Genomic DNA, 144,179 nt, shown 5'->3' on the forward strand with positions numbered 1-144,179 from the left:
ACAATTTTTATTTGTCTTCCGTGTGTGTGTCTTACAGAGACTATATAGAAAGCAAAAACAATGTGAGAACTCCCACTGAAAAGAAAATTACAATCCTCTGTCTTAGCCATCAGAACTAGATCTGCTCACGTCTAATGTAACCCTGGAACACACTTGGTGATCAGAGTGAATAATTTAAAAAGAAGAAAATTTGCACTCTTTGGAGAAAATTAGTTTTCAAAATGTTCTCTCTCAGCTAATTTTTAAAAATAACAACAATATAAATAAAGGTCCCATTCTACCAAGCCAGGAATATAGCCTACTGATGAGATCATAGGATAAACTTGATCCCAGGCACATCCTCTCAGTCATGACAACCTTGTCCTCTTTTCCTTCAATATCACTGGAAAAGGGATAAAAGAGACTACCTTAACACACACACACACACACACACACACACACACACACACACACACACACCACAAAAAGGAGGTAATAGGTTCTATCAAGTGACCTATTCAGAGACTAAAAGTTATCTCTTTGAGTGGTATTAGATAATGTCAAATATCCTTTTCACCTCTAGAAGGATGGAGTGAAACCTCCTGATTTGATTGCAACTTTGATTTCTTCACATTATGCTGTCTTTTGTGTATGAATGGAGAGTACACTGGAGAGTACAATCCTTACTTTCTTCTGCATTACTAATGGCCGCAACTCCAGACTTCAGCTTATTAACTCTTCAAAGGCTTCAGGCATACTACCTTGTGCTAAAAGTTGATTGCACAAGCACCCCTGTGTTGAACATCCTAGAGATTGATCCACAGACTGAAACTCTGATTATGGAGAGATGGAATGATACAGGTTAAGAACCAAAATTACCTTGAGCTATCTTTAGTCCTTTTAATAGCTATTTAGTACCAAACTCTGTATCTGGCCTAAAATCCATGTGAACATTAGGTAAAACTTTGAAATGTAAAACTTAGAAGATTACCAACTTATCTGTTACCAACCTGAAAGCTAAGATGCCATTGTATGGAAGAAATCTGAAACCTATAGAAAGTATCTTTCTGAGTAATCTACTGGTCTGATGTTCCCATGAAGGTACTAAATAAATGCATTGATTTGAAATGTATTTTGTTCTGTGACCATCAGTGTTTATGTAACTTCTTTGGGTAACAAGAACCTATGCTGCTTAAATATAGTCACTCATATTTAGCTCAAAATAAACAATGATTTATGCCCTTGGAGCTAGAGCTGTGTTTTGCAGTTACTCATGAATTCCATCCACTCAGGTACTTTCTAGTATCCACCATCTTCCTTTTCTTCCATCTATCCTCTCTGCCATGTTAGATAATGGGGAATCTGCCTGGAAAGGGATCCTTAGTACTTCTAAGGACACTACTTCAGGATGTTTTCAGAACTGGTATCTTCCAGATACTCTGCACGTCTCAGGCATCCTCAAAAGGCCAACATTGTGCTGTGTTCTCTGCAGAATGAAAGGGAACTCCTTGGCATCCATTTCATGCCATGTTTGATCTCCTTGATCCTAAGGATTCCCTCTTTGTACTTTTGTGTCACACAGGGACTCTTTTTATACAAATAGGCCCTGCCAAGTTCAGTCCCTGGGCCTGCCAAACATATAATAGGTACCCTTTCATCCTCCTCTCCAGCCTTCTCCATCTCATCCCCTCCAATGAGCAAAACTCCACATATAAATAAAGATGTAGCTAGCCAGGTCTCCAAACATGAGTTCTAGTGTTAGCTAGAGTTGGGTTCCTACTGCTGCATAGTAAATCCAACAGAAGTATGTGTGAAGGCCTCACAGATATCCAAATGAACCTAGCTTGCAAGATACCTTTTTAAGTGGAAAACCGGAGGGCTTCACCATGCAGAAATAGCCAAATAAAGACAGATTTGCTTTTCCACTATAACCTTGACCTTTACAAAAAGTTCCAGAAGTTTTATCTGTGCCACCCATCTTCACAGCCAATCAGTTAACAATTCATGCTAACTTTTATTTAAAAATATATATCTCCATCTCAAATTAATAGTACATTGTAACTGTGTGTCTCCCCAGTCAGAATTGTAATCATCAAGACGACAAACAAAACCAGGCTGTCAAGGAAGTGAGAAAAAGGGAATCTGTATTCATTGTTCATGGGAATGTAAATTAGTGTAGCCACTACGGAAATCCTTAGTAAACTAAAATCAAACCATATGCCTCAGCTACACCATTCCTGAGGGGTATTAATCAATATCCGCATACCATAGGACAGATGCATATTTATATTTATTGCAGCATTCTTCACAATAAATTATAAACAAGTTATAAAAGCAACCTAGGTGTTCAAAAAATGGAGGGGAGATGAAGAAAATGTGAGGTAGGTAGGTAGGTAGGTAGATAGATAGATAGATAGATAGATAGATAGATATGGTGCATTGATTTGTGTGTATAAGTATATATATACATATTTATCTAAATAGATATAAAATAAAATATTATTCAGCCATACAGAACAAAATTATATCATATGCAGGAAAATGACATAATAGAATACAAATCATTGTACTAAGTAAAGTAATCTACACTCAAAAAGAAAGAGAATGGCTGATTCCCAGTGGCTCATGTCTGTAATCCTAGTATTCGGGAGGCTGAGATCTGAGGATCCTGGTTTGAAGATAGCCAGGACAGAAAAGTCCCTATGAGACTCTTATCTAAACTAAACTCTGAGAAATCAGACATGATCTGTGGCTCGAAGTGGTAGAGTGTTAACCCTGAGCAAAAGAGCTCAGGGGCAGTGGCCTGGGTTCAAGTCCCATGACCACCACCAACAATAACAAAATGCAAAGAATGCATGGTGTCTCTTGTGTGTGCAATCTATATTTTTAAAAGTTATCAGAAAGAAGGGGACTACTTGTGAGGAAAAGGACCAACAGGTAGAAGAAAAAATGTTGAAGAAGTGGATATAATCAAAGTATGTACAAATATGAAAATGTCATCATGGATCTCAATATTTGTATGGTTACTAAACATTTTAAATAATTAAAAGTGACACGTAAGCTGCAAGTCCTTGGCTCATGTCTGTAATACTAGATACTCAGAAGACTGAGATCTGAGCAATGAGATTCAAAGCCAGCCTTGGAAGGAAAGTCTATGAAATTCTTATCTCTGATTAACCACCACAAAGATAGAAGTGAAACTGAGGCTCAAGTGGTACCATATTAGATTTGAGCAAAAAAGCTCAGGGACAGCACACAGGCCTTGAGTTAAAGCCTGCCTGAGAACCGACATAGTTAATAAATCAATTAAAGGGATGGCCTTATATTGCAATGTACTTTCCTAAGACCCTACACTACTCACAATTTCCACTCCCACTATTTTGTTGCTGTGGAGCCACCAACCTGTGTCCCCTGCCCATGGCTTATACTTTAATGTCAGCATCCTCTTCTGTAACTACTCCTAGTCTATCTCCTATTCCCTCTCCTCTCATAGCTGAAATACTTTGACAATTGGCTTCCACATTGGTTCCTTTAGTTTCATTTCATTTAACAGAATGGGAAATATTTTCATAAGTTGCATCATGCCAATCTTCTACTTCTACCATAATCATAATGAAGACCCTGTGGTGGACCTGGGAGCATTCAGCTTTGTATCTGATCTTTGTGCTAATTATGCCCATGACCTCCTCAGCCCTCAAGTCCCAGAAACATCCCTCTTCAGCCAAGCTGAACTTCTGCCTGAATATGATGAACATCTTCCCATTTCCCATTTTAGGACTTGGGCAGTGGCTTTTCCCTTCCAGAAAATTCCTTATCCAGATCTCCAAACAAGTCTCCACTCACTTCATTCTAGAATAATTCTCCACTGATTACTCATTCTCGCTTATCTATAAATACTTCACTTAGCTTTTTTTAATCTTGGAAAATATTTTCACATGATATTATACATTATATATAACTATCTGTCTACACTAGAACTAAAGAAGCTCCACAAATCTTTCATTACTGTGTCCCACATACTTGTATACAGAAGATATTCATTAAATAAACATAGATTGAATGTGTGGATGGAAGAATGGGTATATTTTTCTATTAAGGCATATGCAAACATTAAAGTTTTAGATGTCTATTGCCATATTGGGCTTCATATACCCCCACCTCTGGAAAAAGTATATTTAACCTCCATGCTACTTCTGATAGTACTAGGGTAGAAATCCAAAATTTTACACTTGGTATGCTGGTGCTCTAGCACTTGATCCATGCCTCCAGCCTTGTCTGTTAATAGTTATTTTGGAGATGAAGTATCCCAGAATTTTCTGACTGGCTAGCCTCAAACAACTGTTCTTTAGATCTCTGTGTCCTGGGTTGCTAGGATTACAGGCACCAGCCATCAGTGCCTGGCTTACCTTCCACTCTTATCAGCAGAAAATTAAATGCATAGTATTAAATTGACCTTCACAAGTTATGTTTATGTTTATTTACTTAATAGCATCACAAAAGAATGTTATTAGAAGAGCCATTGATTAGATGATTCATCTAGCTATTATCTTTCCTTGAAAACAAAGATAATGTAAAATTTTCTTAAGAGTCAGCATATTTTTTTCCACAATTGAACTTCCTTCTCTTCATACATAGCTAAGTGTCTGATCAAGGTAATTTAAGAGTTTAGCTCAATAAAAATCCAAAAAGGTGAAACTTAAGAGACAATTTAGTATGCCAGAAAAAGCCTGGAATTTGTAATCAGACTTTGGTTGAAATTCTCGAGCCATTATATAGTCACAGCAACCAGGAACTTTGTTTAGTACTGGGGCTTGAACTCAGGGCCTGAGTACTATCCCCAAGGCTCTTTGTATTCAAGGCTAGCACACTACCCTTGAGTGAGCCACAAAGTCACTCCCGGCTTTTTCTGAGGAGTATACTATGTATGAGAGTTTCACAGACGCAAATATTAGCTTTCTCTCTGTGTATTAGGATGAAATAAAATGGCAGGCATAAAGCCCATCTAAACTGGGAGAGATTGAGGGAAGGGGTGACATTTTCCAAAAAAGAAAAGTACTCATAACCCCTCTGTACATCGCTTTCATAATAAAAATAAAAAAATCTAAAACAGGGTTTGAGAAATAAAAAATCTCACTAAATAAAGTCTGATGTCATTGCTATTCATGTCCTACTGGAGACGGTAGATCTTCACTCAGAAAACTTAGGAGAAAGGCCACAGAAGAATATAGAAATGTCCTCCAATATGCGTGGACTTACTTTTGTAGAAGAAAGTGCACTTAGTAGACATCCAAAGCCACTGTGTCACAGACAGTGATTAATCCAAAACTACTGTGTCACAGGCCCTGAGTAATAAAAGACAACGCGTAGAAACATTTATCAAACAACTATAATCCTCATGAAGAAATAATCAACCTCAAATCCTCCACAAAGGCAGGAAGGACATTTATATGTAGAATTCAACTCTGGATACTATCATCCCCTAAACTATTACTGATCTTGACTTTCCCATAGCGCATGTTGATATTGCATGACAATGGCTGATATAGTTTGAAGAAGTGGTTTTCCTGTAATCTTTCAGATTATACATCCCACTTTGCATTTATAAACACCAACATTTATTCTTCCTCTATGGGTCTAGGAATGTGAACAATGCCAGTATTCTACAAACATTTTTGTTTCCTAATATAATGTACAGCAAGATCCTTCAGGCTTCCACAAATTATAATATGCAGAAAGTAACTTTTTGTGTTCTGAAGCTCATGAAAAAAAACTAACCCATTTGCACGAAGAAATTCATTGGCCAGAGACATAACAGAAATAGAACATTTGTTGTTATTTGCCCAGTAAATTGTGCAGTATGGTATTTTTCTCCAAATGGTATCTTTAATCAGAATTCTATAGCAAGGTATCACCAGGATCTTTCTCACTTTTCCAGTCAAAACATAAAAGAAACAAATAGCTTCAACTCTTAAGAAGCTCTTGCTTACTAGGTGACCTTGAGTAAGCTGCTCTGTCTAGTTCTGGGAGTATCCTAAGAATGTAGACTTTCAATCATTCTGATCTGGGTCCCAATCTGACTCTGCCATTCATTTCTTTTTTTATTAATTTTAATTTTTTATTGTAAAAATGTTGTTCAGAGGGGTTACAGTTACATGAGTAGGGTAATGAGTATATTTCATAGCGTGCATTGTTCCCTCTCCTCTATTTTCCCCTACCATCCCTTCCCTCCCCACCTCCCCAACTCCTCCCGCCACCTACCAACGTTGTAAAGTTCGTTTTCAATATAGTGTCCTGTACATCACGTCGTCACAATGGGTCAACCTGCATCCTCATTTAAGCGTTCTACAATATCCCTTCCCCTCCCCAAATTACAAATATATACATATACAAGGTGCAGAACACCAGCATCAAATCCAGTGGAAACAGGAGTTATACCATGGGGGAAGAACATACAATAGACACAAAAGAATCACATAGTGTATTGTAAGTACATTAAAAACACTAGCAAGCAAGAAAAAAAAAAAAAAACACCTCTTGTGTCCCTGTCTTGGGCTACATTTTGCTATTCATTTCTCTTTTGGAGGGGGTGGGGGTCAGTCGTGGGGCTTGAACTCTGGGCCTGGGCGCTATCCCTGCTCTCTTCAGCTCAAGGCGAGCGCTCTACCACTTGAGCCACAGCGCCACTTCCGCTATTCATTGCTTAACATTGATTTTCTTCATCTTTCTTTATCCCTAAAATGGAAATCATAGCAATTGTTCATTCCCTAAGTGGAGCTTCTCTGTAACTCTTGAGGCCCTAACTCTTGACCATTAACTGCTATACCATACACGGAATATTGAACCAAATGCCTAGTGCTTCGCAAATACCTCAGCAAATATTCCTTTATTTGAATAATTAGACAAGCATTCCTGAATCCTAGAGAAACCAGTGTCCTCAAATCTGTCACTCCTGTCGAATCTCTGGCAACAGCATCACTATTCTCTTGGTCACCAAAGTCAGAAATGTTCACTGACGTATTAGTGGGCCATTGTGTCTCCTAGGATGAGGCAGCATGGTGCAAACTATTGGGACACCAGGCTGTTAGTGTTTCTTCCTCCTATAGTTCTCAGCACTAGCAGAAGTAACTTATTTTCCTGTCTCTCTGACACCTCGAACCAGCCACAAGCCACCAAACGGAGCAGTTCCTATTGCCTAGATAGCTCTCAGTCTCACCTTCTCCCTTCACTCCTCATTCCATCTCACCCACACCAACTCCCCAGCACTTAACCTCACCTTCTCTTGCCTGTGCTATTGTCACTATTTTTTAAATGCTAGCCTTGTGTGCCTCTAACCATTCTTCATAATTAATCATGAGAAGAGTCTTGCTAAAACACAAACACCATGCTACGCAGAAGACACAGGAACCCCTTGGCTTTGTAAGAGAGGCCTTTCATTACCTGACTCTTTTGACCTCTAGTGTCAATTTGGCCCCTTTCCTACATGGGCAGGCTCTGTCCACATATAATAACCTAAAATTACCTAGTATGCATTTGCTATTTTCTGTTTCATGCTCCTGCGCTATTGCATATTCTGTTTCCTCTTCTCAGAAGCCCTCCCGTCCTTGACTTCTGGGAAAACTCACCTATCAATATTTATTTTAAAGGTCACCCCAATGACTGGGACTCAATATCAGAAGCAAGGTCTCTTCACCTTCTGAGCTCTCTCTACACCTTGACCTTGCTTCTATATTGGAACTTATTATTCTTGTTTTCTTGCAATTATTCAATAGTTGTCGGTTCAGATGTTACCTTTTCCTTGTGACTATTCTCTACTTCTCCAAATCCTCACAGACATGAATTTCTATATCATATTAGTTACCTTGCAACGTCCTGCTATTTGCAGATATAACTCATTGGATATTATACATAAGCTTTGTGCAGTAATCGTACACTTAGGCAATTGTGTTATGATTAATAATTTTCCCCTTCAAAGATTTAAGGGGTAAAAGCATCTCCTTATTACACAAAACTAAAACAAGACCTTTACTATGCCAAGTGAGTACTGGGTTAAGAACATGTTAACTATACATACTTACAACTCTCCACATTTTATCCTGATATGAAGCCAGATCAGGAGACAGTTACATCCTTGAAGCACATCCTTGGGCTCCCAAAAGAATTCTGTTCATGGAATAATGATTTAGCATTATCCTTCTAGTGTTCGTTCATCCAGACAGTCTGCTACTATAAAAAACAGATGTTTGCAGATCATCTTTTAGACTCTTGATCAAAGTGCTACTGGGAACATCTTCCAGTGTTTTTCTGTGTCCTTTGAGACCAGGCTGTCTCAGAAGTAGGCCCCAGGATAAAGTTCACATGTATCTATACTTTCTTCTCAAAGATTCTAAGAGACAAATACCTAGCATCTTGCCCACATTGCCTAAGCTCCCAGGAAGCTCCATGCTGTTTGGAACTCAATTGTTGTAACTTTACTCAACAAGATGTTTCAAAGTTTTGCTTTAATTATATCTTTCCAGTCCTAATTCTGCTTCTTTTCCAACTCTTAATACATAGCTCTTTCAACATATTAGTTAAAGCATTTGTGACCAAGGCAGGGTCAAAATATGTAGAAGTAGGCATAGCATGAAGTTGGAAATAGCACAATGCTATCATTCAAAGTCAATGTTATCAATAACTAGCTATGTAACCTTCACTGCCTCTACTCTTAGTTATCACCTCTAAAACGAACTATAATAAATAAGGTCCTCTAGGTGTAGTTATGAATATTGTATGTAAAATACTATACATAATCATGCTTAAATTATTGTTTAGAATTTAATAAAGAACTCTTCTCAATTATATTTGTGTTATCATACATCCTATTAGAACATAGGAACTAAATGTATAGCCACATACATGAAAATGAGCAAATGGTTAATAAAGGTAATAATCAAAATGTACGATAGGCAGAATTTGACCTTGGAATGACTTCATAAAAATGATAAGACATTAGGTTTTAAGTAATGCACAGAATCTTGACATATGAAAAACAGAAGGAAAAGTTCTTTTAATGGTGAGACTTTGGCAGAAATCAGTATAGTGGGCAAAACAAGGCAGGCAGCCTTCATTGCAAGTTCACCAACGAAAACAAAATTCTAAAAAGAACTGTGTGTTAAGTGGAGGGTGAGTGAGCATAAGATAAAAATTCAGTTGCTTGAGATATTAAAGGAAAAAAGGTGATGTTTGAAACATTCTCTAATCTCCCCCTGCCCTACTCCAAAAAAGTAAAATAATTTGAGATATGAAAATGGGAGAGTACTCTAGGAAAGACCAGGTTTATCCATTGATCCTTTGGAAATGGAAAAGAAGGTGTGTGGAATTGTACAACAGAGAAGGGCTTACTCTTGGTGTTCAGAACCAGCTGAGGTTGCTCATCTGAAGAAGGAAAGAGAATGAGCAAAAGTCTCATCATAGCATTAAGGGAGAAAGTGAATCCACTTGCACCATCTTCACTGACTTTATGTCTAGAGCTTCTTTCTGTCTTGCTATATATCAGATCCTATGTATCCCATCTACACCACATCTAATTCTACCTCACCAGCAGAGGTGAAAGAGAACACTGGTTTTCTTTTTATTGGCCTCCTTCTAATTCTCCATTCCCCTTAGTACTCAAATTTATGGTGATCATTGAGGCTTTGAAACGCTGCATCATTCATGTTCAAAGCATGGCCTTTGTTTTTGTGGATGGCTAGATCAGAACTAGCTTAAAAGAGGGTGTTTTAAGAGACTCTTGTAAGGTTGCCAACTGAATGTTTTGATTCAAAATGGATCATAGGCAACACTTCAAATTGTTTTCAGTTCTGTTTCCAAACATTTGGGTTTTTATCTATACTAATTCTGAATTTTATGTAGTTGCTGAAAGTTTATTGTGGATGAATTCATACATATTTGAAAAGGATACAAGTGAACTACATTCCCACTTGTTGAGTATAGCTGGAATACATCTTCCAAAGGGAAAAGTGGAGGTAGAATGATGATAAATCCTTCTTCTCTGGGAAAAAACATTTTTAAAAATCTGAAAAGGTTGTAAACAACGATCTAGTCTAGGGATAAACAAGAGTTTTTAGTAGACAGCTGCTTTCCAGTGAGACATGTAGAGAGAGAAGTATCACAAAGCATCTAGGTTCAGTGGCTCAAGCCTGTGAGGCAAGCTTTTTGGGAGACGGACAACAAGAGATCATGGTTTGAGGCCTCATCAGGTAAAAAGACGCCACCTCAACGAATGGCTGGGCTCAGCAGCATGCACCTGCCATTCCCAGTGATTCAGGGAAACACAGGTAGAAAGACTGCTGTCCAAGGTGACCCAGGCATCAAGAAAGGTCCTATCTTGAAAATAACCAATGCAAAGGATGACCAGAAGAGTGCTGCTCAGGTGGTAGAGCATCTGGCTTAGAAGCAGGAGATCATTCTTCTGTACACACACACACACACACACACAAATGTATCACAAAGCTACATTCTTGTAAAGCATGCAGAAGAACCATAATAGATTGATGGTATCTGCTGGGATTATGGAAGGTGTGGGTGGAAGTTCAGGCAAGGAACATGTCACCTCAGTTCTGAACTAATGCATTCCATTCTACTAACAGAAATTAATAGTGGTTAGACCAATCCGCATGCAGGTGCATATTCTGAATTTCACTTTCGTGACTATTCTTTCTTTCTTTCTCTAGCTCAACATCAAGTCTATCTTTCCCAGAGCAACACTATCAGTATCCCCAAGGGTTTTGTCCTTTGAAACAAAACAAAGTCAATCCAGGGAATAAGGGTTCTTTTTTTTTTCTCCATTGCACAAGAAACGATCCACAGTGGGTTCCTATATGTCGATATGGTCCCTTCATGGCATGCCAATACTTAGCCGCTCTCCACAAAAGGATTCTGTGGGTGCCTTCTAGATGTTCTCAAGTTAGAAGGCAAAGCCTGCTCTTTCATGCTTCCCTATAATTGATGCTTATTTGTAAATAAAGTAAATAAATCCCAGATTTTTATCAGCCAGTGGGAACACGAGTAGCAGAATTTTCCTTGAGCCTTCCAGATTCCATTTTAAATGAAGGAGACTTTTAGCAAAAGGGGTCTCTTTTAGTTCAAAGAGAAACTAGCCAAGATAAATGTAATTGATGAATATAGGCTACAGAGGAAGTACAAGTGGCTGTGTACTAGGGAACAGAGGAGAGAAGGGTGAGCAACAGGGTGGAACACTGCCATTTCCTCTTCCCTCTGGCTGGTCCCACCAAAACAAATCCTTCTTGGCACTTCAGAGCCACAATCGGACAGAAAACTACCCATTGTTTCTACCTCTCACTGTCTCACCTCCACCCATTTTTTTTCTTATTTAGGAGGGTAAGAGCCAAGTGACTCTGAACTTATCCTGGACTCATTTAGAGCACAGTTTAAGTATGTTACAACACCAACCTCCCTACACGCATGTATGCACAAAAATAAACACCTAGTAAGGAAGAAAGGGAAAAAAAGTTGATGCTTGCTTCTAATTTCTAGGATCCAGTGTCTTTTCTAGGGAGAAGACAAGCTTCCATAATGAGACTATATGGAAACAAGTCCCAAAAGGTTCAATTATAAAGTTTAAATGGTATGGGATGAGCAAGTTGTACAATGCCCCACAATCTGAACTTGACACACCAGCCCTGGTTTTGACACATATAGAAGGGATGCATGATCTTGGAAAAGTGGTTGCCTTCCTTGGCCCCGAGTTCTTCCACTATTCATTCCCTTTGCCATTCAGCCTCCTGATTTTCTTTGTTTTTCCTGTGGTGCTCCACTCTTGGTTTCAATGTCACTGAAGCAATGGGCTGCACGCCGGGTCTAGTTCTAGTATGTTAGGTGGAGTAAATTTAGGTAGGATTGCTGACGTGCTCTTCTTCCCTGAGGTATAAGACAGGAAACAAGACATGTAGCTATGCTCAATTTGTATCAAGGTAGAAAATACAGTGGGTACAATGTCTACTTAACAACAGGTTTCTTTTTGGAAAGTGAAGGGTCAACGTGCATGAGAAAAGGCATAACCTTCTACGATCTTAAAATTTCCTCAAATGTCATCAGTACTTAGCAAAATCATGATATACGGTGAAATTTCATGACTTACTTTTAGAAAAAAAAGAGAAGAGAAGACAAGATAATGGAAGGGAAGGAGATTAGGGGACAGGAGAGAAAGGAAGGAAAAAGAAAAAAGAAAAAGTGGGGGAGAAAAGGAGGAAAAACAGAGAATAAAAGAGTGGCAATTACTCCCCTCCTCGTTACCTTTGCAGGTTATGAGGTGCAGTACTCTCCCTCACTTACCTGTGTATCATTAGTTCCTGTCAATGAAAGCCTATTCTATCTGTACAGATTAATCTTTAAAAGGAGGATAAAAACATACATTGTCTATCACACTGTAGGAATTCCATTGGGATCCAATATGTTAAGTACGAAAATGCTTTGTAACTATAACAAGAGAATTGATGACTGAAAAAAGGCCTGAAATGTGATGTTTGGACACTCTATTTGTCCTATTTGTCTCAAGTCCATATTTTCATAATCTATAAACTGCATACTGAGAAGCTTTTAGCAAAAAGTAGCACTCACAATATAGATATGAGCACCTATAGAAAAATTTCACAGAACTCTGTGTGAAAGAGATGACCCGAACACTAGATTAATAGGAGTTGATCATGGGTTGAAGTTTATTTTTCAAGATATGTAGAATAAAAGAAGAAGCTTTTAACAAGCAGAAGATTTGGGGAGAAAAGGAATGGATTAGTGAAAAGAGCTGTCAATCTAACCTTTGTATCACTTAGGAACAAAGAAAGTGCTATAGAACTTTTCCAACTGAGGATGGATGCATTTTTTTTCCCTTGCAGGGAAGTGTTGTTGAGCTGCCATGTTGGATTGTGGACATGAGCATTTAAATGAGTTAGTGGAGCTCTTGCTTAGACCAAATAAAATGTCCCCCAAAGATGCCTATGTGGACAGTTTGATGACAAATCTATGTCTAAAGGCAAGAGGCAATTTTTTAAGGTCTTGGGTAGACATTGGTGGTCATGATAAATAGCTTTCATTGACTAAGAAACAAGTAGAATCAGGGGAGGGAGAATAAGGAAGGATTGGGCGGGGGGGACGTTTAAAGGAGTGATATGGATCATTTTGTCCGTCATGGGGCTTGAACCCTGGGCCTGAGCACTGTCCCTTAGCTCTTCAGCTCAAGGCTAGTGCCCTATCACTTGAGCCACAGCACCATTTCTGGTTTTCTAGTTTATTGGAGATAAGAGTTTCACAGCTTTTCCTGCCTGGGCTGGCTTTGAACCATGATCTTCAGATCTCAGCCTCCTGAGTAGCTAGGATTACAGGCGTGAGCCACCAGTGCCCAGCTGTAAATAATTTTTGAAATTTCAGAATAGGAAAAAGAAGAGGAAGAAGTAGATAGCATATGAGGAAAACAAACTAAAAATAATCAGGATGGGGAAAATGTAAAGAATAGAAGGGACTGGGTTTGTTGCTGTTGCTTTTTGTTAGTCATGGGGTTTTGTACTCAGGATCTGGGCACAGTTCCTGAGCTTTTTGCTCAAGGCCAGCACTCTACCATTTTGATCCTCAGTGCCACTTTGGGTTTTCCGGTGGTTAACTGAAGACAAGCGTCTCATTTACTTTCCTGCCTAGGCTGCCTTTGAACCTCTATCCTTAGATCTCAACCTCCTGAGAAGCTTGGATTACAGGCTTGAGGCACCAGCTGAGATTGGCTTTATAAATGTTTTTATCGTTGTATTTGGAAATCATTTTAATTTAACTGTATCTTATTTTCTACTCTAATGCTTTTTTTTTGGGGGGGGGGTCTGGTCATGGGGCCTGAACTCTGGGCCTAGGCGCTGTCCCTCAGCTCTTCAGCTCAAGGCTAACGCTCTATCACTTGAGCCACAGAGCCATTTCTGGCTTTTTTTTCTGCTTATATGGTGCTGAGGAATCAAACCCAGGGCCTCAAGCATGCAAGGCAAGCGCTCTACCACTGAGCAACCTTCCTAGCCTCCTACTCTGATGCTTTTGAAAAAGATGAGTACATTCACATTTTGTCAGGCAATCTGTTTTGATTATTATACACTCAATAATGCGAAGTGTGTATATATCCCTGTGTCTAGGAGCTATATGACTTCATTTTTTCCAAGGCCTGAGTGAAGGAATGTAGAGATCCAAATATTAAAATAAATAAAACTTACAGTCGAGCTGAGAGAAGATTCTCTTCTAGAAGGATAATACATTCTTTAAAAGTCATGATCACCATAACATTTTAAATGCATAGGTGACATTTGTTCAGAACAAGAAATATTGGGACCGTGAATTTCGTTGTATTAATTTCCCCTCCATGGCTTTGCAAAATGCAGCTTTCCAGCAGGAAAGTAGGAGCAAATTTTCTCTTTTCCCTCAACCTTCCCAGAGTCAGTATACGCAAGGACCAGAGCTCACTTGCTATTGTTTCTAACATATTTATAAGGTACCATGTGTTTTCTTTTTGTTGCTTTGTATGTCCCTCCCCTCTCCCTCCATGGTTATAACCCCTGTTTTCACTGTGCTTGATATTGGTATAATTTGAGGATGGGAAGGGAGAAAATAAATTCTTTAAATAGGGATATAGACTGAGCCATTGTAACAATGAGATGTACAAGACTCTATGTCAAAAAACAACTTTTACAATTTAGGTGGGGTGGGTGGGCAGGGGGTGGGTGGTGGGGAGCTGAGGAGGTGGGAGGGAAAGGAGGGTTGGGGGAAAAAAAAGGAGGAGGCAACAATGCTGGATAAGAAATATACTCATTACCTTGCTCATGTAACTGTAAACCCTCTGTACAGTATTTTCACAATAAAAAAGAACTTAATTTAAAAAAAAAAAAAGTAAGAGCTGGGTGCCGGTGGCTCATGCCTGTAATCCTAGCTACTCAGGAGGCTGAGATCTGAGGGTCGCAGTTCAAAGCTAGCCTGGGAAGGAAAGTCCATGCGACTCTTATCTCCAATAAAGCACTAAAAAACCAAAAATGGTGCTGTAGCTCAAACGGTAGAACACTCGCTTTGAGTTGAAGAGCGCAGGGACAGTGCCCAAGCCCAGAGTTCATGCCCCACGACCAACAAAAAAAAAAAAAAAGAAAAAGTTTTTTCTAGGTGTAGCTTATAGTCTTTGAAATCCAATCAAGTGTAAGAGATGTCTTTTACTGGCCAACAACATGGATGTTGACACCATACCTGGCTCCTTGGGCTAACCAGCATTGTGATCTCAGGCAAGCTATAAATTATTTTAGTCTATAGACAATAATATATTACACAAAGGTAACCATAACTACCTCAACAAAGTGGCATTAAGACTGTGTAGAATAAAATTATAAATAATTAGGCCAAAAATAGCAAAAGATTATAATAATTATTAATAATAATACTATGATTATTGCCCAAAGAAGGCAGAATTCAGGGAGCACTGAATAGTGAAAGATAATTCTTGCCCAGGAAACAATCGCATCTTACTAGAGGATCTCTTTATTCAATTCACTGAATATTGAAAATTCAATTCACTTAATATTGATAAGACCTTGTCTCTTCTAAAGATTATCAAAGCATTTTTTTTGTTACTTTTAATCATAGAAGTTTAAAATGTATTAGTTGAAAACATGTATTAACAAAATGATCTGGTATGAGCCCGAGGAATTTCAATTAATAGTATTTAGAACTCTTTTGATTATTCAATGGAGAAAATAATTTCCCCTGATAAAAAGTCAGGAAAGAGTTCATGGAGCAGGTATTTTTCAATAACTAGAAGAAAGAATGGAATTTAGATAAATATAGATAGAAATGAGAGCGGAGGTTGTTTTAATTTGAGGAAATAAAAAGTATAATGATCCAGAGATTGGTTTGAGGCAAAAGCTGAAAAATGAGGCTCAAACATAACCTAAGTTAGTAGCACAGGTCAGAGAGGCTTACGATAATCAAGTCTACAGGCAAAGGAGATACATTACACATTTCACTCACTATTCTTGAGTAGATAGAAATTCTGTGAAGAGAGAATAATGAAATATGTTAAGATTAAAATAGCTTAAAATAGGGCTGGGAAGGTGGCTCAGTGGTAGAGTGCTTGCCTTGCATGCATGAGGCCCTGGGTTCGATTCTTCAGCACCACATAAGCAGAAAAAGCTAGAAGAGGCGCTGTGGCTCAAATGGTAGAGGGCTAACCTCGAGCTGAAGAGCTGAGGGACAGCACCTAGGCCCAGAGTTCAGGCCCACAACCGACAAAATAAAATAAAATAACTTAAAATCATACAATACCTAGGAAATACTAAGCATCTAACACTTGCTTGAGTAAGTGATGAGAAGTAAAGGGGTAGATGAATAATGGATAATGGTAGATGGATGGATGGATAATGAACGAGTGGATGGATGGGTGGATGTGTGGATGATTGGATGGTGGGGTGGATAGATGAACAAACAAATAATTATTATGTCTCCCAGATGTCTTGTACTCAACTGCTCTTTCATTCGTTTATTATGTAAATATTTAAATAAATTGTGCAGCAACTGTGCTCCATACTCTATGTGCCTTTGAATTTCGTAACAGTTCTCTTGCTTAAGAGTGACCGTGTGAAGAGACTAATTTTCAGCGTGTTATACTTTATTTATTGGCTGCCAGGGAATTTTTTTTCCTTAGTCATTTTTTTGCTGAATAATTGATTTTATTTTCATAAGAAGGAAGACAGTTCTTTAAAATTTAGACCCCTAAAGCCAATTTTTATGTTTCCCTAAGCACTGTCATTGGGGCCATTCTGCCTGGCTATTAATACTCTAATGGAACAGCATGCCCTCTTTCAGAGGGGAAATCAGACATTGTGCTGAGCTGATTAGAAGAGATGGCATGGAGCTTCTTCCTGACAACGGAAGTCTTGTAACCTCAAATACCAAGGACTATAAATCTCAGCAATATATAATGGTAATTGGTTTGAAAGGCTTAATCGACATAGGGAACGGAAGCCAAGTGCAGAATTATCAGGACTGTAAGCTCCAGGCCTCCGCCTCCTTCCAGGAGAAGATGTGTCGTTTTTCTCCCTCAGTGCTGGGAAGAGCGATAAAAGATTTTAGAAGTTGCTCCTCACTAAAATTTCCAGACTGGAATCTCAGGTGTTCTCTGCCTTCCATGTAATCCTCACAGTTTCTAAAATGAAGGAAACATGTCTGTCTACTAGGTTAGATTCTGAGAAGGATTCGATGGCATCTAAAACTGTTGATACATGACAGATTCCCCAACAGTAGTAGCCACAGACTGGAAGAATGTATAATGTCAGAGAATGAGAGGTGGGGTTCTTGTTGTTCGGCAGTTTTCAGAGGGGCCCTTGCTTCTTGGCTCCTGACTAATTTGCTGCAGAGGCTGAGGTGACTCATTTAGCCTTCCTGAAACTCTTCTTAAATTTACCATTTGCAGAATGGGAATGGGCATAGATCACCTGCTTCTCATGGTCACCACAAGAAATAAAGATGATTATGTCATAGAATTGTTCCATGTGGATGTTAGTATGGGGAACCAATGGTGGTGCCACAAGGTGGCTTCAGGTGGGACAATTGAAGTTGCACTTCCCATTACTGGAGTTTGCCGAAGTTTTCTCCACTAAGTAAGTTGAGGTTAAGATTCCTGAGCTACCATTTTCTAAACAGATAGTTACATAAATCCTCTAATACCCACCCCAGTAAGGAAAGTGGGCTCACTACTGATGGTAACTACCTTTAAGCTCATCACTTTGAAGAGGTGTTTAACTTTTCTAAGTCTCAATTTCCTCCTCTGTGCAATGGCCATAATAAAGCCTATGTTAGTACTGGTAATGCTAAATCTCAGAATCTTAGTAGCACAACAATGACATATATATATGTGTATATACATATCTTATGGATATTGTACTCAAATACTAGTTGTCTAAATTTGAATGTTTTCTATTCACTTATTTTTTTCAGATACCCAGGCTTTCTTTATCATCGTGGATCAAATTTCAACACATTATCCTAGCAGTTATTTTACAATTGAAAGGAGTTTAAGGGGATTGAATACTCAATATGTCTACCTAGGAGTTTCTCTCTACTTCACCGAACGAAACTACTTGCACTGCTCCACCTAAGTGCATGGTGTGAAAAAGAAACCCTGACCTTGGAACTGACCTTGGGCCTCCAACAACTTTTCATTATAGCATGAAAGCCCAAGATCTCTGACTCAGATAGGGTTATTCTGTTCCCAAATGCTGTGAGGACTAGATGGAAAATACACATGAAATGATTAGCACAGGACCTAGAACATCATACATAATCTGTTGTGATCAACTGAAGTTATAATTCTTCAAATTGCAAGGTTTAATTGATTTTTGAAAAATATCGGTAGAATCCCTTAGACATTAATGATTATCTTAAACCTTGACAACCATAAAGCTGAGCAGGATGGTGCCTGCCCAAAATCCTTGCTACTAGAGCAGAGACTTTGAAGATCACAATTTAAGTCCAGTCCAGGAAAAAAATTAGCAAGATAAGATCTTGTTAACTGTACTCCCAAGCTGACAAGATGAACACTAAGATCTTACCTGAAAAATACCAAAATAAAAATTCTATGATACATGTAGCTCAAGTGGTAGATTGCCTGCTTTGCAAGTGTAACCTGAATTTAAACCTCCAGGACCACAAAAATCATATTGGCAGGCATGATGAGCTATTGTCATTTTAGAACTGATTTTCATTAAATCCCAATACATTTATTGACTGTATTGACTGTCTACGTTCACCAAGTGGAGCTGACTCTCTTCCTGTCTGGTATGTCATGGAATGTTGGAGAAAATGAGCTTGAATATTCAAATGACTGTATATGTGGTTAAAGTATAACCATAATAAGTTATATGAAAGAGAGATGTAGAGTACTAACATTCATGTTTAAAGGCTGGATATGGGGGGGGGGGTAGGATTGGGGGGGGTGGGGGGAGGCTGGGAAGGGATGTGAAGGGTAAACAAAGGAGGAGGCTGCAATGCTTAATAAGAAATGTACTCATTATCTTGCCCATGTAATTGTAACCCTTCTGTACAGTATGTTCACAAAAAATTTAAAAAGGCTGGATATAGACTGTGAATTGAAGAAAGTCTTCTCTGTGACCTGGGGAATGAATAGAAATTGTCCAAATCATGAATTGGGGAACAGATTTTTAGGAAAGATCACACTGGCCTCACACTAAATGAGTCCTAGAGATCATTCAATGTGGACAGCAGAGCCACTGGAATGTTCCAGAGAATCATCCGCTTAGAAAATATAAATAAATAAAAGCCTCCTGGTAAATACGTCTACAAGGAACATTTGCAATTTACAAGGAACACAAACATCTAAACACTCTAGCAGCCTCAAGGAACTTAACAAATGTTTTGCTTTATTCAATTACAAACATTCTCTGCTTTGGAATTTTCAACTAGTTTTATTTTTCTGTACATAGCATTTCTCAGCCTGATTCAAACCAATGAACCCATTCAAAATAGAAACATTTCTGTGATCTGTGTTGCCCTTGGATGCATATTCACTCTTAGTTAGTTAAACCCACAACAACAACATGCAGAGATAGTGTATGTCTCTCTCTCTCTGTCGCTTCCTGAACATACGCATGACCACATTCATACATATACTCAGGGTAGGCAATGAATGAGAGAATTAAGTAGTCTTGAAGAACTTAGGCTCTGTCGTGCATTTACTAGTTGTGATTCCAACTTCTTAACATAGCATTCAAAGCCCCTCAGGATCAGGACTCTACCCAAATCTGACAGCTGAATTCCACCATTCCCCATGCATGTGCCCTCTCTTACTGCCAGAGCAAACATCTGTAAGACCCTGGCATTTCCCTCATGCATTCATTTTATTTATGCATGATGTGGACATCCACTACTTATGATGATTTCCAAAAGCAGAAATCTCTGCCCTCACACCTCATCCCAAGCTACACACACACACACACACACACACACACACACACACACACACACTTTTCCTCCACACCTATTCTGTCTTGTCTTAAAATGAATTTCACCTTCTTTCAAGGTTATTTTCTGACCTTATTTTTTCTCTCCACCCTGCTGTACCAAATAGCATTTGATACCCATGAGTATCAAATTAGTGCTTATCCTAATTCCAATTGTGCTATTTTCTAATTAATTATGTGCCTTTCTGTCTCTGTAATTTATATAAATACCATGACATGAGAATATAAAAAATCCTAACACTTTGTATAACATCTTTTGCAGAAAAATACTTGTCATGTGACTGTTAATCAAATTCCTTATCTAGTCAGTCTAGTCCAGTCTCAGTCCCTGACTCTGTTTGTCTAGCTAAGTTTACCATAATCCTGGTAAGTAAGAAAATACATGCATAGTATTTGAAAACTTTTTACACAGTAAGTCTGAGTGAAAGTATGAGTCAGTAAGCATTTGAGTGCCGGCTATATCTTAGATCATAAACACAAAAGTACTTTGCCTATGATAAATACTCTATAAATAGAAACCTAGATTTAATACTCATCATGTAATGCACTACTAAGACAAATGTAGATAGATACGCATTTGTCTGTTTAATTATAATAAGGATAATAATATGAGCAATCCTGTTTATGTTCTTGACAAATAAGAAGAAGACTAAGGAATGTAGAGCTTGCAAACGCAGGTGTTCTGAACAAGATGACAGTTCTCTATGCATAACTGGTTATGAATTCCAGGATCAGTAAATTTAATACATTTTATATCATTGTAAATGTTTGTTCTACTCCTAAGGAAGATTAAAAATAGGAAAAAAATTCCTGTGTTTGGCTCAGGAGCTTCCTTCTCTCCTGGCAGTATGTATCAGACTAAATGTCACAAGAATATTTCAGCATGTGTGAGTAAATATTTACACTCATTTTAAGCAGATATTCCAAATTCCTTGTTGCTTTTCAGCAGAAGACTAAACCTGGTGGCAAAAGTTATGAATAGAACCTTCTCTCACCTAGAGAGAAGGGGATTCTCAAAGATTCTTACCTCCACGATTCTCTAATTTTTTTTTTTCTCCTTCCATCCTCTTTGGGTTGAACTGTTGGAAGGAAGAAATAGCTCTTCGTCACAGAAATATCTATCAAGCTACTTCAAACTACAATTCTATAGTCTCAAGAGCCAGTAGAAGATTTAGCTGTGAGCTCAAATAAGTTAAAAATTGTATATGTAGATATAGATATATAGAAATATAAGTAGATATAGATATGAAATTATAATATGTACATATAAAAGTATATAACAGAACTCTAGGATCTATAATGTGAATAAAATGAATAAACAACTGATCTTTGGTTGCAAAGTAGACAAATTTCTGATTTTAAGAAAAGTCAGAAACTGTGGCTAGAACAAATTGGAAACTGTATGTTTTCTTTGAGAATGAGGAGAGCAAAAGAGCAATCAGAGTGAGAATACTACTAGGTGGATGAGTTGATGTTACACAAAATTTGAGTGATAAACATATAGTTCACTCTATTGAATGCTGTCTTATGTATATGCACATATACCCTTGTTTCTCTGTGTGTGTGTGTGTGTGTGTGTGTGTGTGTAAAAATGGTCATTTCTTCTGCTTCCTAAAGTTCCCCTGGAGTAGAGGTCATCCTTGAGAAAAAGCACAAAAACCTCTGGTAATAGAGCAAAGGAAGAATCACAATGCTTCTCATTGGTCCAGGAGGACAGGTGAGGGAATATCATTGGTGCTATAGAACTGCCCACATCATAAGGTAAGGGGACCACACATCATGCTTTACCAGAATCAGCTCTTAGCTGCAGTGTTCCCAAGGGATTTGAAAGTGGGGGCTGCCTCTCAGCTCATCTGAGAAAGGTGATTTACCATTGACCAACATGGATCGTCTGCTTGTGAGTGCTTTGAGCTATTACTAGCCTTGACTCACTAGTCCTGGAAACTACAAAAGAATCTATGTGAGTACTATGTTGAAGCTGAAATATATAAAAGGATCAATTAGAAACAAAGAGCGTTACCAATGTTAAGATAAAGAAACATTTACTGAGCACCTTCTAGCCAATAGTTCAGCTATACACTGACTTGGACTTACAAAGATCAGCGGGGGGGCGGGGGCTGTCTATATTTTGCATCCTAACACTACTAGATCAACAATTTTGCCTAAAGAGACAATGAAAGAAACATGGAAAGGAGGCAGAAAGTCGTACTTACAAGACAATACATGTATATTATGTGCCCGCTTAGTGAGTATTCCTAAAGCAAGTGTTATGGAGACAGCAAAGATATGGAAAGAAGATAGACTTGGGTAAAGGTAAGGAAAAAATATTATTTTGCATACATTTATCTTTGTTGTTATTGAGTAGTTAATTTTTCCAGAAATATTGCATTGCATATAAAAGCTGGATGAAAAGAGTTTAGAATAGTCAACCACAAGTAGAAGACCTTGCAACCTAAGTAAATTAAGGACTTGAGACTTGATCCTCAAAAACAATGGGGAGCCATTAGTGGATTCTGAAGAGTGAAAATTTATAATCAGAACAATTCCATAGAAGAGCAAATTGACAATGTACTTCCTGTAGGAGAAGCTAGAAACAGATGACCTGTTATGGAGTAGGTAAAGCAGAGCATTTTAACTTTGTAAAACCTTGTGTGAATGGCACGCTTTTGTAGCAATAATTTACTAGCATTTGTTCCTCAGTTATAAGGTATCAGTAACCAACTACACTTGTAGGGGAGAACAGGGCATATGGGAGATTTCCGTAAATGTGGAACTCTTGTTTCTAAATGTATTAATTAAAACTAATACTCTCAGCCATACACTTTAAGGCCAATTGCCAGTAATTCTCCAGAATCTTCATTTATGCATAGATTATCTCTCTATATTCCTCTAATCTTCTAGAGCTCTAGTGTTCTTTCAGCCACCTGAGTTCATTATTCTATTGGCAAGGTAGATGCCTAGTGATTGAATGGTGATATTAGTGATAATAAATATTATTATACCAACTACTGATATTATGGTATTTCTTGGTGCAATGAATATGAATCATCCTAACTACCAGAAATGTACCAAAAAACAAGTATTGTACAAATCAGTATAACTTTTGTCTATTGACCCTTAATTTCTCCTGCTTAAACATACCTGAACCTGTGGAGATTTGAAATAAATATTGACTGATTACATGTTGTCATTGCAAATTAGTTAATCACAGGCATGAAATAGTGCTCAAGATGGTGTTTTATTCAGCCTTGAAAATAAAACAAATTAAGGGGTTTGAAGGAAAATGGAAGATTGTGTTAAATGAATGAAGCCAGTGTCTCAGAGACACATATAACATGTTTTCTCTCATACGTGGAATTTGGAGATGCAAATGACATGAAAGTTAATTAGGAAATGAAGAGGAAAGGGGGGACAGAGGAATAGGACAGGGTAGTAGACAAGTTGAATATCATTAAAGTACCTTCATCACATCTATACAGATGTCAAAATGACATATAAAACTCATACGAAATATAAAACTCTAACAATTAACATACAATAAAAATAGTGGGTGGAGGACAAATGGAAAAAAAGAATATTTCTTGAAAAGAGAATGGCCCTAGTTTGCAATATTTACTTTCCCTCTCACATTGTTTTGTAATATTGGCTCATTCCTTTCATTTCTTAAAGTCTATCTTCTCTAGATATTAGAAATGTGAGTAGTTTCTTGAGGAGTAAACATGTTATTATATGTTCTTAGCCCAGATTCTCTAGAAAACACTTGGATTAAGTGTTATTGCCTAATCTGTTGCATGCAAACTCAGGCTAGGAAGAATGTGCAGAAAGGAAATGAGGCCTGGTAGGTTGGACATAGATGCAATGTTGTACATTTCCATTCTGTGCACAGTTCCATGGGGAACTAAACAGTTGAACCATAGGAAGTGGTTGTACGGACCATCTCCAGGCCAGGTATATAAAGAAAGAACACTTTAGGCTTGTTCATATCACAGAAGAAGGGAAGGTAATTCATTCCTCTGTTCTCTGTTTTCCACCCTCCGGACAGCTTGCTATTCCCCTTTCTACAGTTGCTCACAAATCTCCCATTCCTCACACCACCCCTGCCCTGTGCATTTTCCCTTGCATGGAAGTAGCAAAGACAACCTAAAATTTATAGCAAGTAGCTAGTGCATTTGGCACACGTATACACATATGTAAACATTTCTGGTGGGAATAGCCTCAAGCAACCATGAAGGCCAAGAAGCCCTGCAATCTGCTATCAGCAACCTAGAAAACCAGGAAACCTACTATTATAATTGTCTGAGTCCCAACATTTGAGAGTCAGGAGAACCAATGCTATTACTCCCAGCATAAAGGCTAGAGTACTGGGAACAGAAAGAGACCCACAGGGGATGAGTGAGGGAATCACTACTAGTATAAACTGTGGAGTTCAAAAACCAAGGACCAGGAACTCCGATGTTTAGGGGCAGAAAAAGGTAGATGTTCTGTTGAAGAAGAAAGGAGTTCTTCTACATTCATTCTATCAGCCTTCAATGGATTGGTGAGGTCCATCTACAATGGTAAGGGCAATCTTCTTTGTTCAGTTCTTCTCACAGACATATCTAAAAATAATACTTTCAGCTATCTGGCATCCTTGAGCCCAGGCAACTCTATTGATAAAATTAATCATTATGGCGATAGAGGTGAGCATGTGGGTCCATCCTTTGAGAAGGAACTATGATGGACTGGCTGACACAAAAGATGGAAGTCCACAGAGAGTGAGTGTCAATGGGAGAATCTAATGTGGCTCAGAAGAACACAGAAAACCAAACGCACAGAAAATTGAGAACTGAGTGCCATGTATCTGGCAGAGAGGATATTGGGTAGGTATTGGATATTATTTTCTCTCACATGATGTAACTAAGAATTTTTTTTCTTAAAATTATTATCTCTGCTAGAGAAAGTTGATTGAGTTAGGAGAATGGTACTCACAACAAACCTTCGAGAGGAGAAGAAACTAATTTGAGGTTGCAAATTTAATTGTTTTGAGCACTGCATGAGTCCATCTGTTTCCACTGCCGAGTACAGTGTCTAATGCGCAGGAAAAAAAAGTGGGTTTCATTAGAAATACTTGTTAAAGAAATGAATATTTCAACAAGAAAAAAATCAAACTTTGGTTAATCTGGAATTTCAGAATATTAGACTTGGAAAAGATCTTAGAGATTGTTTAGCCCATTTATTTTCTTTCCATACATAGAACTAACTTTGAGCTTCTCAGAGGCAAAATAACTTTTCCAAAGTCCCATAGTGAGTTAATGTCCAAGTAGTCAAAAAATATAAATTCCTAAATGTCTTACCACAGCTCCATATTGATAATACTCTGATAATACAAATAAATCAGGTAATAAATAAGAGCTGTGTTTTCTCTGATATGGAGAATACCTTAGTCACTTAATATCTGTGTGAAATATTTAGTCTTCTCATTTCACATATAGTGAGACTATAGTTTCAAAAGATCAAGCACCTTGCTCCCTTATTAAAAGGCAGAGTCCTAAATTAAAGGCAAATCTTGCCACATCTGACACTCTTAACTTACATAGCCTGTGTCCTACATGATTCATGTAAAAGGAGGTAGAATTCACACAATGTTTAGCAAGAAGCAAGGGGCATAGAAGGAAAGTAGGAGGAGTGAGCAGACTTTGAACCAACAGCAACAAAAAAAAGTAACAAAGTTCCCTTCTACCTCCATCTGCTGGTGTGTGTGTGTGTGTGTGTGTGTGTGTGTGTGTGTGTGTGTGTGTGTGTGTGTGTGTGTGTCTGTGTGTGTGTGTGTGTGTGTGTGTGAAAAAGTCCCTTCTGGGAAAAACTCACTCAGCTCCAAATACTTTTCCAAGACATTCTTGGAGCTGAGACTAACATATCCAATTTGGCAGTGAGAAGTGTGATTTTAATTAGACCATTTCCCTCTGGGGCCTGGGGGTCTGCTGGCTGAACTTCATAAAAGAGTCTGTGGGTGGGCAATGCACCAGGAGCTCAGAGGTGAGCAGCATTCAGGACAAGCCTCCCAGAGGGGCCTGGCTGTCATTTTGTGAAATTTCCCCTATTCCTTCCTCCTCTTAAAGTAATTGGAAATTGCTACACTGAGGGAGAGAGGTGGACTCTTTTGGATAGGAAAGGGCTTTGGAGCTCTTGGATCCAATCCAGCTAATATGCAGGGCATTTGTCTTCTAGCCACAAGGCAGCAGTGTAGATCAGTCACTTAATTCAGACAGGTGCCCCCTTGTCTGCTCCACAGAATCCCTTCTGGGCTGAGAGAGACTGTTTGTGCCACTAGCCAAGTGGGAAGTTTCTGTTCCTCCTGTCCATGAAATCACCTGGTCTCAACCTTCTCTCCTCCAGAATATTTTATGATTTAAAGCTTTTTACTTCTACAATGGGGGACCATACCGAGATATATTATTGGTTGCTGACAACATCTCCTCCATGCTGGAGAAAACTAAGGTTATACAGCTGGGTTTGTGGGTGGGCTTGTTGGCGGGGTGGGAGGGGTGGATGGGAAGGACAAATGTATAGCAGAGAATAAAAACCAAGTTGACTCTCAGAGAATCTGAGAGTTGAGAGAGATTTAGGTGGCACATCCTGTTTTCAAGTCTTCTTGGGCCATCAACTCCCTTTGAAAACTGGATATGTACTTCTTATCCTGAGAAAAGATGAAATGTCTAAAATAAAAATCCAATTGCATCCAGTATTTGCTTTGAATCTCTGAGATGGATTTCTACTATACCCAGATTTAATAGATTACTTTTAAACCAAGCTCTCTTCAATCTCTGACCCCATATACTTCTCCAGTTTTCTAATTCACACTCTTCACAGTTTTCTGTATAGCATTCTTCCTTCTTACAAGGCCCTGAGGATTCTCCCTCTCTTTCACTGGGCTACCCTAACTTCATTCCCAATCTATATTCTGTATTTACTTGGCTAAATAAAACCCATTGCTCACAGTTCCAATCAGGAGTTATATCTCTTCTGAAACTTTTTCACTTAGTTCTCCTCCCCTGCTTATTGGTAAAATTGGAAGACTGACCAGGTCCTCCCATAGCAACCTGTTTCAACTGTTTCAACTAGCACTGACGCTAGATTGTATTTGCTTAATTTTCTCTTTTCAGTTAAAATGTAAGCTCAATAAAACTAAAGACAGATCTGCTTTTTTTGTATCCCTATACCCCACTTTAGTGTTAAGCATATTGTAGGTATGCAGTAAATATTTGATACACTAACAAATGAAACCCCAGAGGGCTTCTTGTTAAACTTTTAATGATATTTGTCATTTCCTGAGGATTATATACTTCTCTTAAAAGCCATACAGAATTTAGAGGATTGGTGTCACTTTTCACTAATAATTTACAAATAGACAATAAAGACTGTTGGTGTTAAGCATGAAGTTTTTGGTAAACAATGGCTTTTGGAAATATTTTAAAATATGGACCTGAATTAAGGCTAGAGTGTTAGTTGCATTGTATTGAATCTGGAATTCTGTTTATGTAGTTTCTCAAATACACATGAGGATACTAACTTGATTGAATTCACTGTGCTCAATATGTACAAGTAAAGGCCCAGACAACAGAAATATTGGCAGAGATGAACCTAGACATACTCAGGAAATCAGGAGACAGCCAGAGGGCAGCTGTCCTTCTGTGCTTTTCCAAAAGGAAAGATTTTGAACTGCATTTGGATAATTATTTGTCAAGATTTAGAATCAAGAACAGTCAAAAGAACAATCTGGCCAGAAAGAAAAGTTTATTAGTTATTGAAACAAGGCAATAAGAATAATTGGAATGCAGAACTGATTAAGAAATAAATTTCACAATGCTGGGTAAGAAATGTACTCATTTGTAACTGTAACCCCTCTGTACAGTATTTTCACAATAAAAAAAAAAACAAAAGAAAAAAGAAATAAATTTCATAAGTTTTATCTTTTCACTCTGTATATCATCCTATGTTTTAAAAGATAGATTCTAAAGGGTCTAAGAACGCTCAAAAGTATTTCATGGTAAGGGCTTCATCAGTGTTACACAGAAAGATGATAGAACGTGCCATGTTCACATGAAGATGATTCTAGAACTAAGAGCTCATTTGTAAGTCTCCTCCTATCATACAAAGTGCCAGGGACATTTAGCTTTTGTTTAAGTCAGAATCAACATAAAAGAGATAGATAGATGGGACTGGGAAGGTGGCTCAGTGGTAGAGCGCTTGCCTTGCATGCATGAGGCCCTGGGTTCGATTCCTCAGCACCACATAAGCAAAAAGAAAAAAGCTGCAAGTGGTGCTGTAGCTCAAGCGGTAGAGCGCTAGCCTTGAGCTGAAGAGCTGAGGGACAGCACCCAGGACCAGAGTTCAGGCCCCACAACTGGACCCCTCCCCCCGAAAAAAATGACATAGATAGATAGATAGATAATAGATACATATGCTTATACCTCTATACATATATACCTGATGGATGGAGAAAGACACGCAGAGAGAGAGAAGAGCATAGCTAGGTCAACTGACTTACTGCATTATGAATATTTGGATATCCCACAATTAGCCATCTACAAGCTGGAGAAGCAAGGAGGATGCTAACATAGCTCAGTCCAATTCTAAATGCCTCAGTCCAATTCCAAAGGAAGCCAATTTTATAGGTGACATTGGTGACAGTTCTGAATCCCAGGACCCAGAGAACTTGGATCTCTAACTTCTCAGAGTAGGAGATAAAGAGCTACGGCTGAGGCGAAGAGATTAAGACATGGCATTCTTACATCTTCTCTTTTCCATCTTTGAATGCCAAACTGCCTGGCATACCTGAAAGTCTCCTCTTAGTCCAATAACACTCTCCCCTCCAGAAATATTCTCATAGATATCACTTGGGGACCTATATATTGTAGCCAAACTCCAAACTCTTGAGGCTTCTTTTCAGCAGAAAAATAGATGGGCAAACTGCCTACTGACACATTGGAAATAATTAATGCTTCCTATTATAATCCATGGATATCCCTTCATTCATTCAATTGATGCTCAAAGTGAGCAATGCCAACATCTGAGTTGCAGTGAGAACTATGGTTCAAGTTATATCTCACTTATTTCTTCTCTGATATGTAAATTTTTTATTAGGGAAAGAAGAAAAATTGGCAGAGATTTTATTTTCTTCGTTGGGCATTCCCTATGTTTCCCAATCAGGCAGAAGTTAATAGTTTCTCATAAAAATATTAGGCATTTACTTTCATCTAGCACATGTTTCTTCCTTCCTATGCATGGGGGATAAAGTTCCAAGATATCATGTTAATACCAAAATCCATGGATGGTCGTATCCCTTATATACAGAGAAATAGTACTGCATATAACCAGTGATTTATGCATGTCCTCTCCTGAATTTTAAAATACCACTTGACCACCTATAATGCCTAATACAAATGTCAGAGGAACAATTGCTATATTGTACAGTCTCTAGCAAACAATGAGCAGAAAAATGTCTGTACTTGTTCAATAGAGAACCAATATTTTGTTGAATGTTTTCAATCTGTGGTCGAGTGAACCTTCCAAATACAGAACTCAGATATATTCAGTTCTTGAGGCCTTAAACTTTTGAATCTTTAAACAATGATGATGATGATGATGATGATGATGATGATGATGATGATGATGATGATGATGATGATGAATATTTTGAGTTTGCCAATTCATGGAAATGTTTGATAACAAATATCATTTAACCTGCTAAGATTGGAGGACGTTTTCCTCAAGTGCTTTTGCAAGATTCCTATAACCAGGTTTTCTTGTAGGTATCAGTCTAGATTCTATATTGACTCATGCATTATAATCCTCATTGAATAAAGATTAACTTTTTCTTTTATCAGTTTTTGTGGAAAACTAGTATCTGGGAAGAAAAGGGGACTCAACAGCCAAAGGGGGATGAAGGAACTCATAGTCTACATGCTTTTTTTCTTTACTTGAAGTCAATAAATCTTTACTTAATTATTTTTACCTGTTGTGATTCCTTCACTGCCCATCAAGATGAAGTTCAAAATTTATCTTTAAATCTTGGACAGCCTTTTATGAAAGAAAGGATCCAAGCCATGCTCAGGAGGCTGAGATCTGAAGACTGGTTATTGTGTCCAATTGACCAAGTGGCAAAACACCAGGTCTAGAGTTCAACCTCTAGTACTAGGTCACACAAAAAACTAACTGATCAGCTCTGCCACAAATATTTTATTAGGGCTTCTTTTTTTACCATTATAGAAATACTGATGAAAATTTCTAATTCCCACATCTGCATTTTTTTTGGTGGTCGTGGGGGCTGAACTCTGGGCCTAGGCACTGTCCCTCAGCTCTTCAGCTCAAGGCTAGCACCCTACCACTTGAGTCACAGCGCCACTTCTGGCTTTTGTCTGCTTATGTGGTCCTGAGAAATTGAATCCAGTGCCTAATGCATGCGAGGCAAGCACTCTACCACTGAGCCACCTTCCCAGATCCACAACATTCCATCAAACAACTTATTTTGGGATCCTAGAAAGATGTTACAGAAACCTCTTGTTATGAATAGCAATGAATAAAAGTTTAGTTAAAACCTAAACTTTTATTCATTACTATTAATACTGATTGAACACTTTTCTCTCATTGTATCTTTTTACCCGTGAGCTAAAAATGTTTCAGGTCTCCTTGTCACCACTGGAATGCATTTATGGTGATAGAAGCAAAACCTGTGTCTCAATTTAGCTTCATTGACCAGTTTTGGACCCTGATCAACAATACCCATTCTTATCTGGAATGCTTTTAATACTAAAGTGTGTTTATGTGTGCCTAGGTATATCCTCTACTTTCTTGTTCTCATTGAATTCTGTTGCTATTACAGAGAGGAATTGGGCAAGAGATACGTTTACTTTTCCTTATTAAAATAAGCACATGTGACCATGGGTTTTCAAAAGATCATCTGTCTAAATTAAACAGGTTGAAGAGGAGAAGTTAGGAAGCCATAAGGAGGCAATTAGAAAAGTATATTTAAAATGACATTTTCAAAGTCTACATCGATGCTCATCCATCCATAAATTCCCAAGCACTTAGACCAGTACTCAAATAAGTAACAATGTTGATTGAAACCAGACAAGAAGGCATATGCTAATTCCAATTAAATGAAATACTGTTTAGAATTAAATATTTTCCATTTTTTAGAAGCAGCTCAGGTCACAGCAGGGGAGGGATTTGTGTCAGACCTTTGTATTGGCTATGCGATGTTTTATAGCTGTTTTCCTAGAAGCCCTTTAGCGATTAGGGAGTAACCAATGTGGATCAGTCATTTCACTGTAAACATTTGTTTCCACATTCTTAAAAGTGGGAATAACAGTAATAATACCTACTTGATGAGTTTTGCTTAAGGAACACTGAAAAAATGTTCAACACGCATCCCATATAAGTGATTCATTCTACATGACCCTGAATGTTGCTCTCACTTGCTCTTTCTACCCCTTTATAAGCAAAGATTCTCCTCTCTCAACTTTGTCTTCTAATGATAAATTGATGTATCATATCTCACAGAGGCACAGAATCTATTCATGTGCCTGTACTGTCCTTAGCTCAGAGGATGTGCCATTTTACCCTTACCTACTAATACTTGACTATGATGGATCTTTAAGTAAAATCTATGAACAACATGATTTCCAATTGTTGGTCCTATCCATCACAAATGAGGATGCAAATGAATCTATTGGCCTCTTTCTTAGAAATCTTGGGTTTAAAACAAAGCCAAGCACAGCTTTTGATCCCAGGGTGGATCAGAGATGTTCATCAGTAACAGAAGCAGCCCCATTATAACCATATTTGGAAAAGAATGTTTCTCAGACCTATGAGTATCTATGAGCAAGTTCACAAGCTTTCACATTTTGATGAGTCATAAACGTCTTTAGGATCAGCTAGTTTCAGAAGAAAAAGAGAAAATAGCTTAAATTCATGAAAGCATACATGCCATCAGAAACGTATACATGCCATCTTATAAAGCAGAATATAGCTTAGGAATCATACTGACTCTATAAATGTATAAAAAGCAAAACTGTACTATCATCCAACAGCTAGAAACTTGTTTGCTCAATTCAAAGTGTAATTTGTTACTGAGTAAGCCCTTTAGTTTTATTTGGGAAACTGAATAGCTGTAAGTAACCCAGTGGAATTGTGCTTTGCAAATGTTGGCCTCCTAAAAATCAATTTCACTTTTTCTCTCTAGTGATGCCATAGTTCATCTTAGCAAGACATTCAGTTGGCAATGGTTTTCTGAAATCCTGCAGGGTTCTCAGCAGTGTATTAAGTGATGGATGGTTAGAAAGTTGATGACTGGGGATGGGGAGGGGAGTGTGTCTGCTATTAGTGCAGTTACCATTTTATTGAAGCTGGCAGAACTACAGCCGTTCCAGAAGTCTAAAAATTCTTCTACCAGAGTCAGATGCCTTTTGTAAACTAAATCCTTTGAATAGCCGAACTAACCCATATTAATGAAACTAAAAATGCAACTTGGAATTTTACTCTTTATTATACTGAGAAATTTAGCTATGTTTTGAGAAAGCTTAGCCTGGCCGGGGCACTTTATTATATCATTTAATTCTTATTTAAAAAGGAAAGCTAAACTGGGCCTGGGAGGCTCATACCTGTAATCCTAGTTACTTAGGAGGCTGAGATCTGAGGATTATGGTTCAAAGCCAGACTGGGAAGAAAAGTTCCTGTGATCTTTACTCTTACTTACAGCTAGCCATTCAAAAACTGAAAGTGGCACTGTGGTTCATTGTGGTAGAGAGCTAACCTTGAACAAAAAGACCTCAGGAACAGTTCCCAAGCTCTCTGAGTTCAAGCCCCATGACCAACAACAAAAGAAAAAAAGGAAAGGTTGAGGATAGGGAGCAAATACAGGATATCTGTCTTGTGTCAGTGTATCTATCTATCTATCTATCTATCTATCTATCTATCTATCTATCTATCTATCTATCTATCTATCTATCTATCTGCCTGTCTGTCTGTCTGTCTATCTATTTATCTGTATCTATATGTAGCTATATATAATTTGATGTATGGATTTATGTTATTTCATTTAATTATTCTGATTAAAATATTAGTCTAATCTGAAGGCACCCCCCCCCCAGAAAACTGAATCTCTAAATATCTAAATATCTGGGCATCCTGTGATCTAGTTAAGGAGGCACATAAAATTAACCAATATATCTGTATACCATTATACCTATTTCAGTTTTGATTTTTCCTATCAGATATTTGTTTTATACTATCTTAATCCCTTAACTGAATAGAAGACACTAGACTTTACAGGGGAAAAAATATTCATTAGAGGGAAAGCAAAAGGCCTATGGAGTACTATTCCAATAATCCAATAATCTAGAAGAGATAAATTCACATCTTAAACTCAGTTGTTATGGAGAAAGTGGAGTGTTGGTGTAAGTATGGTATAAAGTGTGATGCCATCTGTTGGTATTAAGGGTTAGAAGAAACATAAGGATAAAAATCAACAGGATTTTTTTTGGCATATTATTTGAAGAGATGTTAAGTAGCGATTTAAATAACTGAACTTTGAATTTTAGAGAAGATTTCTATGATATTTAAGCTTTGTAACCAGTAAGATTATCTTGAATGGAAGTCTGTAGATGACGGCTCTTGGACCAAATTTGGTGAATGACTTTATATAAATAAAGTTTTAATAAAACACAGCCATTCTTGTTTGCTTATGTCATATCTAGAGTCTCTTACATGCAATGGCAGAATTATGTATTATGTAGCAATTATCTGTTGCAATTATATAGCTTCAAAGCCTAAAATATTTTCTTTCTAACTTTTTATACAAAAATCTCTGCTGAATTCTGAACTCAGAAGTAATTACAACCAAAGAAGAAATGAAGAACTAGATTGAGTTCTACATTTCTATAAGATCAATGAGGTAAAAGTGGTCTATCAAAAGAACCTGGGAGCTGGGTGCCAGTGGCTCATACCAGTAATCCTTGCTACTCAAGAGGTGGCACTGTGGTTTCAGTGGTAGAGCATAAGCCTTGAGCAGAAGAGCTCAGGGACGGCACCCAGGCCCAGAGTTCAAGCCCCATGACTGAAAAAAACAAATGAACAAACAAACAAACAAAAAAAAACTTGAGAAGTAAGTCATGAGGAAAGAAAGGCCAGTGATAGCTGAGGAACCAAATGGAAACTTAAAAAGAACAATAGAAGCCGGGCGCTGGTGGCTCACGCCTGTAATCCTAGCTACTCAGGAGGCTGAGATCTGAGGATCACGGTTCAAAGCCAGCCCGGGCAGGAGAGACCGTGAGACTCCTATCTCCAATAAACCACCAGAAAACCGGAAGTGGCACTGTAGCTCAAGTGGTAGAGCGCTCACCTTGAGCTGAAGAGCTGAGGGACAGCGCCCAGGCCCAGAGTTCAAGCCCCATGACCGACAAAAAAAAAAAAAAAAAAAAAGAACAATAGAAAGATCACATTGATCAAGGTGCATTGTAAACTGACGCATTGAAGTAAAACCCTTTGGACAACTATTTTTAAAGATAATAATAATAACTTTGTGAAAGACAGGTATTCAAATGCAATGTATATTTCTAAGAGGTGATCTAAAGAAGACATCATGGGATTTCCCAACATGAATTTGTGATGCTTTTGATTAAAAAAAAAAAAAAAAACCTCTATAAAATAGTCATGGCAAAGCCTAATCCGATGAATTTAAGAAAGACTAGAAGATCAGGAAGTCAAAATAATGAATATGAATGATCTTGTGAGTACTGCTGTAAGAAAAAGCAGGAAAATTACATGAGTCAAATGCACAAAAAGGTGGCTAGATGAGCTTGCCAGGAGACAGACTTTTTGCTGAAGAACATCATGGAGAAAACCTACAAGACTGGGTTTTCATGATCAACATTGATAAAATGAAAGACAAGACTGAAGTAAGGAATGTAAAATAGAGACAAAGCAAATCATACGAGAATTTTTTAAATATCAAGACAGAGCTAAGCATTGATGATTCATCTTGTAATCTTAGCAACACAGAGATTAAGCTCTAGAGGATTATGAAACTCCAGAATGACCAGCAAAAAGCTAGGCTGGATGTATGGCTCAAGTGGTAGAACACCAGACAACTAAGCAAGACAAGCAAGTACAAGGCCCAGAGCTCAAACCCTGGTACCAGCAAAAGCAAAAATATTAAGGCAAATGACAATGGAAACATAATGCACCAAAAGCTATGGGATTCAATAGAAGTGATTTTAGGATTGAGTAAATGCTTCCAATGAAAAGTAAGAAAAATGTTATATAAATAGTTTACTATTTCAAGAATTAGAAAAAGAGCAAATTTAATTAAAAGAAAGAAATAATAAGGATCACAACAGAAATGAATCAGAGAATAGAAAAACCATTAAAATACAAAAGAGTGTGTTTTCTAAAAAATAAATGAAATCAGAAGACTCCAAGTCAACAGTGAAAGTGAAAAAATTACAACAGATGCTTCACAAATAAAGGTTCACAAAGAACCATTATAAGCGATTTTATGCCAAAAAATTGAATCACCTAGAGGAAATGGATAAATTCCTACAAAAATACAACCTGCCAAAATTGAATCAGGAAGAAGTATAAAGTCTAAGTAAAATAATAACAAATAAGGAAACTAAAGAAGCAATCAGAAACCTCCAACAAAGAAAAGCTTAGAGCCAGATATCTTCATAGCTAAATTCTAACAAACATTGAAAGAAAAAATAATTCCAATACTCCTGAAACTCTTCCAAAAGAACAAAAAAGACAAGTAAAGGAAAAGCTACAAGGAATATTTTCAAATGTGTCTTCTGGGGCCAGCATCACATGTATCTCAAATACATATGAGAATGGTAAATTACAGATAAATTTCTCTGATAAACATTCAAACAAAACCCTCAATAAACTATTAGTAAACTGAATTTTCCATCAAAAATTGTATATATCATGACTAACTTAGAATTCTCCTTATCATGCAAATCTGTTCTAACATATGTAGATTAATCAGTATGATTCATCTCATTAGTAGAATGAAAGATTAAAAGCCCTATAATTATTTGGCCTCTGGTGACTCACAGCTGTAATCCTAAGTACTTAGGAGGCTGAGATCGGATGACTTCAGTTCAAAGCCAAATCTAGGCAGAAAAGAGTATGAGACCCTTATCTCCAATTAATGGCCAAAAAGCTAGAAGTTGAGCTGTGGTTCAAGGGGTAGAGCACTGGCCTTAAGAAAAACAAAAACAAAAAATTCAGGGAAAGCCCAGAAACTGAGTTCAAGCCCTCAGAACAGAACCAAAAACCAAAAGCAAAACAAAAAAGCATAATCATTTCAATTTACATAAAAGAAGCAAGCATTCAAGGATGTTTAGTACTCTTAAGCAAGCATTCAAAGATGTTTAATACTCTTCTTCAATAAAAGTAAACCTCAATACCTTGAATATAGAAATGAATTTTCTGGGGGCTGGGAATGTGGCTCAGTGGCAGAGCGCTTGCTTTGCATACATGAGGCCCTGGGTTTGATTCCCCAGCACAACATAAGCAAAAAGAGAAAAAGCTGGAAGTAGTGCTGTGGCTCAAGTGGTAGAGCGCTAGCCTTGAGCTGAAGAACTGAGTGACAGCACCCAGGCCCAGAGTTCAGGCTCCATGACCAGAACCCCCCTCAAAAAAAATGAATTTTCTGGTCAAAATAAATGCCATGTATGAAAATCATAGCAATCTCTAGAATCAATAAGGAAATTTTCAAAGTGTAGTCACTAAAATCCAAAACAAGAATTTCTGGATGTGCTAGCAGAAGTGATTAGGCAAGAAAAAGAAATAAAAAGACATCTATCTTCAGATAATACAGTTCTATACACTAAAAACCTCAAAAGATTTCACAACAGAAACAATTAGAACTAATAAATTCAGTAAAATTCTAGGGAATACAATTAATGCACAAAAATCAGAAGCATTTTCCCAGTGCTCCTAGCAGTGCTACCCAGAACCTCACACACACAGAACAAATTCTAGCAGAAACCTATATTCTAAGCCCCCATCAATGGTATTTCTATATAAAAATAATGACTTAATAAAGAAAAAGAAGTCAAGAAAATAATTACACTTATAATTGCTTCCAAAACAATAATAAAATTTTGATCCATAATCTTAACAATGGAAACAAAAAATCTGAATCTCAAAAACCATAATACTCAGATTAAAGTAACTGAGTAAGGCCCAAGTAAATGGAAATATATCCTTTGCTCACGAGACAATGAAAAGGATGTGAAAATATCCACCCTAGTCAAAGCTATATAAAATTTCAATACAATCTCAATCAAAATCTCAATGGCATTTTTCACTGAAGTAGGAAACACAATCCTAAAATTTGTTTGCAACCGCAAATGAACCTTGAATGTTCAGAGCAATTCTGAGAAACGATAATAAGTTTGAAAGTATTATACTTCTTGATTTAAAATAATATTACAAAACCATAGTAACAAAATCAGTACTGACATGAAAATGCAGATCTTGAACAGAAGAACAGTATGTAGGCCCCCAAAATGAATCCCCACTTATATACTATACTAATTTTCCCACAAGAGCACAAATAGAGAGCAAAGGAAGGGGTGACATTGTCCAAAATAAATGTACTCATTACCCGATTTGTGACACTGTAATATCACCTATATAATAATAATATTTAAAACCGGAGAGGAAAAAGAATACAAATATATACAATGGGGAAAGATAGTCTCCTCTATAAATAATGATTCAAAAACTGTACTTCCACATGCAAAATAAGATAAACGTATACAATAAAATTATACCCCTTACTTATCCCATTCATTAAAACCTCAACTCAAATTTAAAAGAAATCAAATTGCAAGACCTAAAACCATAAAATTCCTTGAAGAGAGTCTAGGAAAACAAGCTCTTGACACTGGCCTTCACAAAGACCTTTTGGATACTATATCACTATCTTTGACTATAAATGAAACATGAACAAATGGGACTATTACAAAAAATAAAATGTCTGACAAGCAACACACACAAAAACAATGCAACCACCAACAAAAGGTTGGGGGTAATATTTACAAACCACCTACAAGGGATTAACGTTCAAATTTACAAATCATATAATTCAGTTGTAAAAAGATAAATAATCCAATTAAAACCAGGGTAAAGGATCAAGGTTGACATCGCTCCAAAGGACACATAGAGCTAGCTAAAAGATATATGAGAAGGTGGTGAACATTACCAGTCATTAGGGAAATGACACTCATAGCCACAATGAGAGACCATCTCAATTTATTCCAATGCTGTTACCAATAAGCTGAAAGATAAATGCTGACATCGGGGTGCAAAAAAGGGAACCTTTGTACATTATTGAAGAGGATATAGACTGGTATGACCATTTCAAAATAGTATCAAGGTTCCCAAGGAAACCTGTTAAGTGAAGTAAGTCAGGCCCAGAAAGACAAAGGATCCATATTTTTCTTGCTACATGAAAGCTAGCATTAACTTACAAATACGTAAGTAAATCCATTGGGTGGTATGCAAGTGTATACAAATGTATTAACGGAAATATAGTAGATTCAAGGGAGATTTCAGATAGTGTAATTACTTAGAATGGCAAAATCAGAGATCAGCAAAATAAAATACCAGGAAGTGGGTACTCAAAAGGGATGGAGTAGGGTCAAGGGGAAAGGGTTAGATGAATGAAGAGGGGGAAATGCAGATTAAAAATCTCATGTGTATCCCACAAAATTAAGAAGCAGAAGGGGAGGGTGAGTGGAGAAAGGGTGGGTGAGATTGTTGAAAGAAAGGGGTGACATTAAGATATTTTCATAGACTACTTTTTAAAATAATGTACTATGTGATTTTTTTTTGTTTATTTTGTATGTTCTTCCTCCTGTGTCACTGTATTTGATTTTGGTACCCTGCATCTTGTATATACTTGTATCTAATTTGGGGAGGGGTAGGAAAAAAAACAAAATGCTGAAAACAAGGACACAGGATGACTCATTGCAACAATGATACTCACAAGACACTATGTTGGAAATGAACAAGTTACAACTTTGAGGGGGGGGGAGGGGTGGAAGTGGTGGAGGAAGTGATAGTAGGAGAAAAACAAAGGAGGAGGTACCAGTGCTCCACAAGAAATGTACTCATTACTGATGTAACGGTAACCTCTCTGTGCAGCATCTTTACAAGAAAATAAAATTTAAAAAAATAACCAATAAACACTTGAAAGATACTTAGAATCTGAATTTTAAAATGAAAGTTTAAAAAAGGAGATCAAAATTAGGAATTCCATAGGACCCAGCAATCCCTTTTCTGTGTATGTACCCGGAAAAAAAGAAATGAACAGGTTGTAAATATTGCTGCACTTCCATGTTCTTTCTAGCGTTACTCAGGATAGCCAAGATTCAGAAACAACATGACTGCCTGCTAATGGATGGGTGAGTTGAGGACATTATAACACCTAGGTACAATGGAGTATGATTTGACTTTTTAAACTGAAACATATTCTGACACAGATGCCACATCATAGATGGAAAACATTACACTCCGTGAAGTAAGAGAGATACAGGGGGAAAATGCCATATGATATCACTTATTTGTTACTTCATATATTTACCAGAAGCTGCGATGGTGATATAAATGCTAAACTTTGCAAAGTACCATATATGTAGGATGAATATGTCTAGAGAGTTAATATACAAAATGAGAACAGTAGTTAATAAAATATATTGTACTGGAGGAAAATTTTTAAAAAGAAGTATGCAATTTTAGGGAATTAATATAGATCATTGACAAAAGTTAAAAGTGAACAACCCGAAGTAATAATAATAGCAGATCTGGGGAGAATAGCAAAGAAGAAGAGTTTAGATGGTAAAATTGATAAGTGTTCATTGTAGTTATAAGAGTGAGTATCAGAGCATGGTATGATGACTATATGTAATGGGCACATTCTGTATATTTTCCAAAGTTAAAAGGAAGACTTTTAAGTATTTTAATTTAAAGTTCACCCATCCTACTCATCTATCAACATATCACATAAATATGGACAACTTTAATGTCTTTGGTACCCAGTAAAAAAGCTATATAAAATTAAAAATAAAATATAATCCTTTACTAAATAAATAAATAGAATGACTGCTGAATATACCTCTAAGTTGTGTGTATGTGTGTTTGTGTGTGTGTGTGTGTGTGCATGTGAGACTGCTTTAGACAGGTTTTAATTGACACATGTATAAATTTTTTTCACATTATCCTTTATAGTAGTGCTTTTTCTTACTTTTCCATTTCTATGTACATCCTTTAAAATTACAGCAGAATAAATGTTTTGAGGTGACTGATATCTCTATTATATTTGATCCTGGTGATGGCCACATGGGTACATACACATCCAAACTCAGCAAATTGTATACATTCAATAGGTATTTACTACATGGCAGTTATACTTCAATAAAGCTGTTTAAAAATAATAATAAAAGCCGGGCACCAGTGGCTTACACCTGTAATCCTAGCTACTCAGGAGGCTGAGATCTGAGGATCACGACTCAGAAAAAGCCAGAAGTGGCACTGTGGCTCAAGGGATAAAGTGCTAACCTTGAATACAAAGAGCCTTAGGGACAGCACCCAGCTGTTCAAGCCTCAGGACTGGCAAAAATAAAACTAAAAAACAAAATAATAATAAAATAACATTTCAGAAGAAAATGTCTTCATTGTTAGTAAGTACATGCTGTTTTTTAAATTGGACAGAAGCGGGCTGGCATGCAATCTCACAAAAGCTTTCACCATCTCCATGGAGAGTTTGGAAACTAAAATGGCCCTTCATAGATATCCCTGGCAGAAGGAACAGTGCCAGGCCTGTTGTTCCTACAGATCAGACACTCAACGAAGGCCACTGGAGGAAGGAGACACTCTTGGTGAGGGTGAGTGTGTTCCTCACAACTCTGAGCTGTCTGCCAGCTTCTCAGAAGAGGAAGTCGTTCTTGCCCAAAGATGATTCCTAGGTGACATATCTTAGAAACCACTACATAGCGGCATTAAGATATGGAGCTTTGTTTGTTCATTGGCTTCCATGACTCTCCAAGATTTTCCTTCATTGTCCAGGAAATCATGAGCTTTACCCTGAGACTAGACACAAACTGCCCATTGTTCTTCATTTTACCCAAAGTGCATACTAGCTTGGCTTGGCTCTCCCTCTATGACAGGACATGAACATGAGCATTAGTTTTTACTTACAGAATGAAGGAATCCTTATTTTGATTCAGAGGTGCTTCTCAGAGACTACAGGTCCTCTTTCATAAAAGCCTACAATAAAGGACATTAAGTATTATATGAAATAAATGACTGGTACTTTTGGCCTTTGGATACAGAGCTGCATTTAGAACTAAATTGGAGAGATAGGAACTTTGATTCTGCCTAATGTCTTTCTAGAATAGTTTCTATTATACTCCTCTCATTCAATAAATGTCTTTTATTTATGGCCTCTTGAATATCAATTTGGAATCACAAGTACAAAAAAATTCATCAGGCCTAAAATTCAACCATCTCCCTAATACGAACACCAAGGGGATTTGAGTGGTGGTGGCTATCTTTTTGTGCATTCATTAAGAAGAGGATAGCATGAAAACATCTTGTAGCATTGAGTGAAATCATTTATCTTCATAATCTATATCTCCTGATTATGGGTTTATAATCATGGGTCGGACATCTCTTCTGCAAAAGAGAATTCAGAGATCTGCAGGTAACTTTCAGTTCTCTTTCCATAACTATGTACTCTTAATACTTCTCTTACAAGCCAAATGCATGGAGCAAATTTACTGTTTGCTTCCTAATGTCCTTTTTCTGAAGCTGAGGAATCTAAGGCTTTGGAACTTAGGAAACTTCCCCCAAGTTCTCAGACAAAGGGTAATGGAACCAATGTCACCTCTACCTGACTCCAGAACCTCTAATCTTAACCACAAAGCTGTATTTCTCTTGGACACGCTTTAGTGTGCAAATGCATGAATTTCACAAATGTGTATTACTCAAATTGTGAATTCAGTTCCTCCACCAAAAGATATGCTAAAGTTTTATCCCACCTAGTACATCAGAATATGAGTTCATTTGGATGAGGGTTATGGCAGATTTAATGAGTTTCTATGCAGGTGCAGTACAGGAAGGCAAAGGGAAGACTATGGGAAGGCAGATGTAGAGAGAGACTGGTGGTATGCCATCATCAACTAAAGGAATGCTTTGGGCTGCAAGTGGCAAGGACAGGTGCTTCCTTGAACCCTGGCAAGGGAGAAATCCTGTTGATTTTTGACTTTTGGCCTCTGATACAGTGAAAAACACAAATGTCTACTGTTGTAAGATTTCCAGTTTGTGGTATTTTATTACAGCAGATATAGGAAACTAGTACAACCCCTCAGGCTCCATTCAGAACTGCAGATACAGGTCTGACTGTTTCTCAATAGCAGCTTTGACAGCATACTAAGCAGATCCCACTGAAACTGTCCAATGCTGCCTTCTCCCCTTTATCTGTCACACCATAGTCTTCTTCCACTGTCTCCCCTTTCAGATCCAGAGTGCCACACTCACACATTGGTTTTCATTTGTTTTCCAGGTGCTTAATTGAGAATAAATATTAATTAATAGGCACGGGGACAGAGAAAGGTATAATTAAAGCATTTAACACCATAATAGTATTTACTACCTATATGCTGTTCCTCAAAGAGAACATACTTGGCATATGCACTGTCTAATGTAGGCCTCACCATCAGCCCATGAGGTAGGACTAGTAGGAGTATACCAGTTTAAGAGGGGAAAAAATGAAGGCATAGAAAAAGTTAAGTAACTTTCAGTAGCAGCACCAAGAGCTGAGCAGACAAGAAGTCTGGCACCAGGGCCAATATACTTACAGACCAAGATGCTTTGTCCCTTGAGAGGAAACAGTTTCTACTTGAGAGGAATACAAGGTTTTGGAGAAGCTAAAACATTAAATAAAGTATTTGTAAGTGAATGAATATAGTGAGATGAACTGTGATAAGTGATATAAAGGAAATTAAACAGCAGTAGGGGAAAGGCTAGAGGATGACGTTTCCCTAGGGATGAAACACTTAAGCAGAGACCTGGTGAAGGATCCTATGCTTCTCCAGGTAAAGAAAACAGAGAGAGGGGATTTTTTAAGTGCAGGAAAACAGCTCACACAAGGCCTTGTGTGGACTAAGACCTCTTCCACTCCCCATTGTCTAATTGATCATTGAGTACTGTTGAGCTGAGTTAGTAAGCATCTCTCAGCCTCACTACTTGTCAACCTTCACTTCCAGATAAGTGCAATGCCTCCTATTTGCTCTCTCCACCTAGCCACACATTACTGGCAGTTGCCATTTACATGCAGGTTTGCTTGAGTCTTTCCCTCTTGCTGCAAACTTCTCCGAAGGTTTCCCCTCACATTCAGCGTAGATTGCCAAGTAGATGTTAATGATTTGGGACAAGTATGTCTGGCATCCTTTCTTCAGCTCTGATCATAGAAATCTATATTATTTGTGTTCACCTTTGGAGAACAGCTCTTTACCAAATCCTTCAGGAGATTCCAGTGGCTCTATCAATTGTAAGACTTAGCAGGCGACAAGGGTGAGCCTGAGGCCAATACCTACTCATTCATTTTTAAACAAATTGATCGATTTAAAAGTGTGCATAGAATGTACATCAGAATCCCCTGGAAGGCTTGTTGAGCCCAGATTACAAGGGGTACTGGGCCTATGCTCAGTTAGGCCTAAGGTCAGGCCTGAGAATATATAGTCACAGGAAGTTACCAGTATGATGCTACACTGTTGATGTTGATGCTAAAGATGCAGAGCAGCTAATAAAGGAGATAAGCAAGTCTCTCCTTTTTTCAGAACCTGTATCAGGGAAAATATTTGGTGCCAACTGTAGAGCCAAAGTCTCTCAACCCTTAGCAACTAGAAAATGTCCATTCATAGGATGAGACAAAATAGCTAAAATAGCAGAAAATAGACTTTGGTGGTAAGAAGAAATTGGGTAGCATGGTTTAAAGTCCTGGGATCTGATTATCTTTAAGGCTAGTGTTACTTACTTAAAGCAAAACATATGAACAAATACATTCCTGGGAACATATTCCTAATACCTCACACTTTTCCACACGTATTCAAGCTCTCACTCACTTATAACAGCTTGGCTCTAAGTATAAATGCATAGCTTTCAAGACCCTGCCTGATCTAGTCAGAGCCTTTTCCATTCTACTTTATTTGAACAACAAAAAAAAACAGTAAAAGGCAACCACAGAATGAAAGAAAGCAATGGCAAATAGTATAATATATATACATATATATATATATATATATGGATCAATATCCATTATATATAAGAAGTCCTACAAACCAACAACAATTACAAGACAAAAACAGACAAATGATTTGAGTAGATTTGTTAAAATGTATGCAAATGGCCAAAAAGCATATAGAAAAATGGCCAATAATCCTAATTATTTGACACATACAAATCAAAACACCAATAAGATACCATTTTATACCCTCTGCAATACTATTGCATCTTAAAAAATGAAAAATAACATAACAACTTGTACATCTCATTGTTGCAATGGGTCCACCTGTATCCCTATTTAAACAATTTGTTTTTCCCCTTCCCCTCCACAAATTATACCGACATCAAATACAGTGAAAGCAGGGGTTATACTGTGGGGAGGGACATACAAAGCAACAAAGAAGTAATCTTATAAAGGTGTTAGAAACAATCGCATGAAAGAAAAAAACATTTAAATACATATCTTAGAGTTCATATCCCTAACATCACCTTATCTGACCTTTTCTGCTTGACTCAGACATATACTAGATATTGCAAATAAGGGAAACCATGGGACCTATGTTTCTTTGGGCCTGGATTACTTCACTTAATATAATTTTTTTCCAAGCCTTTCCATTTCCTAACAAATGGGGTAATGTCATTCTTTCTGATGGAGGCATAGAATTCCATTGTGTATCTATACCACATTTTCTTCTTCCATTCATCTACTGAGGGGCATCTGGGTTGGTTCCAGATCTTAGCTATAGTAAATAATGCTGCAATAAACATAGTTGTGGTGGTAGCTTTAGTGTGGTCTTGTTTGTAAACATTTGGGTAAATGCCCAAAAGTGGGATTGCTGGGTCATAAGGGAGCTCTATGTGGAGTCTTTTGAGGAACCTCCATACTATTTTCTAAAGTGGTTGAACAAGTTTACACTCCCACCAACAATGCAGTAAGGTTCCCTTCTGTCCACATCCCCTCAGCATGGGGGGGGGGGGAGGATTGGGTGGGGAGGGGCAGGGGGAGGATGGGAAGGGATGGGAAAGGGAAACAAAAGAGGAGGCTATAATGCTTGATAAGAAATGTACTCATTATCTTGCCCATGTAATTGTAACCCCTCTGTACAGTATTTTCACAATAAAAAAAATAAGAGCAAACAAAACAAAATAAAAGAAAAATAACAAAAACTAGTAAGAAGGTGAATGTGCTAGAACCCTTCTACATTGTTGGTAAGAATGTAGAATGAAACCTCTGCTAAAAGAAAACAATATTTGTGTAAGAATTAAATGCAGAATTACCTTATAACTCAGTAGTGTGGTTTCTGGGTATTGCCCAAAAGAACTGAAATTAGAGATTGGGAAAGATGTGAATACAAAGTAAGGCAGTGAGTGCATTTCTTGTGGAACTTGTTACCCCTCCCTCATTTTTCTCCCTTTCCCTTCCCCCACCCCCAACATAGTGTCTTGTGAGTATTGTGTTGCATTGGTTCCCTCTCTGTCCTTTGTTTCACCTTTTCGTTCTCCTTCCTGTCCCTAATTCAGATAAACATATATAATACCCAGAGTACCAAAATCAAACACAGTAACAACAGAGGATAAACCATGGAGGGGGAACACAAAAGAAAAAAGAAATTACATAGTACATTAAAAACAACAACAACAATGAAAAACCGCTTGTGTCCATGTCTTGGAGTTCATTTTGTTAAGCACAATCTTATATAGTCATATGTATGTAGCTATTGAGCTATTTTGCTCATCTGCTAAGATTATCCTAGCTGTATACTATTTATTGCAAATAAAGGAAACCATGGGGCTAATGATTCTTTGGGCCTGGCTGACTCATTTAATATGATTTTTTCTCCAAGTCCTTCCATTTCCTTACAAATGTGGGTGGTGGAATTCATAGAATTCCATTGTGTGTGTGTGTGTGTGTGTGTGTGTGTGTGTGTGTGTGTTTGTGTGTGTGTATCTCACATTTTCCTGATCCACTCATCTACTGAAGGGCGTCTGAGTTGTTCCATATCTTAGCTATGGTAAGTAAACAAAGTTTCTATTACATTTCCATTTTACTTGAATTTTTTATTTGTGTTCTACAAAGCTATATTTTTGCAAGAAGAAAATTCTTACCTTTTTAACTCTGAAATATTGCCCTTAAGTAGTTGTAAAAAGAGGTGCAATAGGGTTTGTGGGTGCAATGCATTTTAATCAATGTGAACCCTTTCATAGTTTTTCCTCATCTCTCTCAACCCCCTTGATTAATATACAATAAAAATATTATGCTTACATGAGAAAAAAAAGATGTGAATACACATGTTGGTAGTAAAATTATTCATGGTTTAAAGAAAGTAAAAGCAATCCAAATGCCCAGCATGAGATAACTAGATAAGCAAAATGGGACATATAAATGCAGCAAAATATTATTCACCCTTTAAAAGGGGAGAAATTTAGGCTGGAGGTATAGTTCCATTGGTAGAGAGCCTATATGACACACAGGAAGCTCTGAGCTCAAGCCCCAGTACTGAAGGTGGTAGAGTGCTTGCCTCACAGGCATGAGCAGAAAAAGCTGAAGTGGAGCTGTGGCTCAAGTGGTAGAGCGCTAACCTTGAGCTGAAGAGCTGAGGGACAGCGCCCAGGCCCAGAGTTCAGGCCCCATGACTAGCAAAAAGAAAAACAAATGACATACTAAAACACAGGTAATTCTTGAAGTCATTGTGCCAAATACACTAACAGGCTCAAAAGGAGACATACTGTACGATTTCACTTAGGTGTAATACCTACAGTAGTCAATTTCATGGGGCAGCAAATAGAACAGTCGTTATCAAATGATGGGAAGAATGAATGTAAAACATTACTTAATAGCTCAAGGAGTTTTGGGTGGGGAGGTTAAATTTTTTCTGGAGATGGATAGTGACATAAGGTTGAAATACAAGGAAAGTGTATTTAATGTAATAGAATCCTACATTTAAGATTACCATAATAATAAATTTCATGCCCTACTTATAGTAAAAACCATTAAATCGGCAGCTCTTCTCTACTGCTTGGCTCATAATCATGATCAATAAATGCTATTCAAAATGCATAAACAAATGAAAAAGTGATTAAATCACTGAATCTATTTTAAAAAAGAGAACAAAGTTATAAATCTGGACACAGAAAAAATTCACAACTTATTTTAAAGCCACAAATAGGTTGTCAGATAGTCCATATAGAATGATAGCCTCTTTTCCTAAGGAGAAAGATACAAACACCCTACCAGAGTGAAGCCCAGAAGCTTCATCTATTAATTGTGGTTAGGTCTGGGGTGGAATTATACATGATGAATTTTTAGTTTCTCCTTTATATAAGTTGGTACTAGCAGAATGCTTTTTAAATGGGCATAAATTGCTTTTTATATTAAGAAGAAATCAATACACATATTTTTATTTGGAAAGGTAAGTGAGGAACTTGAAAGGAGACACAAAACTTTAGATGTGGTCTGACCAAAGAAAATTGGAGATGGCTATCACTTGATGAGTTTCAGTGTCTAATTTAAGATATGCCAGCCTCCCTTCCCCCTTCCAACAAGGTATTTTCTGGCTTCAGGTTAATTCTGGAGAGGTAATTACTCCCACAACCTGACAGCTCACTCTGGAGGATTTTTCTGGACAGAGTATTTTTTTCTTCAATAAAAAGCAAGAATGTGGAGGTTGGAACTTCAGGAGAGTAAGCTTAGAAGTAACCTTTTGTGGTTTGGCTATTTTAGCCCTCCTGTATCCATCCCACACATTGCTCACACGTTTGTCTAACCAGGAAACCAGGCCCAGGAAAATCAGGCCCCAGGTGGAAAAATAGAAGGTGGCGTTCAGCTGGGAAGTAGGACGTTATTGGGGATGAATCACATCCGGTGGAAGCCTAAGGCTAAGCTGGTGAGATCTCCGCAGTCTTGACTGCTTCACTGATGGGAAGTTCTCCTGAATTCAAGGGTGAGGATCCAGGGGCTGTCATAGGGATGGGGTGAGGTAGACAGAGAAAAGGGTGCGTTCTTCTTGGGTCATGGGTTTTTGTGAATGGGAAGAGGAAAACTGTGGAGAAAATAAGTTTGGCTGTGGTTGTGTTTGGGAGAGAATATGGGGTAGGAGAATGAATTCCTGTGTATAGTCTGGAAGCTGGATGCCTCTGGATGTATTGTGGGTCTGCATCTACTAGTTCTGGAGTGTGATCAACTTGTTGAATCTCTTAGGGGGACTTGTATCCAGTGATTTCCAAAGTGTTAACATAGAAGCAACAGCTTACCAGGGCTTCATTTCCCAATTTAGAGTTCATTTACCACTGGTATGCCCGAAAATTGGTTCTTCCACAAACCTAGACAGACCAAACATGGAACATGGCTCATTGCAGATGTAGATGCTCACAAAAGTTTCTTTCTTGCTACCCTGTTTGTGTGTGTGTGTGTGTGCACGCACACACATGTGCACACACACACTTGTCTTCTCTGTGTCAATAATGATTAAGTGTGAGTGTATATTCGTATGGGTAGACCATCCAAATACAACTATTCTTGATTATCTATATTTGGATGGTCCACATAAACAAGCTTCCAGTTGTGTGGTATATGAATCTGCCCTGTCTCTACATACTCCATCATTCTTAGTCATCAGCTAATTAAAGCATAGAAAGGTTAATTAACTTGCTGGAATTGATGTGCCTAGTGAGCATAGAAGCTGAGACTGAGCTCTGGTTACCTATTTTCAGATCCCACCATGGTACATTGTCCTTCCCAAGGAAAATGTCTCAGAAGTACCTCCAACTTTTCTCCTGTATATATCTTTCAACTGTTGGGATCTTGGTGTGACTCCAGACTACACTATAACGTGAGACTCTGGAACTCCGTGATCATTCAGTGATGCTTTTGAATTTTCTTAGCTTAGAAATTTCATTTAAGAAACATGTGCTTGAGCCACAGCACACATTTCTGAAAAATGTGAGAGTTTTCGAACTATTCAAAGTCACTTCTCTACTCAACAAAAGAAAAAGAAGTTATGCTGGTTAATATTTGAATATACACAATTATTACTAAGACCTGCAGAGAAGATAGGCTGGGAGAATTCTATCTCCCAAACCAACATGTTTCTAAGTCGTGGAGATTTGCCTTCCTTCATATTTCCTGTAAGCCTTTCCATTATTTCTCTGTTGATTCAGCTAAAGACCAAAACAGACTTCTTAACAATAGCCCCATGACTGGCTTATTCCTTCCTTACTAGAACAACGTTTGTTAAAAATGGGTTCCTTGATATTGTTACTCATTTGCTCCAGAACCATCCTTTCTCTTTCCCTAATGATCTCAGCACCCAATCTTGTGATCTAATCCCAAGCCACAGCCTACTATACTTTCCTTCAGTAAGGTTGGCCATTCCATGTTCATTGAACATATTCTCTCTCCTTGAAGCTTTTCTAGGTACTGCTTCTCATTCTGGATGACCCTCTAAATGTCCCAACTCTTATGTGGCCCTTTGCACTGACTTGGCAATTGAGACCATTGCTCAATCCTCTGAGACTGAATCCATTTGGTGAATTCCTTTTAGTATGGAATTTTTAGGTCTGTGGTTGCTTTAATACTCTATATAACAATTGCCCAACACAGTAGTTTTGATATTTTTATTCACACACTGGGAATATCTCTATTCAGCATTCATTCAACACATATTCAGTGAATATCTAGAATTGTGATTTGACCTGGGGAATCTCACTCAGAGTAAAAGTCTATGGCTTTCTGAGAACTAATGGAATAGAACTGAAAAGCCAGAAATGATCCCACAGACCTATGGCCACCTAATCTTTGATGCGGGAGCCAAAATCATCAGATGGAAAAAAGACAGCATCTTCAATGAATGGTGCTGGCAGAACTGGCTATACACACACAAAAAACTGAAGCTATATCCTTAAATATCACCCTGCACCAGAATAAACTCCAAAGCGTCAAAGACCTCAAGGTAAGTTCAGATACCCTGACAATTTACAAGAATGGATAGGGGATACACTAGGGCTCCTTGGCACAGGTTGAAACTTCCTAAACAGAGATCCAGAAACACAACAAATCCAAGAATATGTGGTATGAACAAGTTTACACTCCCACCAAGAATGCAGTAAGGTTCCTTTCTGTCCACATCCCCTCCAGCATCTGTTGTTATTAGAGTTCTTGATTATAGCCATTCTAACTGGGGTGAGGTGGTATCTCAGTGTTGTTTTGATTTGCATTTCTTTTATGGCTAGGGAGGTTGAGCATTTCTTCATGTGTCTATTGGCCATTCTTCTTTCCTCTTCAAGAAGTTTCTGTTTAAGTCTTTAGCCCACTTATTTATTGGGCAGTTGTTTCTTTGAGAATTTGTTGTTGCAGGATTTAAATTTTTGCGTTCCATGCATATTTTAGATATGAGATCTTGTCTGTTGTATGGCTAGTGAAGATCTTCTCCCAATCCATGGGCTTTCTATGGTGGGAATGCAAACTTGTTCAACCACTTTGGAAAGTAGTATGGAGGTTCCTCAAAAGACTGCACATAGAGCTCCCTTATGATCTAGCAATCCCACTTTTGGGCATTTACCCAAATGATCACAAACAAGACCAAACTAAAGCTACCAGTACAACTATGTTTATTGTAGCATTATTTACCATAGCTAAGATATGGAACCAACCCAGATGGCACTCAGTAGATGAATGAATCAAGAAAATATATACACAATGGAATTCTATGCCTCCATCAGAAAGAATAACATTGTCCCATTTGTTAGGAAATGGAAATTATATTAAGTGAAGTAAGCCAGGCCCAAAGAAACATAGGTCCCATGGTTTCCCTTATTTGCAATAACTAGTATATGTCTGAGACAAGCAGAAACAGTCAGATAAGTTGACGTTAGGCAAATTGAACCCCAAGATAAGGACTCAAATGTTTTTTTCTTTCTTGCTATTGTTTCTAACATATTTATAAGATGATTTCTTTGTTGCTTTGTATGTCCTTCTCCCACAGTATAACCCCTGTTTTCGATGTTGGTATACTTTGTGGAGGGGAAAGAAAAAAATAAATTGTTTAAATAGGGATACAGGTGGACCCATTGCAACAATGAGATGTACAAGATGTTAAGTCCAAAAATGAACTCTATAACTTTGGCAGGGGGTGGGGGATGGGGGGGAGGGCAGGATGGTAAGGGGAAACAAAGGAGGAGGCAACAATGCTTGATAAGTAATACACTCATTACCTTGATCATGTAATTGTAACCCCTCTGTACAGTATTTTCACAATTAAAAAACTTATTTAAAAAAGAATATATGGTATATATATACAATGGAATTCCATGCTTCCATCTGAAAGAATTATATAACCCCGTTCATAATGAAATGGAAAACTTGGGGGAAAATCAGACCCAAAGAAACATAGGCGCCCTCATTTGTAATAATTAGTATATATCTAGGGTAGTCTTAGTAGAGGACCACAATAGCTCAATAGTTATATGCATATGACAATATAATATGATACTAATTGAAAAGAACTCCAACATTTGGAAACAAGAGGGGTTTATTGTCATTTCTTTGTTGTTGTTGTTGTTTTGTTTTATAATTTATTGTGTGAACTTATTTCTTTTTCTTTCATTTTTTTCCCTTTGATTTATCTCCTGTTGACACTGTTTTTGATTTTGATACCCTGTGTCTTGTATATACATGTATCTGATTTGAGGAAGGGAAAGGGAATAACAAAATGGTAACAAAAATACAAAGTGTGAACTAATGCAACAGTGATACTCACAAGACACTGTCTTGGAAATGAACTTTACAATTTGGGATAGAGGGGTATTGGGAAAGTGTGAGAAAACAAAGGAAGGGGTAACAATGGTCCTTACTCTAAACAAGTCTTAGTGTAGTAGAGGAACAAATGGATAAATTAACAAATAAATAGCAAACAATGTGGAAATAACTTTGTAAAGGGACCAAACAGATACTTTCTGTGCATATTTTGTGGCTGTCATCTATGCACAAGAACATTGAGGACTTGATCCTCAGTTAATGTGCCCATCCCCCATTGTCTGAGAAAAAAATGCTTGATGGAGAATGAATGGATCCTAAAGCAATAGGCAACCATGTGGTCCCTCTTTCCTTTAAGCATTCTAAATGCCAGTGATGATTTGGCCCATGAGATGATTGTATTTTCCTGTTTATCCATTTGGCTGGCATAGTAAGGAAAATTTCACAGTCATTCACTTACTCACTAATATATGGAGTGATAAAAGCAGGCATCTGCTTGTGAGGAGCAGTTCTCCATAAAGCTATTCTGAGAAAAACAGGTCCAGTAAGCTGAGCTCACACCCATTACTGGAGATGACTCCAAATTTATTACTGGAAGTGGTATTAGGAGGAGAGTTGACACAGCCTTATCCTGGTCAACTGTATCAATGGTGATTTGGACAGCATGACATCATCTAAGCTATGGAAAAACTGTTGTTCTCATCCACCTACTGGAAGGCTCAACGAAGGCTGTATCTTAAGAAATATGTAAGCCTGTGGCTGGTAGCGCATGCCTGTAATCTTAGCTACTGAGGAGGCTGAGATCTGAGGATTGTGGTTTAAAGCCAGCCCAAGCAGGAAAGTTTGTGAGACTCTTATCTCCACCAGAAAACTGGAAGTGGTGCTGTGGCTCAAGTGGTATAGTGCTTGCTGTGGGCTGAAGAGCTCAGGGACAGTACCCAGGCCCAGAGTTCAAGCTCCACAATTGACAAAAAAAGAAAAGAAAAGAAAAAGCAATATGTGGTCCCCTCAGTTGAGGCAACTGGGGCTTAGAGAGAGGGTGTGATTTACATAAAGTCATATTGTTTTATAGAAGCTGTAGAACTTGGATTGAAGTAAATATCTGCATATTTTATTTATTTAGTTATTTATTTTTATTTTAAAGGTGGTGTACAGAGGAGTTACAGTTACATATGTCAGATAATGAGTACATTTATTTTTGTACAATGTCACCTCTTCCCTAATTTTCTCCCAGTTTTCTTCCCTCAAGACTGCCCCCCCACAAATTGTATTGTCCATTTACAACATCACTGTGCTAAAACATCTAAAATTTGAATCCAATATTTGCTTTGAGTTTGTATCTAATGGCTAGCAAAGAAAATTTAAGATGCACATTTCATAACCTAAAGGTCCCACTTAGTGCAAATACAGCTTCTTTAAAAACTAATTTCCAGTCACACAATACCTGGGATACATTTGTTTCTAAAGATAAAAATAGCTGGGGGCTGGTGGCTCATGCCTATAATCTTAGCTACTCAGGAGGCTGAGATCTAAGGATCGTGGTTTAAAGCCAGTCTGGGCCAGAAAGTCCCATGAGACTCTTATCTCCAATGAACCACCAGAAAACCAGAAGTGGTGCTGTGGCTTAAGTGGTAGAGTGCTTGCCTTGAGCTGAAGAGCTCAGGGACAGCTTAGAATTCAAGCTCTATGACCAAACCCCGTCCCCCCACCTCAAAAAAAAAGATAAAAATAGTGAAGATCTCAGTCAAGTGGCTAGAAAGTCTACTATTTTCTCCCTATGTGCGCGCACACACACACACGCACACATACACCTACCCCCACACACATGCACACACACAAAAGCCCATAGTATTTATCAATATTGCATAAATATGTAGAAGACAGAAATTGGACTACAGAATGCACTCACAGTCACAGAATCCCATCCTCACCAATGACAGAGGTCAAAGTTACTCAGTTCAGCACACCATCTAATACATATTAGTCATTGTTTGCATACTTCCAACGTCACAGCTGTAGACATTTGAAGATTCCACTTTTTTACTGATATGACTAATGGAACTTATTTAATATTTTGTAGAAAGTAGTCTTCGACAAGACAACAAGAGCAAAAGCAATCAGGGTCCAAATAGAAGATTTTGTATCAGTGTGATGCCCTCATTGTCTTTTCATCTATTCAACATAAATTCCATATCCATCCCATGACCTGTCTCAAGTGCTAGAGATGCAGAGCTGAATAAACATGACCCTCACCTCTATCTGTGAGATGATTTGTAAATGTGGCTCTGAAGTTCCTAGTAGCCAAAGTAAATAAGGAAGTTTGACTCATTTGTTTATAATGTCCACAAAGACAGAAAAATTACAAAGAGGGAGAGTTCTGTGATTCAGGGCAGGAAAGATGTTTGAAGGTCATGACTAGGTCAGCAAATGACTAGCCTGGACATATAATTTTAAATTGCTAAAAGAAAATATGTTTAATATTGTTCATTTAGTCAAGATCAGGAGCTAAACTGTCAGTTCCCCTAAATCAAGATTAGATTTGATTCATTTCTGTCTTTTTCGAGTTGGACTTGCCACCCGAATGATGCATGGCATATGTATTTTGAATTGTTGAATGTGATCACTGAAGAATTACATGAAGCAACAAAAAATTAAGATCCCAAACTATATAGTTTGGTTTCTAAGTGCCAATAATATACAGATTGTAGAAACTGGGGGGTGGGATTCCTAGGTAGACATCTTGAGAAGGCTAATTGTTTTATTTCTAGATTTTGGTTAATAATAATCCTTCTCATCTGCTTTGTGATTGATATGGAATTTGTATATCCACAATATGGGTTTAATTCATAACAAGCTGTAAAACTGGAAGAGTTTATTTATTACCTGCATCCAACTGAGAAAGTTTGAGAGAAATATAATTTGTGCCTTATAGTAATATTTTGCAAAAATTAAACAGTATGGTAAACTGCTTGCAAGAAAAGTTACAATAATTCCACTATCTTGTATAAACACACCTTCTAATGTGTTTTGCTACATGTCTGATTAACAAGTAGAGTTTTTCTTCCCCATGCCTTGGCTTTGGGACTTGGTCAAATGGTTAAGTTACTTTGACCAGTGAACATTATCAAATGTTGGACATAGCACAGGCTGGGAAAGTATTTAAGCCCCTTGATTTTTTTTTTAGGGCCTGGACACTGTCCCTCAGCTCAAGGCTAGCACTCTACCACTTGAGCCACAGCGCCACTTCTGGTTTTCCAGTGATTTATTGGAGATAAGAGTCTCAAGGACTTTCCTGCCTGGGCTGGCTCTGAACCCTGATCCTCAGATCTCAGCCTCCTGAATAGCTAAGATTACAGACAAGAGCCCCTGGCACCTAGCAAGCCCCATGACTTATATTCCTGTCTCTTCTGGAATTCTGACACCATTGTAAGTTGGAGCCAAGTGGGAACAGTTGGTTCTTGCAGTTAGTTAGCTAGCAGCCTATTCACAAGAACCATGAGTGAGGACGTAAGACTCTACAGTTCTGCTCAGAAGAAACAGCCAACAAAAAATGCTGATTCATAGAACTGTAAACAAGTGAAGTGGGTTTTAGAGTGTGTGTTGTAGTTGTGGTTAACTGATGCAGGGTATTAGTTAAACATTAAGCCATTGAGAACCTCATTGGATTGCAGGTCCTCTTAATGTGAATGGAAGGAAAGATCCCTAGGCTTTTTTAAAATTGGGATACAGTTTTCTGATGAAGCTACAACTTTCATTCCTCTCTCTTCCTGGCCAAAGTATTTGGAGGGGGAAATCTGGAAAAAAAAATATCTCTTATCACTGAGGTTACATAGTTCCACAGCAAGTTATGATATAGGACCATGGGACCCTCATTCCAGAAACCCTATCCTGACGGGATACTTTCAGTATAAGCAACTGTTGGGTCAAGAAAAGTGCCAGCCCCTAGAATCTGTCATCCCATTGACGTTTGTTACAAGCAGAGGGATTTTAAGTAACTCTGGCCTTCAAATACAATTTAAAAATGGCCAAAGAGATAGAAGTGAAGTAAAAACATCTTTAAAGGAAACTTCAAGCACCTAGTTTCCAGTGCTTGCTGAGATATTTCTGAGAGAAATAAGGATTGTTAAAGCAATGTAAACAGTTATATCATGTTTAAGGGATTTATTGCCTGGCAAATTTGTTTTATTTATACTGGTGAACGTTCCAAAGCTTTCTAAGTAATATGATGTTTTCAAAAATACATTACATTAAGAAATAGCTCACCTATACAGAAATGTACTTAAATGTATGCACATTGGTTATCTGAAAGGACCTTGATTTCTATCAGTAAATTGAATTATTGTAATGACTTGCTCTGCCATGTCTCCATCTACTTTAGTTGTTGTTGATGTTGTTTTTGGTCAGTCCTGGGGCTTGAAGCTGTGGGCCTAGGTGCTGTCCCTCAGCTCTTCAACTCAAGGCTGAAGCCACAGCTGAGCCACAGCGCCACTTCCTGTTTTCTAGTGGTTTATTGGAGATAAGTGTCTCACAGACTTTCCTGCCCAGGCTGGCTTTGAACAGCAATCCCCAGATCTCAACCTCCTGAGTAGCTAGGATTACAGGTATGAGCCATTGGTGCCCAACTCCATTTACTTTAATATCAATGGCATTTTTTGCAGAGTAGCTTTTTGTTGGTTGTTGTTTGGAGTTTAGTTTGGTTTGTTTGTTTATTTCTCGTGGGCTCTGTATATAATCCAGGTAGCTTTGAATTCACAATCCTCCTCCTTCATTTTCCCTAGTTCTGGATTTCAAGAAAGAGCCATCACATCTACGTTGAAGAATATGAATGTTTGCTTGCTTTCAGTACAGTGTTCCAATTTTTAGTTAGGGCTTAGGCACTGTCCCTGAGCTTCAGTGACCAGGAACAGCTTTTTGCTGTACTACTCCACAGCTCTACTTCTGGCTTTTTGGTGGTTAATGGGAGATACACATCTCATAGACTTTCTTGCCTACGCTGGCTTTGAACCACAATCCTGAGATCTCAGCCTCCTTAGTAGCTAGGATTACAGGCCACAGGCCTTGTCAGTGCTTTTAGTTGTAATGTTTCATTGCATTGTTGCCAATCTTTCTCAAAGTTCTGGATATGGTCCAGAAACTGAATTGTTGACATTCTCAACTAACTCTACGCGGTAGACCATACCTCTGAGAACATATTTCTCCAGGTGTCACAACCTGGGAAACTCAGAGAAAATTCATGCTAACAAAACAAAGAGGAAACTGTCAACTTAATTCCTTTCAAACTACAATAAGTAAATATTTGCGTCCAAAGATTTTTTTAGGGGTACTCTTTTCCTTCCATTTAACCAGATGGCTTTCCCAACTAATATTTTTAAACAACAAAAGCTCATCAAATCAGTGTCTGTATGATGCTAAATTTAGATGCTACAAAAATTGTACTTCTCAGTTTTATTCCAACCCAGTAGGGAATATAAATTTATCCAGTTCACAATAGGAACTCATTTAAAAGATTGTTGCTTCGTGTCTAGGTTAAATGACGTTTATCCACTTCTGCTCCTGTGTAAACATCACCTACCTGCTTGTTCAAAATTGCCTTTAAACACTACATAAAGGGGATTCAGAAATCCCACCAAAGTATTTATCTTCTAACAGAAACATCTATCTATCTATTTATCTATCTATCTATCTATCTATCTATCTATCTATCTATCCATCCATCCATCCACCTCCTACCTACCTACCTATCTATTTATTATTTGGTGCTTACAAAGGATGACACTCTTGGCCTCTCGATTTCTAGGCAAGTGTTCTACCACTTACACCGATCACTTGAAGCTTTTGCTGTATAGTTTGTTTTTCAGATAGGTTCTCACAATCTACTATCCCAGGCTGTACTCTATCTGTCATCTTCCTACCTCCTCAATAGTTGGAGTTAAAGACTTGAACCACCACACCTGGATCAATTTTTTAAATATTCTTGATTCTGGAAGACTTAGCACAAACCTAAACTCCACTGCAAACAATCAAAAGCAGTACTAGTTACAGATTTATACCAAATACCTGCAAACAAAGGTATTTCAGATGGCTCTTGCAGTAAGAAGCGCTCTGTCTTTATTTCCCATACATATTTCAGGCTCCCCTCACCTCTTTTCCTCACTGACCCATCAGCTATTTCTTTCACTTCCTAAGAAGTAGCAGGGACCAGGGCAGTAGCACATGGTCTACCTTGTGTCCAGCAAAGATATCACCACTGGAGCAAGTTTTATAAGTCCTCCAAACAAGAGAAGGTTTAGGCGTTGTTTAGCCAGTCCTGTCTATAGACCCACTGTGAAGGAAAAAGCCTTTATTATTTTAACTGAAGAAAGGATGGGGGGAAATGAGCTTTGTTGGATGACAAGCATTCAGAGTCATACTCTCCTGATGGAGCCATTATAAAATCTTTAATATTATATTTAGGTCTTCTACACCAGTACAAGTATTGAAAATCCTTGGACATATTCATGAAGCATCAGGGACAATTTGTCCTAGATAAAATGGATTATATAGTCATATAACTTTAAGGTTTTTCCTTCCTGGCAATCATATTCAAACACATAAATAATATTGGACTTTAAAATTCCTGTTGAAAATATCATTATTTGGCCAATCTTGAACTGATAAGATTTAAATTAACATAAATATCAGGTTCTATAAGAATGTTTGAATCAAAACCAAAATCAGATCATCTTTTATGCATATTTTACGTATGTGAGAGATGTGTTGGAAAGAAAAGAGCAACTTTCCTCTTTTCATTCTTAAGTGCATGGCAGAGGCTTCCAGTGTTTGTTTGCCATTTTATTTCATTTTGTTGTTGTTATTTTTTTCTGTTTTAAGTGGCATTAAAACCCATGATCCATACTCTGAAGGTCAATGTTAAAAATCTTCACCATTACTCAAGGTCCCCATTATTAAGCCAGCCAGACCCAAAGAAATATAGGTCCCATGGTTTCCCTCATTTGCAATAATTAGTATACATCTAGGATAATTTTATCAGATGAGCCAAAAAGCTCAAAAGCTATGTACATATGACCATCTTAAAAATGATGTTAAGCAAAATGAACCCCAAGATAGGGACACAGAGGCCTTTCTTTGTTGTTGTTGTTTTTAATGTACTATGTTGCTTTTAATGTGATCTTTTTGTTTCTTTTTTTAATAAGTTTTTTTATTGTAACAATACTGTACAGAGGGGTTACAGTTACATGAGCAAGGTAATGAGTCCATTGTTTATCCAGCATTGTTGCCTCCTCCTTTGTTTTTCCCCCCTCTGTATGTTCTTCTCCATGTTGTCATTGTACTTGATTTTGGTATCCTCTGGCTATTCTTAAAGATTATCTTGTAATGTGCTCCACACCTATGTGACTTTAGGTGCATTGTTTTCCCTGATTAAAAGGTACTTTAGTCTATACCTTTCATTCATTTAACAACACAAACTGTTGATTATACTTTGGACTCCAATCAAGCCATCCTAATTCTCCTCTCTGTCTCTAACATCCATATCAAATCCTCAAGCATGGAGTATTTTCATGATTTAATGAATATGAATGAATGAAGAGGTCCTTGGATCAATCTGAAGAATGAGCAGGAATTACAGTGATATGAATCATATCTAATTCCAGGGAAAAGAGAATGCATGAGCAGATAACACACACCAAACTCGGATATTCCCTCTTCTTCTCCCGCTCCGTGTCCTACCTGTTTCATTTATTACAGAAGAGAAACAAGAACAGGAAAGAAGTCCAGATCTCACACTATTTAAATTACTCTTACACTGCAGCTGATTGGTCCCAATAAGACAATGAGATGATCCAGGGGCCGGTGGCTCACTCTTGTAATCCTATCTACTCAGGAGGATGAGACCTGAGGATCACAGTTCAAAGCCAGCTTGGGCAAGAAAGTCTGTGACACTCCATAAACGATCAGAGAACTGGAAGTTTCACTGTGGCTCAAGCAGTAGAGTGCTAGATTTGAGCTGAAGAGCTGAGGGACAGCACCCAGGCCCAGAGTTCAAGCCCTACAACTGACCAAAAAAAAAAAAAAGACAATGAGATATTCCTGTAGAAAAACAATAAAACCATAAATGACATGATGACAAAGGATAATTTGGTGAATTGGTCCTTATTCAAAAACAAGTTATCAGAAACCATGTGCCCATGGCTCATGCCTGTAATCCTAGCTACTCAGGAAGCTGAGATCTGAGGATCATGGTTCAAAGCTAGCCCAGGCAGGAAAGTCTGTGAGACTCTTATCTCCAATAAACAACCAGAAAGCTGGAAGTGGTGCTAGCCTTGAGATGAAGAGCTGAAGGAAAGTGCCCAGGCCCAGAGTTCAAGCCCCAAAACTGACAAAAACAAACAAGCAAACAACAAGTTGTCAGGGCATCTCCTCCAGGAAGCCTTCCTTTCCTAGACAAACCCCCTCTGAGAAGTTGCAGTCTCTCCCTCCTTTCTGTTCACAATGCCATTTCACATCCACTTTTCTTTCAGCATGTGTTAATGTTTATCTTGTTTTACAGACATCCATGGCTCCTTCTGCCCAGGAGCTTTCTAAAGACAGAGCACCAGAATTCATTCGTATGTTCTTGTAACAGACAACAATGCCTCCTAATGTTCATTCATTTGGGGCTCTCCATCTATTACCTGCATACATTTTGGTTGAATGAGCTTTACTCAATTACTTGTAAAATGTAGAGCTCTCATTTCTTCTATGTGGATGATGCTGTCCAGTCCTTCCCCCATCAGCTTTCAGTCACATCAGATGTTGGTTCCTTCCACACTTGAAACTTTTTGATTTAGTACTCTTCACACAAATTGCCTGAAACACCAGCCTCTTGTTGTATGTCTGTACAGACACACAAGGAACATGTATACAACACACACACACACATCACAGTCTTCATGGCTGCTTTCAAAACTGCTCAAAGAGACTTTCCTGGGTTCCCTCTAATACAGACACCCAAGGCCCACTTCCTATTCCATGTCTCGATACCCCAAGGAACATTTCAGTTTGTAACATTACTTGTTTGCCTTTTAGTGAGTCTCTGTCTCTCCAATTATGAGCTCCATAATGGCCTGTGTGCCCATGCTACTGCCCTCTATTTATTTGGTGCTTAATACAGTGTTTAACATAGCATTAACAGACTTGATAGACAACGTAGATTTGCGGAAGTAATAAGCCTCATTTTTCCAAAGGTTGTTACAATTGTGGAAGCCGCAGGTGAGGGACAGTCCTGTCCCAGTGCCACCAGGCAAGACTCTGAGCTGTAACAGACCTGTGGACACCTTGCAAAGAACCTCCTGACCTTTAAGCTCATTATCTCTAACTCAAGGCTAGACCCCCAGCTCTATCTCTAGTTTGGAAACAAAGTTAACAAGTGTCCTTAGCCTGACTTTGACCAAGGCCTTCTCAGGAGACACTCAGAGGGATCTCAAATGCCCACTCAGGCAAGCCACCTTCCATCAAAGGCTGGCGTGACCTGGCGGCTGTGAAAGGGAAACCTGCTGTGTAGCTCAGCTGAAAGCACCACTGTGGATATTTAAAGCAAGCCCTCTTCTAAAAAATTAATGACCTGAAAGGGGAGAGAAGACACTGCTGCCTAGGTAATGAGGAAAACGGAGCTGGATGACCACAACCCTGGTCCCTGTCCAAGTGATGTCATCACCACTGCACAGAATACATTGTAGCAATGTGGCTGAAAGAAGATGGGACTTGATTTCCAACCATCACAGAAATCGGTGGCAGAATTTAAAGCAACAGTGTTTTTTTTTATTCCAACTCACCTAGTATTTGCTTTTCTATTATCAAGATAAGTGGATTATCCAGAGAGAAGAGCAGAAAACACAACTATCTCAGGCTTTGGGAGCTTGGATGTTCCCAGGCTATTAGTACAGAGCTGAGTGTCATTTCTATGTGCATGGGAGAGAAGCATTGGGTGGATATTTGATCATTTTCTCTAACGTTATTCACTCTCTTAACATGTATACTATTGTAGGGACTCTTAGATATTTTTCTAATTGTACTTGTGAGGTCAAAATAGGAGTGAAGTAATGCACAGAGTTGCAAGAATCAAGAAGATGGTGTGGTTACGGGTGAAGCACACATTGCCAGCTATTTCTTGCCCATTGTAATCTTCTCTGCTGCTTTTCCAGCCCCAGAGATAGCCTGGCAATGCATAGGTCTGCACTTGAGTCATCTTCGATAAGCACTGCCAAAGGCTATCGCTCATTCTTGTCGTTGTCTAAGCCACTGTTATGTCTTGCCACAGGATTCCAGCTAGGCCATGCACCGACCTCCGACAGCCACCTGGTAATGGTTGTTCTACAGGCGCACTTTCTCCACCCCAAAACACTTTCCAATTTACACACCCCCTTGATGTATACAAATCTTCATCTTATTGGTTATTTCTCCTGACTAAAAACTTGACCTGGTTGCTCATTTATTCTTGAATAAAGACCATGGATGATTAACAAGCCTTGTGTGTTCTGACAATCACCCATTTCTCCATCTCCCCCTTTTAGATACATTGATTCAGTGTTCACTTTCTTCGTCTACATTTCTCTTAATTTTCCTGAAGATTTTGTGACCTATTCTGTTTCTAAGGTCACACATTTACTGCTCCTTCCATACCAGGCTCCTCATTCACACTTCTGATTTATACAGAAAGTCTCAAATCAAAACTTTCCATCTCGGTGAAATTTTCTGCTGTGTCTCCCTCAGCAAAAACCAGTGATGATTCACCTATACAGAGAAACAAAAATACACAATAGGATTTCTCCTAACCACCTGGCATTCCTTCTCAATGTAGTCCGTTATATAACTATGTCAGTAATTGATCAGAGGATTGTAATATGTGGTAGGAATGGAGTTATGTTCATTTATGTTCATTGCTTATTTCTGGAAACTAGGAAACAGGACCTGGAAATACTTTAGTAAATGAGTAAGAGAAAATTAAAGCTCAGCTCTTGTGACTTTGGGAGTTTAATGTGGGGGGGGCCTCTGTACAGTACATATCACACATCACATTCCATCACACCCTGAGCTGCTGCTGATGTCAAAGAAGATAACTGTTCTTTCAAAAGTGGGCCGCTACGAGGTAATAAGCTCTGCAATACAAAAGTTCTTATTCTTCTCCCTCAAACTCTGTGAACAAAGTGTGAAGAAGTTGCTTGTTCGAGGTCATATATTGAGAAAATGTCATAGCTAAGATTTAAAACCAGATCTTCTCAACTGTATAATCAGTTGGTTTTTCCTTTATTTCTTTTTTTCCCATCTACACCACAGGGTGTTTTCTGACTCTGAAGTCATTTCCCCTGTAGCTTAGGAAAAAATCAGCCTCTCTAGGAGCAGATCTCTCAGTGCATGGCCAAGATGGGATTGCATGTAAGGGAATGAGAGTCACCAAGGAGAAGAATTGGCTCTCAGAAAGAAGGCACTATGATGGAATTCAGGAGAACACTGTCCCTTCTTGCTGAGGACAAAAATGGAGCCCACTCATGTGTTCTTGACAATTAAAAACTGACTTACAACAGTCTCCACATTCACGAAAAAATTAGACATAAGAAGTAACTTACAAATGACAGATAGGTATCTGTCTTTTAAGGATGCTGGTCAAATGATTGGTAGAGAAAAACTTAGATGAACTCAAACTTGCTGGTGAAACTTCGCCCACTTTTGTAGTCCACCGCTTTCCTTTCCCCTCCCCCCCTTCCCACCCAACCTCAGTAACATTCTTTCCATAGAACTGCCTAAAATAGATGAGGAATCAAGTGTGTTAAAGAAGAAACAACTTCCTCATTTAGAAGTTTTGTTCTTCTCAAGTGTCTTAAGAAAACTTCATCAATAGTTTTTTAATTGTTGAGTTTGTAAAAGAAAATCAGTGTACATAGAAAGCTCAATAAAATTTTGGAAAGGGATGGTTTACCTTGTACTCTTTTGCAAGAGAGGATTTGCTTTGCAAATAAATAGCTTTGATATCATTGGAAAGAATGTTTAAACACATTAAGAGAACAAACTATTCCCAAGCACTTTACATACCAACTACTGATAAACTTGTTACAAATTACTCTTTTTTATTTGCTAAGATATTTCCCTTGAGAGACCTACTTGGCAAGGATAGTTTAATGCATTTTCTTTAAAAGATAATCTACATTTATTTTAAACTGTGTAACTGTGGATTTTGACTAATAGTTCTCTACTAGTCAAAATTAGGAAAGCTTCAGCATATTTACGTAATACTTTTCACTTAGAAGTCTAGCATGGGCCATCAAACTAGAAGGATTTCTTTTTTCTTTTGTTCTCTATTGATTTATTGATTGGTTGATGGATTGATTCTCAGCTGTACCTGGGGTCCGAACCCTTAGTCTCAGAGTTGCGAGGCTGGTGTTTTATCACATGAGCTATACAACGTGACTTCCCATTTGCTAGATATTTTGGAGATAAAATTTAGCAATCATTTCTCTCCAGATTGGCCTTAAAACATGGTCCTCCAGATCTCAACCTTCTGAGGAGCCAGTGTTACAGGTATGAGGCCCTGGCATTAGAATTGTTTCTGTCTTTTTTAGTGCATGCTTCTGTTCATTATAATCCAGTGTTTAGATCTGCAAGGAAATCTGTTCTAGGCAAGAACAACAAATAAAGTAAATAAATAAATATCAAGTTGGTTGCACATTAAGACTTACAATTCGATGTTTAAGTTTCTAAAATCTATCATTGACAAAAAGTATGACAATAGGGGCTGGGAAGGTGGCTCAGTAGTAGAGTGCTTGTCTTGAATGCATGAGGCCCTGGGTTCGATTCCTCAGCACCACATAAGCAGAAAAAAAAAAAAGCCAGAAGTGGTGCTGTGGCTCAAGTGGTAGAGTGCTAGCCTTGAGCTGAAGAGCTGAGGGACAGTGCCCAGGCCCAGAGTTCAGACCCACAACCAGACCCCCTGCCCAAAAAAAGTATTAGAATACAGTGGTAACTTTGGACATAACAGTAAGTTTGGGATTATAGCAATATTCTGTATGTATCACTGGGAAGACACTGGAGAAATGTAAAGTCACTGTAGATTGTATGTCTTAGTCTTCAAGAACATACAATAATGGAAGCAAGATACTTTTTCACATATTGATGTCGATCAGTAGGGATTTAGGCCTGCAGAGGCTTTTGGCAATGGCTAAAGACTTGCCTTAGTTTGCACAAGTTCAGAGGAGTACCACTGTGCACTGTGTGTCAGCAGACACTTAGCGACCAAGGATGCTGCTTTACATCCTCTATCAACCCTACTAGTCCCCCACAACAAAAAATATCCAGCCTAAATTATCAACACTGCCAAAGCTGAGAAACTCTTATAGATGTATCGGAATTTAACCAATAAAGTGGGAGACCTTTCTTTGTAGAAAGCCTGTGTTCTTCCATCTCTGATATACTAGAACTTAGCAGAGAGCCCTGCAAGTTTGACAGTTATTATGTTTGGCTGTTGTATGAATGAAAGAGTAAATAGATAAGAATACACAGAAAAAAACGAAGGATTGCAGGCCAGATACTGGTGTTTTATGCCTGTAATCCTACCTACTCAGGAGACTGAGATATGAGGATTGCAGTTTAAAACAGCCTGGGGAAGAAAGTCCAAGAGGCTGTTATAGCCTGTTAACCACTGAAAAGCTGGAATTGGAGCTGTGAGTCAAGTGATAAAGCACCAGTCTTGAGCAAAAGACCTCAGAGACAGCACCTATGTGCTGAGTTCAAGCCCCAGGGTCAGCGCGCGCGCACACACACACACACACACACACACACACACACACAAACACACACACACACAACCAACAACAAAAAATAACAAAACAGAAAGCAAAAGGACTGCTGATCAGCACTAATTTGACATAAAATAATGTAGTCAGAGATCTTTTTCATGTCAAGGGTGTGTGTGTGTGTGTGTGTGTGTGTGTGTGTGTGAAAATAAAACCAAGTAACTTGAGTGGATGAGTAAAGTTGGGAGAACTAGGGAAGGAATTACATGCATCAAGATGTATTGTGTTCAAAATCTGATATGTTGAAACCATTTGCACAACTATTTAAAGAAGCTTTAAAGATGGAAAAATAGAAAATATTTTTGTAGTGATATATATAAAGTAGTTACTTAGATAGTTTATAGTTATAAAACATAAATTATAAATGAATTTTTATTCTCAGTTTATTTCATAATGCAACTTGTGAAAAATTTTATACATACTTTCGATTATGCTTGGTCATCATTAGATCACCTTTATTAACTTTCTCTATTCTTCCATTCATGTTTTTTTCAGAAATGCCTGGGTTTTTTTTTTTTTTTGATTAACAGGGCTTGAATATTATCTATCACTTACAGAGAATTTTAGAGACCACTTGATCCAAATGCCATACTTTCCAGGTTCAGATACTTACGTGATAAAACTCTGGAAAGCTTACTTCAAAAGGCATATGGTATTATTTTCTAGATAATTCATTTTCAAAGGTTTCAGGCCTCCAAGACTTGACTCTCAATTTTGATCTAGAATTTCATTATGTAACTTGGCCATCTTAAAAACATTCCACTTTACTCATTGGATTCCAGTTCCCAATGCCATGCTGCTTAAACTTGGCCGTAGCCAAACAGCAGAAGGCAACCCAGCTTCCCTTCTGAATTCCACTAGAGTTTGGCAAGGATGATGAACTATGATGAATGCACATCTCTCCGAGGCAGTGGTAATAAAACTAAACAGGACTACTGAATTGCTTGTTATACTTTCAAGGAGAATCCATGGAAGTCTTCACCACAGTGAAATGAGTGTTGAGGGTCTCAGGGAACAAAGATGCAGGAAAGGGTCTGAGAGAAGATCCAGAGAATAAGTATAATTTGTCCAAGGCAGCACAGTGAATCATGACATAGAAAGTAGAATCCATACCTCTTAAATCTCTAGTAAGTGAATAGGTGCACACGCACACACACACACACACACACACACACACACACACACACACACAAACACAGATGCACCCACATGTGTAATATACATGTTTGTATATATACATGCATTTGTACACTTACTTGGACATATATGTATGTGTATATGTAATAACCATTTCCTAACAAAGAACCTGGAAAGCATGCACTGTGTCCCTAAGAGATCTTTCTTCCCCAAAACCTGTGTGTATCTATTGACTCTACAGGAAAGCGTGACATCACTTCTGGGACATCTGCCCCTAGTACGTAGATCTAAGACCCCAGCCAAGGACACCTCCGATCTCCTTGGACGTGCTTATTCAGCTCCTTGCTTGGCTGCCATTAGCCTGACTCACAGCTTCAGAAATGGCAAGATGTGCACAGTAAGAAAGGAAGCCCAACACATTCCCAAAGCTGTAGTACACTGCCAGAGCCATCTCCAAACTCCTTTAGCTAATTGGAAATTTCTGGAGGGGACCTCAATTCTGTCGCTGACTAACAAAAACAGTTCCAATGGAGACTTGACCTCCTGGGGGTGAGCTGAGATCACTTCTGGCAAGGTGATAGTCCTTACTTATTTTTGGATCAATAAATTAGAACTCACCAATTGACTGTGCTGGGCCCACATGCACCATGAGGATGCTAGAAGTTTGAAAGATGATTAAAAGTTTGATTAATGGACCCATCAAGATCTGCTTTACTATTTTACTTGACAGATGTTTATTAAATTGATTTCAATATGCCAGAGAAGATGTTAGGTAACAGGGAATTGAAGATGTAAACATCAGATTACGCCCTTCTATATGTCTGAAGAGTTGGACAATTGAAGAACAAGTACACTTGTTGTACTGTTCTATAAAAGGAAATGTTATACCATGAATATGGATGGTGGGACTAACTAACCACTCCAGGAAGTGGTAAAGACGTTTTTATTTAAAAAGTGATGCTTTTGATGAAGCCTGAAAAAAAAGAGGGAGGTGAAAAATGTGGAGAAAAAGCTTTCAGCGCAACAGAGGTATATATAAAACCTTGAAAGGTAAGAGAAGGCCTGGAATTTTTAGGGAACTGCAAGTTTGCAAACTTGATGTAGTGGTAAAAGAAAGATATTGAGCAGTCTAAATCTTAAGAATCATAAAGGCCACACTTAAGAGGATACTTAGTGAAGGCAAAGAATGAAGGCAAATGGAGGTAAAGAATGATTGGAAGCAATATTGAAGCACACTCGATCCATCACCTAGGATTTTGTTGGACTGCATGGTGGAGAATGGACTGAAAGCATCATGACATGGTGACAGTGAGCACAATGAGGAGCCGTGAAAATATTCAGGACCCTTATGGCCAGAATGTGCAGTGCAGCATTAAGACAGAAAGGAGAGGCCTAAGGTGGGGAAATGACCAAAGGAAAGAAGAGGGACTGAGAAGAATCCTGGAGGAGAGACACAAGTTAGAACGTCTAAAAATAAACCTGGACGCTTTAGGATGGCCTTGTTTGTGGTCGTTTGGGTAAATGCCCAAAAGTGGGATTGCTGGGTCATAGGGGAGCTCTATGTGGAGTCTTTTGAGGAACCTCCATACTGCTTTCCAGAGTGGTTGAACAAGTTTACACTCCCACCAACAATGAAGTAGGGTTCCCTTCTGTCCACATCCCCTCCAACATCTGTTGTTATTAAAGTTCTTGATTTTTGCCATTCTAACTGGGATAAGGTGGAATCACCATGTTATTTTGATTTGCATTGCTTTTATGGCCAGAGATCTTGAGCATTTCATGTGTCTATTGGCTATTCTTATTTCTTCTTCAGAGAAATCTCTTTTTAAGTCTTTAGCCCAACTTATCAATGGGTTAAATCTTTCTTTGAGGATTTGTTGAACACAAGAGGTTTTCCTTTGTAGTTGTTGTCTTTTTAATTTAATATGTGATTTTTGAATGTCCTTCCCCCTATAGTATATCCCATGTTATCACTGCATTTGAATTTAGTACCCTGGTATTGTATATATGTTTATCTGAATCAGGGAAGAGAAAGGGAACAACAGAATAGTCAGATAAAGAACAATGGAGGTACCAATGCAACAGTGATATTCACAAGAAAATATGTTGGAAATGATCTGTACAGCATGGGGAGGGATGGAGGAGGAGGGAAAGTAAGAGAAAAATGAGGGAAGGGGTAATAAGTTTGACAAGAAATGTGCTTATTACCTTAATTATGTAACTGTAACTGCTATGTACATCACCTGACAATTATTAAAAAAAAAAAAAAAAAGTGAACCTGGGAATGGGAAAGATGCTCCTACTGGAGGGAATGCAAAATGCAGTGCCGTTATATTTGGAGAGCAATGCTCTGTTGTTTCTGGAAAATATCAGGCCTACATACATACTAAAGGAAGAGCATGATGAGGTGAATGAGTGGTTCATTTGATAATAAAGAAATCATTTTTATTTAACCTCTTCATTATTGATTTGCTTATTTGCTTTTTTTTCAAGTTGCAAGCAATATTTTAGTCCCAAATCTAATTTTTAGACCATTTGATTTATTTTAGTTTAAGTATAGGTCTTAGTTAGCTATAAGTGCTGTAAGTGATAGAATGGTAGCTTCGGAGAGCTATGTGTAAAGAGGTAGATAAGTAGCTAACTGCTCAGGGAACTCGGGAGGGTCTCCCGAAGCAACAAACTTCCCTGTGGAGGTGCTACAGTGATTACAAACACAAGGATAACAAAGGATCTGTGGCAACATAGAACCTAGACCTATACCATTTTTCCTCCAAAGGACTAAAACTTCCTCGGGGGGAGAAAGTCAGAGAAAGCCCCTAAAGATGCTGCCTCTGCTCATGCCTTGAATGGATTTACTGTCTATGACACTCTTCACCTCTGCCCTTCAACTGAAGTCCAAAAAGAAAAGAAAGCAAGCAAAAAGATTTCTAAATGGAAGGAAACAAAAAATAAAAGAACCCATGTGGGGTTGGAAGGTGCTTTTCCTGTGAATCATTGCTCCACAACCACCAAACAGAACTTAAGGTAAAGGCAGACTGGGATTTTCCTAGCCCAGACAAAGTAAAGCCTTATTCAAAACTAAGCTGAGTCTGATACTGGTCCAGTCAACCTTGTTTGTTGGTGGTGGTGGGTTGTTTTTTTCAACTTAGTGGTACTGTCGTATATAGATCCCAAAGGACCTAGAGCAGCAACATAGCTGTTTTGGTACCACATTGAAGAAATCTAGAGTTAAGAAAGCTGGGTGTTGTTGACTCCTGGCCAGAAATTTTGAACTTTTTCAGCTCTACAAGCAGCATCTGGTTTATGAGAAAATCCTTCTATTAGCTTTAATTTACCCTATATAGCCTTGTACCTACATTTCTTTCTTTTTTTCTTTTTGTCTCATGAGGGGCTTGAACTCTGGGCCTGGGTGCCGTCCCTCAGCTCTTCAGCTAAAGGCTAGTGCTCTACCTCTTGAGAGTAGCACCACTTCCAGTTTTCTGGTGGTTTATTGGAGATAAAAGTCTCACAGACTTTCCTACCTGGGTTGGTTTTGAACCACGATCCTCAGATCTCAGCCTCCTGAGTAGCTAGGATGACAGGCGTGAGCCACGGACACCTGGCTTTCTTGTACATTTCTTAGATCTAGGATTTCAGTTCTGTTTACATGCATTGCATGGACCTCTATAGATTTCGGCCACTCACTAGGAGACCCCAACCTTTTCTCCAAACCATGATATCAATACAGGAGTGACAGGTAACTTCATACCTTCACAGACATGAATGTCCCTTAATGACTGGTATAAATTCTATTATTCATCTATGATTCTGCCTTCCCTCTCTAGCATTACGAATCATCTCCTCAGGCAGAGTCTTTCCTGGATCCAATGACTTGGATCGAATCTTGTCACTGACTTGGGCCAATGAGATGTGGGCTGACATAACATGTTAGCTGTTCCTGAGGCCTTAAGAGGCATGGCAAAATTATGTTTGCCTGGTGGAGCTTCTTCCCTTTGCCAGGAGAACAGTGTGTTCTAAGGAGCCATTGGTTCTTCAGTCTGGGTCCTGGAACGAAGACATGTAGAATTGACCTGAGCCGATCCCTAAGCCGACAGCCCAGAAAAGCTGAGGAAAGCGTAGTTGAATGTCCTTTATGATGATATGCAGGTTGATGTACATACTGAAACTATTTGCAGCAGCCCATGAGCCTGAACCATATGCTCACCAAAAGTCACAGACGCTTAAGGTTTGTTTGTCCCGGTAGCAGCCCGAAGTCCACTAATAAGGTAGTCCTCCTTAAAATTAAGAGTCCACAGATTGTCTTCTGTTGCTTTGGCATGGGGCATGGCATTCGCATTCCATTGCTGCTACACCAAATGAACACAAACTTGGTGGCTCGAGCAATATAAATTCAAATTTATTATCTTATGTTTCTAGAAGTCAGAAGTTTGGAATTGGTCACACTGGGCTGAAATCAAAGCACTGGCAGGTCTGTGTTCCTTCAGAAAGCTCTAGGGAGAATCCACTTCCATGCCTTTTCCAGCTCCGAGAGGCTGCTTGCATTCCTCCTTGTCTCTTGGCTCCTTTCCTCAACCTTCAAGGCCAGCACAGCCTTTTTCTTGCTGGTCTTCTGATTTTCTTTTTCTGCCTCCATTTTCCAGGTATCAGGGCATGTATTCTATTAGGCCTACCCCAATGATCCAGGATCATCTCCCCATCTCAAGGTCTATGAACAGCAACTGTAATTGCATCTGCTTTGTTCACTCATCCTTATGAGATAACCTAACCTATTCACAAATTCAAGAATTAGGCAGTGAATGTGATTGGTGGGGTTATGGGGTATTATTCTGACTAGCACAGAAACCATGTCTAATCAGGTTCTCAGAGGAAGCCAGACTTGAAGGAGCAATTTCCATGGGGCGGCTGCTGGTTATATCAGATGCCAGATGACAAACTAAGGAAAACCAAGGCCTAGGAATCACAAAGGCACTGGCTCCCTGGCAGTGTACATCTCTGTCCTTCCTCTTACATTAATCCAGCTGTGATAGAGGATTTTGTTTTTGTTTTTGTTTTTTGTCGGTTGTGAGGCTTGAATGCTGGGGCTTGGGTGCTGTCCCTTCTTAACCGTTCTCTGGAACTGCAGAAGATTTCCCAGCTCTCATTCAGGAATAGCCTTAAACATCTGGGCAGAAGCTGATGATAAATGCCCCATGGATGAAGGAGCCCTTAGATGGTTGCCCTCAACAATCTTCAGTTCAATAGCTCATGGTTGATTGAGTTTTCCTCACTGCCCATCTGTCCCTCTCCACTCTCCTACTGGATACATCCACATCCCAACTAAACTGCCTGGCATTTATGCTCATCTCAGCTCTGCCTTTGAAGGAAGCCATCCTAAGACTAAGAATGGTTGCGACGGACTGAGCAGGCATGAATTAAGTTTGAAGGAATCCTGAAGGATGTCTTTCTATTTATTTAAGATTGGGATTAAGTTACATGAGTAGGTTGCCATAAGGAAGCCATGTATACTGGGCTGATTCCTGGAATCCCAACAATTTAGGAGGCAGAATTTAGGAGGACTGTGGTTTGAAGCTGGCTTGATCAAACAACAACAACAATGTGAACAAAGTCTCATCTGAAAAAAAGCTCGCTGGGCATGGTGGTACATGTCTATAAGCCCAGCTATAAGAAGTCCTATGTCAGAGGACTGTGATCTGAGGCTGACTCCAGGAAAAAAGAGGAGAACTCTTGCTGAAAAATAACCTAAAAAAAAACAGACTGGGGGAATGATAGAGTGACTACCTCGTAAGCACAGATCCCTGAGTTCAAATCTTACAACCAAACAAACGGAAAAATTAAACAAAAGAAAAGAAAGTAGTTCGGAGGAGAAAATTCTCTTTACTCATGAATTGCCGGAAATTCCCTGAAATATTGCCTCACTTGCAATTCAACTTTCGTTCAAGTGTCCAATTGAAGAATGGTACATTTTCACAGTGAGCTCAAGAATAGAGACTGAGTTAAATTAAATTACATCCTCATTTAGAAAAGACTTGGTATTTCATATTAAAATGACAAGGGCCACGGTGAATTATAGTGCCAAATGTCTACTATGTTCTTAAATTTGATCTGGTTATCAATAACATGAGTCAATTCTATCACACAAGATCAAATGCTATTCCTTATGTAGACATTTTTGCAGTCTACAAATTCTGGTCCTGTCCACACTGTTCCAGGTAGTATTTTCTTTACAAACATATGGCACAGTTTCTAGGAATCATCTTACAGAAGAAGAAATCTCAACTAAGGCTCAAAGAAGGAAAATCACTTATTGATTTGGTGAACTGGGGGCAAGAAAAAAAAAACCATTGAAGATGGAGATACAGCAGTACTAGACAATGATGTAACCAGTTCAAGGGTCCTGGGTTTGACCTTTACCAGTGAAGAGTAACACAAACACTGACACAGTCTCCAAGGAAGTAAGAGAGGCGCAAGTAAAAGATGAACTCAGACAGATAAGCAGGGTTCTGGTTTTTGTGGGACTTTTCTGGTTATCGGGGAAACTTCATAGTTTATTTTTAGTAAGATGGAAAGTCTGAGGAGTGTTTGGAGAGGAAGGTAGCAGGATCTGACTTCTGTTCTTTAAATAATGCAGTGTTGTCGATTGCCTGCTCCTCCTGTGCCCCTGGGAGGCTGATTGGAAGGCAATCACAGTTGTCTACCAGAAGGATAATGATGGCTAGGGACATCACATTAGAGGTTAAAAAAAGGGAGGGGGGATCAGATTCAGGATGCACTTTGAAGATAATGCAGTTAATACATGGGGTTGACTTGGTGTAGAATTCTAGGAAGCAAGGAACATCAAAGATAACTCATCGACCGGGGGACTGAGTAATGGGGAAAATGGTGCCATTCACTTAAGATGGAAAACCATGCAGAAATCACAAGAAGACAACAGGAGGTGGAGCATGGGAAGAGGGAGGGAAACTGCCCAAATGCCCTAAAACTAATGAATGATTGGTGGAGCACATGTGGTAGGTATACACAATGGATCCTTGCTCATCCATAAGGAAGAATGGCTAGAAATGGAGATCATCTTGTTAGGTGAAGTGAGCCCAGTTCAGAAGGACAAGGTCACATGCTTTCTCTCTTGTGTGAATACTATGCCTAAAATGTAAATATCTATGTAACACCAGATAGAAAATAGGCAAATGGACTTTAGATTTAGATATAGATATATAGCATTAAACATATATAATATAAAAAATTAGCATACACTAAAAAAATGAATGAACCCCTTGGTACAGTGTCTTTACAATAAAAAATATATTTAATTTTAAAAAAAAACTTTAAAAAATGAATGACAGAGATGTGTAAAACAGGTCTCACCTGGATGTGGGCACTAATGGGAAGGGAGTGGAGCAAGGGGTAGAACACACAGAGAGGGTAAAGGAGGGTGAATATGTCCAAAATACTTCATACACATATGTGTGAAAATGGAACAACAAAGCTTGTTGAGATTGCTTTGCCTGGGGGAGGGCAGATAAGGGAGACTGATAAGGAGATGAGTCTGATCAAAGTGCACTGTATGCTAATACAGACATGTCAACAGGAAATCTATGTGCAGCTAATTATGCCAACAAAGGTATGGAAAAAGAAATATGACTTGGGAGGTAATACATGTGAATTTTCTACTACGGTATTTCTTCATGTAATATCTTAACACATGGATGTATTCAGGCCCTTCTGTAATTGAAAGATGGGTGAATCTGGAGATAATTTGTTATCTTGCTAGGAGAGAAGAAACATCTTTGGACTCAGCATTTGAACAGCATTTAAAACCCATACATACCAAGGTGAACACCTAATAAGGCCCTGTTCCTAGAAGAAGGGAGGGATAGGGACTGGGGACAGATTGAAGACAGAACAAATAAAGAATGGGAGGCATATGAAGAAGAAAAAGGAAGGAGGGGGTGGAGGAGGAGGAGGAGGTGGACTTGACCCTGTCCCTACTCCTAGAAATCCCTTCTCTAGGTAGGTGGTTGTCTGTGCTAGATTTCTTCTCATTTCAAAAGCTTCTTTTCCCCTGAGGAAATACCTATGAAAAGACTATAGAAGGGGAGGCAGATTAATGGAGAGAAGGTGGAGGTGAATGTAGTCATCATACTCAATATCAATATGTTAACATGGAACCGGGTAACTTGGAATGGATTGGGTTGGGAGATATGGGGGAGAACGAATGATAGAAGGGGTGACATTGACCAGGATGCACAGTACTTATAAGCTGACATGTTGAAATCCCTCTGAACCACCACTTACAGATAATTTTTTTTAAAGAAAGAAAGAAAATTACAGAGAAAGGCAAGATGGCATGCATTCTTGCAAATGTGTGTGGGCCTTTCTGTCTGATTTCGATTAGGCCAGGCCTGGTTTCTTTGGGATGAGAAGAACTCATGTGGGAAAATTAGGTTATAAGCAAAATTCAAAACCACAGCATTCAGAGGTTGTCTCGTCATAAGCCAGGTCTGAACTTTGGCAATAGAAACCAAAAGAACCTTCTGAAGACTGGGTAAGACCTTGACTAGCCTCAGCTCTACTTCCTCCTAGGATTCCAAGTTCACTGTTATTTAAAGAGAAGTATCAGCAAACGCTTTACTTTTCCAGTTCATTGGCAAATGTTCTCTCAGATCTATTGTGGGGACATAAGCTCAATTCAGGGGCTGCTTCAAAAATACATTTCTTTGGTAATTCTTTTCTTTACTCCCCTTTGCCTTTACCATCTTCTTTAACCAGTAGAGCCTGTCTGTTGCAAAGGGCTTGTATGATCAGAGCAGAGAAGAAGTGTTGTGCCATTAGCTATTCCTAGTGTTCACTTATGTCCCTCACAGATATGTCACTACATGGAGGCTGCATGCAAAGAGCCAGGCAGATGCGTGATGTATTAGCTTCAGTCTGCCATGTCAGAGCCACAGACCTCTGCTCGATGCAAACCTATGCTCACTGACCACATGCTGAGTGTGAGACAGTGAGGCAGTCTATGTCCTGTGGCTGGACGAATGGAGAGGAGATGGGCAGTTACTCGAAACACGAGGTACGAATTCCCTTGCCAGGAGCTGTCCAGGCATTCTTATTGAGTTTCACCAGCATCATGCGTATGGCAACAGAATCATTACCATCCCCATGTTATAGCAAATGAATCTGGACCTATGGAGGAAAGGGATTTGTTGGTCCACAAGAACTGAGCTTTCAGCCTAGGACATCCTTTGTTCCAGTCAAGAATTGCTACTTCATAAGAACTCTAAGAGATGTGAGTACAGGAACAGGGAAACAATTGCAGCCTCCAAAGACTCTTGAGTTTGGAAAGGTTGTCATTGAAGAGCAAAAGTTAACCTAAGATGTACCATCTCTATCATTTTGATTAAAATGAATCTCAAGAGCATCTCCTATGTGGAGTCTCCTTTGTCTTTTTCACAAGGTTCTCTGCTGCCAAGCATTATACTGGATACTAAGCACACTAGGCATGATCCCTGAGACTCAAAATAGTTTACATGCCCTGAGACTCAAAAAGCCTACATTTTCTCTCATGGAAAGTTTTCTCAATGCATAAGAGAAAAGGTACACTTCCTTCTTTTTGTGAGGATTGCCCTTCAATGTCCATCTCTACAGCATAAAACATTTTGATGGTCATTCTAGTCATGGACACAAATACCCTGGAACAGTCCTCAGCATTTATCCCCAAATTACTTTTTCCAGAGTAAAAACGACCTCACTCTTCCAATTTGATGTCTTAAACATTCATATGGAAAGGATCAATAAAAATTTATATCACTGAGAGTGCCGTAAAAAGCACCTTGCTTAACATCTTCAAACATCCTCCCAAGGTTCTTTCCTAGTCCTAAGCCAGAAGGTCTCTCAATTTGGCATTAAGAGATGTACAAGGATAGATATTATCTTCTTCTGTTTTGAATCACCTTCATAAACTAGACACTTGGTCCTACAAAGTCATGTTTCAGCAGCAAAATGGGGGGACATCAACATCCTTGTGAACTGCAGTAAATATTAGATTCTTTTGGCTGACTTGCCCCTCAATGACGACCAGAAGCCATGGTACTGGGCCAGGTCGTATTTTAATCAAAGGCAGACAGTCACGGTGCACTCCAGTATGCCCTGTAAGCTCATCCAAGAAAAGGAGAGGAGAGCTTGCTTCTATTTGTATGAAGAGTGCCATGCTCAGTGAGGCTATGAAAAAATAGATTAACATATTCTCTTTTGACTTCAGAAATAAAACAAAGAAAACATGGAATCAGTGTGATGTGGTAAGAAAGGAGGAAGACAGGAAGGAAGGGAAGGAAGGGAAGGAAGAAGGAAGGAAGGAAGGAAAGAAGGAAGGAAGGAAGGAAGGAAGGAAGGAAGAAAGGAAGGAAGGAGGGAAGGAGGGAAGAAGGGAGAGGAAAGGGAAAAATGAAGAAAGAGGAAAGAAGGAAGGAAGGTGGGAGGGAGGGAGAGAAAATAAAGAAAAGAGGGAGGGCGAGGAAGATGGAGGGAAAGGGGAAAATGAGGTGGAAGGGAAATAGAGGGAAAGGGAAGGGAAGAGAGGGGAAGGAAGGAGAAAGGAAGAGAGGGGAAGGGAGGAAAAGAAAGGAGAGGGGGAGAGGGAAAGAGAGGGGAGGAGAATTTATTTCTGGTAAATTGTTTGTCTCATAACTGAAATAGGTATTTGTCAATATACCCATAGTGCTTCCGTTTAGAAAGGATTGGAAGTCCTTCAAGAAGTCCACTAATTCCTCTTCAATGGCTGGTACAAGGATTTCATCTACTGCCCATCAATGTTGAGCTCTGAAGAGCACTCATATGTTCCGCTGAACTACACTGGATGCCTCAAATTAATTCTATTGGCCAGCTTATCCTTTAAATCTTTAACCAAGCCCTCATACATATGCATTCACTGGTTTAAATCACTTCAAGAAGTTTTAGAAACAGCTCATTAGGATGGCAGCTACACTGAAAGGTGAGCCGGTCTCTGCTCTTACTGCATTCCACGCTGCTAAATAATCAAGTAACTACTGGCTGCAGCCCTTCCAGAAGGGGAGACTGCATCCTCCACTTACCTTTCCCACTTCCTTGCTAGCTTGGAATTCGCCTTCAAACCAATTACAAGACCCATGAATACCAAGAGAGGTGAGAGGTCAGGTCTCTGCCAGAGACTGAGCGTAAGGAAGCCACCTAAAATGTGGTATTTCTAGATTCCATCATTTCCTTCCTGCCCACTGCTCTTGCTGCTCACTGGCTCTCATTTCTGGCTCACTTCCACCTGTTTTCTACAAAGCTTCCCATGTCCCCCAGCTCAACTCCAATCGGGTGTCCTTTGGTTTTCTTATCCTTGCAAAAATAATCAGCACAGTAACAGTCATTCGAAATGCTTACACTGTATGGTCTGCCTTGGGAAAGCAGGGCAGACTTCTCCCTCCTCTTGGCTAAGTCTCCACCCAGTACCTGCCACCTAGGTCTAGTGCTTCTCCCCACCCCTGGCTGTGATTCGAACTTGACCAGAGGCTAGCCATGCAGATATGACCTCAGGAAGGAGCGAGGTGACTGCTTCCAGGGGTGCCCATTACCCAGGTGACACAGGTTACTGGGAGGAGACTTAGGCCAGGAAGAGGGAGGAGTCTACCCCGCCTTCCCAGAGCAGACCTGACATACACTGTCTCAGGCACTTAGCCTTAGTAGTGGCCCTAGAAGAGTGTTACCATTACTTCCTCAGTTATACATGTGGGAAAATGAAACACTGAGTGGCTCCACAAATGATGTCTAGTTGGTGGAGCAAGGACTAGGCCCAACTCAATCCTAACAACTACTTCTGTTGAGTACTACAATGAGTAGGTGCTACATCCTTCGCCCAGAAGTCCTGTACTATATGAATTAGGCAGTAACCCACATTACTTTTGAATACAAGTGCCTTCTTTGGCTGAGTCACCTCGAACCAGGAAATAAATTCAGGTCTTTCAGTTTCCAGGGCCCGTGCTCTTGGTCCTTATGTCTAGCAATGAAGCACTATATTCGCTTATTCCATTTCTGTTGTCTTGGTTTCCTGTGCGTAATAGCAATACAACTCATATTTTGGTGCTTACTTCCCTATACAGTCTGTGTCATTTTTTAAAAATATAAATCCTTGCTAGACTCACATGAAATGAGTCAGATTCACGTCCTTAGGTGAAAGAGAATTTCAAAGAACAAAGGAACATTTCTCTTCACTGTGTGTACATTTGGCCTGTTCTACCTTACCAACACTGACTGTGCATAAGAAACATCCATCTGCCCCATTTCTGTAATAATGTATAAGTTGCATGTAGTGGAGCACCTCCATAAAGACATTACAATGCTGTAAAGACATTACAATGCTGTAGTTTCAATCCACAATTCCATATAGATGCTCAAAGTTTGGACAGAGAGGAGAGTCAGGAGGATTAAGGATTAAAACAGACTTCGGAATTGCAAATCATTGTAGAATCAGAACTTCTCACATCTATTTTTCTGGATATCTGACCATGGAATAATTCATAATTCCATTGTGCTTTGACTGCCTTTTAAGAAAAATGAAACTAGTTTATACCTTATAATATTCGATCATGATTAAATGAAATGTTCTTCATAAAGTGCTGCATACAAGGGCAAGCGCTTATTAAATTCTCAATAGAAGATAGCTATGGTTCTGATCATGTACAGCTGAGCAATCTTTGCTTGTGTCCCACTCACTTCTTAAACATTGTCTGTGCTACTACATATGCAAGTCTATGAGGTGTGCTCCTACAATGAGAAGCAAGGAACTATTTCCATTATAATCTTTCCTTTACTAATAGATTTATGGAATCCTTGCTGTGGGTCACACTTGATGCTAAGTAGTTCCAGTAGATTACTACATTTAATCCTCACCATAACTATTGGTTTCCCCCATTTTATAGACAAAGAAGCTAGGTATTTATCAAACTAAGCCGTTTTCCCAAAGTCATACAGTTAGAAGCAGGGATGGGACTCCAACTGAAGCAGCCTGGCTCCACAGCCAGGTCCCTTAACCAACCTGGCACGCTAAACTTTCTTCCATGTAATCCTGGATTGGGTTTCTTGTTTTCTAAAATGGGTGGTAGAGAAGAACAAACACTTGGAAGGTCAAATTTGCCCAGCTGTATGCAACATTTGAGACTTGGCTTACCCACATGGAAATCTGTTTGTAAGCCTTTATGATACGTTGTTGAGTTCCTTCGCTGGCTGTCTTCTGTGTATTCTTTACAGATGATCCACGATGAATTTTTAGGCTCTGGGAAGCAGCTGGAAGGTTCACATAGCTGCCTCTGGACTGCTCTGACACAGATGTGCAGGATTCTTAAATCTAGCCCAGAAAAATTTCTGGTGGCTACAGGTTAGACTAGACACACAGCTCGGGAACAGTTCTCCCATCTGACTTTACTCACAGGAGACCCTGGTGACCGTCTAAGCTTTCTTTAAAACCATACTGATTATACAGTTGAAGAGTTTTCCAATGGATGCCAGAAGTCTAATTGGGGAGAAGCCCCTACTGTGCTTTGTTCGGAGAGTTTCAATCTACCATTCCAGCTAGGTATTCAATCTATGCAGCCATTGTGTGTAAAATGCATGCAGAGTCTAAAAGGCCTCTAAGCAGCCTGGTCAGAGCCTACATGACAACAGAACACTGCCAGCATGCATCGCCTCATATGCGTCTCCTGTTGCCAGGAAAGCAGTATTCTGACTTTTAAACAGTTCCATGTTCAGAAGGCAGTCCAGTTGGAACAAGGAAACACATTCCAAAGTGGGCTTGTAACTCTTAAGAGGCAACTGTACATGAGCTACATGGTAACATGGTTGAGTGAGTGCTAGAAGAGTTCACAGGCAAGCCATGATTTGAAAAATGGTTGTGTACATGCTTCTCCTGTTGCTTAAATCCAATGTTACATTTTGCTGAGATCTAGACCACATTTAGTAAACAGGATAGTTAGATAATCCATTGATGATCCACCAACTAGAATAATATTACAGAATTCTATGAATGAGATGTGGCAAAGGGCATTGATCCAAAAGATTCTAAGTCAAAAAGGTAAAGCTACACAATCATGCTCATTACTGCATTATTTACCATAGCCAATATCATTTGCAAAGAAATGGATATACTTGGAAAAAATTATGTTAAGGGAAGTAAGTCTGGCTCAGAGAGGCAAATGATACATGTTTTCTCTCATATGTGGAAGTTAGGTCTCATTTATCAATATGTATGTAAACATGCAGGGTGATATGCAAACGTACACAAATGTATCGCTGAACTGTGGTATCTGCAGGGTAGAATTCAAATTGTGTAGCTCCTTTGAAGAACCAACTTACAGTTAACAAAATTATTATGAAGAAACAGGCACTTGATGTGTATGTTTGTGAGAAAGTCAAGTGGAGGAGGGTAGATTGAAGAAGAGGGGAAAAGGAGGCAGAATGAAGTCATAATACCAAATGCTTGTCCTATTCAACTAGGGAAATTGAGGGAATGGGTGGAGTTGAGAAGGATGGGAGAGAGGGATGGAAGGGGTGACTTTGATCACAATGCATCGTTCTCATAAGCTGACACATTCAATCGTAACCCCTTTGTACAGCAACTTAAAAATAAATATATATATACATATATATGTATATGTATAATGTTGAAAAATGTGTATCCTGAGGTTCAGGAGGTAAGAATGCTACTCTCCTATCATTCTTGATTGGACGCTCAGTGCCTTCATCACCTCAAGCTGCTGTAATAAAACACAGTACACTAGATGGTTCTTCCTATATTTTGGAGGCATGAAATTCCAAGAGCAAAAGGCCTGCAGATTTTGGTATCTGCTGATATATATCTGCTTTGATATATCAATAGAGAGAGAATACAATGCAGCCCAAAACACTCAGAAAACTCTGCTCCCTTTCTGCTTGTCAATGTTGGCATCTTACAATTGACAACATGATATAGAGTTTCTCTCCATAAAGCCTACAGGTCAGAAGCTATTCCTACTCTCAAATCAGTTCTCAGCAGGGTTCAAGGTTTGTCATAACTAAGAATGAGTAAAAGAGAAACATCTTTGGTGTCTGTTTTCAAGAATAACCTCACCACACACTGGTCCAAAGAGGAGGCCAGGATCTCTAGAAGTCTGATGCTAAGTGATCTCAAATCTGAGCACTTGTGAAAGATAAAGCCAATTTTCCAATCGATTCCGGCTGAATTTCAGAATGTTTGTTAGACTTAGGAACTGGTGAGCAGTCAGAGTTGCAGAATTTGCCAGATCTAATTCCTATTGCCATGCTCTGGACAGAAAGCTAGTTTCAGTAATTTAAAAAAGAAGAAGAAAGAAAGAAAGAAAGAAAGAAAGAAAGAAAGAAAGAAAGAAAGAAAGAAAGAAAGAAAGAAAGAAAGAAAGAAAGAAAGAAAGAAAGAAAGAAAGAAAGAAAGAGAGAAAGAGAGAAAGAGAGAAAGAGAGAAAGAGAGAGAGAGAGAGAAAGAGAGAAAGAGAGAAAGAAAGAAGGAAAAACTGCTGGCAATATTGTGGAGTAAAAGCAAGAATCATCCAATCTGGATGTAAGGAACACATCCAAACCCATTTCCAAACCAACAACAGGGCAGCTGGGTTCCATCCATGAAGCATTTTTAACATCTTATGAAAAGCTTTGGGTGTTTCAGTCATTCTTTAAAGGGGGATGCACACTCAAAAGTCAGGGCAAGAGTGGAACTAAGTTACACACAAACTTTATGACATTGGTTTAATAGGTTTTTTTTTTCTTTTCTTTCATTTGATGGTTGTCATTGAAGTATGTTTAAGATTTAGGACTCCTCAACTTCATGTCAATGTAGGGTGATTTGTCACCTCCAAGCAATAGGTCAAAATTCCACGATCATCTCAGTAACTCCAAAGAATTACATATCTACTCTTTATCTGGAGCAGTGATCTCTTCACATAGAGCTGTAACTCTCAGTGTCAGCCTGAGGAGCTATAATTACCATGTTCCATAAATGAGGGGATTGAGACTCTTGAGTAGTAAGTGATTTGTTCAAGACCCTGTAGCTGACATCTGAGGGATTTGAACTCACTTTTGCCTGAGTTGATCTCATGTGGATTATGGAACTGTATGCCAAGCACACTGAAGAATGTGATCTATCTTCTTTGGACTATATATTTGACATTTTGTACTTCTTGTGGACTCTTCCAATTAGCTTATGGTTGGGTTTCACTTAAGCAACTTACAACATAGTCTATACATAATGTTTTTCTAGATCTATGACCAAAGTGTGTTCACTGTCAAACTTTTGAAAAAGCTAGGAAGACACAAGGAAAAAAGTGACATTTGTGCCTTATTCTACAATCATGAAGAACCATGGGTAAGATTTCTTGAATTACAAAATGATCAGGAGTCAGACAGGCAAACAAAGCTAACTTATGTAACACTTTAATTTTAAAAACAAAAGTAATAGTCAATGCTTTGGTGACATTTACTCTGTGCCAGGCCCTCTTCTAATAGTTTATATATCCAAAGTTATTTAATCTTCACCCAAAACACATGAGTGGGTACAAATGTTTTTGATGCTTCACTGATAAGAAGATGGGGACAAAAGAGGTAACTTCTAAACAGAGCAAAAAAACTGTACAGCTGGAATTTGAACCTAGAAGTTGGGCTACTCAGCCTGTGTTCTCAACCATTAATAAACTACTTCTGGTATTATTTAATATTATTATTGTTTGCTTCATAATCTTTATTTTACAAAATTGGAAACATACTGAGCATATTGTTTTGTTATCTGCTTTCTTCATTTAACAATATGCCTTGAACATGTTTCCAAGTCATTAAATACTTTCAGGGAACACAAGTTTTTTTGTTTTTTTTTTGTTGGTTTTTTGATGATGATGTCTGCATGGTATTCAACTGAATGTCTGAAATGTAATTAATTTAGCCAAATCTCTTTTATTAAGCACTTCAGATGTTTCTAATAGTTCACTGCAATAAACAATACTGAGACGAACATCATTGTGCCTGCATTCTCTGGTTATTTCTTTTGGATAAATTCCTAGAAATTTTGACCTCAGTCGAAAGGGTATGACGTGTTTTATGTGGATATTGGTGTTTTGGGTTTGATTTTTGGGAAAGTGTAGATCTTTCTGTAACTTTACCACATTAGGCATACCTTTGTGAAAAAAGGGCTGTTAAAATTCACAAAACTAGAGTTAATACACAAACGTGCACACACATACGTGTGCACACACACACACATTATATAGAACCCAATATTTATTATATAGAAAATCAATTGTTCATCAGATCAAGCTTTATTCCAATTTCTGGTTGGAAAATATAATCGTTTAAACTTTCACATTAGACCAACCCAACTCTAGAGCCTGGAGACAATCTGGATCATACTCTGACAAAGGAAATAGTGTTTTATTGACAGGAACTGATTAAGTGCTGCAATGGCTCTGTGTTTGACATTGAGAAACGTACTTCACAGACAGGATACGGAGAGGTCATAAGAATCCCTAAGGGAGGCCCAAACTGACTATCTTCCCGCATGAACTTTCTGTGTAATATTTTATCACCTAAAATGTTGTACTTATTGACAGAAAAACCATCCTATTCTGGGGTCCCTGCTCCTGCATCAAGACTTTGCTCTTGAAGTACCATTTATTCTTGGGCTGTGTCTATTAACCATTTCCTTAAAAATTCCATGTATAAAGCCGGGCACCAGTGGCTACTAGCTGCTCAGGAGGCTGAGACCTGAGAATCCTGGTTCAAAGCCAGCCAGGGCAGGAAAAATCCTTGAGACTCTTATCGCCAATTAACCACTCAGAAAATTGGAAATGGCACAGTGGCTCAAGTGGTACAACGCTAGCCTTGAGCTGAAGAGTTGAGAGACAGCGTTCAGGCCCAGAGTTCAAGCCCCAGGGCCAACAAAAATAAATTCCTTGCATATCATCACTTTCAAGCTTAAGGAATTGGGGGTGTCCCATGTGTCTTCATTTTCCCAGGGGTTTCTCAGTATATAGGATTGAAAACCCTTTATCTGGAATCGCTCTACCCTACAAAATCAGAACAAGTGCTTTCCTTAGTTGCATAATTAAATTATAAAACTGCTGACAGTCATAAACAGTTTTATGTTCTTGTGAATTAATTACGAGAAGAAATATCATTAGAGCAGGAACAGGGAAATAAGAAAAACTAGCTATGTTAAGATAAAGGTCTGGGATGGGAGGACGAGCAGAAGAAGCAAGCCAAGAGCAAGCTCAGCAGGTTGGAAAGAGAAAAAGGAAATGGCTCTAGAAAATGGGAAATGAAAAAGAATGGAGAAAGGCATGAAGGTGGAGATATCAACAAGGACCAGACAGAATAAATACTGCCTTAGAGAATTAAGTCATTCAAGGTTTATTAAAGAAGTGAAGAAATTTACACAGGGACTGTCTCTCTCTCTCTTTCTCTCTCTCTCTCTCTCTCTCTCTCTCTCTCTCTCTCTCTCTCACACACACACACACACACACACACACACACACACACACACACACACACACGCTTGACCACCATTTGATTTTGCATTTTATAATTTTTCATCTATACAGCCATGGTAAAACAATTGAACGTGCCTACAGTGTACCACACATGCTACTTAGTGGTAAAGAGAAAAGAAACAGCTTTTAGCCTTGTGGAGCCTGGTTTAATACAAAATAGGGTGAAGAAGAGGGGCAGGAAGGAAGAATGCAGTCAAGAATTCATTGTATATACCATAAAATTAAGAAAAAATAAGGGAAGGGGTGGGTCAATGGGAGATGAAAATGTTGAAAGGGTGACACTAATCAAGATGCATTGTAGAGTATGGTGGCTGGAAAACAGTGGTGGTCACTTGTGTGCTGCCAAGAAGAACTGGATCTTTGGTTCAGGCCATCCTCAGAAAAACTTAAGTTTGTGATACAATAGAAATCAGGAGGTCTGATCCTGATTTCAGAATCCTTTCCCTGACTGCAGAATTCTTGGTCCTGTCCCTCAATTCATCTCTACTCCCAGAACATCAGAGACAATCTGTAAAATTCCATTTCGGAAATCATTAGGAGTTCATTGAAGAGAAATAACCAAGATTATTGATTGGAATAAAAACAGGTTGACATTCTAGAAATCAGTATGGAGATTCCTCAAAAGACTGCACATAGAGTCCCCCTATGACCCAGCAATCCCAAATGATCACAAACAAGACCATACTAAAGCTTCCAGCACAACTATGTTTATCACAGCATTATTCACCATAGCTAAGATATGGAACCAACCCAGATGCCCCTCAGTAGATGAATGGATCAAGAAAATGTGATATATATACATATATATATATATATGCATAGAATTCCATTATATATATAATGGAATTCTATGCTACCATAAGAAAGAATGATCACTTCATTTATTAGGGAATGGAAAGACTAGGGAAAAAATTATATTAAGTGAAGTAACCCAGTCCCAAAGAAATTTTGTCCCATGGTTTCCCTTATTTGCAATAATTAGCATACAAATAGAATAATTTTATTAGATGAGCTGAAAAGCTCAAAAGCCATGTATATATGACTATATAAGATGATGCTAAGTGAAATGAACTCCCCGATACGGACACAAGAGGTCTGCCTTCATTGTTATTATGTTAAATGTACCATGTGATTTTATTTTTTTGTTGTTGTTTCCTTTGTATGTTCTTTCCCCTATGGAATATCCCCTGTTGTCACTGTACTTGATTTTGATACCCTGCATCTTGTATATACATTTGTCTAATCCGGGGAGGGGAAGGGGAATAACGTAACACTGAAACAAGGACACAGAATGACCCATCGCAACAAGGCTACCTACAGGACAGTCTATTGGAAACGAACTTTACAACTTCAGGCGGGGGTGGGGTGGGGGGAAGTAGCATGGGAGGGGAGGAGGGAAGGGATAGTGGGAAACAACCAGGGAAGGCTTAGCAATGATCGACAAGTAATGTACTCATGCCTTCCGTCACTGAAACCCCTCTGTACAGCATCCCTACAATACAATAAAATAAACATTAAAAATAACAGTCAAAGTAACCATCAAAAAAACCCAAACAAAGAAAACACAGGGTGGAATGAGTTCCAAAAAGCTTCTGTGGAACAATCCCCCAAGAAGAAAAATGTTAAAGGCCTGCTAGGGGCAGTAGGCAAAGAAGCAAGCTGAAAGATGCTGCCTCTGGGAAGACCACTGGCCGCAGCCTAAGAATCTTGAGCCCGCTCTCCCAGGAAGATGACCGGGGTGGGGGGGAGTTCTGCAGAGAACCCCCCACCTTCTAGATTGGTGCGGGGGCGGGAGGACCAGAAAGAGCAAGCAAAAGGCCCCTAGAAACAGTGATGGTGGCCGGCCCAGCAAAGCTCCCCAGCCTCCATGAAAGGAAAGAGCCCCCAGCTGATGCTACCAATGAGATGGAAGAGGCATTCCAGAATAAAATGGAAGTTAAGGTGAAGATCCCAGAAGAATTAAAGCCGTGTCTCGTTGAGGACTGGGATCTGGTAACTTGACAGAAGCAGCTATTTCAACTGCCTGCTAAGAAGAATGTGGATGCCATACTAGAAGAGTATGCAAATTGTAAGAAATCACAAGGCAATGTTGAGAATAAGGAATAGGATGTTAACGAAACTGCACGGGGTATAAAAGAATATTTTCACATGACATTGGGCACTCAGCTGCTCTATAAATTTGAGAGGCCTAGTATGTTGAAATTCTGTTGGCTTATCATAATGGCTTCTATGTCACAGGTTTATGGGGCACCACACCTGTTGCGATTATCTGTTTGAATTGGAGCAATATTGGCCTACCTGCCCCTTGATGGAAAGAGCCTTGCATTATTGCTTGGCTATCTGAGTGATTTTTTAAAATATCTGGCCAAGAATTTTGCCTCTCTTTACCACCAGTGATTACAAAGTTGTGTCTGCCCATTATCATGGCATAGCCCTGTGAAGGATTTGTCACCCTGGTTGATGTTTAGTATCTGTAAACTATACTTATTCTTAGTCGTTCCTTGTAAAATTGATGATCCTTAAAATTGTTAATGTATAACAGGGCTTATGTTCTTATTTGTTTACTGATGTAAACAGAAAATAAAAGGAGTACATGCTTCTTTATTTCAAAGTTGCTACCAGTGTATACAGTAATTAGACGAAGAAACAGTCAGTAGAACATTTTATGGCCTAGTTGACAACACTGCTTGAATGCTGGTGGTTCTATCCTTTGACACTACAAAATTTTTGAATATGTATTAATGCTATAAAATGCCCTGATTCTAAGTGCCAAAGGTTCAACTCATGTATATACCTGAAAACCCTTGCATTTGTGTTCTTTGTTTATGGCGTTTGAAATAAAACAACCCATCCAGTGCAGATCCATCTACGTTATCCCTTTGGCATTCTATCTTTGCTGAAATTGTTGAAGGATGGTGTTTTAATGACTGTACTTGCAACTAATGCACATTAAACATTATAGACACAATGTATTGTTGTGTAGCCATGGTTTTCTGAAAAACTTGGTATTTTAGGAGTTGTATTTCAGATCTTAAATAAAAATTTGTTTCTAAAATTCAAATAAAAAAAAAGATGCATTGTATTCTCAAACTACTTTGTGAAATGGTAGCAACTACATAAAGAAAATAAAAATTTTCAAAGTAATCATTCACATGTTGTAAAAATGTTATGAAGATGAAACATAAGATTCATGACAAATTTCAAACACCTAGTTCAGAGTGCATTGCTTAAGAAATATCCACTAGAGTTGGGAAGGTGGCTCAGTAGTAGAGTGTTTACCTTGCATGCATGAGGCCATGGGTTCAATTCCTCAGCACCACAGAAGTGGTACTGTGGCTCAGGGGGTAAAACGCTAGCCTTGAGCTGAAGAACTGAGGGACAGCGCCCAGGCCCAGAGTTCAAGCCCATGACCGATCAAAAAAATAAGTAAGAAAAGAAATATCCACTAAACATTTAGTGTTTTCCCCTTTCATTGTATTACCACCATTCATGTGCCATGCTCAAGTATTATATATTATTTTAGGCAGAGTTATCTGTATATACTTTAAGCTAAATTTTCAGTAATGGATCTCACTTTTGAATAGTCAATACTTTGATATTGCTACTAATCCCTTAAGAGTTTTGAGACCTATGAATTCATAGCAAACTCAAATCACAATTGGCCTAATTTTTTGGAGAGTTAAGTACAATGAATATACACTAAGAATGTCGGCAGGTCCATATGCTCTTCCATGTCTGTGTATTGATGATCAAGAGGTAACATTCAGGGCAGAAATTGGGGCTGACAAAAAGATGGCAGGTGAAAGATTTTTGCCCTTCATTTCTGCTGATACAGCATCTATTTATTTTATACTCCCTGAAATCATTATTTTCCTGGTTCATGCAATTTTCTACCAGCTTTTAGGAAAGTTTACGTGTGTGAACCAGAGCATATCATTCTGGAAGGAAGTTGTCTTGGAAGTTCTTTCCCGTGCTTACTTTTCCCAGTGTTCAAGAATACTTACAAACGTGAATGAGTGCAGAGAGATCTCAGAAATTCTTCCAACTTGGGCATACTCCAAAGGCATCTGGAAGTTCCTCTTGCTATGGAGGGTGTCAGATTTGGAAATTTGGGATCAACAAAGAGCCTGTTTCCAAATCCTGGTATTGATCACATGTTACATGCCAGGAAATGGTTCACAAAGATAATATGAACTCATATTCTGCCCTCCATCATGTATATTCTAATATTCACTGACTGCTAGGTTCTATTGCCTGAACTCTAAGTGCAACACAGAAAGTCCAGGAAGACTGTCATTCCTGCACTCTCCTATTTCTTCTGGGCAAATAAAGGAAGTTCTTCCCTAGTCTTCCTAATTCCTGCATTCATGTCTGTCTTTAAATGTGTCCATAATAACTTTCTAGAAACAATTCAAAGCAGTTAAAAAAAGAAAGAATGCCCCCTCTCCCTCCCACACACAAATATCAAATCTGGGCTCTGCAGCTCATTTGCTGTGTATTTTTCACCATGTCAATTCCCTCCGCTTGTCCTGTGCACTGAGGTTGTAGGGCTAAGTGATCCCTGATTCTCCTTCTGTTCTTTCTTTAATCTTCTTTATTATCTTTAAGTAGTTGTACAAAGGAGGTACCATGTAAGAAAGCAGTTTGTGAATATAGTGCATCTTGATCAGTGTCACCTTCTTCAACGTTCTCACTACCTTCAACCCACCCTTCCCTTATTTTGCTTAATTTTGTAGTATATACAATGAATTATTTACACCCCTCCACGTTTCCTGTTTGTTCTTCTACTCCTCTCCTCTTGACTCCACTCCTTTCTTGCATGTACCCATTTCTTGGTGCTGATTTTGTTGTGCTTTGACCTAGTCAAGAAATCTAGAGCTCAATGTAAAATAAACAGGATACCTCAAAAAAATTTACAGGAATTTCCTCAAAGAGAAGAAAAATCTTCCATCTGCTAATTCAATTCTATTTGCCTAGAGTGATGAATAGGAGTGTAACAGAGTTGCTTTAAGACAAATTGCAAGCGATTTCCCTGTTTCTATTTCCTGGTAGACCACTCATAAAACTGACTGAAGCTCATCCCAGTATTGGCCATCAGTTTCTATACCCTTACGTCAATATGGAGAAGTACAGGCCATTAATTCCATGTTATACGTGGTTAAGTGGAGGCTTAGGCCGGCGATCTGAGAGAGGCTGCCCAGGAAAGGCATGGAGTCAGGATGCAAACAGAGCTTAGATTCCAGCCAGGATAAAGGCATGAAGTTACTGAGCCCCTGTCCTGTCTTTGATACTTATGTATGGGTTTCCGTGCACACGTGACCACCTCAGAGACTGCAGGAGAAGTCTGCAGCTGACTGCTGTGCCAGCACACATTTATGTGGACTGGCTCCCTCTTCACCCGGGGAGAGGCTAGCTCTGTATATGATAGAGGGAAACCACAACAAGGCAATCCTTGGAACTATAAAATCAAATTAAATCATTGGTTCTGGCTGGGGATTTAAACATTTTTAGCCGCTCTAATTTCTCTAGAGAATCTTGAAGAGCAAGCCAACTTCCAACATGCACACATTTCCCAGTCACAGTGTGGTTTTGCCCCAGGTTTTCAATCTGGTTTAGGTTGATCACTTGGAGAGGAGAGAAGAAAAGAAAAGAACAGGGGAGAGGAGGGAAGGAAGGGAAACATAAGGAAAGGTGGGGAGATGAGGGAAGCGGAAGGGAAGGGGAGAGGAGGACAAGGGGGGGACAGAACAAGAAAGAAGAGAAAAATGGAGGGGAGAGAAGAGGAGAGGAGGGAAATGAAGGGGAGGGAGAGGAAAGGGAAGAAGAGAGGAGAGAAGGGAAGGAGGGGAGAACTTTCTGACCTGGGTAAACTGGAAACCAGAATTTACAGATGGAATCCTAAGTTTCAGAGAACTAATGTATCTAGTGGGGTACCATGCTGCTAGCAAATATGGATCCAGGATTGTATGGCATACCTTTTTTATTTTTCTATTTCTTACATTTTTTAGTGTTATTATTAAGTAGTCATACAAAGGGGTCATGATTCCATAAGTCAGGTTGTGAATACAATGCTTTTTGGATAATTATTTTTAAAACTCATGACTTAGGATTCCCCCTTCCTATTCTAAAGGATCCTAGATCCTTTAGTAATGGTTCCTACCTGATGTAGGGGAAGTCTGTTAGTACTTGCAACAAGTTTGCAGAATAACATTAACATTTATATAAATCAAATCTCCTACCACAAATCATGCAGTAGAAGGAAGTGTACAACAAAAGCAGAAAGGGAGAGACATAAAGGGAATTTATATAATTGATAAGAGGTGATCCTGCATCAGTCTATCATGAGTAGAATCTCTGCCCTGACTCTACTCCAGTAATCTTTAGCAAGGCTAGTCTTTCATACTTTATATTTAAAGAAAAGCAAAATGATAGCTAAATAACAGGCTGCATCCATAAAGAGTAGAACTAAGTATCTGAAACATATAATGATATACACAGTATATTAGTAGAATTTTGACAAGTTTATCAGTATGTGATTCATTGAGCCAGTGAATAAGAAGTAGTGACTTCCTTAAGTTCTGAGATGTTCAATCATTAATTGCAAAGCATTCTCATTATCTAAAAAACAATCTTATGTTCATTCAAACTTACTGGTATTTCTCTCAAAGCATCTGCCCTAGACAATGTCCAATTCACACCCTGTCTCTGTAGATTGGCAAATTCTAGACATTTCACACAAATGGAATTCCATGTTTGCTCTTCTGTAATTAGCCTCTTTTCTCATGGTAATCCTGAGTCTGTTTTCTTCAGCTTCTGAAAAATGTTACCTGGGATTTTGATAAGAACCATATGTTAAATCTGCATATTAATTTGGGAGACTTTCTATATATTATTTTGAGAAAGGTTTTGGTTCTATAGCCAAAACTGGCTTCAACTGTAACTCCTCCTGTTGTAGCCTCCTCCACGCATTGATTATGGAATGCACTATCATAATAATAGTTTTCTGATATACCAGCATGTAATATTCAGGTTTTTTGGGGGGTGGGTGGGTCCTTCCAATACCAACGTTTGACCTCAAGGCCTTTCATTTGTTTGGTTTTCTTGTTAAAGGCTAGTACTCTACCACTTGACCCACACCTCCAGCTTGGTTTTTTCTAAATACATTTCTTATTGTAAAAATACTGTACAGAGGGGTTACAGTTATATGAGCAAGGTAATGAGTACATTTCCTATTGAGCATTGTTACCACCTCCTTTGTTTTTCCCCTACCATCCCTTCCCTCCCACCTCCACAACTACACTCCCCCCGCACCCAGCTGCCCTGCCTAAATCGTAAAGTTCATTTGTGTATTTCATTGTTACAATGTGTCAATATGTATCCCTATTTAAGCATTTTGTTTTTTCCCCTTCCCCTCCCCAAATTAGAGAAATGTATATTCAAGATGCAGGGCATCGACTTCAAATACAGTGAAAACAGGGGTTATACCATTGGTGAGGAACATACAAAGAAACAAAAAAATCACATTGAACATTATAAATACGTTAGAAACAATAGCAAGAAACAAAAAAACACTTGTGTCCCTATCTTGGGGTTCATTTCGCTAACATCATCTTATCTAGTCATATGTACATAGCTTTTGACCTTTCTGCTTGTCCCAGACATATACTAGTTATTAGAAATAAGGGAAACCACAGGACCTATATTTCTTTGGGCCTGGCTTACTTCACATAACATAATTATTTCCAAGTCTTTCCATTTCCTAACAAATGTGGTGGTATCATTCTTTCTGATGGAGGCATAGAATTCCATTATATATATATATATATATATATATATATATATATATATATATATATTCTTGATTCATTTATCTACGGAGAGGTATCTGGGTTGGTTCCATATCTTAGCTATGGTAAATAATACTGCAATAAACATAGTCGTGCTGGTAGCTTTAGTATGGTCTTGTTTGTGATCATTTGGGTAAATGTCCCAAAGTGGGATTGAACACAACAAATTAAAAAAAGGTTGGACAAATGGGATTGCATGAAGTGGCAGAGCTTCTGCATGGTAAAGGACATAACGAGCAAGATCAATAGAAAGCCCACAAACTGGGAGAAGATCTTCACTAGCCATACAATGGACAAGGGTCTCATATCTAAAATACACCTGGAACTCAAAAAATTAAATCCCCCAACAACAAATCCTCAAATCCCCCAACAACAAATCCTCAAAGAAACAACTGCCCAATAAATAAGTGGGTTAAAGACTTACAGAGAAACTTCTCTGAAGAGGAAATAAGAATGGCCAATAGATACATGAAGAAATGCTCAACCTCTCTAGCCATAAAAGAAATGCAAATCAAAATAACATTGAGATTCCACCTCACCCCAGTAAGAATGGCTATCATCAAGAACTCTAACAACAACAGATGCTGGAGGGGATGTGGACAGAAGGGAACCTTACTGCATTGTTGGTGGGAATGTAAACTTGTTCAACTACTTTGGAAAGCAGTAGGGAGGTTCCTTAAAAGACTCCACATAGAGCTCCCCCAGCTTGGCTTATTTGGTTATTTGGAAGGTTATTTGGAAGATGGTTTTTTTTGTGGACTCTACTGCCCAGGCTGGTTTTGAGTCACAGTTGTCTTGATCTCAGCCTCCTGAGTAACTAGTAATACAGGCATGAGCCGCCAGCACCCAACAACCTGAAATGTCTTTACATTTATTTAAGTCGTTTTTTGTGTCAATGTTTGTAGTTTTCAGATATCAGACTTTAGATTCCTTGTACTAAATATATTCATAAGTATATATTACTGTTTTCAGCAATATTATAAATTAAATTATTTCTTTAGCTTCAATTTTGATTATTGTTTTTATTGTAATGAAAACATGATTACTCTCCTCTTAAACAGTTTAAGTTATTCCTAATAAAAAGCAAACAAGTAGACCCCAAATCCATTGAACATAATATGATATTGGGATGGAAAATATGAAATTGGTGATTCTTTTTTTTTTGCTTTTGCCAACATTCTATGGTTTTTGACCTTCAAAAATAGGATGTTTATATGAAGAAGCAAATAAATAGCTTTTATTGGGAATTTATCTATTCCAGATGAAATGTTAGATGATCTCCCACTTTGTTGCATTTAGATCACAAAATAAATTTGCAAAGTGTATCTTATTGCCCCCAGGTTTGGATTTTTTTTATCTTGGAGAGATCAACAATATCATCCAACTTGGCCAAACACAAACAACTGTCAAAGCCAGTGTTGAAACACATAACAATTATGCCTCACTCTAAGTTCATACATTCAGTTTGACTGTGTGGAAAGATACTCATATTATCTAAGATCTTGAACTGCTAAATGGAAAAGAATTATTCATATTCTCTTGGCTTATAAGCTTTGGATTTAGTTCTGCATTTAAATGCCCAATATTGCCAATTGCTACTTGCTTGGCTTCAGAAGAATGACATAACTTTTTCTTTGTAAGTTGAGAAGACCAGTTGTGAAGAGTCAGGTTATGAGGACTAAACAAGCTGATGAGATACATTGCGTATGTCACGATGCCAAATAGGAAGCGCAGGATAAAATAGATATTACAATGACTGTAAAAGGCATTAGGGAACTCAAAGATCTTTCACAGAAACTGACACATTTCATTTTCAAGACACAGCATGTCCCATGAGGGACTAATGTTACTAAAGTTTCACAAATTATGCCACGTGTTTCAAGTGGACATCAGACAAGCCAAGAGGGATCGTTATGTAGCAACTACAGAATTCAAACACCCATCCTCTGATTTAACGTGTGAAATTTCAAAGGTCTTGCTAGCATGAACAACACTTTTGTACATGGCCAGAGAATAGAAGGTTCTGGGAGCTGAAGCCGTGGTCCAGATAGGCAGTCTAGAAGAAGGAAGTTTAAAAAAAATCCATCAAACATCCTATAGTGATAGGGATATGTTCAAGTGACACAGTGCCAACTGGAAGGGTTCTCAATGTCAATCTATGATAAATGAAGAGGATTAGCCTGAGTATAGCCCTTTCAGAATAGCAGTACAGCCAGATGTTTAAAATGAATATCCATAACTACATATTAATTAATACATAGTTAATTATGTTTTAATTAATAATTAATGTTTACTTGATTATACTACATAACTGATGCACGATTGCATAATAAATAAAAAGCTTGAAAAGAGAAATCCCAAGAAGAGTTTCAAATAATATTTAGCTATTCTGCCTTCAAAGATCTAGATCATAACTCCCACTTTTTAAGTCAGAGTCCAAAGAAGACATTATGGAAGGAGAGAATAAACAAAGAATGACAATAAAGACCTGAGAAATGGTAGCTGAGCGGGGTGATCAAGGAGAACAATATGGTGTCCTTTTGATTGTATGTACTCATGATACATGATGAAAAAGGTCAATATCATCTGAAAGATAAAGACCCCAATATCATTATAAAGCTAAAGACAAAGACTCCAGTATCATCATAAAGACAAGGAAACTCAAAGACCAATTAAAGACATTCTACAAAATACCTAACCAGTACTGCTACTCAAGACTCTGAAGGTCATCAAATATAAAGCTTAACAAACTTTGCTCAAGGAGAACCTAAGGAGACGTGAATACTAAATAAAATGCAATGGCTAGGATGAGCTCTTGGTACAGAAAAGGAGCATTCGAAATAAAAAGCAAGGTGTATGTATTCTCTCATCTGTGGACATATAACCAGGCATCATAACATAGATAGGGTTCAATGCATTTACACACAAACAAACTGACTAAAGAAGGCTGTGCTTTGGGGAGGGAACCAAAGTCATAACTCCTCTGAACAACTGAAGTACTGTTCCCCCCCCAAAAAAAAACAGGGAAAGGAAATAGGGTTTCCCCCCACCAGGTAGGAGGAAGGTTGAGCAAATACAGTATTCAATGTGCACTATGTAAAGAATGAGATGGGAGGGAGGGAATTGGGAAGAATGAAGGGGTGAACATTGTCAACAAGCATTATACTCATAACCTGACTTATGCAACTGTAACCCCTTTACACAACTACTTCATGGTAAAAAATAAAAATAAATTAAAAACATGGAAATCTGAAATGAAGTATAGACTTTAGCTACTAGTATTGTATCAATACCATTTCATTTTATTGTAACAAATGTACTGGAATAATGTCAGATGTTTAAACTAAGAGGAAGGAGGAGAGGATTCGGTCATAAAAACTCAATACATGGCCTAAAATAATTAGGAAAAATTGAGGGAAAGAAGTGATGTTGATCAAGATTCATTGTGTTCATAAACTGCTGTGTTGGGTAGCAACTCTATTGTACAATTACTTAATAGTAATAACATTGTAAATAAAATTAACAGATTATTTTAAAACTATTACAAGGGACAAATTTTGTCAAATATTTTAATTTTAGTATTATTATTAAAATAACTTATTTTAAAAACCTGATACTTGCTAAAGGTATTTCATTTATTCCTTGAGTTTCCCTCTGGAAAAGAGAACCCATCTAAAACACAAACTCAGCAAAGAAAATAGGTAAAGAACTCTTTCAACATGATAAAGCACTAGCAGACCTACATTCTTGTTGTCATTCTTGTTGCTGAGTGAAATTCAGCAGGAGAATATAATAGGAGGTGGGCATGAAATTGTCAGAACACTTTTGCCTTAGGGTCTGTTGCTTGAAGAGTGTCTGAAGTCTGGAGCAAAACAGTTTCAATCTATGTAAATATCAGGAAATTAAACCCCATATGCTGCCTGCCAGATGCTTTTGGCTGCCACAGCTGTGCACAAATGGTGAGCAGACCGTTCAGATTTGTCGAGCAAGAGAAGTGTCACTCCATGCAAAGAAGAAGCTGTTGCTGCCAGCTGAAGGTCAGAGGGTAACAAGTATAACTGACTTGTTTCTAACAGTCTGACAAGTGAAATTACTGGACATTTGGGAATTCCATGCTATGCTTAAAATGGGAAGAAGTTCTCAAGTGTACAATGGTCTTTGGAGAGAGGGATTCTCTTTGAAGCATGTTATTTAGGAAAAGCCATGTTAAAATTTCACATGTATGATGAGAACATAGGATGAGAACATAGGAAGAAGATTTACATTATGATTAAATGTGGAAGGAAAGAACATCACCCAGATATAAAGAAGAAAACAGGACTTCTAGGTGTGGTGGCTTAAGCCTGTAATCCTAGCTACTTAGGAAACAGAGATCAGGGGATTGTAATTCAAGGCCAGCACAGGGCAAAAGAAATTCATCATCATCCAATGAACCAATGACCAGGCACAGTGTTATATGCCTGTTATCCACGCCATTGATGAAACACAATAGTTGCCCATGTCCTTCATCCCCAGAGACACTGGAAAACACAGGTGGGAGCATCATAGCCAATGCTAGCCTGAGCACAAAGATTCTACCTCAAAAAATAAAAATAACCAATGCAAAAAAGGGCTGAAAGTATGGTTCAAGTGGCACAACAGCTGTCTGGCAATTACAAGGTCCTGAGTTTAAGGTTTCTTATAGGAAAACAATCCATGTGTGTTAATTTTTAAATTTTTTAGTAGATGTCCCAATTCTTCTAATGTTTGTCCATTTGGTTAAATGCTTTGTCAAGTTAAAACAACAGCACAAAACCTGGACATGCAAAATGAAATGAGTAGTGGGGTGGGCCCATTAATATACTATGCATGCAGTAGTTTGGGGTCTTACTGTCTGTGGATGGATAGGAAACTTGAGGAATTCAAGAAAGCAACTGGGCTTTCAGGAGCTCTCAGAATCTAAGGGATTACACTTCAAGCTCTTCCACTAGAATTTTAAACAATTAGTTCACTGGAACAACGAAGACAGCATAGATATTGACATTTGCATTTCTGAGTTTGAACTCTCCTTTTGTACCTCATCAAACTACTTAAGGACAGAGCAAGCTACTCTGATAATACTTAACAAGTTACTGTCTTGATAAGTAACCTCAACTCTAGTTATTTTGCTTTCTTCATCTATTAAATCAGTATTTGAATCTCACAAATGAGATTGAAAATTCAACGAAAAGTGCACTGAAAGAGCTCAAATAGCATTTGGTACTTATTCAATAAATAGCACCTAGTATTCTTCTTTAGGCCTGGAAAGTTATTCAAAGTGACCTTTATAGATTTGAATGCTAATCTGAAACCAGCACAGAAGAATTTTCAAACAGTGTGGCATCCTGAATTTAATCTTAAACAAATCAATGGCAAAGTTGGTATGGAATGGTAGGTTTGAATATGGATTTGTAGTATGAGAAGCTTCAGTCAAAGGGACATTTCTAAAGTTAACATTCCTTCATTATAATCATGGGGCTCTACTCATTTATGCCTTCAGAAAACATTCAGAGTGTTGAGTTTAAGATTTGTTTGTCTGTTTATTTTTGTTCTGGTACTAGGCCTTGAACTCAGCACTCAGGTTTGGCTTTTTCTATCATGGATGACATGGTACTGCTTGAGTCCCACTTCCCACTCCAGTGTTTTGTTAGTAAATTGGAGATAAGTTTCACAGACTTTTCTACCCAGGTATATTTCAAACCACAGTCCTCAGATCTCAGCCTCTTGAATAGCTAGGATTATAGGGTTCCACCACCTGTTTGAGTTTATTTATTATCATTCTCTTTGTTGTTGGTGGTGGTGGTGGTTATGGGGCCTGATCCCAGGGACTGGGTGTTGTCCCTGAGCTTTTTTGCTCAAGATTAGTTCTCTACCACTTTCACCACAGTGCCACTTCTGGTTTTCTGGTGGTTAATTGGAGATGACACCTACTTTTTTGACCAGGCTGGTTTCAAACCATTATCCTCAGATCTCAGCCTCTTGGGTAGCTAGGCATGAGCCATTGGCATCCGACTTATTATTTTCCTTTGAAAGGGAATATTGACAACCTCAAGATGTTAAAAGAGACAACCATAATAAGAATTCTGAAAATCATGTTGCATGGACAGTGGCTGGAGAGGTTTTTAACCCTGATGAATGGATGGTTCATGAGTTACATGAAAACATCTCCCAATGTCTGGACAGCATCTCTTCAGTAAAATGTGAATAGCATCAGTGACATGTGCAGAATCAATTCCAAAAATAAAAATCTCCACAGCTGGTTTTTCTCCTCTCTTGAAATGTTGGAACTCATTTCTACCAATCTCATACTCATCTGGCAGCCTTGTCATTTCAATAAGAATATGGAATGGGTCAAGAGAACTCCAACATTTACATTTGCCTATCTCCCTACATATATGTTGTTTTATATATGGTAGATACAGAATGGGCTACATTCTAAGTTTTGATGTACGTGCTGTCTTCACAAGTAATAGTCAAGATGGAATCATGAAATTACGACAGTGATTTCCAGCTAACCAGTAGATCTTCTCTTTTTATCTAGTCAAAGATATTTCTCAGGTAGTTTTCCTATCATCTCTTTAGATGATCTTTCCTTTGAGCATGCCAAATGCATTATTATTTCTTCCATTAACAAAGTTTGTGTAATAGGCATATTCAAAAAACCAAAGTAAATTATACATACATATTCACAATGGTACTTACTATTATATATATATATATATATATATATATATATATTTAGTATTCACTAAACTGCTTGACCCTATTTTTTTCTTCTATTAACAATCTATTTGTCTGTATCCCTTAAAAGAAAACTTGAAAGGGTTACCAATTTCTTTCTTCTCATACTCTTTGTGGTCAAACTTTTACCAAAACCACTCTTATCAAAATGATCAACAATGACTGCATTGATAATTATCATGATTAAATGTCCTGTATACTGGCAGCACTGATAGTGCTAATCTTTCTTTCCTCGTTCACTGTCTGTGGGGCCATTTTGTTCATCAAGTTTACTTCCTTTCTCTCAGCCACTTTTCATCTTCCTTTGAAGATTTGTCTAATTCTTCCCATTCCTAGACATTGAATGCCTAACTAAGATTCAAGCCTGGGATAATTTCTCTTTATGCATACATATTCAGTGTTCAGCCTCATACTATTCCAATCCTTTAAAATATCATCTTGGTGAAAACTACCAGATTTTATCTTGAAGAATTGCACCCAAGCATTATACTTTTCGCCAGTTGTTTATCACCACAGAAGCTGTACTTTGTATTGAAAATTAACTTTTCAGCTGGGAGCCAGGACACAGTTCAAGGCCAGCCTGGTCAGGAAAGTCCAAGAGACTCTTACCTGCAATTAACTACCAAAAAGCTAGAGGTAAAGCTACAGCTGAAATGGTAGAATGTTAGCCTTGAGCAAAACAGCTCAGGGGGAAAATAAAACAAAAACTCAGGGACAGCACCCAGAGTTTAAGTCTTAGGACTGATATTAAAGAAAACAAACAAATAAATAAATGTAACTTTTCAGAACTGAACTTACATTATTGTCCCAATAATCTATGTACATAGGACCATATAAGATGATGCTAAGTGAAATGAACCTCAAGATAGGGACACAAGAGGTTTTAGCTTTGTTACTGTTGTTTTGAATGTACTTATAATGTACTGTGTGATTTTTTTGTTTCTTTTATATGTTCTTCCCCCATGGTATAACCCCTATTTTCACTGTATTTGATTCTTGTGTCCTGCATCTTCTATATACATTTTTCTAATTTGGGGAGGGGAAGGAAAACAACAAAATGCTGAAATAAGGATACAAGATGAGGGACTGGGAAGGTAGCTCAGTGGTAGAGCGCTTGCCTTGCATGCCTGAGGCCCTGGGTTCGATTCCTCAGCACCACATAAGCAAAAAGAAAAAAGCCGGAAGTGGCGCTGTGGCTCAAGTGGTAGAGCACTAGCCTTGAGCTGAAGAGCTGAGGGACAGCGCCCAGGCCTAGAGTTCAGGCCCCACGACCGGACCCCCCGCCCCCCCCCCCCAAAAAAGGATACAGGATGACCCATTGTAACAATGAGATGTACAAGACACTATGTTGAAAACGAACTTTAAACTTTTGGCAGGTGGGAAGGAGAAGTTGGGTATGTGGAGAGGGAAGGGATGGTAATGGAAAAACAAAGGAGGGGGTAACAATGCTTGATAGGAAATGTACTTCTTACCCTACTCATGTAACTGTAACCCCTCTGTACATTATCCTTACAATAAAAATATATATAAAAAATTTCACATCTTCTTCCTTGAAACCATACTTACACATCTAAAGACAACAAACTTGTAATATGAATATTCTTCCTTTTCTCTCAGTCTCTCTCTCCACTGTCTCTCTCTCTTCCCTTCCTTCCTTTATCCCTCCTTCTGTCTCATTTGCTCTCCTGTCTCTTGAGTTCCTCAGTCTTCTAGGCAATATCTTTACACACACAAGCACCATTACTTCTCACAGCTTCCTCTTTATATCTCCTTGAAAAGGCCTGCACACTATTCCTATTCAGTTTCTGTTTAATCTGCCTCCACCTTTCCTTCAATATAGCAACTAAAATAGTCTCTATTTTAATTTTTGTGGACAAATATAAATTGGGTTTGTTTAACATGCACAATGTGATGTTCTTAAATATATATGTGTGTATGTTCTTACTAAATGCATATACACGCACATACAGTGGGGTGGCATATTGAGCTAATTAATATATTCATGACTTCACATAGTCATTATTTTTGTGGCAAGAACACTTAGAACTGGCTAGCAACATTCAACAGCAATATACATTTTTCTTAACAACAGTCATTATGTTGTACAGTAAATATCTTAAATGTATCCCTTTTATCTAAGTGGAAACATATTCTTTGACCAAATTTTCCTTAATCCCTCCCATCCAGTCTGGAAACCACCATTGGACTCTCCACTTCTACATGCTCAACCTTTTTGGATTCCACCTAAGTGAGATCAGATGGAATTTATACTTCAGTACCTGGCTGATTTCACTTAATGGGATGTCCTCCACATTAATCTATGGTCAAGAAATTCTATAATTTCCTTCTCTCTAATCTGATACACTTTCACTGTGTATTTGTACCACATTTTCTCTAAGAGATATCCTTCTACAGATGGATACTTTAAATTATTTCATATCTATTGTGAACCATGCTGCAGTAAGTGTCAGAGAGTAGTCTTTGCAAACATAAGACAAATAGTGCCATCTTTTCATAGAACTCTCTAGAAGGTAACCCTTGTGGTTCAGAAAGTCAAAGCCCGTTTCTGGGTTATGGCCCTCAGTGTTTGGTGTTTCCACTTTGGCCTACTCTACTCCTTTTCCCCTCTTTTCATAAGCTAAGTTAGTCTCTTTGACAAATAGAGCATCCTCTTATCTCTGAGCCTTTTTATTCATGGCTCCATCTACTTTGTGTTTTCTTCCTCCAAAAGTTTTTTTTTCTGCTTGACTTCAGATATTAACACAGTGTTCCCACATTCAGACTGTTAGATCGTTTCTCCCATTTTTCTTAGCCATTTCTCCCTTCCATCCCTGCCTCATTTTTTCTCTTCTTAATCTTATTTTATACCTCCCACAAATGATGTGTTTAATTTCCTTATTTTATTTGCTATGTGATTTTTACCTTAGGAATTAAAAAACCACGGTGATATTTGTCTACCTTCATTAATTCACCTTCAGCACCAAAAACAGTTTTTAACATTAATTAACAGATGAAACATAGCCAGCAAAAGCATAGCAGATGAATAGATGAAGTGATGGATAAATAAGACAGATGTCTTTAAAATAAAGCTTAATTAACCAACACTACAGAAAAGGAGACCTATGGATTCCTAGACAAAAACTTTAATATAACTGTTTTCCTGGACTCAGAACTAACAAGAAAACACAGGTGACTAAATAAAATCAAGAAATCAATCAATGAAGAAAACTAGAAAAAAAGAATGATAATTGATAAACAAAACAAACCCTGAAGCACAGGAACATGAGGACTGAAGTAAAGTTCAATATAGAATCTTAAAACAGCAGATTTGATCAAGAAAATAAAGAATTGATAAACTTGCAGATAAGACACTTGAAATTAACAGGTTAGAAAACAGTCATGGTAGTACATGTATATAATCTTGCACTTAGGAGGTAGAGGCACAAAGATCATGAAGGTTATATGTGTCACAAACCAAGACCCTGTCAGAGACGGGGAGAAGGGGAGATTGAAGAAGGGAAAGAGGGAGAAGGGGAACAAGGAAGAAGAGAAAGGCAACAACAAAAATAGAGACAGAGAAGAAAAACAGAGAGAGCAGGGAAAGAGAGAGACACCGAGATACAGAAAAATTATCCAGTTAGAAAAGCAAAAAGAAAAAGAAATCAGCTGGGAAAGTGGCTCAGTGGTAGAGTGCTTGCCTCGCATGCATGAGGCCCTGCGTTCGATTCCTTAGCACCACATAAGCTGAAAAAAAAAAAAGAAAGAAAAAGAAATAAATGCAGAGAAACCATAACATATTTAAGATCGTGTCACAAGTTCCATTCAGTGAACAAGCACACATTGTATTGGAGGAATGACCTCTGTTTGTGGATGATGCAACAATTTCACTGCATAAAAGCCAAAAGTCTCCACCCTACCACCCAAAAATCTACTATAACATAATTCAATAAAGTTGAAGTACATATGATCATACAAAGATGAATTATGCCCCTATATACTAAAAATGGCTATCTGAAAAGTAAATTAATAAAAAAATCCATCTATAATAACACTATGAAGAATGAAATATTTAGGAATATATTTAGCCAAGAGTATGAAAGAATTATACACCAAAAACTATCAAACATTGACAAATGAAATTTAAAAACACACAAATAAATGTAAGGAATTCATTTATTACAGACTGTAAGACATGATTTTTTTTAATGTCTAAACTTCTAAAAGCAATCTACATAAATAATGCAGTCTGTATCAAAATTTTTTGTTTGTAATTTAATTTGTAATTTTTAATACAATTAGAAATAAATCATGCTAAAATACCTTTTGAGCAACAAGACACTCCAGAGAGCAAAGGAACTTTGAGAAGGTATAAAAATAATTTGGAGTTTCACAATTCATGTTTCAAAACATATTACAGTAGTATGGTAATAAAAACAATATGGTATTAGCATTAAAATACTGTAGATCTATGAAGTGGCTAGTAAGAGACCCACAAATATAAAATCAAATGATCTCTGACCAGGATGTGAGAAATATACTTTGAGGAAAAGATAAATGGTGTTGGGAAAATTTGGATAATTACATGCTAAAGAATGAAAATGAAGGGCTGGGAAGGTGGCTCAGTGGTAGAGCGCTTGCTTTGCATGCATGAGGCCCTGGGTTCGATTCTTCAGCACCACATAAGCAAAAAAAAAATCTGGAGTTTTTAAAAGAATGAAAATGAAATGGGCACTGGTGGCTCACACTTCTAATCATAGCTACTCAAGAGGCTGAGATCTGAGGATCACTGTTCAAAGCCACCCCAGGTAAAAAATTCAATGAGATGCTTATCTCCAATTAACTAACCACCAGAAAACCAGAAAGTGGCACTATGGCTCCAAGTGGTAGAGCATCAGCCTTGAATAGAAGAGCTCAGGAATGGTGCCCGGGCCCTGAGTTCAAGCCCCACGACAACAGAAAAGAAAAAAAAATGAAGTTGGTCGTTTAGGTTCTTTATCTTATACCATCAATTCAGGATGGATTAAAAATTTCTATAAGAAAACATAAAAACATCACTTAGACATTAAGCTGCACAATGATTTTTTAAAATATAACACCAAAAGCTCAGGTAACAAAAACAAAATCTGATACAAAGAATGGCAACAAACTAAAAAGTTTCTGCACAAAAAAAAGGAAACAAAAAAGAAAAGAAAAATCACCCTGTGAAACAAAAAATAATATTTGCAGAGTTGTATCTCAAAAGGAGTTAATATCCAAAATACGTAATGAATTCCTGCAACTCAAAAGAAAAGATTAAAGCCTGATTTTAAAGAAGAGGTAAGGGAATAATTTTGCAAACTGAAAGGCATCAAAAAGCAACAGGTATCTGAAAACGTGTTAAATACCACCAATGACTTTGTTCCTGATGAGACGGCCACAATGAAAAGACCAAAGAACACACAAGTCTTGACAAGGACATGGAGAAAGGAGAACCCTTACCCACTCTTAGATGTAAATGGCTCAATACGCTGGAAAACTATATGCAAGTTACTTTGAAAAAACAATTTTGAATTATCTTTTGACTCAGAAATCTAGCCTTCCTTGGGAGGTGGTAGATAAGTTAAAGGCATTGATAATGATGATGGTTTCAAGGGTATGTACTTATCTACACATAAATTATATGTAACCAATATGTATCAGTTACACTACAGTTAAACCATTACAAAAGAAACATGATATCATATTTTGTATCTTAAAACATTCAAGAAATCATCCAGTGAGCATAACTTTATTTGATGGATGGAACACTTGCATTCCAGAGGTTACAAGTTAACTATTCTTTCTCTTAGGTAAGTGACAGCAAAGGGAACTAATGGAAATCACTCCTCCCAATAAAACACACTGCCTTGAAAACCATTCTGCCTTCTTGCCATTAGCTGAGAGGAAGAAATGAGGACCCATGCAGTTCCTTTTGCCAAGGGTTATGACTTTGACCACTTCAAAGGAAAAACTAATGGGGCCTAAGGTGACAGTGATTCAACAATCGAATCACAAACAGAATCTTAAGACCTTCTGAATTGCAGGCCACAGTGCTCACTTGTTCCTGTGGTGACAAAAGAGAATGCCCCTGATGTGCATGGACCTGTAGTTGGTTAACCACCCTGAGTAGATCTCAGGGACAAGGAAAACATGTTAATCTTCATAAGGTGATTCCTCTGTGTATTATGCTCATGCTTTGAAATGAAAGAAAACAACAGCTCAGCACCCACCGGAAACAACAAGCTCAGTATCAATTACGGTCACATACTGGCTCTTGTTTCCAAACTCTTCATAGGGTTCAGCTAGGCTTACCTGGTCTATACTCCAGCCCTCCCTAAACTCAAAGGATAATCGACAAAACACATTCCAACCTGCACTGTCTACCTTGAGAGACTGAATGACTAGCTCGAGCTGTGTTTCCTTTCCTGTAACTTCTTATTTTTCAACCCGTGTGGAAAATCCAAGAAGACATCATGTTCCTTTGACATCATTAGGGACCATGTGTGCATCAGAGTGACGTGGGTAGTGTTGTGTTTACTTACAGAGTTGGAAGGAATGAGGGGTGTGTTTGTGTGTATGAGTGAATTACTCAATGTAAGGTGAAAACATTCATGGAAAAATCTAGCCACCTGATGACTCCAAAATGTATTTAAATATAGTATCCATGACCCATGTTTTCAGGGAATTTAAAATAGTGGTTTCCATTGACCACACAATCCAAATTCCAAAGAATCACATATTTAAGTGTTCGTTTATGGCCTTGACACCAGAAGAGGAAGAAAGAGGGGATTAAAATAGTTCAGAATGATATGTGAGTAGCTTATTCATGTGGAAGTGTATGTGTGTATGTGTGTGTGTGTGTGCACGCACACATGTGTGTACAGAAATGTGTTAGCTTCTGGGGGAAATATAAAACATTTAGGGCCTGCCAAGGTATAATGGTTTCTTTTACATTACTCTTTTATTTTTGGAAAATCTCTCTGGCTCCCCTAACATCCAAAACAGAGATGTTAAACCCAAAGTTTGCAATGAAAACTTTCCATTTCTTTCTCACTATGGTGGGACTCAAATCAACATCATTTGATCAAGTGACTTTTTCCAAACAACATTGCTCACCAGATGTCACTTGTCTTTGAAATGTGTTTGGATCACAAGTTTAGAACTCAACATTTTCTAAATTTTTTTCTTTTTCCTTTTTTTGGGGGGTGGGGGAAGTGGACATCAATACTTGGAAGTAGAAGGGCTGAAACAACAAAAGTAGGATTTCTTGATGATTCTCCATTTTCTTGATTAAGGCAAACTTGAGGTTGTTTAAAAGCTCTCTTTTCGTCTCCTGTAAATTTATCTTTATCTTATGAGAGGTGGGTGGATGTTTTCAATTTCTTCTCCCCTTGCTTTGATTGACATTCTGCTACTCTTTACCTTGATGCTCAAATGGCAAGTGATTAACATTGGCCCACGACCAAAGCATTAACAGGTAGGAACAGTGACTTTCTTTTTCTCATCGTAGCAAAAATAGAGCATTTCAATGTATTAGTCAACTTTGTGCTTCTACAATAAAACGTCTGTGGCAGCTATATATGAGGAAAAGTTTACTTAGCTCTCTGGAGGCTTTGAAGCATCATTTGTTCAGCCTCAATTGAAGTCCTAACTGTGTATTGTCATTTTGTCATGGTAAGAACACCTATGGGAACTAGCAATCACTAACCAACACATCCTGAAAGAGAAGTCTTAGAGAGCTAAGTCAGAAGGTCAGCCCAAGGCTTTTATAAAAGCTTGTTGCCATGAGAACCCACTCCCTGACACCCAGGAGAGTACTCCTATGAACATTTCCTTCTTAGGGCACTGTCTCAATGACCTAAGAGCCATCTAAAAGACTCTGCCTCTTACAAGTCCATAGCATCTGTCAATATCACTAGAGTTTGCATTCCCAACACTTGAAACTATGGGGTATTATCCAAATTATGGGGTCTGAAATTAGAAAATGCACTTGTGGTTCATCCTTCATGGGAAAAAAAAACTGCTCTAATCTAAATGTTCAAAATGTAATCCTCTGCAGGCTGGGAAGGTGGCTCAGTGGTAGAGCACTTGCCTTGCATGCCTGAGGCCCTGGGTTCGATTCCTAAGCACCACATAAGCAAAAAGAAAAAAGCCAGAAGTGGTGTTGTGGCTCAAGTGGTAGAGCGCTAGCCTTGAGCTGAAGAGCTGAGAGACAGCGCCCAGACCCAGAGTTCAGGCCCCATGACTGGACCCCCCAAAAAATGTAATCCTCTGATCTCTTCTTTAATGTTTTTCTATATTTAGAATCCCTCTCCAATTCAGAAGAGACAAAGAGTTTGGGTTTGGAACCAAAAAATGTCTCTGCAATGCTTTGATTAGTCAGGGATTGATCATCTCACTACAGCTAACACAATGTATCTTACTTTTGTTCATCTACATTTCAGGTATGAACGCTAGGTCACAAGATCATGTGAAAATATTCTATGTCCAGATTGGACACACAGTAGGTACACAATATATTCTGAACTCTGTGATGGCCTCTCCTTTACAAAATACTTGTTAAGACCTTCCTTGCTTGGCATTTCTGCTTTCACGTATGAAAAGTGTACTATCTTACTTATTAAATCTAAGTGACACCTCCCCTAGAGATATATAATCGAGTGATTTTGGTATGTGAAATCAAATACAGCAAATTTTATTGCTATGCTTTTTCTGTTGCCAGGGTATTTTACAGCAATGCTCTGATGATGAGTTCCCTATAAGCTCTGGGGTAAGTAAAAGGAGTTTTTCAATCTTGTAAATGGTTCATTTTACCTCATTCTTAAGGGAGGCAGAAGGAAACCTTCAACTTTATCTTGTAAAAGAATTAATGTTAAAAAACTATGCCACAGAGTATATCTTTTTTATATTTTATGTTTTTTGTAAGATATGCTTCTTTTTAACTTTTTTACATGTACTGTAAGATAAGAGAAAATAAAAATATTGAAGTTATTTTTATTGTCCTTCACAAGTCCTTAGCATTACTAGAATATTATTTTTGTAAAAATGTGAACTTAATGTGTATATCACCAGCAGTGTGAATAATCCTTTGCTTGGGAATTATTTCACAGAATAACTCTTATCTTGCCTCAAGTATGTATTTTAACAAAGTATTCTCCATTATGAGAATGTTTTATATATATAAGTGTTTGATGGAAATAAGGTGAGGAGGAGCATTCAGTTACATATGTAACATGTATTTTAATATGTATGACATATGAAAATAAAGAAATAAAACCTATCTAAAATAGGAGCACACGATTGAACTACAAATGGATAAGAAATGACACAAATAGATTAACTGATATGATTATATAAATGAATGTTAGGTCTAGGGCTTGAATAGAGGGCCTCTAGCTTTCACTTGAATTTTTTGCTCAAAGCTGGCACTGTATCACTTGAGCCACACATCTACTATAGGCTTTTTTTTCTGGTTAATTGGAGATGAGAGTCTCATGGACTTTCTGCATAGGCTAGCTTTGAACTACAACCCTTAGATCTCAGCCTGCTGCATGGCTAGGATCAAAAGTGTAATTCTTCATCTTTGGCTTAAAATTACTTAGGAAAGGTATTTATATAATGACATATTATATTTTTTCATCTTGAGATAAGGAGATTTGGATGCTTTATTTCTTTTCAGTTTACTAGACTCTTTTTCAAGATGATTTTCTTTTTTTTTTCTTTTTTTAAATTTTTTATTGTAAAGATACTATACAGAGGGTTGCAGTTACATGAGTGAGGTAATGAGTACACTTCCTCTTGAACATTGTTACCCCCTCCATTGTTTTCCCCCTACCATCCCTTCCCTCCCTATCTTCCCCAAGGTTCTTTTTCTTTTTTTTTATTGTGATTAAGTGATTACATAATTTCTGGAATTTCACAGTATTGTGGAATAATGATGCTCATTTAAAGTCACAAGTTCATTGTAACTTTCCTGGAGCAAATTGTCTATCACAGTCTATAACATATAACGGTGTTCACATGTTATACACCATACATGTGATCAGCAGCATGGGGATATTTAGTAGTGGTTTGACCAGATGAGTGGGAGTTCTTTGTTTCTTAAGTCCTGTTAGTTTTGTCATATCACCTAACGTTTTGGATTTAGCATCCACTGCATCCACTTATCAGGGAGACCATGTACCGTTTGTCTCTTCACTCTTGGCTTACCTCGCTCAACATGATTCCTTCTAGCTCCATCCATTTCCCTGCAAATGCCATTATTTTGTCATTTCTAATGGCTGCATAATATTCCATTGTGTATAGATACCACAATTTTTGGAGCCATTCATCTGTGGTAGGGCATCTGGGTTGTTTCCATAGATGATTTTCTTTTTTTAAAAAATACTTTTTTATATGATACTGATTAAAGAAGACTTTTCATCATGAGAAGAATGCCTTGTCTTTTCACCTTCCATAAATGATTGTGTGCTTGGCATTGACCCACAACACAAACATCTTAACATGCCTTATGATAATACTCTACTGGCCAATGCTCATCTGTATAACTTCTGAATAGATATTAATAATCAGTGGGAATGAGAGTGTATAATACAGTTCTCTTTGGAAAAAAGTTTAGGCATAAGTTAGGGGCTGGCCTTTGATTGCTCTGTCTGAACTGGAAAATTACAATTCTTTCTATCTTACAAATCAAACCACTGAATTCTTTCAAGAGGTGTTGACATCAAAATCCTGTCACTCCTAAGGAAAATAAAGATGAGTCATGAATTAAGTGAGTATAATTTGGCAGAAAAATAATAATGCATTGTAAAAATATCTTAAATTTGTGTTTTGATTATTACTAAAGATAAAAAGGTAAATCCAGCAAAAATATTGGTGGCAAACATGAAATGTGACTTTTTGTTTATAATATTGATAAAAAAAAATCACTCAACAGACTGCGCCGGGCGCTGGTGGCTCATGCCTGTCATCCTAGCTACTCAGGAGGCTGAGATCTGAGGATTGCAGTTCAAAGCCAGCCTGGGCAGGAAAGTCCGTGAGACTCTTATCTCCAATAAACCACTAGAAAACCAGAAGTGGTGCTGTAGCTCAAGTGGTAGATCGTTTGTCTTGAGCTGAAGAGCTGAGGGACAGCGCCCAAGCCCAGAGTTCAAGGCCCATGACCAACAAAAAAAACAAAACAAAACTGACTGCTTCAGTTGGTAGGGCACACAGATAAAAATACACCATCCCATCTTCCTTAGTTTTGACTTTCTCTTAGAATAGTCTAATGGGACAATCTACAGACAAATAGGTGCAAATGTATATGCAAAGTCCAGCAAAACCTCCCACTGGAAGAGCCATGATTAGGAAGTTCACAGATAGGAACAACTGGCATGTTTCTGAACAAAATAATACTTGAAAAGAAACTGGAAGGCTGAGCAGGACTTGAATGAGAGAGACAAACAGAAGCAGAGACAGAGAGACAGAGGAAGAGAAAGAGGGAGAAAGGGAGGGAGGGAGAGATTTGTATATACATATATATATATATATATATATATATATCACAAAATAACAAGCGAAAACATGAGAGCAGAAGCGTCTTAAACGTCTTTGATATTTAGAAAAGTGGGGAATTGTTTTCAATGGGCATGGATTTTATTTACACTAGAAGAATTAATTCTAGAGCTCGCTGCTTGCATTGTTCCTATGGTCAACATGATATTGTATGCTTCAAAATCTGTTAAAAACAAATCTCATGTCCACTGTGAGTACTACCAGAAAAAGACAAAACAAGACAAAATAAAGCAGAGAAGCACAAGGACATTTTGAGAAATATTGATCATGTCTGTTGCCCTGAGTATCTTGATACTATCTGTGGGTATTTGAATTGATTGAAATGTACTAGTTTGTAGGTTTCCTATGTCTGTAGCTCTTAATATATCAATTATTTATTAATTATTATTAATAAATATCAATTAATCAATTATTAATTACCTCAGGATAGCTATGAAAATGTAGTTGCCTTGAGTGAGTGCAGCGTGGAATGTACAGGAGAAAGGATCCAGTGTAAACGGAGATGAAAGGATAGTTTCCAATAGGATGGCGGAGGCCCTGCATTCCTAAAGAAGTTTGGATTCGTGTGAAAAAGAATGCCATTCCAAGAAGTACATGATGTAGAGACAGTAGAGATGCAAAGACACATGTAGCATACAATTATGATGATGAATACAAAGCTGGTAAAGTCTAGGCGGGAGCGCACGCAGTGTGGGTCCATGAGACCAGAGATACATGTGAATTGTAGAGAAAATTCAAAGAAATATCAGCACGGGTCACCAGCACATTACCTTGTGTAATTGGTTGAATTGTGATCCTTTAAAGAGACAATGAAGACATGACTCTATAATAAAGATCATTATAGAGATAATCAGCTTAAAATTAAGTCATTATCAAGAGCTCTAAATCTAATGACCAATGACCTTTTAAAAAATAGAAAGGGAGATGACTCAAAGACATACAGAAGGGAAGTCCATAGGAAGAGCAAAGCAAAGGCTGGAGTGATATTCTACCAGGTGGTAAAAGGCCAAGAATGATCAGCAGCCTCTAGAAGCAAGAGTGACACCTTTGATTTTGAACTGTGTGTCCCAATACTGTAAGAGAATTTACCAGATGAATGACCTTGATACAGACTTTTCAGTCCTCATACTCCATCCTTTATGTTCCTTAGTTTCCAAACAAGGATGATCCCAGAACATCCCTGCTACCATCCTATTTCACAAAGAGACAAAGCTGCAGAATACTTTTGTATACTTCTAGATTATTCAATTTTTTAATTCTTGTCATCGAAGAACCAATGTTTCATGTAGCACAGTAATGTCCAAACTTATGTATATTATCTTCTTATTACACAAAGATTGGGGTAAGACATGAATAGGATGTGCATGCTTATAGCTCAGTGTGGGATATTTTGTTGTGCAGTCCAGATCTCATCATAATATTTTCTATCTGCTGAAAATGCTGCCAGCTGACCTTAGTGATGCAGGAAAGACCCTTTCCTGGGAAAACTTGTATTCAGTGATGGATCTGTACTGAAGTATAAATGTCTGGCTCCAGAGAACAGCTCAGGATAGCTCTGAAAGGTAATTTCAGCTCAAGGGATCCTGGATCTGTTAAAACTCCGTTATGACTCCATCATTGCCCAACTTCTGTCTCTGTCCAATCCTCTCTCCTTCCCTTTCTCTACAAATGACTGCCTGATACAATGCCAGCATGCTAGTCTGCACCTTCAAATCTCTTCCCTGGGAACCCCATCTGGCTAATGCTAGACAGAAAGTTCAAGGAGGTTAGTCCGTGATTGGAAATGAGACCTGAAAGAACGGTCATTCTCAGAATGTGTGCCACAAACTATGCTTCGCTCAGACTATGTATTTGACCACCTATGAAGTCTCACATGGTGAGAGGGTTTCTTTGTGCTGCAGAGGACCTTCATTGAGTTCTTCAATTACCCTTTTCCCAAAGAATGGCTGACCCAGCCCACAACAGTGATGTATCCACTGAAGCTCACTGGTCTTGGTTATAATTGGTTACTTCACTGCCAGGAACCTCAACTACATTGAGTCAATGAGATTTTCTCCCACAAGTATTTGGAATTTGGAATTAAATTGGATGGAGGGCCCATTTATGTGCTAAGCATACTATTACTTTCCATTTATTTCCCTAGAATGATAAAAGGTAGTTATTATTTTCAAGCTTCACACTGGTTTTCTTCATCCCCCTGAATACATCAAATGGCACTTCTGTATCAATTCATAAAGACTCAGAGAATTCATCCAGAATATGGATAACATTAAATAAAATGCTTAACTACAAGACCTCTAGAAATTTCATTATTTAAAGTTTTCATTAGCAATAAAGTTTCTATTATCCACAACTCCTTTGTGAGCATGCACACGCACATACACGCGTGTGCCCATGCACACACACACACACACACACACACACACACACACACACACAAGAAAACAATACAGAGTCTTCATTTATATAACAGAAACAAGTTGATCCTAAGGAGTAAGATTTTAGTTCATCTTGATAGACACCTCAAAAACTTCCAGAACTCTTTGGAACATAATTTGAAAAGCCCTAATGTCATAACATTCTTTCATTTTCCCAAACAAGGATAAAACTTTGCAGGATGAAGCGATGTCACAATATGCTGAAACCCAGACTAGACCTTAGTCTCCTCATTTGTCATTTAAGCTTTGTTTTCCTTTTATTCATCCCATATTAGGCTATCGCCAGACACAATTAGATGGTCTATTATGTCTTTTCTAAAGCTCAGAGACTAATCATACACAAACGTAAAGTATTTCTAAAATATAATGTCAATTTAGCTCTTAATGGAAGCTGCAAATATATGTATGCTTCTTACTTCTGCAAGAAATCCAATAAAGCTGGCCCATGTAAAATCAAACCACTAGAAATAGAATTGCAAGCATCCTTTAAGTTTAAAAAGTAGAAATATTTCCTTCAGAAAAATTCAAAGCAATCACCCAATATCCTCAAATATCCACATATTTCAGAATATGCCTGGATTCAACTGTGAAAAGGCATGGAGAAAATATGATGAGGAAGACGATAAGAAAAATGATCATAATGAGAAAGGATGAAATGGGTGCATGGTAGATCTTGAAAGAACTGGAGTGAAATTTCAAGCTTGCATTGTCGAGGTCATATTTGGATTTTTAAATTATTAGATTATGTTTCAAACACCAGCATCTGGTCTCTGGCACATTTAATAATGACATTACCTGTGCAATCAGGAATGTTTGTAGAAGTTAATTAAGTGCCATCTCCCTTCCCTATGTATCCTAAATATAAAATTTCAGTAGCTATATTTTGAAGAAGGTTGAGCTAGCTATACTAAAGAACCAGAATCCTTCCCTACACATTTCTATTAGTACTAATGAGTTGTACAAAGTGGTTTCATTCTAACTTGTCCAAATGTGTATGCTATGTATTGGATCAAATTCATTATTTCTGTTACTCTCCTTCACCCCACTCCTTCCTTCCCAGACCAATGTCAGTAATCTTCATTGTTCTATTTTCACACAGCTACATAATGTATTTTGACCATATTAACTGCCTTCACCTACTCTGTTCACTTTCCCCCTCATATTACTACCTACACGTCAGATAGGACCTGCTTTACCTTCCTGTCTTTCATGCTCTTAAGTGTATGTTAACTGTTCAAAGGATTTCGCCATGGTATTTCACACATGCACATACAGTACTTTTATGCAGGTTGAATCTCATTTCTCATGTATTCTCATTAAAACCTCCCTTATCTATCCCTTGTTATTAATTTCAATAGCTTTCAGGGAGTTGCATATTTCCATCACCATTCAGAGAGGCTATATAGTTCCATGTCATCCTCTAACATTTTCTTTCCCATCTTCTCTATTCCCCTGAAAGAATTAAAATTTGTTTTACATTCACACAATTCTTGTATGACTGTGTGTGTACCTTCATCTTTGAGTTCAAACATCCACATGAGAGAAAACACGACTTATCCTTCTGAACCTGGCTTATTTTGCTTAACCTGGTGATCTCCAGTTCCAATCATTTACCTACAAACAACATAATTTTGTTCTCTTTGATTACTGAGTAACCTTCCACTGTCACATATGCCACATTTTCTTAATCCATCCATCAATTGTAGGGTACCTTTTACTGTTTCCATAGCATAGCTAATGTGAATAGTATTGCAGTACTTGCAGTGTACAAGAGACTCTTCTGTATCCTGACGTACAACCCTTTGGATGTATGACTCCAGAATCTTGTGAGGTAGGAGGAATCTTTTCTTGGGATAAGAAGTAAACTGAATGTATTATTAGGATAATTTACATATTGTTATAGAAAAACAACATTTGTTAGAGAACAGCTATAAATCGAGAAGTATGTGGGGCAGGAGCCAGGATGTGAAATTCCCAGAATAAGCCGAAGTTCAATTCCTGCTTAATAGCTGCATAATCATCTTAGTCAATTACTCTCTCCCTCCCTCCCTATCTTCCTCTCTTCCATTCACTGTGATTCTCTCCTTTCCCTCTCTCTCTCCATTCCTTCCTCCATTTGCCATTTATGTCTTCTTTTGCAGATAGGTTAAAAAATCTTCAGAAGATGCCAGTGAAGTTTGAGCTAAATGCGCCATTGTTAGTTTTTCCAAGCAGAGTTTGTGAGTTCTCATAAATAAGGCCACCATCCATCCTAGCTAAGGAACACAGTTCTTCCTCTCTTGGTTATAGCTGATTTTATTATTAATAGACCCTTTTTCACTGTCAAAAATGCCCCAGTTGGGATGATAAGTTATATTTCATCCTATTTATAGGGGACATTGAAGAAGGAATTTATAGGTAATGAGGCAAGTAATGTTTTAAACTAGAATTTCAGACATAGTGAGGGAAGAAAATGGAGGAATTATGATCTTCTCAAGAAAAGCATCTAGAGGAAAAAGGATATTATATACCCTGAGATCTTTGTGGCACGAATTAGGTCCCACCGCGGGACAGAGGGATAAGACAGAAAAAGGACTTCTGAAGGGCAAAGATGCGGATGAAAGGAAAACAGGAAGAAATATTTGTGGACAAACAATGCTCTGTGGTACAGAGGCAAAGACAGGGGGTTTCTTTGGGAGTTTGTTTCATTTTGTTTACTCTGTGAAATAATACATCCTTTTTCACAGGCTCATCAACCCAACCAAGAGGGATGTCCAGTCTTTATCTCCACTGTTTATGGAGACAGATTAAGTTTTCCTTTGAAGGAAACCAGACCCTCTGACTTTACTATTCCAGCTATATTCTGGTGACCTGTCCTCAGAAAGAGAAATGGCGCAGAGGACAAGGACAAGTGGAAAATTGTGGGGGAAGAATTTCTCTTTAACATGGGACACTCTTTCAGCTCTTAAAGCACTGAGATGTTTGTTCAGGTGCCTACGCATGAGGACACTGAACGTTTGAGGACTCCTCAGAAATGCTGGCCCAGACATGTTCATGTGTAGAAGTTACCCTGGTGATTCCTATAAGGAGTGAGAAAAAGAAAAATGAATAGCCCATCAGTCAACTTTAGCATTTAACCTGATTGCACTAAATAGTTCATTTTGTTGTTTTGCCCAATATTATTTATATTACATTCTGTGTGTGTGTGTGTGTGTGTGTGTGTGTGTGTGTGTGTGTGTGTGTGTGTGTGTGTGTGTGTGTGTGTGTGTGTGTGTGTGTGCTGTGAGGCTTGAATTTAGGGCCTGGGGCCTGACTCTGTACCCTTTCGCTCAGGCTAGCGCTCTACCACTTTGAGTCAGAGTCACCTCCAATTTTCTGGTGGTTAGAGATAAGAATCTCATGGACTTTCTTGCCTTGGCTGGCTTTGAACTGTGATCTCAACTTCCTGAGTAGCGAGGATTACAGGCGTGAGCCACCAATGCCCAGCTAACCACATATTCTTATAGGAATGGAAATGAAGTCATTGCAGAGAAAGCTCTTGGTGCTCAGTTAAGTCTCTTTGAAGAAGAGCAGCAAGTCTGAATGGATTCCTTTACCAGCACAAGTTGGAACCACATATTCCTTACAGTCTTCTTTAAATGTGAGTTAACTGAAACCTACAAACTCTTTGTTCAAGAGTTGAATGCCTGCTATGTGCTAAATCTGGGGGTATTATTAGTAAGGTGGAATTGTTCCTACTTTAAGGACCCCTTGGCCTCCTGAGGAGGAAAGGAAAGTCCCCAGGCCTTGTTAGCTGTTAAAAAGCGAATATAGGGGTCTGCAGAATGTCACCTTAGAGCCCTACCAAGAGTATGATGCTATCACCATGATGAGAAACAGTTGTGTTCATGATCAAGTGCTGTAGAAAGAATCCTAAAGTGAGTCCCAAAGCCTGCATTGCAGGAGATAGCCTGTGACTCAAATTTGGCAATAAACATAGGGTCAAACAGATAATGGCTCCAGTCCTATCTCTGTCCTCTTTTTTTATTAGTAGGTGACTGGATCTAGTGTTCCCTGTTCTTAAATGAAATCTAGTCTCTTTCTGCCCAACACCTCAAAACAGATGCACCCATGCCAAACAAATAACTGTATGGAAGCTTTCCAAAATACTTCTTTCTCGTTTACTTAACACTGGTGATGTGAAATTCACACTACATTGCAATAAAAATAAAAAACATTAATAACAACAATAATAATGAAACCCTCTTGGCTTTGATCCCAGTTCTTTCCTTGGTGGGCCATTGATATTAGGTATGGCAATTAAGCCCTAGATTCCTCTATCCACACACCTAGAAAACAAGAGCTGTGATCTGAAGCCACGCTTCTTGGGGTTGTCAATAGGATTTAGTAAGATACCTCCTTGTAAGCCTTCTCTGTAAGCTGTGAAATATTAACACAGCAGTGAGATAATGTGATTAGAAAGCACAGGACTCCTGGCTGCTTGCTTTGTTCAAAGAAGAACCGTCTGTTTGGCTTGAGGGTGCTGCTAATTGCTGTTAATGAGGATCACATACATGACAAATTTTCAACAGCGAATCAACTCAAGAAGCACCCAGTCATGTCCTAACCCAGCAAGGCTTGATTTCTGTTGTCATACTTCTTGCTGTTTGGTGTTTTATTTTTGTTCATTCTCTTGCTTGGATTGTGACTGCCACGTGAATGGTGGTCCTGTCCGTTGTGCTCAGCGCTCTGACCTCAGTGCTTGAAACAGTCATGGTCACAGAGTGAGCACTCTGTAGGTGACCCTGGAATCAATAAATGGATGCATTCATAGTTGAATGTGCAGGACACATTCAAAAAACCTGAAGGTTCTTTCTACTTCCCAGAAAAGACTCAGAGGGGTTACATATCTTACCCAAGTAGTAAGAAAACTATTCCAAACTCCAAATCCCACATCATCTTTATCAACACCTTGTGAGTGATGAGTGGTTCTCCTCTTAGATGCTATATGCATTTGTTAGTGCTTGCTATTAAAAAAGAGGGGTGGGGCAGGGAAAACAAAAGAGGAGGCAACAATGCTTGGAAGAAATTACTTATTACCTTGCGCATGTAATTGTAACCCCTCTGTATGGTATTTTCACAATAAAAATCATTTTAAAAAATTAAAAATTAAAAAATTAAAAGGGGGTGGGGCATAGGCTCTGAGTGGCTTAAGCAACTAAGATGTATTTTCTTATAACCTTAGAGCTAGTAATCTGGGATCAAGATGTTCAAAGGGTTGAATTCTTTTGAATCTTATATCATTCGCATCGATGGTCAGCTTCCTCTTGTGTCTTCATATGCTCTTCCATGTGTCATTGTCAGTAATATGACATCAGCCATGTTGGGTGCAGAGCCACCTTGTGAGTTCCTTTACCTTAATGATAGTTCAAGTTCTATCTTGACATATAGTCACAATCTGAGCTAGAGAGGGAATGGTATTTCAATCTGTGAGTTTGTGAGAGGTGACCCAACGCAGCCCAGGCCAGGTGATGTTAGGTATCTTTCATGAATACAACAACTACTGGCTCATCCTCGTTAAAGACTTTCTGAAAACATTATCACTCATGGGCTTCATACCTGCCATCTGACAACTCCTAAGGAAAAACCTCATCATAAAGGAACACGATTTGATTCTCTTTAAAAAAAAAAAAAAAACAACAAAAACCCCATCATGACTAAGAACCATCTTATGCCAGTCAATCTCCTGGAGAATAGCATTTCAACATTTCATCCTAAGAGGGTGAATAAGAAAGCAGAGCCCTTATTCTCAAAGAAAATCCAAGAGGGAAGAGGGGAGTAAAGGAAATGTAGAATGTTTATGTCCATCATAGAAAGGAACATGGTGCTCCATTGGAATGTAAACAGAGGGCAGTGTATACAGATTGAGCCCAAAGTAAGCATTTCAAGATGGAATAATTTCTAAAGAGAACTGACACTTTTAAAGTATGAGGTAAGTAGGAAAGAGTAATGAACAGTTAACCTTATTTATGGTAATTCTTTAGATGAAGTCTAATTATTCTGAATTACACAGGATTAGAGAATTGTAGACATAATTAAGGTAAGGATCTAGAGATGAGACTAACTGAGGTTAAGATGGTCTTTACCCTAATGACAAATGCTGTTTAATGAGACAAAAAGAAGATTCAGATACCCAGAGATGAAGGCAAAGGATCTCAAAGGCAGAGAAGCAGAAGGATGCATCTGAAGTGGAGGAACACCCTACCGATTGCTAGAAGCTACCAGTAGCTGGGATTGAGGCAGTAAGTGGACCTTCTCCAGAGCCCAAGAAGAAATCAAATCCTGCAGACACCTTGATTTCAAACTTCTGGGCTCCTGACCTATGGGGGATTGTTTTCTGTTGGTGTTAGCACATTGTTGTAAGGTCCATTGTTACAACAGACCCAGGAACTAAAACAGTAAATATCCAAGCTGGGGAACTACACTTCAAAGTTTTTGTGGTGTTAGTAGGGCACTACAAGTAACCTCAGATACAGGGCATAGAATAGCATGATGTGAGTTCACTGAGAGAAGGAAGAGCTAGATCCTTCCTGAAAAGTCTCTTAGAATAAGCCACTTACACATTTTGAGGTCTGAGCTTTCTTTTCAATGAGATGTAACTAATAATTTTAAAGAACGCTTTCCATTAAAATGACAGTATTTCTACAAGGTGACATGACAGAGCATAACATTAGTGAGGGATATAATTCACTGTTGAAAATCTGTTATGAATGTGACTATGAGAGTCTATGAAGAAAGGCAAACAGTGAGGAAACAGGGCCAACAGAGGTACACAAATAAGCTGGGAGCTGGTGAGTCATGCCTGCAATCCTAGCTACTTGGGAGGCTAAGAATGGGAGGATCACAGTTTGCAGTCAACCCAGTCAAAAGAGTTCATGAGCCCTTCCTCTCTCAGTTTATAAATGGGCACAGGGCAAACATCCATCCCCCTAAGCAATGTGGGAAACGGAGGTTAGGATGATTGTGGTTTCAAATAAGCTTAGAAGAAAGAAAAAAAAAAACTATGAGATTATCTCAACAGAAGAAAGCTGGATACAACAGCAAACCTCCCATCCAAGGTTTGCATAAAATAGGCAGATCACAGTCCAGACTTATGCCTGAGCAGGAAGTAAGATCTTAAATTGCATCTTATTTCAATTACCAGTGCAAAATAGGGTTGGAAGCATGGCTCAGCAGCAGATAGACCACCTATAAAAGATGAGGCCTTGATTCCCCCCCTCCTCCAGTTTTCAAAACAACAACAACAAATACACAAACATGTCCCTGACAAGGAACAGAAAAGGGGAAACATGGATCTCAGGAAATATCTCAATGGAGGTGATCCCTGAAAGTGTAAATACATGATCAAACCACAAAAGCCTGAAGCAGATGTAGCACTCCTACAGCATTTAAGCCAGTGCTCATGACAAGAGAACCCTATCAGGGATGAATAGTAATTAGATAAAGAAAAGAGATGAATTTCTCATGTTCATGCTAGCCATTTGAGACATTCTAACAATTTCCCTCAATCCAGTTCCAATTCCTGGATTCCTGTAAGACTTCTAAATGTGTCATTCTCATTAGTCCCAAATATCTTCCTGCCTTTTGCTAATATAAAACTCACTAAATGACCACAGACTTTCATGATTCAATTCTTAATCCTGTCTGCCTATGCCATTAATGAAAACACCTTTTTTGCCGGAGAAATAAAATCAACTTGAATTTGTTTGCAGGAAAGGAGGTATATGTTTCATCTGATTTAAACCAGGACAGGTATAACACTGGGAAAACCAAAGAATGATTTCTCTGTGAAGCCTCTAGCAACTTTCAGGATCAAATCTTCCCAGTTTTAGACCTAAGAAGGGAAGAAAACCTCTCCATCCCGGTGTTAGTTGAAAAAAAAATGAAACATATCACAATCAAGAGTTTTGATTGGTTGGACCAACATCAGTGCTCATTTTCTGAATAAGTTGTTGCTGGATAGGACTCTGATTTTGATACAGATTTTCTTAGTTATCATCTTTGGAGAAGTCATTATACTTAGTATCCTTCCTTGTGCAGTACTTACTTTTGAGGGAAAAGAGGTAGGAGCCAAGGCAGGTAAGGAGTAGTTGAAAGGCTTCTCCAAGAAGAGAGGGGAATAACACTAACATTGGTAATTGCCATGAGTTTGGAAACCATTCTAATTTGTACCACTATATTTTTCCTTTCTACTCCCATGCATTAAGAACAATTAGCATTGAGAACGATTGAAACCAATTCTAAGCATAACTATGAATCTAGAAACCTTAAGGAACGACAAAGGAATTCGGAATGCACAAAATGAGTATCAAGAAACGCAGGTTTGCCTGGCACCGGTGGCTCATGCCTGTAATCCTAGCTACAAAGGAGGCTGAGAGCTGAGGATCGCGGTTCAAAGCCAGTCCAGGCAGGAAAGTCCGTGAAACTCTTACCTCCAATAAACCACCAGAAAACCAGAAGTGGCGCTGTGGCTCAAGTGGTAGAGCACTAGCTTTGAGCTGAAGAGCTGAAGGACAGTGCCCAGGCCCAGAGTTCAAGCCCCATGACCGACAAAAGAAAAGAAAAAGAAAGAAAAGAAAAGAAACCCAGGTTCATTGTAATATTTTCCATTTTCACATAGTGGGCATATGGCTAATGTAACCTTACTGAAACACAATGTATACCCAGCTGCCATTATAATATGAAGAGAGTCTGTAGTGTGACTTGAAAAGTCTTGAAGGCAGATACAGACATTGAAAGAGAAAGAACAATCACTGTAAAAGCAGAGGCAGCTGATTCCATAAATAGTTAACTTTAGACCCCCTTCAGTAAAGGGACACTATCATGATGAAGGGAGACTTGAGCTTGCCTTGCAACATTGAATACTCAGTGAGGCGGTGTTCTTGGTTTCAGGAGGCTGCTAGGATCCGCGGTGGTTCTGAAGTTGTCCCCATCAGTATAAAAAGGAATGAAATTCAGGGATGCCTTCTTCACCACAGGGCAGCGAAAGGTCAGACTGACTTAGACATAACCAGAGTTTTAGATCAAGTGTGTGGCGGGGGGGGGGGGGGGGGGGGGGGGGAGTGTAGATATTTTTAAGCTGGGAGACTCCATGTCACTAAAAGAGCCAAACAGCTGAACCTTTCTTTCCGTTTCCAGAACACACGTCACTGTACAGGTTTGAGTGAGGAGAATGTTCCCTTGGCCCCTAGCCCAGGCCCCTCCAAGGCTCTGCCAGAGGTGGAGATCCGTGGGAGGACATGGCTCATTGTGGCAAACCTCAGCTCCCCAGTATGTCTGGCTCTGGGCAACCACCAAAGGTTAAAATAATTTTAATACAGTCTTAATGAACAACTCAAAGCCTCAGAGTTATTCCTGGGTCAATGGTGTTTAAGGCAAAATTCTGGCATCGATCAATCTTGTTAGAACCATTGTGGCTCATGTCCACCCTTCAGTCATCTTTGAAACATTTGCACAGGACAAAGATGAGTGTTTATAGTAGGTATAATGGTGTGCCAAGAATTATGCCCAGTCCTCTACTGGCATTTTGTTATGTGATCCTAAAAACAATATTATGAGTTAGGTCTTATTATTCCTCCTGTTTTATCAGTGAGCCAACTGAGGCTTTCAAAAGTTAAATAAGTTTCCCATAGTTACCTGGAAAGTTAATAGTAGTCAGTCACCAAATATGTGTTGTTGTTGTTTTTTTTATTGCTCTGCAGTTTAAGTTCTTTAACAGGAGTCATTCAGAGTACTATGAAGACACAGAGGCAAATGAAATCCTATTTCCATTCTCAAATGTATCACAGTCTAATAGGATATGTAGTTTGTACGTAGTAGCTTCTGAATCATGTCTGTGACTTCCAAAATCCTGATGAAAGGCAATTCATTTAGTTACAGAGATCAAAATGGGGTCGCCTGACTGGCAATTCTGAGAAGAAGATTGAAGGTGGGGAGAGCATCATTACTTGGACAAACAAGAACAGAGTGATCATAAGAACATCCCAGAGAAGAAGAAGAATATTCCTAGGAGACTTCTGAATAGTATCATAAAGTTAGCATTTACATTGGAAAACAGAAACCAAGGGAATGTGGTTCTTGGGGAAGAGCTAAGATGCACCCCTTCAGTGTTTGGGACCTAGGCAGGCAGCCAGGAATTAAGGGTTAGGGGCTGGGTGAGCATGTATACAGTGTCTCTGTCTCTTTTGGCATCTGTGGACACATTGCCTGATTGAGAAGTGAAGCATGTAGCCAACTTGTAACATGCAGCACACTTGCTTTCTATTCGCTCATTTGCACTTTGGAGGTTTCAAAGCAGTCTGCCATAGGTTCCTGCACAGCTCTTTGGACGTGGAGATTGGACGTGGAAAACGAAACATTTTTTTTAAAAAGCATCCTAAAGTTTGATTTTTTTCCCTAGTGGTCACAGCTGATTAAAACCATATTTAACAAAGTGTAAGAAGGAAAACACCCCAGTACTTGAAGGCAGCGTGTCAGAAGGGACATGAACAATGAGGTGCCTTCCTCTGATTACGATATCCTATGCTGATCCAGGAACTGGCGTGTTGGACTTTTTCCCGATGCTGAGGATACAAGGAAAGATCAAAATGAGTCAGTGGCTACCTTTATACAAACTCATTCCACTCTGAGGAGCAGTTCAACCCTTCCTATCTTTCTGGGCCTCTACATCTCTCTTCTCCAACTCTTTTGAGTTTGGCGCATTTTCACCTTCTTCTCTACTTCCAATCAGGAAGGAGATATACACTGAATGATTCTGGAGAACAAGGTGGTTGTGGGAAAAGAAAGGAAAAGGAACTGTGTAGCACACACTTGGTCAGGGACTTAAAAATCTAACAACGGGAGAGCTCGCAGGTTTGTAGGTCAGCCCTTTGAAGATGTCTGGGAACTAGACACAAAAATTCGAGAGGAGAAAGTGGCGCTGTAGCTCAAGTGGTAGAGCGCTCGCCTTGAGCTGAAGAGCTGAGGGACAGTGCCCAGGCCCAGAGTTCAAGCCCCAAGACCGACCAAAAAAAAAAAAATTCGAGAGGAGAAGGAAGAGAGATCTAGTAAAGGAAGGATGGATGGTTTATGCACTCCTAGTCGCATGGTTCAGATTAGTACCGCGGGTAAGTGTTACTAATCTCCTTTATGGAAGAGAAACTGGCAATCCGAATCCGAGGAATTAAACTATTAGCCCCAAATTTGCAACTGTTAAATGGTACAAGTAGATTTGAATTTCAGGTGTTTAACATGCTGGTCTTAAAATTACCACATACAAGATGAACTGTAGTTTTTAACTTTGGTTAATCTGGAATTGGCCCTTTAATTTGATAAGTCTGATTTGCATATTCTATATAAATTATGGAAGAAGGTTTTGTGGCTTACTCTGTTTCTCATGAAACAGACTGAAATAACATTGGAATATGAAATCAAAACAGAACTCAAATCATTCTTCCCAAGAGTTTCCTGCTAGTCCCCTCCAATAAAAAAGAATAGGAATGAAGCTAGGCACTGATGGCTCATGCCTATAATTCTAGCTACTTAGGAAACAAGATTACAGTTCAGAGCCAGCCACGTTAGACTCTTATCTCCAGCCCGCAAAAGCCAGAATTGGAAGTGTGACTCAAGTGGTAAAGTGCCAGCAATGAGTTAAAAAGCAAAGCGAAAGTGCACGCCCGGCCTGCAGTTCAAGCTCCTGTATTGTTATTAAAAATTAATAGGAAGTATAACATAGAAAATATATTATATGGTATTTAGTTTAAATCGCATCTCTTCTTTTAGCTAGTCAATCATGATCATGCTATATTTGTGTCTGATCTGAGATAATAGCACTCATGATTGAACTCAGTTTCTCTGAACCTCGGTTTTATGATCTGTTAAATGGAAATGCATGTCCCTCACCAGACACAAAATAAATAGTTCACAGAGGTCTATTTCTTTTTCTTTCTACCTTGTTGCCTATACTTCTGCTGTCCCATTACCACCTGTATGCCTGTAGGTTTTGTTGAAATGCTTCTTTCATAGGAAAGTTGTCTTTGACCTTTCCACATCCTCCTTCTGGTTCAAATCCCCAGAACATGACTTCTGGTATTTAATACATGTACAATAAGGTACTTTTATGAATATACTGGCTGAATGTCTGTCTCTCTCTCTTGAGCTTCTGAGGGCAAGGATCTGCCTTGTTCATCTATGTAACCCTGGTTTTAGGGACACATTTGGGTCTCAGAAAAAAAAATGTCTGGAATGAACATTGAGTAAAGCCCTTAATTGTATGGCTGGTACAGAATAAACTTTTAGTAAATGGAGCTTCTTGTCCCGTTGTTTGACAAAATAAATTCTATAGAACAAAAAAGTATTTTGCCTTAAGAAAACCCCTGTCAATCATAGTCATAGGTTAACCATTGATTTAGGTTATTGATCATGGCTCTGGTTACTTTGGTGGTTCCCAACTTTTCTATCTCAGCCATTTTTTTTTTTGCAGACAACCACAATCTAAACTTGCACTGTCTTTGCCTTGCCCTCCTATTTCTACTCACTGCTTAACCTTACCACACAGATTGAATCCTGGGTTCTCCAAAGGCAGAAACTATCCTATTTATGCCCGCACTTCCAAGTGCAGGAAACTTGTGAGATACTTACCCAAACTCACCACCAGAGCCAAACTTCTGTACTTGCCCATCATTTTGCAGCATCAAAACACGCACACACTGACAACCACTGGTGAAAATAAAGCACCCATACCAGATCCCACTGCAAACAATTTAAGTTAGGAATCTCAAACAGAATGCTCTTGGGGACCAGGCGTGTCACTTAATTGAATACAGTGTGCTGAGAAAAGACCACACCACTCACATTCAAAGACTAGTGTGGTTCCCATCAATTTCTGGCAGACAAAGTTGCCAGATACTCATTTTTTAAAAGAAAACAATGAGAAATCTGGATTTTTATATGAATGTCACTACATTCCAGTGTTGGCATCTGACTGAAATTCTTTTCAGGCATATTACAGACCAAACAAAACAGAGCCCACAGGTCGAAATTCAGCCCATGGACAACCAAATTGCAAATTGAATCTACAAATGATTTGAATCTTGAAAAATGGTTTGTATTTCTAATCCCAGAGGGTACTGAGCCTATGGGTGCCTCTTAGATGTAGTTCTCTGACTAGAAAAAACAATTGTAGTAGAGAGTAGTAGACATTTCAATGATCTGGTTTGGCTAAATGAGAAGTAGGTCTTGCTGTCCTCCTAACTTCCTTAAATTTTACTAAAACATGAAATCCAAGAGATTGCGTACAACCAATGGTTTGATACAAACTCCTCACTTGAGGGAGGGAAGGGATAATAGGAGAAAAGCAAAGGAGGGTAACAATGCTTGACAAGAAATGGACTCATTAACTTACTGATGTAACCCCTCTGTACAGCATAAAAAAAAAGTAAAATTTAAAAAAAAAGAATTTATCAGATTTTAAAAAATCATGGGTAAAAATTGGATGAAGCAAATATCAAACTGAAGAGAGCTCATCTACTGGTAGATGCATCTCCCCTGTTTGGACTGTCTACCTTTTGCCTGTTATCTTATGGGTATGCGTATGTGATATAGCTTCAACACCACGTGTCACCACGTCAAAAAGGATTGCAAGTGCTCTTTCAGAACCTATAGCTGATTTTCTTCTTCCCTCCCTCTCCCTGTTTAAATTATCACTGAAAAAATTGGCGATGTGGGGAGTAAAGGGATAGTAGGGGAAAAAACAAAGAAGGGGGTAACAATGCTCAATAGGAAATGTACTCATTACCTTACTCATGTGACTGTAACCACTTTGTACAGTATCTTTACTATAAAAACTAAATTTAAAAATTGTATCTTCTATAAGACCTTCAATTCCCTTTGTTAAAATGGTTCCTTTTACAAATTCTTTCAATCTTAAAATAAGAACCCCAATCTTATAATAGAGTAACTTTTTTAAAATTATATTTTGCTAGTCCTGGAGCTTGAACTCCTGGCCTGGGCACTGTCCCCGGGCTCCTTGTGCTCAAGACTAGCACTTTATCACTTGAGCCACAGTGCAGCTTCTGGCATTTTCTGCAATTAATTGGAGTAATAATCTCACAGACTTTGCTGCCCAGGCTGGCTTTGAAGCAGGATCCTCAGATGTCAGCCTCCTGAGTAACTAGGTTTATAGGCATGAGCCACCGCACTGGTGTGCTCAGCTGATAGAATAACTTTTGATGCATTGGTTTCCACAGAAAGATGGGGAGATGACAATGACAGAGGCCAGTGCTACCACAAATTCTGCTTTCTTCCTCATAAGTGTGGCATCCTCTCTGAAGCAGGCACTATAACAATATGGATTGAAGTACCTTCCAGTTGCTCCCATGGTTTATTGCTTAATAAAGATCTTTTGATTTCCATTCTTGATTGTGGCAAGCACTCTACAGAATCCTTTCAGTGAACCTGTCAGACTAAACACAGATTCCTGTCTTTGTGGAACACCAGGGAATTTCCAAACAACAGTTGAAAACCCTGGACCAAATACCCACTATTGTAAAGTTGGCATGGCAGTTTTGTGCTAGACATATCTCTTGAGAGCTGTGGGAGGAATGGTTGGCCTGAGCTGATACTCTTCAGAAAGTGTCCACTACCATGCTTCTGCTGTACTGATAATGCCCTCCAGCCATAAGAATCAAGGCTTTGCTCATGGCACCACTTCCAGCTCTAGCCCTGGACACTGATATATTGTCAGCTTCTGTCAACATAGTTTGCTGGGGTTGCATAACAACTTACCACCCACAGTGTGCTTTAAATGAACCAATACTGGTTTTCTTACATATCTAGAGGGTAGAAATCCAAGATCAGGATGTGAGGAGGTTCTGTCTCTCCTAAGGTCTCTTCGTTGTCACCCTCTGTAGATCCTCACGTAGTCAGCCTGTCCCCGAGTTGTTGATACCAACACTCATCTCATCTCCCATGATCACCAGCTATTCAAAATCAGGACCCTTCTGTCAGACATCATTATTTTAATTAACTTTTTAAAGAACAAATATCAGTGGTTCATACCTGGAATCCCAGCTACTCAGGAGGCTGAGATCTGAGGACCATGATTTGAAGTCAGCCTGGATAGGAAAGTCCATGAGACTCTTCTGTCCAAATTAACCACCACAAAGCTAAAAGTGGAGCTGTGGCTCAAGTGTAGTGTACTAGCCTTGAGAATAACAAAAAGTACAGATATCAGTAAATACTGACAGATTAAGGGTAGGTAAGAGCCATATTTCAGTATATTCATTTTTTTGCTTGGAGAGAGGAATTCAGTCCACGGCAACCTCTCAAGCTCACTACTTGTTTTGATCTTTTTGAGATGATTACTACCTTTGAGATCATGAAAAATGTACTAAAACCATTAACAGGAGAAACAAGACTCCAGCTAACTTAGACTTTCATTAAACCTAAAAGTATCTGTTCCCACAAGAGTTTACGAAGTCCCCTTCCTGACATAAACCCCTGTACCACGTCAGCACCCTCTTACATCCATATTCTATGGACAGCACCAGGAAAAGAACATTTACTATGTGCTAGACACCTCTGAGTATGAAATACAATTATTTGCCATGTGGACTGACAGGGAAAGAAAAAGTAAAGCCCAGAACCATTTATGTCACCCATAAAGTACAGTTTCAGTCAGTACCTAGGTTTAAGTGCCCATAAATTCCTGTGAAAATGATTTAAATGGTAACAACTCCAGGAATGACTAACTGAGAGATGAGTGAATGTTTAATTCACTGGTGAAGATAGTCTTTGGATTCTGGCAGAATAAAAGAGGAAAAAAAAGATTATTTACTTAGATCATCTTTAACTTGGATATCTACTAAGTACATTTTTGAAAAAAATGCTTTTTTAACAAAAAAGCATAACATCAGAACTGGGAACATTTTGAAGTTCAAGATTTATAGCCCTGCATAGTTATGAATAATCCAGAAACGTGCTGGTATGCTTTCTCGGGACATATGTTGCTACTTGAGGTGTTCCCCTGGTTCTAGGAATTGCCCTGTCTTCCCCAGCACTAAAATTTCTCCCTCCTGTCTCAGCCTTGGTGGGCCTGGAGCTTTCTGGCAGGAAGGACACAGCAGAGGAGAGCAGTGAAGGCAGCTTAAGGTGAAAAGTATGGCCAGCTCAGAAGACAGCAGTTGGTAGAGAAGCTTGCTACATAATAAAATTTGTCAGGAACTTACAAAGTGTCCACCTGGAGAGTCAAGCCTTGGAATGAAAGCATTGTAAGATTGTGTCTTTGGAAAGAGCAGAACACACAGGATCCCTATCCTGGGACTTTGTGCTTGTCTTATTTTTAAAAAATATTTTTAATCATTAAACTACTGTGCTATAGTACTAAACATTTTAGGAAAATTATTTTCTGTTTTAGTAATATTTTAAAATAAATGTTGGCTTTCCAGATTACAGGTTCTCCTCAGAAAACTTCAGCTTTGATCATGTAAATATTCCATAATTGCTTTTTTCCAGTTCATTTATTATTATTATTATTATTATCTTTAGTAGTTATACAAAGGAGTTGTCATTCAACAAAGCAGTTTATGAACACAACATATATTTTGCTGTTGTTGTTAGTCATGGGGCTTGAACTCTGGGCTTGGGCACTGTCCCTCAGCTCTTCAGCTCAAGGCTAGCACTCTACCACTTGAGCCACAGCAGCACTTCCAGTTTTTGCTGTGTGGTTTATTGGAGATCAGAGTCTCATGGACTTTTCTGCCCAGGATGGTTTTGAACCGCAGTCCTCAGATCTCAGCCTCCTGAGTAGCTAGGATTATAGGCGTGAGCCATCGGTGTCCAGCTTGAACACAGAGTATCTTGATCAATGTCACTCCCTTTCAACATTCTCCATAACTATTTTGTTCCATCTATGATTAGCTCTTTGAATATGCACAGGTTTATACAATAAATATATGTGTTTGTATAAAAATACATGTATATTTTATGTTACACCTTTCATCCCATGTGAGAGATGTTCTATAAATTATGTTTTATATAGTATATATTCAGATATACTGCATGAATTACATGTAGTGTAGTATTTATAAGGTAAATAGTTCCAACTGTCTTATTATCTTACATACATGGAGTTGCTCCTCCTTCTGCTTATTGTCCTTCCTAGTATATTGTTTTCACAGGTGCTTTCTAATATTCTGATTGGATTTATTTTGTGTAGAGGCTTTGATTTGGTGTCTAGGGAAGAGAAGAATTCTAATGGTGGAGCTATGACATAGGGGCTCAGCCTAAGGCTGGTCAAGATTTTTAGCAATGACTCAGAGGAAAATAACTCATGATAGTTGTCTGGGTCTGAATTAGAGCTTGGACAGGTGAAGCTCCATGGTTGGAGAACAGTTAATTCACTAAGCTAGTTGAGCTCCCAGCCAGTCCAATGAGTCAAATACAATGTGATTTGGGATGGCGGGATGCCATGCTCCTTTGGTGAATAACTATCTGTAGACCACTGAATTGATCGCTGGCTTTTTCTCCCTTTGGTTCCTGGTCTGTATTTATCTCTCTTAACCAGGTTAACTTCAGCTAGTCTAGGGTTTTGGTACTATTTCCTCTGGAGGTTCTTTGCCACTGTCTCCATTACATTCATTGATGCTTTCTATCTCTCTCACCATCCTATAAAATTCTTAAGGATAAAGGTTATACTTTCATAAACAACATTTTAAAGATAGACACAGTATTTTGTACTCATTATATGTCAGAAATCTTCAGCAAGCTTTCCACGTAGAGTTTATGACCCACAACAAATTTATGGCACTGGGCACTTTATCTCCCCATTTTATCTCCTTAACATTAAAGATGCTAAAAGGAGGGCTCAGAGAGCTCAAGAAACTTTCTTAGGAAGATTTGCCAATAAGTGGCAAAGCTAAGACCCAGAATCTGCTTCTAAATCTGTGTCCTTTAGAATGTTCTATATATTTTTCATATCTTCACAATGCCTCTAGTATAGACGGAAAGTGCATATTCAGTGAATAAATTCAATTGAACTCCTGGGTGCTAAAATACCAAAATTTCCCAAATGGGAAGGAAAGCTGAGGAAATACAATGTTCTTGTAATAGATTGCCACACCTAAAAGTACCCCCTAAGCCTTAAAACAACATCTCCTCTCTTGTATCTCATGCTTTTGTGGGTCCAAAATTTGATCAGATATCAGCCAGTAATTCTTCTATTTCATATAACATCACCTGTCACTTGATGATAGTGAGCTGATATTTGCTCTGATTTGGAAGGCATTGTTCAGCCAAGAAACTCTCTCTCTCTTCCCTCTCTCCTTTCTCTGTCTGTCTCTCTCCCTCTCAATCTCTCTCTCCCTCCCTCCCTCCCTCTCTCTCTCTCTCTCAAGTCTTAGCAGAATAGTCAGACTATGAGACCAAAGTAGAATCTACCTGTTATCTCCAAAGCTAGGCTTGGAACAGACACAGCATCACTTGATTATGGGGAAGAGAAAAGAGAAGACCAGCTCAGCAGGAAGACGTCAAAAAATTGTGGCCGTCAGTACTTCACTCCATATAGTCAATGAAAGGGAAAAACAAATACACTTGTGCAAATATTGATTTGGGCGTGAATGATTTTTATCTTTGGACTAAATGAAGTTATCCACTATGTTTTTCTCACAGTGCTCTGATGTTTGCTCCCACTGTCCTCATTACAGGGTGTAATGGAATGTTTCACTTGCAATTACTTGGCTGATGTCAATTCCTACTCTGGACTGCTAGCTGCTTAGGAGCGCAGGGGCGCTTTAATGTTGTAAAGGCCACTATCCACTCTGAATCCAGCGCCAACACTGATACACAATGGACCTTATATATATATATATATATATATATATATATATATATATATATATTCATTGAGTGGATAGGTAAATGAGGAAAGAATGTGTAAGAACCTGTTTTATCCATTGAGCTAGATGGCTCTGCCTCAATTCACCTTTTATCAAAAGGATCTTTACAATTATTTCCAACTCTAAAATCTTCCAGTGTAAATTACCATTCACCAGCTTTGGCAAATAGAGGAGTCTGCCAAGAAAGAATGAGCTGAGGCATCAATTGCCAAGAAAGCAAAGGGGAACTTGGGATCTTATGAATGAGAATGCTGAGTCCAGGACTGTCTGCTACACAATGTTCCATCCTCCTACGGGAAATCACCTCTACTTCTGGACACAGCACTTCTAGAAAAATACTGAAACAATATGTCTGGGGCAGGGGTGAGGGGGTCAGTGTAGTAACAAATGAATGACCTAGATTTCATAGACGAGGGATATTTTTAAAAGAAAGAAAGTCTAAAAGCAAACTATAAATATGTATTCAAGTGGAAGCCTCAAGGATGAATAGGAAGAATTTTGCTGAATTAAGAAAGAATCAAAAACAGTGAGCAAAAGCTCAATGAAAAGAAATTTCTAACCAAGGAGCTGCCTAATAAGTACCAGAAAGTTTGGAGGCATGTGAATACTCCAACAGAAAGATTCAAGAAAAGAGCACCAGCACCTCAGCCTGGATGCTGAAAGAACAAGAAATGATTGGGCCAGGTGAACTGCACTGCCTGAATGTGATGCTGGGTAGAATGAGGGGAACCAGGATTCTGGTGGCATCTCAGCTGCCTAGATGTAACATGACTTTACCTATTCAATGAGAGACGTGTGGGCCCTTTAATATAGCAATGCATACAAGTAACTAGCACAAGATGAGGCATAGTAGACTTCTGATGAATGGTTTTTTCCTTATTTTTCCTAATGGTAAAAGTAAGATGATAAGAACATTTACTGAATACTTTTTTTCTTTCTTTCTTTATTGTAAGGGTGATGTACAGAAGGGTTATAGTTACATAAGTAAGGAAATGAGTACAATTCTTGTCAAACACTGTTACCCCCTCCCTTGTTTTCTCCCACTTTCCCTCCCCCCTGACTCCTCTCCCCCTGCCCCAAGTTGTACAGTTCATTTCCAACCTAGCGTCTTGTGAGCATCGCTGTTGCATTGGTTTACCCTTTGTCCTTTGTGTCACCTTTTCTGTGATTCCCCTTCCCTTCCCCAAATCAGATAAACTCATATACAAAACAAAAGGTACTGGAATAGGAAACAATGATAACGGGATAAACCAAAGGGAAAAAAATGAAAGAAAGGAGAAATAACTCTTTAAGCTAAACTTTATGTATGTGTAAGTATAAAGCTTATTTACATCTTATTGCCCTGTGATATAGCTAATTCTTTTTTCAATTTATTTGGATTTATTTTAAAGGTGATGTACAGAAGGCGTACAGTTATGTAAGGAAACAGTAAAGACTTGGAAAACTTTTTATTAAGTGAAGTAAGCCAGACCCAGAGAAACGTAAGTTGCATGGTTTCCCTCATGTATAGTCATTAGAATGTACCTATAAATCTACAAGTAAACATAATGCATAGGAAAAAGACAAAAAAAATTACTCTTGCACATGATAGATTAAAAAAGGACTCTAAATATTCACAAGGTAAGACTGAAGGGGAATACTCTTAGGAGAGGATCACAGGGCTCAATAGCTATGTGCACATGGTCATATGAAATGAGGCTTATTTAAATGAATTCCAAACAATGGAAACAAGAGGTTTTCTATCATTTTGCTTTCTTGTTTTTTATATAGCTAATTCTTAAAATATCCCTTTTAAAAGGAGGAAACTGGAACTCAGTGAGTATAGAAACAATTCACCCAAAGTCTACATATCCATCAAGGAATGGTGGAAAAGGAAAAGGTCAGACCCAGACTCTTTTACAATAGGGTCCAATCTTTAAAAAATCATCTCATGTTCACTTCTATATCTTAACTATGTCAGTTTCCCTGTTGTTTCCCTGTGTTGCCCAAGCATTAGCTCCCTCTCCTCCATTAGACCAAGACCTTTAAAGGACAAAGGCCGTAACACATATGGTTTCCTTATCTTAGTCCTTCAGTGCATAGAGGCTCTTACTCTTTCTCCCATAATGCAATGCTGCTGTGAATCTACTTCTAAAGACGATGCTTTGTTACATTATTTAACCATGGAGATGTTGAGTTCTGCTCATTGAGAGGGTACTGAATCCATGCATAAGTATGTTACTATTTCTGGACTGATTCTCCTGTCCTTTATTCAATCTCACCATGCAAGTGAACTTCCCTCTGAATATATCTGTCTGTGCTGGCCATTCAGATGTGCTGGCCATGTGTTGGTGGTTCACACCTGAAATCCCAGTTACTCAGGAGGCTGAGATCTGAGAATTGAAGTTAAAGGTCAAACTAGACAGGAAAGTCCATGAGACTTATTTCTAATTACCCACCAAAATGTCAGAAGTGGAAATGTGGCTTAAGTGGGAGAATGCTATTTTTGAACAAAAAAGTTAAGGAACAACACCCAGGCCCTAGTTCAAGCTCCTGTACTGGTATCAAAAAAAAAGGAAATAATTTAAGGGATATAAACTTTTTTTGTTGCTAATTGCATGTCTTTGAACAAATTAATTAACAGGCCTAAGCCTCAGAAATCCTAGTTATAAATTCTGTCTTGTAGCAATTTTATCATGATTCAATGAGAGACTACAATGGAAGAATCACTTTTGTAAAAGATTCTATTCGTATTCTTGGTACACATGTAATCTTTATTTCCTGGCCCCTAAGTATCTGAGTTTGGAATAAGGGCGGCCTTAATCTAGCAGAAAGAATGAAGCAGTTATGATATAGGTCATTTATTTCTCTAGATCTTAGAACATTCTACCCTCATTGCCAGCAGAAGCTTAATATGAGAGATGCCACTCAGAAATAGGAAAGCTCCTCCAGCCACGCAAGTCATAAGAGCAATTCTAAATGTCTATGTTTGCTTTCGACATATGTATACATGATTATGCACATGCAGGTATAGATATTATACAGCTAATAAATGCGCCTAGCATGGGATCTGGCAGCTCAGATGCCACCACATTTGCTTACAGCCTTATTTTACTTCTCATTTATTAAACACTACAAGAGTGAGTGGGAGCAATGGACATTTTCAAATAGCATTTAATTTTATCTAATTGTACCACATTTGTAAACATAATGTATATTTACTTGAAATTTTAATACCCCAGAACAAGCACAGAGTTACTGTCTTCATTTGGAGTTTAAAAGATTCAGAAAAATTAGGACAGGAAATCTTTGGTATGACCTGATTTGGGCCTGATCACCAAGTTAAGTCCCTCAAAGTACCTCATGGTAATTTAGACAGTTACTACTAATAAAACATGCCATAGGAGGACACTGAGACTAGGATTGAGACCTTCATAAGTGATCCAGTGAAAAAAGCAGAGGTTTAATTTGAGCCTATATGTCTCTAAACCTATGCTCTATTGAATACAGAGATAACCTAGTATCTCCAAGGCCACACAAGCAGCCTGTCACTAACCTCAAAGGAGATGACAGATGAGCTGGCTTCTCGTTCCTTTCTCTTTCCCATGATGTTTCCTCCAAAGACACAAGATCTCTCCTTTAGTATGTGTTCTCCAGCAATCCAAAGGATGTCTTTTCCATTGATAGTTCCTCTCAGTCATAACTTTGCAATTGTTTTTGAGCATATAAATTTGATTTCAAATATTTAGAATTACCTGGGATTGCCCCTTGATGAAGTCCAAAAGAAATATGCTTCTGACTATGAGCCTACCAGGAAATCAAAACAACTCCACAAGGAAAAATATGGGTGCCATTTGCTATTGAGAAACCGCAGCAGATGGGACACAGCATGGGGACAAAAAAGACCCTGGTGTTTTCCACTAGGATGTTATTTGCTAGAGGAGAGCTGGATCAAGAGGCTTTTTTTAAAAACTAAAAAACAAAAACAAACAACTTGGTTCAACCGTAATTAATCTTCCTCAAAATAGTGTTCCTTCTTTGGTGTTTTTGTTTGACTCAGTGTTGTTTGAGGAGTCTCTCCTTAAATTGGAGTCACCAACACCCACTTTGATTTTTTTTGTTTGTTTAACATTGTAGGTTTAGATAGAGATGTGTCATTATCCATTAAGAACTTAGCCACCCTTTCTCAGAGTCACCTCAGAAACTTCTACCTATCTCCTAGCCAAACTCTTCAGTGTCCGCCACCTCTTCATCTTACGTACACCCACAACTATCCCTGATGTCCCTGCCTGCTGATACTAGTGTGTGGCTTGTGTGTCATGGCTCTGTTCCATTGCTGTGAAGCTTATACCAATGTTTGGGCTCCCTCCCTTTTGCCTTCTTAGCCTGCTAAGAAAATTCCCACCTCCCACCTTCTCTTTGTGGAAAAAAAGAAACTTTTCGTTCATTTGTTTAACAACCTTACTCTGAAATACTGCTTTAGATGCTTATTTATGTAAAGTCTTCCAATTCTTCTAACCTTTGATTTGATATGGGGAAGGGGGTATGAATGGGAAGGTATTTCTAAGATTTCTTGGAAGCCAGAAGCCCAAATGCAAGAAAGCAGTATGTTTGGAGCACTTCCTTTGAGCTCACTGCTACTTTATAGATCTTTGGTTAGAGTCTGTTAGGACACCCCTGTGAACAGATGGGCATGTTTACTTTCTGTTGTTTAAGAAATTTCCCAAAACTTACCAAGGCATGGAATGAAATGTGGGCTTTGGTACACAATCTCTTTGACTCTAAATTCCTTATCATTAATACACTGTTTCATCCAACTTCTTTCATCCAAACCCCAAAACAGAAAAGATGAAAGGATTTGTAAAGCAGAAGAGAAATATGTATGTTTAACTCTAAATTTCCACATGAAACTCCTTATCTATTGATTTCAGGGAGTCCTGGGTTTTATAAGCCCCTTCAGGCCACATCAGAAATATATGTGACAAGCCAACCCCAGTTCTTCATTGCCTGTGTTGATTAGAACCACCCAACTGATGAGCTTGGTTAACTTAATGCCCCCCAAAAGACCTTGAATATCTTCTCCTTCTATTATTTGGGAGTACAAGTTAGGTCAAACTCCAGGTAAACCTCAAGTAACATTTCAACACCCCACCCTTCAGATGATGATAAGCAGGAGAATAGATAAAAAGGAAAAAATGAGAAAAAAAAACTATACACTATTACTATCTGATGAAATCTTGTTCACATTTTTCTTAAATGTTTCCCCATCAACACTGAAAGTGGTCTCCTTTGGGAAACATGACTCTTTCAGAGGCAATAAGTAGCTATAATCTATATTTAACTCCCAAGAAATATGCATGTGACTTTTAGTTGATTGCTTTGTTCCTAAACATACAAACATACAGATGTACATCTGTATGTATGTGTATGTATGTATATATACATATATATATAACTTTAAAGTTCTGTTTTCTTTAAAGACGTCTAATTTTTTCAAATATCTGAAAATTGGATTATTGCAGCTCAGCATAGTTAAATCCATGCAAAATAGAGTTTGCTGGTTAACTTCATAGTAAGATGGGATTAAAATCAGCTCATCATTTTGAAAATTAATAAAGAAGAAAAATCAAGCAGTTGATACACTCTTCCTATAGTAACTGCATCATTGGGTAACCAAATAATAAATAATGGAAAATGGATTCTTTTAATACTAATCCAGTTGATGAATGCAAAAGAAATAATGGAATCAGAACCATATAATCATCCCTACCTCAATGCACTGAAAAATGTTGGCACTGGGCCTCAATAGCTATGGACTGACTTCCAAAGGCAGATCAGTGGTCATGATGTGTTTGCTGATGGAAAGCCTTGTCTTGATTTCCAGTGTTACCAGCAGATTGATTGGATTGATTAGCTTGAGTCTAATATTAGGCAACAGAGAACTCAGAAGAGCATGTTGTGGACTGTGAAAGCATGATAAACAAGGTCCACACTGTGGAAAGACACCCCAAAATTCATGGGGTTCACCCACAGGTGAAAAATAAGGAAATGCAAAGGTAGAACCCATCTAGATTAGAAAGATTGATTTAAAAAATAATAACTTTGATGGTAAAATAATAAAGAAACAGAAGTAAACGACCAGATGAAGTGAAGTTACTAATCAGATTTAGAGGGAACGGGTGAAGAGAGGATTGATAAGACTTCTAGAATAATGAACAAGGCTTTGTTTCTTGACTTGGATGGTGATCACAAATTTATTACTTTTTAAAGAGTTCATTGATTGATATACATGTTCTATATGGTTTACTATACCTGAATTATCTCCTTCAAGAAATAAGCTCTCCTGGTAAATACCTCCTTTAGACTTTGATGATAAAATTAAAAATCATCTTTATCACATATTGTACTCAATGAGGAAAGACTTCCTCAATCTAGGAAACATTAATGAAAAAGATTAAAACAAGAATTAAAAACCTTTCACCATGAAATTTGGACTAATATATACCCGGATTCCCAGCATTTACCAGCTCTGTGGTTTTTAACAAGCTCCCTTCCATCCTAAGCATCCATTTCCTCATAATTGAAATGGAGATAACAAGATCATCCTCCAAATGTTTTGTGAGTGATAAATAAGACAACATTAGAAAGCTTAATTTAAATGGCTGAAATATGGCAGCTCTGATGATCAGATAACTCATTCTAAAATATTACCTTTGTTATTTGAGCGGATTCAAAACAGATTGTGTTAGCTATGAAGGCTCAGTAGCAGAAAACCTTAGCATGTAGGGCTGCTGGTATTTCAGTGGCCAAATATAGATTGACAGGACTTCAAGAAGATCCTAAAAAGAGTTTTAGAAACAGGAAAACAGGCACTACATATGACAAAGCATTGCTCAGTAAAAAATATACAAACCCTGGCAGAAAGTTAGCATTTCCATCTAGAAAAAGAAGTCAATGTTATCAGGTACTACCTAGTAAGGAATCAGACTTTCTGTTCCTAGAATTCTTGACACAATTAGTCAACTTCTTATATCATAGATCTTGTTTGTATTGGCAAAAAAATTATCCCAGATGGTCTAAGTTTTTTTCAGACTCTGATAGAAATGATATGCAAATGCCAACAATTATTCAATATCTACTTTCTGCCAGATATTCTAAACATGCATTATTTATTTTAACACCCCACACATAAACACACAAATGTAAGAATCTGATAGATAACACAGCACCTAGTTTAGCTATGAAAAATGATGTTTAAATGTTTACAACACTTGTCCAAAATCATTGATTTAATGAAAATTTGGACTAAGTCATAAAGCTAGATGTTTGATGTGGCAATTTTTAGGTTTTATTGCTTCACATGTTCAAAATACATTTTAACACCAAATATAGATGTATATATGTATATATATGTTTTGTGTAGATATGTATATATGTATGTGTGTAACTGCATACACATATCTGCAGATACACACATACATACATACATACATACATACATATGCCATTATTTGAATTAGAGTAAGGTCACTCTTGATCTGTATAACTAGATTCTGAGGGCAGTTTTTATTCAGACAGTCTGATGGAAGAGATTGAACATATGCATACAATTCAATGACATCTCTAAGTAGAAGATTGTCTTGACCACATTTTCCTTAGGCTATCAGGGAAGTATAATTCCAAATGAAGCTCCAATTATGATACATGGGATAGGCAATATGTATATTTGTGAAGAAGTAATATAAGCAACATGTAGACGAGATGCAGGCTAGATTAAAAAAATAAATCGGGAGGAAAGAATGAAAAAATAAATCATGTCTTGTAGGAATTGACATTAGCATGGACACTTGAATCAAGTGAGATACAGGATTCTCTTTCCTCACATACCCATGCACTCATATGCTTGTTCATGATCACTTATACACATGGAAACACATGCATATTAAGTGTATACACACACACACACACACACACACACACACACACACATCTGCCCATGTGCACATTCTGACTTCTTCTCCTGACTTCCTTCTCTGGCGCCAACCATCAGAGTTGGGCATTTATAGCACAAGGTCTCCAGCATTTTGTGCATTATTCCTTTCACAAAAATGATGATCATATAGAAGCATCATTGGATGATTACGATGATGTCCACTGCAATGTAACCCTGGGTACCCCAAATCAGTAGGTCTCTGGTGGGGTCCAGAAATTGCACTGTTAAACTAATCAAAGATGGCATAGACAGTTAGGGGCCCAGTGCCTCACCATTTGGAATTGTTCTACTTCTGATATCTCAGAAAATAGCTTTTTCCAGACTAGTGGGATGGATTGGAAATTGACATTGGAGCGGTCAGGCCTTGAATTTCAAAACCTCATGTCCACTTTCCCTACACCCTTCTGATCTAATCTGGAAAGTGAAGAGAAGGATACTTACTTATTGAGTCACTGAAGTGATTGAGGTATTTTCTGTGAAGCATGCAATAGCAAGCTTTGGGGATTCTTTGATGAGTTCTAGCTCATCTTGTCTCATTTCTCTCCAGTGTTACTAACTGGCTCCATCCCTGTGATTTCAGAGAGCCCAAAGGAGTCCTGGGAAGTAAGCAGAGTCACAATGAGCAGTTGTGTGAATGAATAAAAATGAGGTTTTTTCAACTAAAATGAGTATTTTCGTTTGGAAAAACTGTCTGAAGGTGGCTCATAAAGAAGAATTTGGTAACATCCTGACAGATCGATAGAGGGAGGTGAAGACAAGGAGATTTCCAGAGGAGACAGGCTAGTGCAAGAAACTCCCAAATACCTGGAAATGTCTAGCAAGTTAGTTCTTCACTCTAAAAATGAATTGCCCATGAACATGCATGCCTAATGCAAAGGAGAGACCCAACAGATTTTTAATCTTTGGGAAAACTGTTTAATGAAGTGTTTCTTCTACAGTATTGTTCTGAAGTGAGATTGCTCAATTTTTATTCTGGCTCTGCTGTTGTTTTACTATGCAACATTTGGAAGGCTAATACAACTCTCTGAGACTTGGATTTCTTTTCTTTTTTTTCTTGTCAAGGTGATGTACAGAGGGGTTACAGTTACATAAGTAAGGTAATAAACACATTTCTTGTCAACTTGTTACCCCTTCCCTTCATTTTTCTCCTACCTCCCCCCACCCAACCACTCCCAAGTTGTACAGATCATTTCCAACATAATGTTTTGTGTGTATGGCTGCCTCAGACTTAGATCTTTTATTGGTTAGATTGAGTTGTGGGTTTTGGGGGGGGGGGTTGTTTGTTTGTTTGTTTGTTGTTGTTGTTTTTGGTTCCAGTTGTGGGGCCTGAACTCTGGGCCTGGGTACTGTCCCACAGCTTTTCAGCTCAAGGCTAGCACTCTACCACTTGAGCCACAGTGCCACTTCTGGCTTTTTTCTTTTTGCTTATGTGGTGCTGAGGAATCGAACCCAGGGCCTCAGGCATGCAAGGCAAGTGCTCTACCACTGAGCCACCTTCCTAGCCCAGATTGAGTTTCTTTTAAGGGCCCTTATCTAATGTGATTATTGAGAAGTGAGGTTGGCATAAGAAATATTTAGCATTATGTCTGGCCCAGAGACTTTTTTTTCCCCCCAATGATTATATTTACCTTCATCCTGGTTTTATTCTTGCTCTTCTTTTTTTCTAGAATTATGTAGAGAAGTTCCAATTCCACACTATATCCATGTAAAGGGATTTTAGATGAACACTCATCTGGAAAGCAATGCCTCAGACCATCACTGAGATCCAGCTGAAGAGAATATCTGACTAGACTAAGAAAGTGCCCCAGAGATAAAGCACTAAGCACTAAGTGCTAGTTACAACCACCAGGGTGACTAGAGCCGCTTTCTGGATACTTGGAAACTATCCCATGGAAACCTGGTTAAGAAGTTTAACTCAAATTGGTCCAGAAAGAATAGAGCTCCAGAAGTGACTCACAGCATGCAAAATAATCCAGTGACATTGCCACTTCAGAACCATTTTCCCACAGATATAACTATACATTGGTCACACATGGAAATCACCTTTCAAAGATGAGGGAAGATTTTTCTGGAAAGAATGATACATTATCAGCCAGACCTGGTAGGATGCATTGAAGTTAATTATATGAAAAACTCGTATATGTTACCCAATATAATATACAAGTAAAACCAAGGCATGGCCAGGTGATGTGTACTGTTTCCACAAACATTGCCATTCAATGTAGCTGAAGAGTGAATTGCAGGTGGGTAAAGATGGCAGGAGATAAAGCTAAAGTGGTAAATTGAGGCTCAGCGTCCAGTGCCTTTCTGGCAATGCAAGTCAAAAAGGGAGTTTGTTTCAGTTCTAACATGGTGGAGAACCACTGAAACTTTCTCAGAATGGGGGTTGGGGTGGGGAGAAGGCACTTCTATCATTTTAGAAGGTCTGTCCAAGAGCTGTGTCTAGAATAGTTTAGTGCAAAGATCAAAGCCATGGTTATAACCATGGAGGTAAATGATTCATGACAATCAAAGAGGATGTATACACAGTAAGGAGAAAGAAGGATGAGGATGGAACCAGAATTATTAAGAAAACCAAACTATCATCAGCCCTTGATCAAAGAAAGGCTTGATTTTCTAAGGCAACTTGAATAGAACTGTTATAGGGCTTTTAATATTTATTCAGAAAATTAACTCAGATTTTACCAACCATACTTAAATATCATCAATATTTCCTTTATTCAAGAGAAAAAGCTAACGATTCAGCTTAGAGCACTTTTACATCATTGATGAGGCGGTAGCATACTTTATTTAATATTTGCTACAACATATAGTAATGTTTTAGCTCCACTTTACATAACAACATATAGGTAAATAAACATGCCAAAGCTGTAGCACATAAAACAGGAATGAAGATCCACACTTTAACTTTCTCTAACTCTGAATCCTGGGTGTTTTCCCTACATACCATACAGCCAAGGGCTTATTTAGTATTCGCACTTGATTTCCAGGTGCCAGTCAGGTAAAACAGATGATTAATACCAATTATGGGCCAGTATTTGTGCTTGGTAGAGACATACATTTTGATGAATTGGATGGCTTTTG

The 144,179-nt window shown here is 38.4% G+C and overlaps 1 non-coding gene and 1 pseudogene across 1 annotated transcript; one reads left to right on the top strand and one right to left on the bottom strand.

The window, feature by feature from the left end:
* Positions 1-24,685: 24,685 nt before the first annotated feature.
* LOC122107062 lies at positions 24,686-88,289 on the top strand (annotated as a pseudogene).
* Positions 30,670-30,799, bottom strand: LOC122107149. Its single transcript, XR_006147294.1, has one exon. It is a non-coding gene; the product is annotated as a small nucleolar RNA SNORA1 (small nucleolar RNA).
* Positions 88,290-144,179: the final 55,890 nt, after the last annotated feature.

The sequence above is a fragment of the Dipodomys spectabilis genome, unplaced genomic scaffold (genome assembly GCF_019054845.1).
Source record: "Dipodomys spectabilis isolate Male_0828 unplaced genomic scaffold, ASM1905484v1 ptg000046l, whole genome shotgun sequence".
NCBI lineage: Eukaryota > Metazoa > Chordata > Mammalia > Rodentia > Heteromyidae > Dipodomys > Dipodomys spectabilis.